Consider the following 137,823-nt stretch of genomic DNA (forward strand, 5'->3'; position numbering starts at 1 on the left):
ACAGTCCATACAAGGACTGCACAACCAGAATAGGGGAGTGAAAGAAATGGAACTGATTCTTCTGATGACCAACCAGCAGCTGCCAAGGTTGGTTCAGCTATCTTCTTGATTACATTTGAAATCAATTAAAGTATCTGATATTTTACAAACTCCTAATTCCTAACAAACACAGCTTTTGTAAGCTCCTAAGCACAGACCAATACTGAATCAGCACTGAAGAACCTGGCTCTGAAATCAAACTGAATAAATACTTTAATGTTACCTAATAACTTAGTTAACATATAACTTAAAAAAAAAAGCTTAAAATGTTGCAATGGAGTAGTTGTGGCATTAGATGTCTTTTTGCTGCTTCTGTTAAAAAAAAAAAAAAAAAAAGGAAGTTTGTTAAAACTACTAAATATGGCTAAGAAATAAGCTTTTAGAAGGATCAGTTCACCTACACAGAGGTGTATGTCTCAGCCATACCTTCTCTAAACATCCCAGTTACAGTAACTGTGTTTGGTTGGCATGATTTGAGCATGACTTTCCATTAACTTATGCTCTCTGAATCCCTCATGATTGCACATGATTTGGACAGACATGATCCTGCAGCTCTGGCCAAAGTACCATGTAATAATGCTGGTAAAGCACAGTGCTCCATGAACATACCTTTTCCTTTAGCAGAACTCTTTAACATAACAATGAACCTCAGCTATTTCAGGAGTTTGTTATTTTGTGTGGTATGCTGAGGCAAAATCCTGAGTCAGGTGGAGAAGGAACAATGCTCAAACTTTGAGAGCAACTGGAAAGACAGACTGCAGCAACAAGCTAAAAAATGCATCATGGGCTATCTACTTTACAAACCACAGTCAACAGCAAATGTGAATCACTGTCAGTATGGTTTATATGGAGGGAGTGTGATAGAATAAGAAATTAGTGAGAACAGAGACCAAGACAGGACTGACCAGAGGTGAAGAGTAAGAGAAAAGAACTGAGGGGGAGTTAGGAATAATAGTAAGAGTAGCATTGAAAAAAAAACCAAACCAAAACAATAAAAATCAAATAACTATCTGCTATATGAGACGTGTCCTAGGGAAAAAACAGTGGCTTTAAACATTCTAAAAATATGCTCTAATGCATATGTCTAGAGACTAGATTAAACCTGCAAAGGAAATCCTAATTCTTCATTTAATGATTTGTAGTGTTTCATTTTGTTTGGATGTAAAATATAGCAGAAAGGTCATAATCTGTAACTAAAATACCATGGTAGTATACAGTGATGGGGAAGTTGAGAAATCCAAGATGCCACTAAAAATTCCTTTGCTGTATTTTAATGTAATGATGACATAGAAAGGACCCACCATCTCACACAATATTCTCATTACAGCCATTCCCCCAGAGAATGACATGGCAAATGTTAATAGATGAACAGAGGGACTTGGAATTTCCATAGTACTAGCATCTGAAAATTATATAGCTTCATTATTACACCTGCTTTTATAAAACACTATACTTGTTACCCATGGATTAATGTGAAATGTATATCTTGACTTTCCAGTGGATGCTGACATAATTAACAGCAGTAATTAAGAGCAGTATGTTGATTTATTACTGTAGCAATGAGGACATTAGAGATCACCATTGGCACACAGTGCCAATATAGTAGCCTGCCTATGTGCAAATATTTAAAATGTATCTCTGCTGTGCTTACGTTTACCAATTGCAAAATGTCATTATGCAACTCTGGCAACCTTTTAAAAAAGCTGAAATAAATAATTGGATCAACTCACCCTCACTTTTTACTTGATTCAGGTTAACATAAACCAGAAACAAGGTCTCTGAAAATTTTTCAGAGGGCAAGAGCACCATCACGCTTCCTCATACAGCATTTATAAAACAGTGTGCCACCATAGTAACCACTGCCATGTGATCATAAGGAGCTTCCAGAAACAAAACCCCATGATCCTCCTTACTGCTTCAACAGAACGCTTGCTCCCTGTTGATAAACATCTACTCTATGATACAGTTAAAAGACAGAAATAGGTCATTCCAAAGAAACAGTATGGGCTCATTTATAGGGAAAACACTGGGCAAGGAGTATTGACTAATACAGTCTGTACCTTCTTGCCTAAGCAATTTTTAATCAGGGTAAGCAATATGGACTGTTAAATGGGACTGAGTACTCAGAAGCTCTTAGAGTAATAAAATGGAATAGTGGCAATGAAATACAACAAATAGATTCTTTCTGCTTTCCTCATAATATCACAGTGTCATAAACAAAACAGCCAAAGAATTAAACTCAGGTCACCCATTATTAAGAAGCAGATAGGAGAACCTAAAACATGTTCATCTTCCATTTCTGTAAGGTCCAGGAATCGGTCATGATAGCACATGATTTGAACAGCCATTTGAACTGCTGATCAGTACCAAGCAATATATGTCATATTTCTCTAAGAACTTTTGTTTATAAACTAGCCTGTACATTTCAGCAATTATTACACAGAAAATAATAGGAGAAATTAAATGGACAATAGATGAAATAATTGCATGGAGTTAGAAGATTTTAAAGCAGTATAATGATCTGAAAATGAAGAGTAATTGATCTATGAAAACATATATGAATAGCAAAATTTATGAACACAGTAATTAAATATTCAATAAAATAGATGGTTATCCAGTAAAAAATGGAGAATTTACAACAACCTGTTTAACTAAAAAACATCTGAGAATTACATCTTCAAGGATTCTGTTTCCTTGTAAGATAATTTTACTCATCTGATGTTTTAGTCCCATGCAGAAGTCAGTACAGACACATCCTTTGTAAGAACACAAAACATTTCATGACTCTGTGGGTACCTGCATAAACTTATTTGGTGCCCTATAAAATGTGAAGTAAACTATTTACTAATAAATAATCTAAAACTGGTATTTCTTTTTCCAGTTCACATGAATAAGATTCTTCATAATCTTTTTGCTTAAGACTCAATAGAGGCCAACATACTGTCAGTCATGCAACTGTACTTAACAGAGAACACGAAACACTTAGCAAGAAGTAAAAAGTTAATGTAAAATCTAATCTCCCTTGTGTCCCCCCATCCAAGTCCTCCTATGTTCGTGTCTGTCCCTCCTCCCTGATGATCCAGTCATATTTCACTACATGCTCATCTGCCCTGAAGAACTTGGTGAACTTGTTTTGGTAGCAGATTTAGAAGCAGAAAACTTAGATTGTAAACTACTTCTTGTACACTTGTTAGAGGTTGAATAAATCCTAACTCTCTTCGTGGTCGTTGCCTTGAGATCCACATCAGTATTCTCCTTTCCTGGTTTTAGAGAGCTTCAGGGACATAACGGGCCACAGAAAGGCCATTGGCATGGAGTGAGGGAGGGTTTTAGTGGGAGGGGATCTGCCAGTTTCTTTGGTAAGTAAATATTACCAGCATGTGTTTGGGCTTGTGAAAGTACAGCATGTAAAATCAGAGTGTCATTACATTGATTTAGAGATATATTCAAATAGTTCACAGAGCTGTAATAGATACCATGCCAGTTTTAAAAATAATGATAAGCAGTGAGTGAAACATTTGTTTCATAGAACAGAAAGAACAATGACAAGAACTATTTTAATGCTGACCTTATTTCAGACTTGGTCCATTTTGTTCTGAATTGTGGCTAATATTTTGTGCTTTTAGTTCATCCAGGACTGTTGAATGACCTCAAATTTTAGTTAAACAGACACAGAATTGGCATTTAATAGGGGGTACAATTATTCCTATTTATTAGTGAAGTGTTTTTTACCTCTCTACTCCACAAAGATCTCTGAAAATGAAATTATAACCATTCTATACTCCATAGCTCAGATGCTTTTTCCAATAACTCATATTTTATTTTAAGTCATTTCACTCCCATACAAGTACAATACACACTACCAACATATTCTCTCTACCTCCTCTCCGCAATAAAAAATTAGCTGATTATCTCCCTTCCTGTGATGATCTATATGACAAGTGCAATTTGTTTTCCATGCTTTTATACCTTTATATTATTTTGTAATGGACATGGTTATGTTGTTCTACCTCTTTTTAGCCATCTAGATCAGTTAAGCAGTCCAAGCGCTGGTGCTAGAGCCCAGGGAAACAAATGTGTTTCAGCTTCTCACAACTGAAGAGAGGCTGTTATCAGAGTGTACAGCTGTCTAACTACGCAAGATCAAGCCTTTTTCTTTGGGGTGCATTTTCTTCTACCAGTGATCATAACTTTTGGTAAAACACACGCACCTGTGAAACAGACTTGAATGTACTTTGAAGTTTGCTGAGCTTCAGAGGACAAAAAAACAGCCAGAAAAAGTATTAAAAATTGCCATGTGATACAAACAGATCCTGTGAAGAGGTGAAGAGCTAGGAAAGAAAGGGATTTAATATTTGTACATTTCTACTCAAGACAACAGGAAGGATACTGGAAAAAAAAAAATCAAATCCTTTTTCTTTCTGTCATAAATTCTGCCAAAAAGGGAAACTGGCAAACTTTTCATATAATTAGTGCTGTTGTGCAGGAATACCAGACTGGTGCTCCAAGCTCTGATCAGGCTTGCAATCAGCAGCTACACCACACAGCAGCAGACAGGATCCCAGAAATCAGATGATTTCAAAAACTTGCCTTCCATGCTTGAGCTGGTGAAATGAATGTATCAGTGCATTTCAGAGAACCTAGCTTCTAGAAACTATAATTATCCTTTTCTTAGTTCTGTCATTTTTCCCCTTATCTACCTTTCATTTTTCCTCTTCTTTTCATTCCTCAGTTCTGCTCTGCTGCCCCTATTTTCCTTTAGTTTTCTTCAAAGTTTCCTTTTAGAGCAGCTTTCCTCTTGCTCTGTTATTTCCTTTGCTTAATGATACCTATCTTCTTTCCTCCTTCTTATAGGTAGAAATGCCAGTCTGGCACAGCAATGAGCACAACTGTGCACTCTTTGTTTACATTTCATCTTTTGTTTTTATGCATCTTTACATATAAACTACTTTCTAGATCCCATTTTAATTTTTAAGTTCTGTGGATCAAAATAATGGCACTGATTGAGCCACCTTCTTTTCTTCAAAGCCGTAGGCATGAATTTTAATGCACATGGGTCTCTCTTTGCATTTAAAAACTCCTTATATAATAAGCAATACCTAGCAAGATTAGTTATTATTACTACCTTCCTATTCTGTTAGGGTTGGTATTGGATTTCACTAGTACTCTATTATTTGAGAAAAACAGACTTACTGTCCTACTGTCCTATAATATTGCATTGATACATCAGCACTGCTTATTTTTTTTTTAAGTTACCTGTAAGTCATCTGTTGTTAAGACATTAATAACCTTATCTTTAGCACTGCACTATGTCACTGTTGTCAAGAAAGAGGAAACTTTCCTCCACTTTTTTCTGTCTCTTTTTCTCCTGTTTTTGTTTGTGGGTTTCCCCCACCTCCCTTGAATGATGAACCATTTCATCTTGCTAATCAGGCAGAAAACTCTTTCTTGTTCTGCACTGGTTTTCTGTTTACTTAACGAGCTTGATCAATTAACAAAGAAGTCTAGTAAATGGTGGGAGTGCCTCCAAGTGAGGGAGTAGGAAGCAGCAAGACATGAGATCCACAGATGTTACCTATTGAAATTGCAGTCTTAGTGTTACAAATTCCATTACTAAAAAAAATTATATAGTGTAGTCACCTGAACTGACTGAAATGTCTTTCAATAATTTTGTCTGGAGTGGGGAAAATGGACTTCATTGTACAGGAGTTTTTATTTTGTCAGAGTCAGGCCCTCAATCACTTAATTTTCATTCTTTGCAAAACCATCTCTAAATCAACCTGGAAAAATTTACATACAAAATAAGTACAAGTCACTCAAGATTTATTTGTTTGTTAATTTATTTTATTTTTTTTTTAGCACTATTCCTACCCCAGAAGGAAGGTAAATATATAAGGCAGGTTCATGCCAACACACTGGAGCAGACTGTTTCACAGCTTCATAAACTGTAAACCACAGTTTCATTAGCTTTTACACTGTCAAATTGTGTAGTAGGATGATCACTGTGGATCTGATGAGTGTCCAACAGTGACACTCTCAAGAGCTGGTTGTCACAGCTCTCAGACCTAACCTGTATTTCATTTTTCCTTCGAACAGGTGAATGTAGTCCCTCCTGCAAATGCTGGGGAAAGGTCCTGGAATAATCTGAGAAAGTTTTATGAGGTCTTATGAAGTACACTTTGTGTTACCAGTGCCTTGCCAGTGTTCCGTCTGTTTCTAAACTTGCTTTCCCTTCTTTCTCTTTCTTCCTCCATTTTTTCGCTCTGTTTTACCAAGTTTTTTGTGTGTCTGCAATTGCAAATAAGCAGCAATGTTGCAGAGTACAGTAACTGTTATTACATAGCACTATCCACAGCAATCTGACAGAGAAGAATGCTGGTGTTGTAGGATTCTAGGGAAGACGGGAAGCTCACAGCAGCTTATTTAATTTCTGTATAGATTCAAAGTGTATTCATGTGACATCTTTCTCAGCAAGAACACCAAAAAAAAGGAAGAGAAAAAAAAGTATTTCCATCTACAGCTGGATACAGTTAGCAGTGCTTTTTCTAAAGAATGTGGTACTTCCCAGAATGCATTTTAAACTGGAAAGCAGAGAAGCAGTCTACAAATATGATAGGACTTACCTTCCTTTTATTCAGTTGTGGTTGCAGGGTGTGAGACTCTTCATTAATCATATTTCTTAAGAGTATCTCCCATATTGTTCAGCCAGTCTAACTGCTTTAATTTGAAGTAAAATGATTCAGAAAAGTTATTTCAAATTTATGTTTGAACTTTGTAAAAAGAGTTTAAGAAACAAGCAAATGAAAAGTTGTACTAATAAAGGGATGCAGGCAAGAACCAATGGATAGTGAGAACTACCTAAGCAGTGATGGCTTGAACTGATCAACATTGAAAATGAGAGATCTCACACACTCTTCTGTTTATACCAGGTGCCTAGTGCTTTTGTGACATCTCTGTGCACTGAAAGGCTCCTCCTATGTACTGATTCAATCTACTAATCTGTCAGAAAATTATCCTTTTTTTTTAATCACGTGATTAATAAGCTGAGTCTGCTCAGATAGGAGATTGGTCTAGTAAACTCCAAAAAACTCATGCAAGGTAGGTAATAGAAGCAAATCTGTGGGGTTGTGAGCATGTAAAAGAAATGTGATCTCATCTCAGTAGGAGTAAGCTGTGAATTGACCTAAGCTGTGCTAGAAGAAATAGCCTCTATTCAACACAACGCCAGTCACTGCCCATAGCTTTTAGGAGCAGATAGCAAAAGATGGCACTGTACACTGTCAAAAGGCACAGCCTCTGATAGATTATGCCTTTGAAATGCATAGAACATCACGTTTCATTATCAAGCTTCAGGGTTTGCATTTGTGTTTTAGTAATCTTAAGTGTTTTACCCTAATCATGTTACTACTACCACGAGTACTACAGCACCCTGGTATCTGTTGGAGCGACAGTATGGCCTGGCACAAGCAGTCCAGGAGGTTCCTTGATTGTGTGGAAGACAACTTCCTTCTGCAAGTAATAGAGGAGCCGACAAGGAGAGGTGCCATGCTTGACCTTGTGCTCACCAACAGGGAAGGGCTCGTTGGAAATGTGATGCTCCAGGGCAGCCTTGGATGCAGAGATCATGAGATGGTCAAGTTCGAGATTTTCAGGACAGTGAGAAGAGCGTGCAGCAAGCTCACTGCCCTGGACTTCAAAAGGGCAGACTTTGGCCTCTTCAGGAACCTGCTTGGTAAGGCTCCATGGGATACAGCCCTAGAGGGCAGGGGGGCCCAAGACTGTTGGCTGATATTCAAGGATCACCTGCTACAAGCTCAGGAGTGCTGCATCCCAACTAGAAGGAAGTGCAGCAGGAGGGCCAGGACACCTCCTTGGATGGATAAGGAGCTCCTGAGGAAAATTGAAAGGTAAAAAGAGGCTTATAAAATGTGGAAGCAAGGACAGGCAGCCTGGGAAGAATACAGGCATGCTGTCTGGGAAGCTAGGGACCAGGTTAGGAAAGCTAAGGCCCAGTTAGAATTAAACTTGGTTAGGGATGTGAAAGATAACAGGAAGGGATTCTGTAGGTACACTGCAAATAAAAGACAGACTAGAGACAACGTAGGCTCCCTCAGGAAGCTCTCAGGAGAACTGGCTACACAGGATTTGGAGAAGGCTGAGGTTCTGAATGACTTCTTTGCCTCAGTCTTCACTGGCAAAGGCTCTGACCACACCACCCAAGTCTTCGAAGGCAGACGCAGGGATTGTGAGAATGAAGACCTTGCACCCACTGTAGGAAAGGAACTGGTTCGAGACCATCTCAAAAATCTGACCGTGCACAAGTCCGTGGGACCTGATGAGATCCATCCGCGGGTCCTGAAGGAGCTGGCGAATGAAGTTGCGAAGCCACTGTCCATCATATCTGAAAAATCATGGCAGTCAGGTGAAGTTCCTGACAACTGGCAAAAGGAAAATATAACCCCCATTTTCAAGAAGGGGAAAATGGATGACCCGGAGAATTACAGACCAGTCAGTCTCACCTCTGTGCCTGGCAAAATCTTGGAGCAGATTCTCCTGGAAGGCATGCTAAGGCACATGAAAAACAGCAAGGTGCTTGGTGACAGCCAGCATGGCTTCACTAAGGGGAAATCCTGCCTGACCAACTTGGTGGCCTATGAGGGTTTCTCTGTATAGGTATCAGGGATGGATGGAGAAATGAACATGAGTTTCTCGTGAGACCTCACTTGGAGTATTGTGTGCAGTTCTGGTGTCCTCAACATAAAAAGGACATGGAACTGTCGGAACAAGTCCAGAGGAGGGCCACGAGAATGATCAGGGGACTGGAGCACCTCCTGTATGAAGATAGGCTGAGAAAGTTGGGGCTGTTCAGCCTGGAGAAGAGAAGGCTGCATGGAGACCTCATAGCAGCCTTCCAGTATCCGAAGGGGGCCTATAAGGATGCTGGGGAGAGACTCTTCATTAGGGACTGTAGTGATAGGACAAGGGGTAACGGGTTCAAACTTAAACAGGGGAAGTTTAGATTGGATATAAGGAAGAAGTTCTTTACTGTTAGGGTGGTGAGGCATTGGAATGGGCTGCCAAGGGAGGTTGTGAATGCTCCATCCCCAGCGATGTTCAAGGCCAGGCTGGATGAAGCCTTGGGTGACATGGTTTATTGTGAGGTGTCCCTGCCCATGGCAGGGAGGTTGGAACTAGATGATCTTAAGGTCCTTTCCAACCCTAACTATTCTATGATTCTATGATTCTATAAAGCCTACATGCATCACAAAAGACACATGAATTCAGCCAGCCATTTAAGTAAGGCACACAATTCCCCCCTCATCTTCTTCCCCCAGGTAAATACTTTTCACAGTGCTAGTTTGGGGCTGAAAGAGTACTTTAGGATGTTTACTGTGATACCATTTACCATTTCCCAATCTGTCACCCTACTAACATTGTTGGCTTCTCTGTCACTGTTTCCTTCACTTTTTTTGTTATGCTAAAATTACATTTCAGTTACATTTGAGCATCTATTTGGAGCATACACTCTTCTGTACCTGCTGTAGCTGTCTGATATAGCTTTATTTCTAATATTTGTAAAGACTTTGTAAAAAAGGTAGGTAAATTTTTCCTTTTTGCTATTCTTTTCAATATCAGTGAAGCCAATTAATTGCACGGATGTCTGTTGAAGAACAATTTGGCTCAGTGCCTCTGACTTCTAGCTGTTAATAACCATTCTTTCTTTAAGCCATGACGATCAGACCAAAAGAAAGTAATTGCACAGAAGCCATCAGAAATTGAAAAATGGGGATTAGCTGGCGCCACAGCTCACAAAAGAATTAACAGACAACATTTCATGACCCGAAGCATTTCACCATCTGTATTTTGCAACACATGGAAGAGCACACTGAAACGATAAAGGAGATAGAAGGAAAAAGGAATAAAAGCCATGTTAGCTGAGGCTCAGCTGGAAAAGAATATTGCTTGTAGCAAAAGGCTCTGAGCATAAATTATGAATTTGTTTCTTCAGAAAATCAAATAGAAGGTGTGAGCACAGTAACACTAACATAGCAGTGTGTGCTTTCCAAAGGCTGCATAGCCAGCTGGCTTACTCCTTTTAACTGAAGCTCTAATTTGAGATTCTGGTCCTATAATTAATTCTATGACGTCCTATGATTTTGATCTGGTTAAAAAATTAGAAGCTATGCCATCTGTACAAGTCCCAGTAAAATGGGTTTGTCCCAAAACTAAAACAAAACAAGCAAACAAACAAATCCACTTTCTGCATTCTTGTTTCACTGTTCATCTTCACCTTGTCATTATCCTGGGACTGTCTTTTTACATATAAAACTCTCAGAGTTCAGTGAAGTCATATGGGTCTGCAGAGAAAATGGGCAGATATTGTGCTTAAAACTTCCTCTTCTCAAAATCTCTTCTCAGAGGGTAATTCCAGAAGTAACCGAAATTTTTGTCAGGATTTTTATTTCTATCCATGACAGAGGGACTGACTTCTGCTTTGAATAAATCTTGGTGAGCAGCAATGGTAATTTAGAACTAAACTGGTACTCTGCTACATTTTGCACATTTGGTAGAAAAGGTAGAAATGCAAGAGAACTAAGCTGATGAACGACTTTCATTTTTTGTGGAACTTCTGACTCTTTCTTATCTTTCCTTGGATGACCTCTAGATTGGAGCTGTCACTGATGTCATTCAAGTTAAAAACCTTGGACTATTGTCTCTGAAAATGTCATCATAACTGTGGACAGATGTTTGAAAGCCCCTTTATGTCTTAAGCAGAAAAACAAAATAAAATTAAGAACTCACTCTTTGGAAATGGTGTATGTTGATATGTCAGGTCAAAATCCAGGAGGTGAATATATATATTCCATCACTGCAGTGGGTGATAAGACAACAAAATCCCTCAAGCTTCACTCCCCCATCCAAAGTTATTGTTATTGTAGAAACTTGTCCTACTGCAGTACTAACCTGGCACAGGAGGGTTCAAAATCACTAAAGAGGATTGAGAGTTCACATGGGAAGGAAGAGTAGTGTGATTGAAAGTAAGATATGCAATGGGGATACACAGAAAGGTAATAAAAAGCAAACAACATAAGAAGCTGATTATTTTAAAATGCTATGAGAACACAAATACCAGAAAAAAGATTTTCAGGAGTGTTCATATATTTAAAAAATTATTAAAAAATTCACAATATACCCTCCAAGTGCATGTGTTTGCATTCATAACTTATAAATCATTGTATCAGCCTGCAACTAGTGTGTATTCCATGACTGCATTTAATTTTTTCCATTTAACAAAGTCACTTGATAAAGTCAAAATGCTCTAGATGAGAGTAATACTCTACACGTTAGAAACTTTATTGGTTTAACTCTTGTTTGATTTTAGTGCAGCAAAGGCTATTCTTCATTGTTTTACACATAGAAAAAAACAACATAAAAGCCCCTCATTCAAGTGTCAGATGACGTTAGTAAGAATATTTCCTGACTTCCTCAGGTACTCTGATGTTGTAGGTATTATTATAGCACTACTAATGGGATGGATATCTGAGTCTAAGGACAACAAAGGCTACATGAAATTACATGGGAGGCCAAAACCATACTAATCTTTAACAGTTGCTTGGTTGATACATTTCAAATCTTCAAGGGCTCTGAATTCATGTTGCTTCTCAGAGCTGTGACAGCCAGTGCTTTGAATTTCATTAAAGTAAAGCAAACAGTAACAACAAAAAAGAAGTGTGCAGATTTCTATGCTGAAAATAAAGCAATCAAATTATGACGTATCCAGCTAAAGTCAAAATTTATTTCAGTATTCAGTTATATTAACACTCAAAATGATTGATATTTAAAACTTTAAATGTAACAAGATTTATTAATGCTCATTCTGACTACTTAGACATTGCAACTTACATACTAAAGGATTCTGCATATAGAAGCTGAAGTTAGCTTAAAGTTGTACTATAAAACTGAATTATTTTATGTTTGAATCAAGATCTGAAAGGCAGAAATGAGATTTCTGTCTCTGTTCTGTCTCTGTATTCCTTTCTTCTACAAATGCCAACCTTTTATGTGTCCCTGTAAGATGCCACAATTTAGAATTTTTGTGAACAAACAGAAGTGTGGCAAATCCTAGTTTGTACAAATCGCATTTGATTTCCATTTTCTGAAGGATTTTAAACGCAGTGCAAACTCTTATGATCATAGGAGCACTAGACTTTTCCTTCAGGTTGGCTTTTCTCAGTGAACTTGAGGCAGAGTCAGGTCCATCACACTCTGGGATTGTCTCCCCTTGCAAAAGGTAAGTTTGATGACTGTTCCCTGCACTAGGCCAACAGATGTCTTCTTTCAATTTGAAAAGGTTGCTAAAGTGTTAGTTTCTTCACTGCTTTTTGAAAAAAATACAGTAGTTAATCCAAACCAATTTATCATCATAGTTTCAAATCACTTAAAGAAATCTCACAGGCTAAAATAGACTACTACCTCCTTCTTCATGATATCCTGCAGTCAGTACTTGCCCAGTTAGTGTTTAGTGGCTCCCCCGCTGCCTTTCATGAGCAGATAAACACACTTCAAGACAACAGTGAAAAAACCTCTCTCATTCACCCTCTCAGTTAAAAAGGATAGAGTGCATCTCTGAATAAGGCTTTATAAAGGAACCTAATTCATTTTTCTCAGTTCAGCTCTCCCATCAGACAGCTGTGAAAAAGGACAGTGACGGTTAAAAGGCATTTGTTTGCAGGCTCACGTTTTTCACAGTCTGAGTGGGTTCAGTGGATAGTCTACAGAGGTTAAGTTTATGTTTTCAATGCAAGCAGTTAGATTACTTACAGAGCCAAGCTTTACTGTCTTTCCGTTAGTCTTAGTCGTTCTTTGTGGGGAAGAAAAGACGCGTTAAATAAAGCTCGTGAGCAAGACAAACGGAAGATAAAGACTGCCACCTATCGCGTCCTGAACTAAAATACAGTTTCTGCATACAGCAAAAGAACCTGCTGGCAATCCAGGGACAGGACAAAAGGGAACAGGGCAGAATTTGCTCTACTAGGCACTGTTTAATGCACCCCATTAGAGTTCTGGCTGGCCTCAATTCAATACTCCAACCACTTCTGTCACTTTCCCAATAAAAAGGTTTTATTTTGCCCCAGCGTACAACTTTCTAACTAAATGTGACATCTTGACTCTATGCCTAATATATAACTAGAAAAACACCCCTATATTTCAGTGGATACTGGCATCAACAAATCAAACTCATAGCAGGTATAAAGTACCTGAGTGCCGTATTTAATTATAAGACCTATTTCCATTCTTTTTAGGGTAAGCTAACTCACATCATTATTTATTTACAGCAGAGGGTAAGAAAAAAAGTCTGCATTCTTTGTCCTTGTTAGAATATTTATCTTCACCTTGTAATTATCCCAGGATTGTCCGTTATGCATATAAAACTCAAAACTCAGTGAAATCACATGGGTGTTGCTGAGAAAATGGGCAGACATCATAGAAGTTGCGACCTAAAATGCTACTAAAAATAGGTCAACTAGCTGTACTGAACGGAATACAACTTCACTGACACAGAGGTGAGACAAGGTGACCTGATTATGTGTTGTTAATTTCTTATTCCTGTCACACAACAGTACAATCAAGATTCTTGTCAACCTGCCCAGTACTAGTGGAAATTAGCATTACATTTCTCATAAAACTGAGAGCAACAACACGCTCAAAGAAAAATCTAGTGTCACCAAATAATACAATGTTATTTAATGTTTGCTGTTAGATACTAATGAACCCTTGACTGCTCTTCAACTGAGCTGAACTGGCTGGGAGACCAGAATCTGGCCTCTGAGACCTGATGCCTTGGTAGACCTGCAGTACAGTGCTCCAGCAGTATTGCCCTGCATGGCACAAGGGCATCCTTTAGCCAATATGCCTAGCATTTCCATGGTATCCTGACAATTTTTGAGAGGAAAAGACTATTGACTGAAACACTGTCTGAACAGGTAAGCTTTTTAATGAAAGTGATCAATATTAAATACAAGAAGGTTTTATTTACATTTAACATAAAGCATGTCATGGTTTAATCTCGGTAGGCAGTTAAGCACCACACCCCAGTGAGATGGCAGGGAGAACTGGAAAAGCAAAAGTGAGAACACTCATGGGTTGAAATAAAGACAGTTTAATAGGTAAAGTAAAAATCACAAGTGTAAGCAAAGCAAACCAAGGAATTAATTCACTACTTCCCATTGGCAGGCATGTTTAGCTCTCTCCAGGAAATCAGGGCTCCATCGTGCCTAGCAGTGGCTCATGCCCCCTTGGGAAGACAACCACCATCATTCCTAATTCCCCCCCCCCCCTTTCTTTTTCTTCCCCCAGCTCTATATTCTGAGCATGATGCCATACGGTCTGGAATATCCGTTTGGTCAGTCAGTGTCAGCTGTCGTGGCTGTGTCCTCTCCCAGCTTCTCATGCACCCCAAGCCTATTTGCTGGTGGGGTGGGAGGCAGAACCGGCCTTGATGCTGTGTAAGCACTGCTCAGCCATAACAAAAACATCCCTGTGTGATCAATGCTGCTTCCAGCACAAGTCCAAAACATAGCCCCATGCTACTATGAAGAGAATTTATTCCACCCAGCCAAAACCAGCACAGATGTCTAGAATAAATGCAGCAAAAACCAAACAACCAAACAAACAAAGCCAACAAAAAAACCTCATTGTCAGTTCTCAAGTCAGAAGTTGTATTTATGATTATCTAGTCTGGCCTTTGCAACAGGGCAGAGATATTCTGCGAATTTCTACATCAAGCCCATAACTTCTGTCTGAGCAGACCACTTGAGAAATATTTTGACTGGAATAAAAGGACCTTAATGGAAGGAGGCTGCCTACCGACTATATCCTTGGGAAAATTATTTGTATTGTTACCGTTTTTATTGTACATTATTCCCAGTTAAAATATGCCTAACTTCATGCTCATGCCACTGAAACATTTAGCAGCTACAAAGTTTGTAAGTAAATGAATTTCCAGAACACTAAGGGATACAAGCTTACATACTGTTATCAACGTTTTTAAGATGAAAACATGATAAAAAAAGATGTAAAATTGACAAAAGATATGTAGTTTAAAGCACCTCTGTTTCCTCTTACTAAACTGCACTCTATTAATTAAACATACAGGTTACAGAAAGTTTCAGTCTAGAATACATTCAGCACTTAGGTCCTGATTTGTAACTCAATGCAGGATAACAGAAATTACAGCAACCTGCACAGTCTAGAGAATACTGTCAGGAACATGGCAAAATCTGATCATTGCCAGCAGCTTGTCTTGGGCTGGCAGCGCTTTGCTTCTGGTGTTTGCTGCCATCTCATGGACTTTGAACAGCATTGCAGTGGATTTCTGCAAGAACTGCCTCGAAAGTGACCTTACTTTTTAAGTGGCTGTGCTACTGTCATGTTAAGCAAACACATTGCTGAATTCTGAAAAGATTTCTTAGAATTACTGCTACACAATATGAAACCTTACGGCATAGCCCAAAACATGAAAGGCAAGAAGATAGTGCAGAAAATCTGACTGAAACCTCAGTAAGAAAATATTTATGTCACCTAGAACGTCAGCAAATTCACAGATGCTTTGAGATGAAACCCAGTAAAGTAATGAAGGTGATTAGCGACTACTGAAAGCACACAGCCAGAACAATTTAGTAAAATATATTAGGCTACTGTACATACATAGCTACATAACCATCTTGAGGAAGGTGACTGTCCCTACTTCCACCTAGCAAGCTAGAGGTGTTAAGTTACTGTTTCTGAAAAATGACATCAAGGCATAGTTTTCCATAGCTGTAGCATGATGAGTGTTCATACTTTCAGGCTGCTCACCTGCACTCAGTCCATCACTTGGGAGCACTGAACTGGTGGCAATGAGAGGTCTGCTTTGGTGACACTGTAACAAACCCCGGGCATTTAATGAACTCACAGAGATTTTGCCAATGCCACCAAGCTGTGTGGTGTGTTTGACACACTGGAGGGAAGAGATGTCATCCAGAGAGACCTGGACAGGCTGGAGAGGTGGGACAGTGCAAACATCATGAAGTTCAACAAGGCCAAGTGCAAGGTCTTACACCAGGGTCAGAGCAACCCGAGGCACAGCTACAGGCTGGGCAGAGACTGTATTGAGAGCAGCTGTGAGGAGAAGGACTTGGGGGTGTTGGTTGGTTGGTGAGAAAATGAACATGACCCTGTAGTGTGCGCTTGAGCCCAGAAACCAACCATGTGCTGGGTTGCATCAAAAGGAGCGTGACCAGCAGGTTGAGGGAGGTGATCCTGCCCCTCTGCTCTGCTCTTGTGAGACCCCACCTGCAGTGCTGCATCCAGCTCTGGGGCCCCCAACACAAGAGGGATGAGGACCTGCTTGAGTGAGTCTAGAGGAGGCCACAAAAGTGATCCAAGGGCTGGAGCACCTCTGCTGTGAAGACAGGCTGAGAGAGTTGGGCTTGTTCAGCCTGGAGAAGAGAAGGCTCAGGAGAGACCTTGGAGCAGCTTCCAGTGCCTAAAGGGGACCTAGGAGAAATCTGGAGAGGGACTTCTCATAAGAGTAAGCAGTGACAGGACAAGGGAGAATAGTCTTAAACTGAAAGAGAGGAGATTTAGATTAGACATTAGGAAGAAATTCTTCATTATGAGGGTGCTGAAGTGCTGGCACAGGTTGCCCCGAGAAGCCATGGCTGCCCCATCCCTGGCAGTGTTCAAGGCCAGGATGGATGGAGCTTGGAGCAACCTGGTCTAGTGGAAGGTGTCCCTGCCTGTGGCAGGGGGTTGGAACTGGATGATCTCTAATGTCTCTTCCAACCCAGACCATTCTGTGACACTGTGGGTTTATGACTTGTAAGCTGAAAGACCAGATGGGGAGAGGGGTTGACTCAGTACTTAGAAGTGTCACTAATATACTTTCTCTTCAACAAGTACTCAGCATGAGTGCTAGAGATCATACTAAAAAACAATTAAGTCATCAATCTTCTGTGTTTCATAATTGGATCAACGAATAGGGAAAAACCTGAATGAGGAACTGCATTCTACCACACTCTTTTCCCGTAAGTGTTAAATAAACATCTTCTTCACCACCCAAAAGGCTTGAAGAAGAAGGCAAACTACTCCCTCAGCTTCTTATACGTGTATCAGTGAAACAATCCCTTTCTTTAGGCAGACGAGGATGACTCATTTTAGAAACCGCTGGACATTATGGTGCCGTACAGTGATATTTGAAGATAGAGTTGCACTTTTCTTGGGACTGTAGGTAGAGCACACAGAGTACTCGTAAACTAGTCTCTTTTAAAGCATAGTGCTGCGTCCAAATGACAAACAAGAAAGTCTCTGAGCACAGAAAAGTTACAGCATTAGATATGTGCCTTAAAAAACTTAATAAAATAAATCCTTTATTTTCCATTAGTCCTGAAAAAAAGTCTTTGGCACTCAAAGATCGATTAAGTGTAAAGTAAGACATAACATAATCGGCATGCTTCAAGCAGTACCTGTGAGAAAGACCCGTCCTTTGTAATTTGGTCTATTTTCACCGTTTCGGGGAACGCACCCGCACCCTCCGGGCCGGCAGGTAACGCACCTCGGGCTGGCCCCGCCCGGCGCCGCGCCAGGTGACCACCCTCCGGCTACGAGCACCCCCACGTGACCACTCCGCGAGTCGCGGCCTCGCCCGCAGCGCCGCGCTCCTCACGGAGGCAGCGGCGGCCCCGCCCTCCCGTGGCACGTGACGCAGGCGCCGCTTCTCTTCACGTGCTCTCCGCCTACCCGATCCCCCTCCCCCCAGCCACCAACCCGGCCGCGCGCATGCGCAGGCAGCAGCTGTCATCCGCACGCAGAGCGGGGCGTCTCAGCGGCGCGGCGGGGAAAGGCAGGCGGGACCGGGACCGGGACCGGGACCGGGGACGGGGACGGGGACCCGCCGGTGGCAGCGGCGCGGGAGAGCCGAGCTCAGCGCACTGCCGCCGTTCCCCCCCTCCTCCTCGCCTTCCCTCTGCCTGCGGTCGCCCCATTAACCCTCTCCCGGACAGGTGCAGAGCGAGCTCAGAGAGGCAGCACGCTTGCGGGAGGGAGGAGGCGTGGGGAAGCCTGCCAGATCGGAGCGGGGGTGCGGGGTGTGTATGGGCGGGGGGCCAGCGGGAAAGCCGGGGCGGGGGGGGTGATGGCGGCGAGGTGGGTCACTGTGAGTCAGGGGGTTCGGCGTCGGTTCGGTCGGAGCGCGGCGGGTCCCGGCAGCGGGGCAGTGTCTTGCCGGCTGTCGCGCCGAGGCGGGCCGCAGCGGTCAGGTGCGAGGGCGGAGCGGCCGCTGTGTCGCCGGACAGCCCCCGCTGGGGTGCATGAGGGGTCGGGACTTTCCGCAGACGGGAGGGAATCGGTGCGGGGACTGCGCGTTGCGGGAGAGGGGATGGCGGCTTGGACGGGGCTGAGGAAACGAAACTGGCAGGTGTCGGAAAACCGCGTCTCGTATTGCCGCCTGTGGGCAGCGATGCTGGGGCGGGGCGGGCGGGGGAAAGCTCTCCGACGGATCAGGCAGCTGCCCCAGGTGCTCGAAGTGGGTGGGCAGAGCGAAATACGGTGTTACTTCTCTCTGTGTCTTTGTGGGCTGTGATGAAATCCTGTGGACTTTCCAAACAACCTCTCTCTCTTACAAAATACAGCCGCGGTGATACAGCTCCGTCGTTTCTTCTTGTCTTTAAGGTGTTCCTCAAGTTAACGGTGTAAAGTGTTATGAAAAGACTTTAAAGCTGTCATCTGAGTAGCACACTTCCCAAGCGCTGGTACCACACCTGTCTGATTGTGGTTATAGTGTTCCACACTTTCGGAGCTAGTTTCAAGATTAGGGCGTCTTACCATGTTACGGGAGCCTTCTCTGTACATGAGTCTTCTCTCTTCTGCGCTGGATTTTAACTGCCAATCTGAAATGAGAAGTGTATACAAAATACCTTTTTTTTTTAATTCTTCCCCCCCCCCCCCCCCCGGGTTAACTGTGTTAGGAAAAATGCTGGTGTCAGTATTTTTCGAGGATCTGTACCAGCTTATACTACTTATATAAAGCTTATACTTTATTTTCTTTATTATTAAACTGCAGCTGTATAATTCTTTGCAGTCTTTTCTGAGATAGCAACAGCAGCAATAGAAGTTATTTGGTGGCTATTAAATCAGAGGTTTTTAAACTGAAATGCTTCTTACAAGAAAGAAACTGCCTGGCACCCCAGTGCAGGCTATTTTTTTTTTGTCACTGTACTGTGGGATTTTTTTTTTGTTTGTTTGTTTTGTTCACATTTTTAATGATTCAGGCATGTGAAAATGACCATGGTATAAAATTTGTCTTGGGCTTTCCCCTTATTTTTACTTGACCTGTGATAACTAGCAGATGGTACTACTTCACAGAAGTACCTTCCAAACACAAGACAACATAAAATACAGGCATGATTTCCTTTTCAGTAGTCGAAATGAGAGTAAACTGAGCTACTGCTAGTCACGCGTATCTTCCTATCAGCTTCGGTTTGGAGTATTGTTATTGACTGCTGGCAACTGATGATTTTCTTTCAGCTCGCTGCAGATAGGGATGTATATGAGAGCAGTTTCCTTTCTAGGGACTAGCCCAGGCACAATGTTTCATTCAAAGACGTGGGTATGATTAAATAGCCTCCTCCTCCCCCCCCCCCCCCTTTTATTTTTTAAGTGGTAAATATGATGAAATAGTCTAGTCCTGTAATTCTTAGTCCTAAATTTCCGATGTGTATTGAGTACAGAATTTTGCATCTCTTGGTCTGATTTCTAAACAAATCAGGTAAACAGTTCTGCACCAAATCTAAATGCACAGTTGCCACAGTTAATTAAAATTAGAATTATTAGAAATTAGAAAATTAGATTAAAATCAGAAAATTATGTTGTCAAGTGCTAACTATTGGAATCTTTCTAAGATTATGAGCAAGCACAGTATTAATAATAAAAAAAATGGTGATGTCATACCTATTGAAAATTACTGGATTAAGTAGATTTAGAACTTCCTAAGTTTCAACAGCTCTCAATTGGTCTATTCAATACTGCAGTTGATTCACTTGAAGATCTTCAGTTTTTTCTGTAGGTGTCTTTTGCTGGGATATGTTTCGTCAGCATGGTGTTGAGCAGAATGTGAATGGGGTATATGCTGGTGTCAGTTTTGGTCAAGTTTGTTTCATGAAGGCGGTATTTTTATCCTACTATCCTCAACATAAAAAAACCCCAACTAATACACTTTGGAATACATTTTTAGTATACACAGAGCTTCAAAGAGACTGTGTTTTACTGTAATTCTGCTAATACAAGGTATTTTCAAGTTCTTTGAATCATCACATGAATGGTTCAAAAGACGGTGTTCTGACATGCCAAGATGTTAATACTTATCTAGTAAGAAATCTCAATAGTAATTTGATAGCTTAGTATTTCATATCTCAAAATGAACAAGTGATGTGTTCTTTTCTTGATTTTCATTTAGAGTCATAGACTGACTCATAAGGTATTTTGAAGAAATGCATTATTTTGTACTTGAAAGGTAGTAATCTTTTTGTAATCAAATCACATAATGCAGGTGTTCGTAATAATTTGCTGATAAGAAGTCCAGAGTGGGTTATAAAGCCTACAGTAGTTTTAGTATATGCAGAGTTAGGCTGTACTTCAGGTTTTGTTTAGGTGACGTCGTATATCATAATTCATTCTGCTGTAGGCTTGCATTTTGCTCCAACTTTATTTCATATCTTGAAAATTGTGGAATTTTGCATAGTGGGTAAGATGTTAACATGAATAGTCCGACTACTGAGTTATGCAAGCACTCATTTTTATCCTGAATTTTGTTTACTGTCCCACAAATGTTAGATGTATGCTTGGGACAGTATATTTAGGACAGCATACCCTAAAAACTGAGGACAATATACAGAAGTAACAGATTTGAAAAAAATGTCAAGTTTTTTAAGGTGTAGGAATTACAGGAGTTAAAATTCAAACCACATCTTCTTGTGAATACTGAATATTGAAAAAAATTTCAACGTTGGTTTCACTTTCTGATTCTCAGACATGACAGGATAATTCACTGACTGTTACAGATACTGTAGAGTTTCACAAATAAAATATGTTCCAGTTCCTTTGTGACATATCTGCCTCTAAAATGTGGAATCACGCGATTGAGGCTGTTGTGATTTAGCTTAGTAGACTTATGGAATTCTGCTGGGTTTTGTCTAATAAAATTAAATCGCTAGTTAGTAGCGGGTTGCTTGTCTCTAAGAAGACCTAGATAACTTGCTATTCATAATAGATGCTTTATCACAAAAAGGACAGTGCTGGGTCAGGTCTTGTTTCATTTTCACAGTTTATTTCTTTGCTTAAAACAATTTTTAAGTTGCTAAACTGGTAAATGAACCTATGCTTTTGAGCTTTATAAATCATAAATGTTTTGGAAAAAAAAGGACAATTTTGATTTAAAACTAAAATTAACATTGCAGATGTATGTAGAAGTCTGTAAGCTTCTCTAAAGTTTACAGACTTTTACAGAAGTTAATATGATCAATAACCTGTATAACAGATTTGGAATTCCTGGGAAATGGAATCTTTTTCAAAGCCAGATACATAAACTAGGTAGGCATAATTTGCATGTACATTTTCTATTAGTAAAGGAACAATTCAAACATAAGTATGCAAAACCAAATTACATTAAGAATTAACTATTTGCATGCTCTGGAATAGTTGGACCTGCAAACTATGCTTTTATGATTCCAGTTAAGTGAAAGTAATTCATGCAGCTAGTTATTGACTGTGCACTCTTGCAGTATCTTGTATCTTTGGATTTGCTTTGCAAATGATGTTGGGAGTTGGATAGTACTTACTTACAGGTTGTGCTAAAAACTCTTTAAAAATTATTCAGGAAAATGCAGAAGTGAATCTGCCTGTATATGTGGTAAAAATAAGATGAGCTTAAGGAGTTTTTGTTTATGTTGTAAATTAAATTGCTGTTTAGAGTATTGCAGAGTAAGACATATTTATCTGCAGTTTGTTTCCTTTCCATATCTTGAAGAGCTGGTTGTACAAATGCCTTTTTTTTTTTTTCCCCCTTTCCCCAAAGCAAACTCTGCAAATAAGGGTTAGGGGAAATAAAGTTTTGCTCAAGTTTTGCCAATAAACTGTTTTTTATTGAGTGATTCCTTAAAAAATGGTGGCTAGTACTTCATAATGTGATTGCTGTGTCTTGTTTTTTTCAAATTGGAAATGCGTATCTGAAAACGTCTTTAAATTACATTATTTTGTGCTTTCTTTCAGATCAGCCTCATGCTGTGGCTTTTTGTGCATGCCTTTCTCTGAAGTTTAGTTTCCTATTGTTATTTGAACAATTTTTTTCAGGATGAATTAATTCTTCCTCAGATGTTTATTGTCCCATAGTGTGGGTAAAAAATTCAAGAAAAGGAAAGGGCAAATTGTGTGTTTGAACTGACTTACCTGCGAGAAGTGGTGACTTTCCTAGATTTGTTCTTTTTTTCTTCCCATCTTCCTTCTTTTTCTCATTTACTGGAACTTGCTTTATGTAATTTGTTTAATTTGTGTTGTTGGGAAAAGGTTGTGGATATTGCTATTTTTTAATAGTTATTTAGCACTTTTCCATGTTAGCTTACAATTTTGTGTACAGCAAAGCAGAGGTAGTGTGTCATGGTTTAACCCTAGCTGGCAACTAAGTACCATGCAGCTGCTTCCTTCCCGCTGCCCCTCCCTGCTCAGTGGCATGAGGAGGATAACTGGAAAAAGGTAACACCTGCAGGTTGAGATAAGAATATTTTGATAATGAAATGCAGTAAGATACAATAGTAACAATAATAATAATAGGAATAAAAGGAGAGAAAGGAGGGAGAAATAAAACTCAAGAAATAGAAGTGATGCAGACTGCAATTGCTCACCACTCCACTGACCGATGCCCATCCCATCCCTGAGCAGCAATTGGTGGCTCCCAGCCAGGTTCGCCTAGTACTGGGCAGGATGTTCTGTGGTACGGAATACTCCTTTGGCTAGTGCAGGTCGGATGTCCTGTCCCTGTTCTTTCCAGCATCTTGTGCACCTGGTCACAGGCAGAGTATGGGAAAATGGTCATTTATTTAGAACAAGCACTGTCAAGCAACAACTAAAATATCTTTGTTATCAACGCATAAGTATAAACTTACAGAAGTGCTAAATAGAAATCCAAAACACAGATCTGTACCAGCTACTAAGAAAAAAACAAAACAGCTCTATGCTAGCCGAAAGCGGGACAAGCAGGCTGTGTTTTGGTTTTCTTCTTTCTTGTTCAGCAGTGTTTTCAGTACAGGGGCAATGTGGGCACCATTTGGCAAACAAGATGGTTCCCAAAAGCATCTTTGGAAGAACAGTTATGTGAAGTCTTGTGTGGTTTAAAGCCAGAAAGTTTTGGTTCCCTGCTGGTGAGGGTGGAACTCTACTAGTTATTTCCTTTTACACTAGAAGCAAAAGGAAGTGAATAGCCTTCGGAGGAGATCTGACATCTTAGTATTAAGGTGGAAAGACTATGCTGTAATACTGAAAGTTGGTTTCGTGTAATGAAGACTGCAGGTTTTTGTGTGTTTTAACCAACAGCAGATTAACATGCTGTTTTTCTGTTGTGTTTCATTCTGTTTTAATAGAGTATTTTCTAGTTACGTAAATCAGTCTCTTGCTTATAATTTGACTAAACAAAATTGGTAGTTTGGATTTCTATATTAGATACCAAATAAATGAAACTTGGTAGATCTTTTTCAATTTTGGGAATATTTTTTTTGTTCTTGGTATGGAGGATTCCGAGTGGAAAAATGGTGTTTAACAGATAATTCTCCCACCATTAAATTATACTGAGCACCCTCATAGCTTTAACAATATGGTAAGGTGTAGATGTTACAAAAAGCAGTCCACTGTTTTGACAGTGTTCTGTTTGAGGCTGGAAATCGTAGCTGCCTGGTACTGTTTTTTATAGTTAAGATTCAATTTGCTGTGGTGAGGTATAGAGGTCCTTTTCTTAGTATATAGAAGAGCTAATCCTGTAGATTCTGCATTTGCCAAGCAGTCATACAGAATAAAGCATGTAATATGGTAAGCATGTAATATGGTAAAATTCTGTTTCGTAGATGTAGGTAATGAATTCTTCCCATGTCCAACTTTAGTTACTAATGTCAAAGCATGCAGAAAGTTACTCTTTTCTTCCTTCTTTTTCTGTTGTGTCCTCCACCCGCTTCTCTTTGGCAGACCCCTAGTTTTACAGTCTTTTGTCAGGTTTTTGTAATGGTCATTAATGTATACATTAAAGAGTCAAGTTTGTTATGTTTGTACAGGCTATACAACTTAAATATTAAAGGATTTGTTTACAAAGCACTTGCCTGTCATCATAACTGGTGAAATGAGTTTGCATCTTGGATCATGTAAATACTGGTAACATTAATGAGATTTCATCTTGCTGTGAGTTGTGTATATCAGCTTTCCTAGTGTTGTACTTTGGCATTTTGAGCTAAGTTCATTAGTTTTTTTGGGCCACATACTGACATAGATGTGGTTGATTAGATTGTGCTGACCTCATGTGACTTCTGTTGTATTAAGACAAATGTAGCATTAACGTGCTCTTGGCTGATGATTTGAAGGTCTTTTGACAAGGCCTGACAATGGCTATAAACTCTTCAAAAGGCTAATCAGATTCTTTAACCCAGCTGTTGGCTCTTTACCCGGCAAACTTGGATAAGCTACATGCTTGCATTTTATCTAAATGTTGCGCTGTGTAATCAAGCATGTTTCAAGATGTTGGCACACTACTTGATCACCAAGACATTCAAGATTTATGGGCAGGTTTGCTGTTTACTGGATTAGGCTCGTAGCTGGAGCTTGTTTAACTAAAGCCTTCCCTCGATTAGTTAAAAAGGTTTTCTTCAGTGTTATGTGAGGTATTAATGCATGCTAATTTTAGTGGAGAATGTCTTCTCATTTATTCACATTGCCATCTGCTTTTCTATATGGTTATGGTCAGTCTTGTCTGTATGCAATACTATCTTGCAAGGGGGACAGAAAATGGATGATTACAGTGTTGATATTAGGGATTTGAAATAACTGTAACAAGTAGTATATATATATATATATATGTTACTGGTCTTTCTATTCTATAATGTGCAGCCTAAATGAATATAACTGCCCTTGTTTCTGTAACTTTTTGTGTTTACTAATGTCTTGCACATTTTCATTGTGTCGTAGTAAATAAAACCTCTGGAAGTTTTATTTCTCAACATGCACAGCTCTGTAATATCACAAAATAGTTATGTATACACACCTATGTGGAATAGTTAAGACAGTAATAGTATGATTGCGTGGATTTTACTTTAGAATGGCATCTTAGTAGTTACGTTCTTGTCTGCAAAAGAACCTCTGGAGGCTTTGTAACTCTTATACTGAACTATATTTTCTGTTGCTTTTATGATTTGGTAGTGTATTAATTAATTTTTGCATATGAGAGAGCAGAAGTAGGAATTTGGTGGGAGAAAGTATGCAGAACTCTTGAATTCCACAATGCCCTTGAGAAAATTACATAGAGAATTGGAAGGCAAACATGTACAGTTGGTTTGCAGCATAGCTTTGTTTTTGTGGTAAATTTAAACCATGTAAGTCGGTCTTGGTGCTTTCTGTTTTAGATTGACATTTGTAATGAACATTATTGCAATAATAAAATTGGGAAATGAGATTAAGAAGTCTCAACTGATAGGTCACAGCTGTACAGGTGTTAAATTACTAAGAAATCAAAAAGTGAATAGCATTGTCTATTGAGAAGTCTGTGGACTTCTAGTGTAGCAAGTACTGCACAGTCTTTATGGTCTTTCTATCTCCTCAGCTATGGAGGTTACATAGCAGAATCTGCTCAGGGAGTGTTCTTACAAACATTGTGCTTACCAAAGAGCTGCTTACCCAGTAAGTGAATGAAGTCTTTTTTTTAGGAGGAAGAAGGGTAGTGTAGGCGCATGGATCTGACAGTGTATTTCCACCAAAAATGACATAGCTGGCTGCTCTTTGTGGTCACTGGATAGGGAACAGGACCCTAAGATGCATGGAAGCAGGTGGGAAGAAAGATACTGTGTTAAAAAAAAATTGTATTTTTTGCGCTTCAGTTAAGTTGATCAGAAATTCTGCCTTTCTGATGCTACACGTGTCTTCGTGATTAGTTAGAACTTACTAATTCTGCCTGTGATACAGATGTGGGTTCATTACTGTACAGTACAGTTCAGTTATATGCTTGAGCCTTAATTTAGTTCCAGAGATGAAAAAAAAAAAATAACCTAGCTAGTATCTTTACTTTGGTATGTTTTGCAAACAGAAGTTTAGGAATCAAGCAGCAGGCAAACATGGTGGCATGTGTAATTATGGAAGTTAGATTGACAATTGGTGTTTATTAGTTTGAGTAACAATCCTTAAATTAACTAATTTCTTCATTGTGGCTGAGTGCTAGGGTATAATTAGTTCATTCAGTACATTGTTACTTTTAAAGCAGCTCAGGTAGTAAAACCGATGTGTTCTGGTGAGATGTCTTCGTTGAGAAGTTTTTTTATCATGCTTATTTGTGTGATAATTAGTCTGTTGTGCCTGGTGCTTGAAATCAGATACTAGCTGAAATCATCCCAGTTTTTCTCATAGCTGAACCACTTGGATATAGCTTTTACTTGTCTCTACCCATTTTCATAAGGAGTGTAGGAAATAATTTATCTTTGAGATTTACACTTCTTCATCTAAGGCAAGTTTAATCCCAAAAATTTATGTAAAACAGAGCCTCAGGTTTGTAGGAACATACACAGACACTGTGCTTGCATATGTTTTTTGCCCATAGACAAAACTAGGATAAAAAGGTTGTTTAGCTGTGCAGATGCAGTGTTTAACTTAGAGCTCAGAATTGGAGAACGGGGGAGGTTAGAAGGGACCTCTGGAGACAGTTCAGTTTCCCTGCACAGAACAGGCTCCACTGCATTGGATGGCTCAGGCAGTGTTGAACTGGCTTTTGAGTATCTCCAGGGGTAGACACTCCACAACCTCTCTGGGCAGCCTGTTCCAGTATTCGATCATCCCTGTGCTAATTTTTTTACTATGCTTAAACAGAATTTAGTGTATTTGGTTTGTGCCTACTGTCAGTTATACTGTCTCTGGCCGCCACGGGGAAGAGTCTTGCTCTTTATAGCTAGTTATGTGAGGATAAGATAACAGAATCACAGACTCACTGAGGTTGGAGGAGACTTCTTGAGAACATGTAGCCCAACACCGCTGCTCAAGAAGGGTCAGCTAGAGCAGATTGATCAGCACTGTGTCCGTTTGGGCTTTGAGTATCTCTAAGGATGGAGACTCCACAGCCTCTCTCTTCTGGTGTTTGACCATGCTCACAGTGAAAAAATTGTTTCCTGATGTTCAGGAAGAACCTCTTTTGTTTCAGCCAGTGCCCATTGCCTCCAGTCCTGTCATGGCACTGCTGATAAAAGCCTGGGACCTTCCCCCTTGCACCCTCCTGCAGGTATTTATATACACTGATATGGTTCCCCCATTCCTTGTCTCCCCTAGTCTGAACCCTCCTACCTCCCTCAGAGAGATGCTCCAGTACCTTTCTGGGCCACTTGACTGGCTAGCAGCATTCCTCCAAATCCAGCTGAGGACACCTTTAGGCATCTTTGCTGCATGGGCACATTGCTGGCTGTGTTTCCCAAACCCTCCACCCTGCAGGTGGAGGACTTTGCACTTCCCCTTGTTGAACTTCACGAGGTTCCTGTTGGCCTGTTTCTCCAGCCTGTCCGGGCCCCTCTGGGTGTCAGCACAACCCTCTGGTATATCAGCTGATCTTCCCATTTTTGTACTGTCTACGAATATCACATTGAATTAATTGGAAATAGTTGCTGTGATTGGTCTTGGATAAAATTACATGTCTGGGAGATGTCGAAATAGTGAGAAAGCAGTTCAGTTATTAGTTAGCTGAACCAGTTTCAGCTACTGCTTGTTGCAGCATGTCCTTCTGCCCCCCCCCCAAATCCGTTAGTGTTTTAGGAATGCTTGACTTGGTTTGGGGACACTGAACTTAGTACTGGGCATGTTAAGTGGATAAAGCACGCTATTGAGAAGTTCATGTATCCACTATAGGAAAGAATATTAGTGGTGTAAAAGACAAATTCGTGAATGGATGCTGAAGTAACTTGCTTAAAAAAAAAACAAAACCTCACAAAAACCAAACTAATCAAAGAATAAGTAACACTCCTCCTCTCTGCCCTCTCTGCCTCCCCACAAAGCCCCCCAAAACTGCACTGACAATGTTGGGTAATACTGGAAGAGTTGAGAGAAGGATGTTAACCTGTATGCTATAATGAAATAACTGCTCACTGCTGGGTATCATCTTTTATACAGTCAGTGGAATGGATTAAAAACTGCAAAATGATGAATAATGAAGGACTATTAAATTTTTTTCCCAGTGGAGAAATAGCAGAGAGTTTTATTTATTTTTTTTTTTTTGAGGTAGGTAGTGTCTGTATGTATGTGTGTGTATTTCACTGATTTATATTCTTATTTAATACATATAAAAGTGTAAGCCTAAAACCTGATTTTGTACAGAGGAATAAAATACCCTGTTTGATTATATTTCTAATGTCACTTTACTGTCAGTAAAACATAAGTAGTAGACGCTGTCTGCTGTACTTCACAGTGAAGGAAAGCATAGCTTCATCTTTGGTCGTAAATCTGAGTTTCATTTTCCTGGGACTGGTCATAGAAGCAAGATTGTACATGGAACTTTAATGGATGGGAATAAATGAAGGGCGCGTTACATATGAGCCAAGTGTTTACTGCTGAGGGAAGTTATCCCACTTATACATGTTGAGGTGTGTTTGCCTATATGGACTTGATAATTTAAATGCAAAAATACTCCCAAATTAAAGTGGTACTGATTTTCAGAATGTTCGAGTTGTAGAAATATGGTACATTTCATGTTGAACAGGGTTGAAAGTAGTATAGGGTGAGGAATAGAACGTTACTGAAGGTGGGAGCATAGAAGTAGTTTAATCAAGTACTAGCTAGAGAGTGATGTGCTGGGTGAAGTGGGGAAGCAAAAAGAAGAAAAATCATGACACAGAAAGCAGGCTAAATGTTGAAATACCTGTTGGAGGGCGAAACATGGAAAGACATAAAAGCATCCTCCATGTAGAAATGGAAGTCACAGAGATCGCTGTCTTTATGTGTATTGCTTGTTATCAATATTCTAGCCAATTTTGGTTTAAAGTATAAATTTTATTAAACTGAGTAAGATATAGCAGATAAAACAGCGCTGGGGGCGCCGGGGAGCCCTCCCCTCCGCCCAAGACGCGCGCACGCGGTCCCTGGGAGGCGGTCCTTTATCTTCTCCGGTTCAAGGCCCCGGCCAATCCTGTCGCCCCTCCTCACTCGGATGTTGACATGGCTCTTCCCCATTGGTTCCCTTTGTTGCAGGGGTCTCATTACTGAAAAGTTTCGGGAAGTTTCGAGAAGCTGCCAGAGGCTTCGAGAAGCGTCCACTGCCAGCCTCCTCACCGTCGCAGCCCCCTCCCCTCAAGCGTTGCAACAAGACACCACTTCGAGCCACCCAGCCCCCTTTTCTCTCTCACAATCCCGCGCAACAATACAACTGACCTCCCCCCATTACCTACAGAGTACAACAGTTACAGAGTCAAAAGGAGTATTGTTTCACATAACGACAGCCACGGAGAGCCTCCCTTCCCCCAAACTTCTTGATGAACAAACCCCACACATTACATTGCTTGCATGCTTTGTTTCTGTTAAGGAGATTTCAGAGAATGAGGGCTAATAATAGTCCAGTTGTTAACCGGATACAAGAGCTGATACAAGAGTTAGGAAATCGAGGTGCTTTCTCTATGTTTGTAGTGTGACTGGGAATGAGTAATTGGTTTTCTCCATACACTAAATGGGAATGTTTTATCAAATGCGTAGCATTGTTACTTTAGATGGTGTCTGTGTAATGTAAATCTCTAGAGAGGAAAAGGCAGCAGCTTGCAGATGGATCGACACAGAAGATGCTACTGTGATATTAAAGGTTAACTAGAGGAAACATGCCATAAAAATGGAGGTATGGACTGGACTGTCGTGATAGTGTTTGTGCTGGGTAAGGGCCAGATATTCTTGAAGGAGTAAGGAGAAAAAGTATACATGTGTGCCTTTTATGGTAGCATGGGCAGAGGATTTTGAAAGCTTTTTTCCTGTTTGAAACATATGTCAAATCTCAGAATTTGTTTTACTGATAATTCTTTTCAGTGTGTTTATTTTGTTTTTTTTTTTTCCTTTTTTTCCCCTTCTCTTAAAAGCTGGATTGAAAGGAACTGCAATGTCTGCTGTCATCTCAGATAGTCCTCCAAACCCAAGCTGCAAAATCATGACTTTTAGGCCTTCGATGGATGAATTCAGGGAGTTCAACAAATACTTGGTGTACATGGAATCACAAGGTGCTCATAGGGCTGGAGTTGCAAAGGTAAACTTCTATAATGTAGAAGGAAAATGGTTCCTAATACTTGTTTTTTCCAGTATTTGTATTTTGCTGATTGCAAAACTGATCATTTGAGTATGTAGTTTTTTGTTTTTTTTTTTTTTTTTTTTTCCAAATTATTTTCAGTTAATAGATTCTGAACTGTTTTAAGAAAGGGCTTTCTGGTATCTCTGATGTTTCATGTAAACTAATGAAGACGATGTGTACTGTTTTCTGTCTAAAAATCAACTGTTCGCATGTTTACAACAGCAAAAGAGGATTTCTTCTTAAAGGCAGACTTAAACTAGTTTTTGGCAAATCAGAACAAAATAAATTGGAAAATCCAGATTTACCAGGTGTTGAACTTGGTGTTTTAGGGTTGTGTGTAACTTTACTGGAGCAAATAATCCAGCTATTGTTAATGGGTGTCTGCATGAAGGTAGTGTTTGATGAGATAGTGTTTGAATGGAAATAGTTTTCTTTTTAATGGTGATTGTCTTACACTTTTGTTAATGAGAATTTGAGGTGTACTAGCTATCATTGCATTGCCTTTGCAATCAGGGCTAGGAATATAATAAATAGATGACATTGGGAACCTTAGCTGAGCTTTTCCCAAATTCAGTTATATTATGGAACCTATTTATTTGTGTGGGGATGATCTATTGCAGTCCTCTCATCGTGAACAGTAAGCAGCAAATTCATCATAGTGACTTCTGCTCAACAGATTCACACCCTTAATGTGTATGTGAGCAGAAGATTCTAGGTATGTATCACGCTGTGAATTATGTACGTGGATCCAACTTGAAAAAAATATTCTTGTTTTCATATTGTTTATAATAATAGCTTTATTTAGCTGTTCATAGTTTCTAATCCCGTTTCCTGGGCATCTAGCAAAAAACCCAGGAAGTGCCTTATGACCAGCTGGGGAGATGATACTGATCCTATTCTATTTTTGTCCATTTTCTCATGTTTAATGTGCTTGCTTCTTCGGCGTATTTTGTGTAAAACAAAGACAGGTAAGGATAAATTGTACTCTTTACTTTCTCTGGCTATATGATGCTATTTTATGAACCAGAGTTAGTCTGCAAGATGAAAAAAAACCCAAATAAAGATAAAAAATGAACTAGTTTATAAAGAAGAAATATGTGTGATATGCATTTTATTATGGCCATGTCTGTTGTAGACCACAGCTAGTCTTTTCATTCAATAGCATTCAAAACTAGAATCTTCTTAATTAAAGAAAAAAAGTACCTTGCATTTCATTTTCCTTTAAAAACTGTATATCTGTTTACCTCTGGCAATTCTGAGGAGGCGTATCATCAAATATGATACTGTAATCCTTAAAAAGTACATGCAAACTTCTTATTTCTGAGACATTCATAATAAATAAGAGCTTCAGTTACTCTCCATCAGGGTCTTTTGTGCTTATTCTTTTCTGGGAATGCTGGTTAGTGGCTTCCTGATACATGGTGCTAAATGCTCTTTTGAGGCTGCTGGTATACTTAAGATTAATTGTGGGTCATGGTTTGAGCCCAGTGTGCTAGTCTTTTATGTGTGTGAACTTTAGCGTATCTGGAAAGGGAGACTTCTTCATGTCTTGGCATTCTTGGTTGCAAAATTTCAGCCAGAAGTGTAAAAAGATAATGAATTTGTCTTACTGGAAATATTCTTTAGATTTATTTGAGGTATGAGTATGGCTTCTGTTGTCACTCTGTTCTGGTCCCTTATCTTGGTTCTGGTTCCTTTCCTGCTATCCAGCAGTTAAAGTTCCATGTGTAGCCAGTGTAGGAAAAAAAGGCAGAGCCATTGAGGATGTCCTGAGAAGAGCAATGGACGTCGTATCATTAGGAAAGAATGTGAAAAAAAAATAATGTGAGACAGTTTTACCTTCATTGTATAATTTGAAATTTCTGTAATACTGCTGTTACCTTCATGTCCATAGTGTACTCCATCCTCCCTTCCCCCCCCATTAACTCTTCTAGGAGATTATCTTTGTGAAGATTTGGGTTAGATGTAATTTTCTGCAGTAACCAAGCAACAGATTAATTCTTACGTATAGGAAATGGGTATGATTTGAATATTCACGTTACTGAAGGCAGAAATGACATAATACCAATAAAATATACTAACATTGTCATTTTAAAATCAGTAAACTTATGATTAAAAATGCAAGCTTTGTTTCCTGTAAACTTTGTTTTGAAGTTGAAACACTATAAAGAAATATTATAGTGGGCCAAAGCAGCAGTTACTCTTGTGAGGCACATGAATACGTGAAACTGGCTTTTTTAAATGTTAGATGCAGCTGTGATATCTACTAGGTGTTCCAGTGTTTTAAAGTATAATGCTGATGTTGGCTGTGGGATGGATGCAGGCATATCCTGTTTAGTTTAATTTTCTTTAACACTGTAAAACAGTGATCATGTTTCCAGAAGAACAGAGGTTAGGCTCTGGGCTTTTCTTCTTTACCGTGGTATGCTGCAAGATGCAGATGAGAATCCCGTAACTGAGTTGAAAAAGAGGGGGTAGTGCATTATGGTAATTTAAGTGACAATCAAAGAGATATGAAAGCTTTCAGGATTAGTATAAGAACGGGATAGTATGTTTTAGACACATATCCCTAGTTAACACTGAGTAACCTGTATTAATTTTTAATTTTCAAGCTTTTTTTTTTTTTGATTTAATTAAATACAAATTGAAACCATGTTCTGTGCTCATGAGATAATGAGAGCTTCCTTAAGAATGAACCGTTCGGTGTTGTTGCCATTATCAAACTGTAGCTGTTTATTTTGTAGTTTTATCTGGACTATATAGGTACCATATAAGAAATGGTTATGGTATATTTTTTGGTGTTCTCATTAACCATCTCTCAAGGAGATGATTATTAGAGCTCTTTATCAGGTAGTAGGGATGGAAAAAATTGGCTAAAAACTAATGTTCCCTCAAGTTGTACACATACATGCAATTAAGAGAAACTGGAAATTAGCAGAGTCTTAAAAGTAATTCCAATATTTGATGTACAGAAATTGCCACTACTGTCATAGCACTTGTAGTTTTATATCGTCTCTGTTGAAATCACTAAAGCTGAACCTACCTGACAAGAATGGAATTTGGCCCTGTAGTCAGGGATTTGTGGCATTTTGCATAGTGTAATTTGGCTTGTTTGAAGTAAATGTCCTTGTGTTTCTATGATTGAAAATGTGTATGTCTCAATTTTTTGGCCATACACCTATGATTTAATTCCCATGCCATCTATCGCCTTTCAAAACCATTTGTTGAAGCTCTTCTCCATGTACAGATCATTAAAATGGAAGTCCCAGGAGCACAGAAAAATACTTGTATATATCTGTGTTTATATGCATGTGGGGTACCTGCCGAACAGCTGGAATAATGTCTGAAAAAAAGCATAGCAAAACTTTTTAAAACTGGTCAATTACATTACTCATGTTTCAGTTGTGTGATTCAGGAAGGGTCCTTCCAACCATGGTGTGCAAGTCTGCTTTACCCATCTGCTTAATGCTAGAATAGCAGTTAAAGCATTTTTGGTTATTTTCAGCATGTCAGTCGGTTGCTACATACTACTCAGTTGTCTAGAGACTTTCTATATTCTGATTTTCACTATTTTTTGATATATTTCAAAATTACATATAAAAATAAACCAAGTATTTATTGAAAAAATCTTATCAAGACAGTAATTCATACAGCAAAAATATAAGGGGCATTTTCTGAGTTTTGGGCATTGGATTTAAAATAACAAAAATATAGTATTATAAAATGAACTTATAAAGGACCTAATTTATATTAAGTCTAGGATGTATGAACTCAAGTATGAATGCAAAGATAAAAAAAGACTACCAGTGCTTATGCAGTAACAGTAACTTAAGCTTTAAACAGAGATCATAAGCAGAGTAGGCATACCCAACGCTTTAGATTAAATGTGAAAGTGTGTAAGGGAGACCTCTCAAGCTGTGTGGAAGAATACGTGTAAGTAAATGTCTGTAGGTCTCGCACGTGGTGTGTATGTGTGTGTGAACACAGTGTTTTTTCTTTTTCTTTTTTTTTTTAAAGTTCCTAATAGTATGCCTGGAATAAATGATTAAGGTACTAGAGAAACAATATTAAACCATTTATTTCCAGAGCGGAAAACATGCTATGGCATCTCTGGAGCAAACTGGCTAAAATATTTGGCTTTTGAAAGTATGGAATGAGCTTTATGAATAGGCAATGTATTCTAGTCTTACTGTTACAGAGGATCATATACTTAAAAACGAAAACAGGGACCAGAGGTAACAAAACAAATGAAAATTAAGGAACACTGCTAGATTAGTTGCTTTTATTTGAATGAGAAGTGTTTTGGAGACTCAAACTGCATTTAGATAGAGCAAAGTAGTTAATTTGCAGTTGCATTGGCAACTAGTAAAGTAATTTTGTAATGTGATATTGAAAATGTGGCAACAATAAGAAAACATTTTTCAGAAGAGGAGGAGCAGAAGTAGCTACATAAAAGGAGTAGCCAGTGCCATTCAGAATCAAATGCAGAACCAAATGCAGAACAGGAGATTAGCAGTATGTGAAAGAGGATTGAACAGGAGTTTGTGTTGGTAGCACTCTGAAATAACCTTGGTTGTATTAATGTGCAGCCTTAATGAAGGAGACAGTGTTGTAACTAAGATGTCCCTACCTAAAACTATATTTCATGCTGAATAACAGTAGTGTTAATATGCGTAGGAGGTTTGACGTGTATCCATCTACGTATCTATCTATAGATATATAAATGAGAAATCCTTGCCTTAGTTTTTTCCCTTTTTATATTTAAGCTTTGCTGATAAATTCAATCTAGTTCGCTTCTGTGGAATAAATCTAACTTGCCTGACTTTGAATAAGTTATTTTTACTAAAGGGAATGTGAAGAAGCTTCAGTGGGACAGGTCAGTGATAAAAACTCAGAGACCATTCCCAACTCTGATACTGTGTAGCTGTATGTAACTTTGGGCACGATATTTTTTTTTTTTTTTTTTTTATGATCCTTAGTACATCAGTCCACACAGGATTCATTTCTCTAATCAGTACTCTGGTTACAACAATAATAGACATGCTCCAGTTAGCTGTAAGGGGATATTTTGAACCTGTATTCACAGAAATATTTTTTATTGCTTAAAACATACTGACCTTGAATTATATGACATAATGCAAATTTTGCTTTTCAGTATTCATATATTTGAGCCAAACCTACAAATTCATGCTTTATAATAATAATGAAAATGGAAACCTTTGTGCACATATTTGATTTCCATGCATATATTCTGAATGCATTACTTCTCTGCTTCCAAATCAACATTTTGTGTTTTGTTGATGTGCATATAATTTAAGATTTGTGTGAAAGAAGTAGAAGTCACAAGGTGGTTCAATTAATTTATTTCATGTTTTTCTCTAAAAGCAAACAACACCAAAACTTTGCTAGGCAGGCCCTGTACAACTGAAATCCCATGGAAGCCGAGAAGGAAAGAAGAAAAAGAGGGAATTGCATCTGTGTAAAAACTGGATAAAAATGCCTGTTTATGTTTAGAATAAAAACATTACGTATGGAAGTATATTACTACCTGATAACTTTTCTTCAGCTTGATGTGTGTGCTTGCTACCATGAATGGTCTTGCTTGGATTTCTTTGGTGAATGGACTGTTTGAGTACATTAGCAAATCACAATTTGTGATTATTTTCCAAAGGTAGTAAATGATATCAGGATCTATTTGTACTATTTTTTCAGAATTTTTTACTTTCTCAGAGTGATGTAACAGCAAAATCTCTTATGGACAATATTGTGTGGAATTCTGAAATGGTTGTTGGAGGAATAGCCTAGCTAGCTTTAAGATGCAACTTATTCAAGTAATATAATTCATGTGTGGCAGATGTATGCTTATGAAAGCCATCCTATTTTGCTGTATGCTGATCTAAAAGTTTCTAAGCTGATGCTTGTGAAAATTTGAGTGCCCCAGAAAAGAATGAATTAAGTGGATCAAAGGATGCATCATTGAGCCTTTGGGCAAGTAAAAGTTCAAAACCAGACCACCTCAAAAATATATATTAAAAATGTCTGTGTTTTAAAACTGGTGCGATTTCACATCTAGAGAGTTTTCTATTTTCAGATAAAATAATATATGCAAGGAATGTTCAAAATTACACAGCCTGTTAAAAAAATGGCATTACTAGTGGCTTCTTAGAAATTCCTGATGACTTTATTGCTAACACTTTCTGCTGAGGAGTTTTTGTAGACATTGGTCAGTTCTGTAGTATTTGAAATAAAAGTGTTAACTTTACAATTGATTAATGTGCACATAGCTTTAATCTTTAATTATGATGTTTAAACCATGTTAATATAAAACCTGGTTTATCTAAGTTAGTGCAAGCATACTGTAATGGAGTTGTACCCTACAGTTTTGTGATGGGGAGTAAGCTAAACAGATGCTACAATCTAAAGCTCTCTAAAATAGCTGTATTATTTTGTTTTAAAATTTTTTCATAAGAAATAGTTATTTATACTATTTGCACCAAATAGCATTTGGACAGGGGACTTTCAATACTTTGTATGTTTGTGTTTTTTTTTTTTTTAATAACAGTTTTATATCATGGAGTGTGAAGTGTTTGTGAATTATAAGGCTTTCTGATAATAAAATACTCTGTTACTATACATGTGCATGTTTGCACAGTTGCACATGATTGAATGTTGTAGATCAGCAAGTTGCTGATCAAAAACCATTTTGAATTGGTTTCTGGATTATGTAAAGAGCACTTGCACGATCAGTTAGTTATAGTGAAAACAGCGGGTAAGCAAGTATTCGTTTGGTCATTGGCATATGACTGGTTTATTTGATTTTTTTCCAGAATATTTTGAACTGGTATTGCAACTGTTGATGTCCTGGTTTTGATTTCTGAATTTAAAGGTTATCCCACCAAAAGAGTGGAAGCCAAGAAAACATTATGATGATATTGAAGATTTGGTGATTCCTGCTCCAATTCAGCAGATGGTCACTGGCCAGTCAGGGCTATTCACACAGTATAACATTCAGAAAAAGCCAATGACAGTAAAGGAGTTCAAGCAACTGGCCAACAGTACCAGGTATGTATATGGGGGGGTGTCTAAGCAATTGGTGATTTTTATTTTTTTTTTTTTTTTTTTTCCACTCAGTAGAGGTTTTTCTGTCTCCTGCGTTAAGGGTACCACAGCATTAATCTTGTTTCTGTTGTTGAAAACATGACAGTAAGAAAGCATCTGAAAAACCTGAGACACAATGCTTTCTACCTTTTTTCTTTCTGTTCTAACAAATGCCTATAAAGAAAATAACAAACATGATACAGACAGAGTTTCAATTTGAGTACAACTATTGATGTTTAATTCTTTTTTTTCTGCCTAGATATTGTACTGGCCTGTCATCATGTAATTCTGAAAAAAACCCAGCCCCAAAACCCAACAGGTTTTTTAACTTGCCCATAAGTTTTTGCATTAATCTAAACTGCGCTGCACTTTGTGAATGTCTATGTTCTGACTGTGGCAAGATGGATAGAATAAATTCTTCTCCATTCCTTTTGGTCACATAAAGAATAAATTCTGCTTCAGTATTTTCCCAAAACTGATAGGAAGTAGTTTCTGGAAGGTGAATCAAAAGATCCTATAGAGAAAAGATACTTGAATGTGATGAGGGAAGGTAACACTGCTCCAGTTTAAAGGAAAGTTTCTCTCATAAGTTAAATAACTTAATTGGTAAGAAGAGAAGCTGTTATCAAGATCAGGAAAAACTAGGACATGAATTCCTTTTAAAGAGGCTTCTCAGCAAATGTTTCATAATATCCATGGCCTAGTAAAAGTGCAAAACTGATCTCCTTTTTTCAGTTAAAAAGGATTGGTATGTTTCTGCCCCTATATTCCTTATGAAAACTTGAGGTTATCACGCTTACAGTTTTCTTCCTCTGGTAAGTAGGAATGGGAACCTATTTTATAATTCTTAGAATTACTTGTTCAGTAATAATATAAAACCTGTCAGGTATCTGATGTAATTTTCTGATACCTACTAATATATGCTTAAAGTTTCCATTTGATTAACCCATGAGAAACACTAATTTCTTAAAATAGTTTCATAATGCAAAAATGTTGTGAAGGTTTTAATATGTATCATCATGTTAGTTAAGTTCATTATATGTTTATCATTATTTTGGAAGTGTTTCTGTGTTTTTTGTTTTTGATTTTGTTTTTTTCAGAAAGTTTTCATCTTTTTTTGCTGAAATCAATTTACACCTTCATTACAGCAGTGAATTTAAGAACAGTTGTGAGGGCTTTTATCTATTACTAGCTGTATGTCTTTCTAAATATTAATCTATTATTGAAAAAATATCATGCAACCTCTTGTGACACTTAATGCAGTCTGTATTTCTTAAACTATTAAGTAGCTGAAGGCCCCTATTTTACCATAAAAATAATTTTGTTCTTTAATGCAGAAGACTCTTCTTCAGTGTTGTGATCATATTCTTTTGGAAAGAGAAAGGCCATGAATATCTGAGTTAAATCATAGTTGCTGTTAAAAGGATTGTGTGTGCCTAGTCTAATGCATTGCATCTTTTAATTTACACATTTACTTTGTTGCATTTGCAGTTCAGCATTGAACCAAGGTGCTTCTTCACCTTGACCTCTGGAAAATACGGGCATACCTGCATCCTGTAATCAAGCTACTTCTGTTACAATACTGAGTTTATGTATCCATATTACTCAGTGCCAAAACCTGTTTTCTGGAGCCTCATGATAAATTATTGAAGCAGCTCCATTGCTGAGATTGCTTTAGTTAAGATGTTTTGCTAACTTGCTTGTCTGTTCTGTGTTGCTTCATGATGTAAATGTACCTGGTCTACTTAATTCTTGCATGTATGGATTTTTTTTTTTTTTTCCCAGGAGTTGAGGTCTATGTAGTAAGTTGGCAGTGCTAATGTGAAACATTACTTCACAGTTGCAGTAATGGGGAGCAGATTTTCTTTTCTGAAGACCTAAATACGGGGGAATAGAGGCCTGACAAAGAATCCTAAGGCAAAAGCTATTTGATGGATGTTTTCTGTGGTACTGTGCTTGTGTTGTATTCCCAAAAGTTTGTACAAGAGGCTTGAATAACCTTCCAAAAGTATATATATAATTGTATTCATGCTATTAAAAGTATGGTGCTCAATGACAGGCAGAATTAGCACACTTAAGTTGTTCTGAGACAGGCTTTTGCAGGACCTATTACTGTGTTTGCAGAGTTGGTAGTGAGGCAGGTAAATAATAAATACTTGTCAATGAAGTGGCTTTTCCATGTGTGCCTTTTTCATTGAAGAGAAACAAAAGGGAGGGCCTCAGCCTGAGCACAGTCTGTAGATGTGCTGTTTAGCTCTTCGAGGCTAAAGGAAGTATTTCATGAGTAGGTGTATGACTTCAGTTACTGTAGCTGTCAGGTTATATATCTTTGTCATGAGGTTACATGCTATGGTGAATAATGAAACTAAGAATTCAGGACAACTACCAGTTCCCCTGTTTATATGTATATATATATAATATATATGAAATATATATTATATAAAATATACATTATTTATATAAAGCAATCTCTTAGAATTCAGTTTGCAGGATCAGAAGCATATTCCTTTGTGAAGGTGGTTTTCGGAAGGCTATGCTGAACCTTTGCCTACCTCTTCCTCTGCAGATACTGCACCCCAGGATACGTAGATTATGAAGATCTGGAGCGTAAATACTGGAGGAACTTGACTTTTGTGGCACCAATTTATGGAGCAGATATCAATGGGAGCATTTATGATGAAGTATGCTTAACTTTTTATGAAGTTTATCTCTTCCAGCCCTTTTTTTAAGGGTACTGCACTTAGAAGTTACATTCTTGCTTTGTGACAGAGAATCTCTATTTCCTTTGAAATCTTAATGTTACTCACTTTAAAGACTCCAAGCAAGGTTCAAATTAACTTTACATCTGAAAGAGTCAAGCAGTTCTGTCCTTAGTAGGATATTGCTACTGTTACTGATCATATGACTCCCCAGTCATAATACTCTTCCCTTTCTTCAGTTTGAACTCTCCAGAACTTTGAGATTCCTTCTTATTTATTTATTAACATTTTAGTATGCTTGTTGTTTACCTCTGTAGAAATTGAGTCATATTTTAAGTAACTTTTAATTTAAAATTAAAATATAAAATACTTAATTTCTCTCGTTCACTAAGAAAGATTGTTCATTGTGCTTTCTACATTCTTGGAATGCCACCAATTTCCTGGAAATGTGTTCTGAATTAAAATAGATGGCATGGAAACTTCCTAAGCAAGTTATTTTTGCTGGTCATGTGCCAAGATCTCCATAGATAAGAAGGGATTCTTAACACGTATCTATGTTATCCATTGAATTAGAGAATATCCATTGATACCAATTACACTATGTAAGCAGCTATGGGAACTAAATTTTGAAGGGATTATTTAAGTAATGAGACCAAGAGAAGAAATGTTAGGATTTAAAAAAAAAGATTTGTTTTTTTTTTTTTTAAATACAGGGCAGAATTTTCTGCAGAATAATCTATCATGGAGTTCTTGAGTTACTTCCTGTTCTATGTAACTGCCTTCTGCAGTCATTTAAAAAAAAAAAAAAGTCAGAATTTCACTTTGGCAGATGGTCTGAGGCTTGGCTAGCGTTTCATATTTCTTCACAGAAGATAAAGTACTTGAAGACTCTGTCCAAAGATAAACATGGTCAGCCAGTATGGCTTAAGGCAATTCAATTTTTGCAGTATGTTACATGGTCATTGAAAGATAGCTATGAATGTCCAGTTGTCTATTGTTAGAGAAAACAGAAAGTCCTAATTCTGTTGTGTGTCCAAATAGTTGTATAAAAATGATAATGGGAAATAGCAAGATTTTGGAGTGCTGTGGTGAAGAGACATTCTACTTCAGTGTTGCTTTGTGGAGATCAGAAATGGGGCACAGGAAAAGCAGATTTTTTTACAAGAAATTGAAGCTGCCTTTTTTCTTCTCTGATACTTTTTTTCTTATTTAATGTTGGCGGATAATGCCTTCTGGTGTAGCATTTTAGAAATGTGTACTTTGATTGTTTTCTTTGGCTTTTAGTTTCTTAAAGTTACTGTTGCATGAGCAACAATTCCAAAGAAAAGAGAATGCAGTAATATCCGATTTTGAAGTATTGACTGGTCAAAGAGAAGGTCAGAGATTTCCTTCTCATAGGATTGGTCTGTCGTTAGACTGGGAGGCTGAGGAAGCAGCAAGCGAAGTGGGAAGAGCAGAATTCAGTAATCCTAACTCAGGTGTTATGTGTCTAGGAAGAGGAGACAAAGGAAGCACTGAAAGTTGCAGGGAGTGGGAAATAAAGTAGTGGGTGAGAAAAAGGTAACAGAATAAAGAACCCCTGAATACCTATGATTGGGTGTTATTTAAAAATAAACAATAAAGGAGAAATATCAGTGAAAGGAATAGAAAGGAAAGTGTGTAAACAGACTGCCCAGTTAATGTAGCAGCCCAGTGGGGTTCAGAGGAACAAAAAAGGGAAAAATCCCTGGTACCAAACTGGGTGAGAGAATGATGCTGATGGAAGTATTTTTTCTTAGACTATTTTTGCCGAAGTTAATTTTTGGCCAGCAGATGGTGCACTTACACAACCAATACTTCCCGTGTCTTCACGCTTGAAGATTGTGCTAAGAAAAGATCTTTTACACTGTTTCGAGTTAGTGGTTGTCCTTAGGTCTGCATTCAGTTACCTTCAGGATTGTCATTATTCTGGGAAAGGAGATGAGCACAATTAACTGACGTTTTGGGCAACATACAGGAGAAAGGGCATGGTGGGATTAATTTGTTGTCATAGCCTGTTTGTGATAAAATCAAATGATTGTTTTTTTTCCAAGATGCATTTGATAGAAAACAGTGTGTTACAGATGTTGCATTTAATATGGAAACGGAAATACCTGGCAGAATTCCACATAGAAAACCACCAGGAACTTAGTGAAACTGTGATGTGTACATGTACTTAGGCTATCAAAATTAGTGAGAAATGCTGCTGTGCTGCAAGTCCTTATGCTTTAGGTTAAAAGTTTACCAAGTATGTATTCTTTCCCACATGGTGACGTTCAGTTTTGCATTGAGGCATCTGTGTCTGAAGCATGTTGAAGCCTTACTTTTTACTATTTATATTATTTAAGAAACGATATTATTTGTGAATCCAGCACAGTGGCATTGTGCCAGAGAAATCATTGATCATGTAGCAGTGTTTGTTTTTTTAGATAAGAGTATGACAGATGCTGGGGGTTTGGAATATGGGACAAAGTTATTGTCTAATATCATCTGGAACAGCAAAAAAAGAAAAAAAACAACCCAAAACCAAAAATCAAACAACAGAAACAAAACCCATGAAGCTAAATGCATGCTTTAAAGCTTGACAGCTGCTATCAATGATTTAGAAGTTAGCCTCATCATATTTGGATTATTTCAGAATTTCTGTTGTGTATTTAGAATGTATTTATGGTTATTTGACAGTTTTGAACACCGGTTCTTTATGAATAAGGAAATAACCTATCAGAACAAATGTTCTGTAGACTGTATAGAGCTTTATAGAAAATAAAGCTAAGATAGTTGAATGTTTGCTTGAAATATTACTCAGTGCTGTACGTATTTTAATTGCTGTTACATTTAATTACAGTGCTTTGTAGGAGAATGACAAGGTAGGTGACTCAAGAAAAAGCAGTGCACTAAGGAACAGATTTAAAGGATCATTATTTATATTGAGATTATAAACATTATTAGATATATGTTCAAGGTTGTATCTTTCTGTTGCTATAAGGTCACCTGGACTTGAGTGAAAATTAACATTCCTGAAAGAGTTTATAATGTCAATAATAAAGCACCTATATATAGTCTCATTAGCTAGAGTTTAAAAACTGACTCATGAATGGATTTTTACACCTAATAGTTGTGATTGTTGAGTAAGTTTAATTGAGAAGTGATTATTTTTTTAATTATGTAATTTCAAGACAGGTGTCTTTCTGAGTTAGCATCAATGTAATGCCAACTTGAGCCATCTTAGACTGCAAATGACTAGCCTGTGGAATGGTTGTGAAAAAGATTTACCATTCCTGTGAGGAAGGGGAAGGAAGAGTGTTATTTTTTTTTTCTGATATAATAACTTTATTAACTCTTTATTAACTGTCAGTTGTACCTGTGAGTAAATTGAAGAGTGTGATTCATCTACTTCTGTACAGTCTCTGTTCTGGTGAACTACTGTTAGGCCTTCTACTTCCATGGCATTCCCAGCTGTTGTTCATATCGAGCCACCAGTTACCAAAGCCACAAATTGTTTCCTTGTATGAGATACAAGGAGCTCAATTTAACTTTTTGGTTTGCCACCTCTCTTTTTTTTTTCTTTTTTTTATCTTCTCTTTTGTTTCGCTGTGTCCTGGGTTCAGCTATAACAGTAACCATGACAGCCTGTTTAGTGTTTTTTTTTGTGTTTTTTTTTTTTTTCTTTTTTAATTGGTTTGAAATTTTATTTTTATGAACAGATGGGAAGGACATTTGAAACCCCTACCTGGACTGATCTAGCAGCTAGGGAATGGAGAAAATCTTCCTGGTTTCAAATGAAGTTCCAAAGAAAAGTAACTGATCTGATGTTTATAATGGGTCATAAAACACATTCGACTTTAGTGCTATCAAAGGCATTTGCTATTCAGTAGAGAAAAGCTAAAGTTGAAAAAAGCACTTGAAAATATTGTCTTGCCTCTCTCACCGCTGTTCTTCAGCTCCTTTCTTTACATCACTTTACTTCCCTTTTCCTTCTCTTTATTTCTTGTGGTGAGACAGTTCCTAATCCCTGCCTTCTCCCATGTCTTAAAATGTGGGGAATTATCTGATTAGTAATATAAGACTGGTGGATTCAGTGGTGTTTGTAGGCTAACATTTGGTTATTTTTGCTACATAGTAGGTGCAACTCTAATGTAATATTAACCCTTAAGACAGATACACTCGAATTTCCTGCTGTATCCCTTGGCAGAGTAGCTAACTTGATTTTTAAAGCAGCACTTTAAAGCAGTATATCCAGAGTTTGTATTTCACTATGAAGTGAGTTAGGGATGGCATCTGAGTTGTACCTTAACTACAGGCTACAGGAGAGTAGCAAGCATAAGCAATTGAAGACTCTGGGGAGCTTCACTGAGAAATTCCTGAGCAAAGCTGTCATCTGGACCTCATACTCCAGGAAGGACTTGTTGTAGATTCGAAGATTGAAGGCAGCCTTGGCTGTGGTGACCATGAATGGTGGGGTTTAGGGTCTTAAGAAGAGGTGTCAAGACAGAAAGCAGGACTACAGCCCTGGTTTTCAGGAGAGCAGACTTTGGACTCTTCAGAGCTTGGAAGAGTCCGATGGGATAAGGCCCTGGAGGAAAGAGGGGTCCAAGAAAGCTGGTAGGGACCTCAAGGATCAGTTGGTCCAGCCTTTCTTGGCAAAGCATGACCTACACAAGATGGCTCAGCACCCATAAAAAGGGAAGAGGGAAATGAGGATAGCATGACTTTTGGCACCTGAGACCAAGCTAGGGAACAACAAACCACAAAGCTGTCATGGTTTAAGCGCAGCCAGTAGCTCAGAACCATGCAGCCTCTCGCTTACTTCCTCCTCTTCCCCCCCCTGCTCCCAGAGGGATGGGGAAGAGAATCAAAAGGATGCGACTCCCACAGGTTGAGATAAGAACAGTCCAGTAACTAAGGTATAACACAAACCACTACTGCTGCCACCAATAATAATAATAATGATAAGGGAAATAAAAAGGGAAGAGAATATAAAACTAAAAGGAAAGGGAAAAAACAATAAACGCAAGTGATGCACGATACAATTGCTCACCATCTGCCAACCAATACCCAGCCCTACCTGAGCAGTGATCTGGGCCTTCTGAGTAACTCCTCCCAGTTTATATACTGGGCATGATGTTCTGTAGTATGGAATACCCCTTTGGCTAGTTTGGGTCAGGTGTCCTGTCTCTGCTTCCTCCCGGATTCCTGTACCCCTCCTCGCTGACAAAGCATGAGAGACTGAAAAGTCCTCGATCGGGGTAAGAACTACTGAGCAACAACTAAAACATCGGTGTGTTATCAGCATTGGTCTCAGGCCAAAATCAAAAACGCAGCACTACACCAGCTATTAAGAAGGAGAAAAATAACTGCTACAGCTGAACCCAGGACAAGGATGTACAGTTGTACATAGCTTTATGAAGGGACATGAACTCTATTTATTTACTTTTTTTTTTTTTTTTTAAATGTAGGAAGTTCTGCATGGATGAGGGAAAGGCAGTGGATGTTGTCTACCAAGCTTTAGTAATGCCCTTGGCATGGTTTCCCACAGCATTTTCCTGGAAACACTGGCTGCTTATGGCTTGGATGTGTCTGTTCTTTGCTGGGTAAAAATCTGGCTATATGTCTGAGCCCAATATGTGGCAGTGAATCGAGTTAAATCCAGCTGTTGGCTGGTCCCAAGTGGTGTTTCTGAGCTGTAGGGCTCAGAACTGGGGACAGGTCTCATTAATATCTTTACTAGTGATCTGGATGAGGGGATTGGGTGTTTGCATATGACAGCAATTTGGGTGGGAATGTTGATCACCTGAAGGATAAGAAGGCTGCAGAGGGATCTGGACAGGTTGGATCGATGGGCTGTGGCCAGTGGTATGAGGTTCAACAAGGCAAAATGCTGGGTCCAGTACTTGGGTCACAACAACCCCGTGCAATGCTCCAGGCTTGGGGAAGAGTGGCTGGAAAGCTGCTTCGTGGAAAAGAACTGGGGGGTGCTGACTGACAGAGGTGAACATGAGCCAGCTTGTGCCCAGGCAGCCAAGAAGGCCAATGGAATCGTGGCTTGTATCAGCAACTGTGTGGCCAGCAGGGCCAGGGCAGTGATCATCCCCGTGTACTGGCACTGGTGGGTATATATCTCAAATACTGTGGTCAGTTTTAGGAACTGAGGTACTGGAGCATATCCAAAGAAGAACAGCAAAGCCGGTGAAGGATCTGGAGAACAAGTCTGGTGAGGACTGGCTGAGGGAACTGGGGTTGTTCAGCCTGAAGAAAAGGAGGCTTAGGGGAGACCTAACTGTTCTCTACAACAACCTGAAAGGAGATTGTAGCAAGGGGGGTGTTGTTCTCCCAAATGACAGGACAAGAGAGAATGGCCTCAAGTTGCACCGGGGCTGGCTTAGATTGGATATTAGGGAAAATGTCGTCACTGAAAGGGTTGTCAAGGATTAGAACAGGCTGCCCAGGGAAGTGGGTGAGTCCCCATCTCTGGGCATATTTAAAAGATGCTTAGATGTGACGCTTAGGCACCTGATTTAGTGGTGGACTTGGCAGTGCTAGGTTAACAGTCGGACTCAGTGATCTTAAGCTTCTTTTCCAAACTAAATGATTCTATGATTCTGTGTTTCTATGTGATACATCCTTTCCCTATGATCTTCTCATAGTTGAGATCAGTGTGAGCATTCCTTCATTTACATATTTGGTTCTAGTGTGCATTTCCAAAGAGAGTGTAGTTGTTTCTGTCTTTCTCTGTACCCTACAAAAGCTACTGCGTAGCAGTGGCTATATCTGAAAGGATGCTGAAAATTAAAAAACAGATCAAATGATGGTAATAGTTTGTATCTCTTAATCTGTGTGTTTATGGTGCAGAGGTTTTGTTTATAGCATTTTACTGTCTGTGTTTTATGCACTTTGAGGATGTAATAAAAACCTGAAAATGTTTTTATTATATTCATTGGTGTGTAGAGAGGAGTGGGTGACCAAGCACAACTTTCTATGTTTCTCCTACTCCTTTTCACAATCTCTTGATTAGTTTTTTTACTCCTCTTTATTATTTGAGTTGTTACAGTCAGCCCTAGGGACTTTTTGATCCTAGTTGTAGAACAGATGTGTTGTTTGCCAGGTTAATATTGAAATGTGTCCATGAGATAATCACAGAAAAAATTAAACACTGAAAAAGTATTGTGTATACTAATGAATACATACATAAATCATTATAAATATAGAATACACTCCACTGTTGGCCTATTTGTAAAGTGCAAGGGATAGTATTGTGTCAATATTGTAAGTATTTTAGTAAAAGGAAATGAATAAAAAATAATTTAATTTAGAGCCTATTTTATTCTTATCTGCAAAGAGGTCCCTGCTTAAACCTTGAGCTTTACTTTTTACTGGTATACTGAAGGCTACATTTTTCTTTTGTGTCTTTATGAGAAGAATGGGTCAGCTTCTAAACTGTGCACATGTTCAGATATTTGATCGTGGCTTGTGAAGTGTCTCATTTTATCTTCACATTGCATTAAAAGCTTGTTCAAAGTTAAAAAAAGTATTGATGGTAATTTACGGTAAGTTTGAGTCACCTGCAGTATTAGTGAAGATTTGAATAATGGTTTTCTTTATAAACTACAATGTTTCTCTGAAGAAATACAAGGTAAGTCTCATTTGCATAGCAATGACTGTAGATGGTAAGATGTTTCAAGCTTGTATTCCTCTGTTCGGGTGAAGAAAGAAAAATATTATTTTCCAGCTTTTTTTCCTGTTGAAGGATTGTGTGGTACAAAGATGACAGGTATTCTTTGAAGAATTTGCCATGAAAAATGTGGATATACTAGAAATACTTTCTTTACGCTTTCCCTTGAAGTTATTACAGTATTCTGATATTATTCTGATATTCTGAGCAGTATAAATATTTTGTATTTTTATAACATTGAAGAGATTATAATGTCTAAATGGCTTTTTGTGAGAAGCTACCAGCTACACATCATGGTCAAGTAATATTTGTACTGATGTTGTAATAATGGTTATTAAATATAACATATTCTGCTAAGATGTACTTGCATTCTGGAAAGTATTGTTATATATTGACCTATTAAACTGCTCTTTTACAGTTCCTGTGATCTTTTCAGTGTGCATTGTAACTGTAAAGTTTAAAAACAGTTGTATAGCTATTGGAAAAGTTAGAATTACTATTTTAGTTTACAATTCATGTAAGAATTTTACTTAATGTTTTGCAATATTAAAACCCCATATGCTTGTGAGAGAAAGTAACAGCTTTAGTACTGATTTGTAATAATTACTTTTAACAGTTTAGGCATAAATATAAAACTAATTGGTTTTGTTTGTGTGTGTGGTTTTTTTTTTTTTTTACGCTCAGGGATTGTAGGAAATGAATCAGTCTGATTTTGGCATTTCAGTATGTTTCATAGAATATTTCCTTTTGAGCTAAGACTACTTGTCCAAAATAGCCTCTAGGAAATGGAAATAGGTTATGCATCTAGAGTGTAGAGGTTGTGGTTTGTGTATTTGTTATGTTTAGTACTGTAAAGCCATTTTCTCCTAGGATTGTTCTGCATGGGAGAATTTACTTTTGGTTCGGGGAAAAACCAGTGGCAGCTTGCTTGGTGACTAGTTGTGACTTGACTCAGAATGTGAAAAGGTGAGATGTGGTGTTTAAAAAAAAAAAAAAAATTGTCAATTTTTAGTAAGAGAAGAGTAAAATTTCAGGATGTTACAGTTGCTAAAAATTCACATGGATTAAAGGAGGTGACTGGATGAATAAATTGGAAAAAAAGCCCCCAGGGTACGTAAAGCAGAAGGGTAACACCTCTGTCTGGAGAAACCTTCAGTCTGTAAATTGCTGCATGCTGGAAGGGTATTCTGGGGGAGTGTTGCTCTGTTTATACTGTTTGTGTGCTTACTCACTGTCCAAGAGTGTGCTGCCTAGATTAACAATTAATTTGAATCTGTTGTATTGTTGTCGTCTAACACTGAATGTGCATCTGTGCCTACAGGGTTGAATAATTCCTTCTATTTTGCTGTATTCATTTGTTTCTCCAAATTGACTGCACTATTTGTGTGCAAAGATAAATGTTATGTGATTTAAAAAAATAAAATCTGCAAATTAATTTGAGGAATAATTAGTTAAAATTGGGTATTCAAATTCTGTATTTTATAGGTCTCCCTTGCTGATGATTAGGATTTTTAGATTTGAAAGGTGTAAATTTTACCAGCATCTATTACTTGAGTTCATTTCAGTGTTTAGGTCTTTTTCTGTGATAAAGATCATCATATTAAATTTCTTCAATTTTAAAAAAAGAACAAAAATTGCTGTTAGGAATAAACTAATTCTGTAAAACTCATTCACTCCTTTCTAAAAGTCACAGATAATTTACAGATGGTTTTTCTTAGCATGTGAAATAACCATAGCAGGCAGTCAGAAGTGCATGTTCATTGAGAAGGTTGAATTTAGAATCATAGAGTGGTTAGGGTAGGAAAGGACCTTAAGATCAGCTAGTTCCAACCCCCCTGCCATGGACAGGGACATCTCACACTAAACCATATCACCCAAGGCCTCATGCAAGCTGGTCCTGAACACTGCCAGGGATGGAGCATTCACAACCTCCCTGGGCAACCTCACCACCCTAACAGGAAGGAATTTCCTCCTTATATCCAATCTAAACTTCCCCTGTTTAAGTTTTAACACATTACCCCTTGTCCTGTCACTACAGTCTCTAATGAAGAGTCCCTCCCCAGCATCCCTATAGGCCCCCTTCAGATACTGGAAGGCTGCTATGAGGTCTCCATGAAGCCTTCTCTTCTCCAGGCTGAACAGCCCCAACTTTCTCAGCCTGTCTTCATACAGGAAGTGCTCCAGTCCCCTGATCATCCTCGTGGCCCTTCTCTGGACTTGTTCCGACAGTTCCATGTCCTATTTATGCTGAGGACACCAGAACTGCACACAATACTCCAGGTGAGGTCTCACGAGAGCAGAGTAGAGGGGCAGGATCACCTCCTTCAACCTGCTGGCCACGCTCCTTTTGTTACAGCCCAGGATATGGTTGGCTTTCTTGGCTGCAGGCGCACAATGCCAGCTCATGTACATTTTCTCATCAACCAACACCCCCAGGTCTTTCTCTGCAGGGCTGCTCTGACTCTCTTCTCTGCCCAACCTGTAGCTCTGCCTGGGATTGCTCTGACCCAGGTGCAGGACCTTGCACTTGGCATGGTTAAACTTCATGAGGTTGGCATCAGCCCACCTCACAAGCATGTCAAGGTCCCTCTGGATGGCATTCCTTCCCTCTAGGGTATCAACCGAACCACACAGCTTGGTGTCCTCGGCAAACTTGCTGAGGGCGCACTCAATCCCACTGTCCATGTCAGCGACGAAGATGTTAAACAAGACCGGTCCCAACACTGATCTCTGAGGGACACCACTCGTTACTGGTCTCCAGCCGGACATTGAGCCATTGACCAAAACTCGTTGTGTGCGGCCATCCAGCCAGTTCTTTATCCACTGAATGGTCCATCCATCAAATTGATGTCTCTCCAATTTAGAGACAAGGATGTCGTGTGGGACAGTGTTGAACGCTTTACACAAGTCCAGGTAGATGACATCAACTGCTCTACCCCTGTCCGTCAGTTCTGTAGCCCCATCATAGAAGGCTGCCAAATTGGTCAGGCAGGATTCATACAGAAGTTATGATTTTGTGTATCGATTATAGTTGCTGCATACATGAAAATCAAAACCAAGGAAAATGAAAACTGTGAGTAATAAATGGTCATTACTTCTTGCTTTAACCTATATTTTTACTTCACTACTGGCCCAACTACTGAATGTCAAGGTGTCTCTTAATCAGCTGCATCAGGATTGCAGTCTGCCATCTATTTGTTCTCAAAGTTGAGTAAGATTCCCAGAACTGTAGAGAGTCCAGTGATGGGGGTGTGGAGCAGTTTACAATTAAGGACATGTTTAAGGGCTGTCTTCCTGATAAAGAAACTTCCCTGCATTTATTTTGTAACAGTTCAGATAATATTTCTTTTTTTTTCTGACTGTTGAGGCACCAGCTAATGTCTTCCCTGGAGGTACTAATAATTGTTGTTGTAATGAAGTCTAATCTTTTTCTCCTCAGTTTTGTAGCTTTGATCTTTGTTATATTGACTCTTACGTGCTGTATTACCTGAAATTAGAATTGCACTCTGTGGATGAATATGAAATACAAGAAAATCTACACCTATGGCTTTCTGAATGGCTTTTAATGTACAAATTTTATGGGCAATAATGTAAGAAAAAGCTGAAATCCCATGAAATAAGTAGGTTTCTTCTGTGGTTTATTTCTTCTGCAGTATGTAATTATGGTTAGAAATACCTCTGAAGTGATATAATGGTTTTAGTTTCTATGCTTTCCGAGAAATGGTAAATTTATGCATGTAAATTATAAAACAATTTTTCATGCTATTTAGTATTATTCTGTAAGTAATTAAAAAGCATAGGATAGGACCAGTAGAACTTAGTGGCTTCCAGCTGTCAACTCAAAGTTTTTTGTCTGCAGCTATTACTTCTATTGTGTATGCTGTTTCAATCAATGTTAGGTTTGATCTCTATTAAGTGTTAAGCAGATATGAACTCTTTATGCTCTCTGCTCTGAACATCTGTTAGAACTTGCTGTAAATCTTATTAAGGTCAAGAGAAATCTTTTCTGGTAACTTCAGCTGTCTTTTAACATGCTTACACATTTGTATTAATATACAGTCTTTTTAAGAGCTAGTTCAGGTGTTCATCTATATACAAGAGTCTCAGTGAAGAATTGCATTACTTATTGATGTATTAATATGTTTATTATTTACCTTTTTCAGGGTATTGAGGAATGGAATATTGCCCATCTTAACACAATATTGGATGTTGTCAAAGAAGAATGTGGAATTTCTATTGAAGGTGTAAATACGCCATATCTTTATTTTGGTATGTGGAAAACAACATTTGCATGGCACACAGAAGACATGGATCTCTACAGTATTAATTACCTCCATTTCGGGGAGCCCAAGTCATGGCAAGTAAAAATTATTATGAAAGATTATTTCATTTATCTGTTTGTTTCAGCTGCCTAAACAAAACAGATGTAGTACAGTTACTTCACAACAATAAGCTTTACTGAAAAACTAAGTAGAATTTTTTCTTTTTTTTAAGCTAAAAATGTCTTGAAATATGTGAGATCTGTGATGTAAAGAAATCACAGTAACACATTATTTTAAAGGAAAAGACTATAAAGTACATAAGGCTTATTTGAATAAAACAGAAGATGATTGTAATGATTCATTATGAGAAGTTTAATGAGTTGGGAACACAAAGATAATTTGAAGGAACTACTGTAAGGCTTCTTTGAAATCAATTTGTTTGGTTCAGTTGTCCTTTGGGAATGCCTGACATGTTTTGTATGAAACATGCACTTAATTGCTTTTTTGAATCAGAGCCATTTCTCTAGTATTAACTCAGTATGCCCAGTTGGAGGTAAGATTGTGTTAAAGGTGATTCCTAAATATGTAGCTTCTGTTAACCTTTCTCTATAATGCTAGATTTTTGATCAAACACCTCTTAATAGAGAGACAGGAGATTTAATGTTACACGTATAGATGTGATATAAATGTATCTTAAAGTATATGAGAAAAATGTTTTCTTTTTGATCATAAAATCTTACTTTAAAAAAAAATACCTGCGAAGAGAACATAAAATCATTAGAAAGATGTATAAAAGATATTTTATGTGTAGCTTGGTTCTGGCAGTTTCTAATCATCCAAACCTACATGGAACGTTTTGTAGCTGGTAATTCATAAAACATAAATGGTAATTTTTATCCATACAAAAGACAAAGATCTATGGAACATCATGTATTTAGATTGAGAAGGTGGTGAACTGGTCAGCTGCTGGTTCTCAGGTAATTTCTTCATTTACATGCTTTTCTTGTGCAGTGATCACTTACATTCAGGCAGAGAAGGTACACCTATTGTAGTAATACAAATCTGTTTTGATTAGTTTTATATATTTTTTAAGTGCTGCTTTGTTAGAGTTAGATGCACCAAGAAAGTCTTCTCAGCCATAAGAATGGAATCTTTGTTGGATGTAGAGATAGGTAATTCCAAAATGTTCTACGATGATAGGAGACATTTAACTGAAACAACAATTACATAAAAATATTTTGGTTTCTTAAGAATTTTGAAAGTGCTATTTATAGAAAACCTTATTGCGTGTTGTAAAATTCCAGGTAGTAGAGGCATTACTTAAATCCTGAAGGTCTTGGACACAATGGATAAAAGCTAAGAAAACTTTTAAGTATTTTGAAGAAGTGTGAGTTGACAATATGAAAAATGCTTTTCTAGTTTGCAGATACTTGTTTACACTTCCAAATTAAAAAAAAAATAAAAAAATCATTAAGCAATGACCTCTTCATCTTTTGAAGAAATAGCAGTGGATAGGACTTTATTTTCTGGACCACATTGGCCCATTTGTTTAGAAATGCAGCCCTAAAAGAAGTTTAATTCAAGACAGTGAAAGATGTATTTGTTGTTGCACATGTTCCTTTACTGGAGGAAGGCTGCAGTAATTTATGCTAATGCTGTTTCTATATCAGTAAAATGTATGTTGTGTTAATGTGATATTAGTATAAAATTTTTTCAAAAAAGTGGAGTATGAGTAGAATCTTAGGGTACAGATGGTAAAGATCTTGTCTGCTCTCAAAAAAATTTAAACTGAGTTGACAAGTGCTTTGTTAGCAAAACGAAATACCCTGGCATGTAACACATTTTTTTAATTTTACTAGATGTATAACCCATATTGATTTTATGGAGAACAGAAAAGTATTTTATGCAGAAGCAGTGTATTTTCTCTAAAAGAGAAGACAGCTATTTCCATCTGATTGCTGTGATGAGAACTTGTAGGCAGCAGCTCAGTCTGACTGCTGTGGCAGTCTTTATGAAACTGACCATTCTCCTCTATTTAGGCATAAGATTAAGTTTCATTTCTTGCACTCCATGCAGTCTCACTTTCAAGAGGTACACAAGGAAGTTTATACATAGTTTTATATTATGGATACAGATGCCTGCGTACTCAGACTGACACTAATGTATGATTTAAGAACAAATATGGTGATACAGTAAGTGGGTTAAAAGAGACTCAGCTAGGTCCTGACAGGGTCTTCTGGGGCAACATTAACAGAACAGCAGCTGACGGAGACTAGTCAAAATCTGTCTGGGTGGTGCAGAGTTCAGCATGAGTGGAAGAGTCTTGCTACCTTTGCACAAGTTATGCATACCACTGACATTTTCCTAGTTGTGTTCAGTATCTAGGAGAAATAACAGATACAGAAAATTAAAGTGCAGTCTGTTTAGTGTGAAAAATGGGAGTAATGACTGAAACTTCCATGATAGCTGGGGGAGAGAGTTACACTCAACGTAGAAGAGGATTAGCTGCACTTACTGCTGAAAATGATCAGGAAAGTTAAGAATATCAGGAGTCACAGAGATTACTATAATCAAATAGGGATTCTATTTGTAAAAGTGTAACTATAATTAAACAGTGAAGTGGTTTGACAGGAGTCACAGTATGCTAGAGATTGGAAGGGACCTCAAAAGATCATCTAGTCCAATCCCCCTGCCGGAGCAGGAACACCTAGATAAGGTTACACAGGAATGTGTCCAGGAGGGTTTTGAATGTCTCCAGGGAAGGAGACTCCACAACCTCCCTGGGCAGCCTGTTCCAGTGTTCCGTCACCCTCACTGAGAAGTTTCTTCTCAAGTTTAAGTGGAACCTCTTGTGTTCCAGTTTGTACCCATTACCCCTTGTCCTGTCATTGTTTACCACTGAGTAGAGCCTGGCTCCATCCTCGTGACACTCCCCCTTTATATATTTATAGACACTAATATGGTCACCCCTCAGTCTCCTCCAAACTATAGAGACCCGGCTCCCTCAGTCTTTCCTCATAAGGGAGATGCTCCACTCCCTTAATCATCTTAGTTGCCCTGCGCTGGACTCTCTCCAGCAGCTCCCTGTCCTTCTTGAACTGAGGGGCCCAGAACTGGACACAATATTCCAGATGCGGTCTCACCAGGGCAGAGTAGAGGGGAAGGAGGACCTCTCTCGACCTACTAACCACCCCCCTTCTGATACACCCCAGGATGCCATTGGCCTTCTTGGCCACAAGGGCACAGTGTTGGCTCATGGTCATCCTGTTGTCCACTAGGACCCCAAGGTCCCTCTCCCCTACACTGCTCTCTAACAGGTCGTTCCCCAACCTATACTGGAACCTGGGGTTGTTCCTGCCCAGATGCAGGACTCTACACTTTCCCTTGTTATATTTCATCCAGTTATTCCCTGCCCAACTCTCCAGCCTGTCCAGGTCTCGCTGGATGGCAGCACAGCCTTCTGGCGTGTCAGCCACTCCTCCCAGCTTAGTGTCATCAGCAAACTTGCTGATAGTACACTCAATTCCCTCATCTAAATCGTTGATGAATATATTAAATAATACCGGTCCCAGTACTGACCCTTGAGGCACTCCACTAGTTACAGGCCTCCAACTAGACTCTGCCCCATAGACTACAACCCTCTGGCTTCTCTCCTTCAGCCAGTTCACAGTCCACATCACTACCTGATCATCCAGTCCACACTTCCTCAATTTAGCCGTGAGGATGCTGTGGGAGACTGTGTCAAATGCTTTGCTGAAGTCAAGGTAGACCACATCCACCACTCTGCCATCATCCATCCACCGTGTTATTTCCTCATAAAAGGCTATGAGATTGGTCAAGCATGACTTCCCCTTGGTGAAGCCATGTTGACTGCCCCTCATAACCCTCTTATCCTTGATATGCCTTAAGATAGCACCAAGGATAAGGTGTTCCATCACTTTCCCAGGGATGGAGGTGAGGCTGACCGGTCTATAGTTACCTGGGTCCTCCTTCTTGCCCTTTTTGAAGCCTGGAGTGACATTCGCCTTCCTCCAGTCCTCAGGCTCCTCTCCCGTTTCCCAAGACTTGGTAAAGATGATGGCGAGTGGTCTAGCAATTACTTCCGCCAGTTCCCTCAGCACCCGCGGGTGCATCCCATCTGGACCCGTGGATTTATGGATGTCCAGATTGCTCAACTGGTCTCTAACCCATTCCTCATCGACTAAGGCAAACCGCTCCATTGACGTGACTTCATCTGAGGTCTCGGGGTAAAGGAGTCTTCAGGACTGCCTCCGGCAGAGTAGACAGAGACAAAGAAGGCATTCAGTAACTCTGCCATCACTGTATCTTCTGTCACCAGGGCACCCATCCTGTTCATCAGTGGGCCTACATTGCCTCTGGTGTTATTTTTATCTGCCATGTAGTTGAAAAAGCTCTTTTTGCTGTCCTTGACCCCTCTTGCCAGATTTAATTCTAAGGAGGCCTTAATCATCCTAGCTGCCTTCCTACATCCTCTAGCAGCAGCCTTATATTCCTCCCAAGTGGCCAGCCCCTCCTTCCATGACCTGTAATCTCTCCTCTTCCACTTGAGCATACCCAGCAATTCCCTATTTAGCCACGCAGGTCTTCTGGCCCTCTTCCTTGACTTCCTACGTGTCAGGATGCTCCGATCTTGAGCTTGGAAAAAGCAATCCTTGAATGCCAACCAACTATCTTGGGCCCCTTTACCTTCAAACAGCCTTGCCCATGGGATTTCCCCTAGCAATTGCTTGAAAAGGCCAGAGTTTGCCCTGCAAAGTCCAGGGTTGCAATTCTACTTGCTATTCTCCTAGTCCTACCACACAAGATCCTGAATTCCACCATCTCGTGGTCGCTGCAACCAAGGCAGCCCTCAACCTTTACTGCTTCAACCAGACCCTCCTTGTTAGTGAGGATGAGATCCAGCAGCGCTCCTCTCCTGGTTGGCTCATCCACCATTTGCATGAGGAAGTTATCATCCATGCACTGGAGGAACCTCCTGGACTGTGGCTGGGTTGCCGAGTGGTCCTTCCAGCAAACATCAGGGAAGTTAAAATCCCCCACGACAACCACTGCCTGTGACTGTGAGGCCGCTCTCAGGTGCCTGTAGAAGGCCTCGTCAACTTCCTCACCCTGATCTGGTGGTCTGTAACAGACACCCACAACAGCATCGCCCCTGCCAGCCTGCCCCTTAATTCTCACCCACAGACTCTCAACTCGCTCGTCATCTGTCCCTGGACAGAACTCGGTGCATTGTAGTTGCTCCTGCACATAAAGAGCAACCCCACCACCCCACCTGGCTGGCCTGTCTTTCCTGAAAAGGACATAGTCCTCCATGACTATATTCCAGTCATGTGAGCTGTCCCACCACACCTCTGTAATTGCCACCAGATCATAGTCTCCTGACTTAACACAGGTTTCCAACTCCTCCTGCTTATTTCCCATGCTGCGCACATTGGTGTACAGACATTCCAGGGAGCGAACTGAGCACACCGATTTCACCCTAGGATTATGGGAGGCCTCCCAGTCTTCATCAATTCTGGAGTGCTGCCCCACTGGGGCAAGCCCAGCTACAACCCCATCCCCCTTCGAATCTAGTTTAAAGCTCTCCAAATGAGCCCTGCTAATTCGTGCCCCAGCATCCTTTTGCCTCTGTGAGATAAACCTTTCCCACTTGTCATTGTCCAGACTGGTGCCCTATAAAACCAGCTGTTATCAAAGAATCCAAAGCCCTGCCTGCAGCACCAGTCTCAAAGCCAATTGTTTATGAACTGAATTTTCCCATTCCGTCCACATCATCAATGGAAGATGGAAGGAGTGAGGAGAAGATCACTTGAGCCCCAGACTCTTTCACCATCCTCCCCAAGGCCCTGTAGTCTTTCTCCATCCCCCTCAGACTGCGGGAAGCAGCTTCCTCCCCACCTGTCTGGAAGATCAGCAGCGGGTAGTAGTCTGTCGGGTGCACCAGGTTGGGGAGCACCCTGGTGACATCCCTGATCCGGGCTCCAGGCAGACTACACACTTCCCTATGATGAGGGTCAACTCTGCATATCGGGCCCTCTGTTCCTCTCAGAAGGGAATCCCCTACTACAATGACCCTTCTTTCTTTCTTATCAGAGGCAGTCTTGAGGTGCAAAGTCGACCCCCTTTTCCTGTGTGGCCTTGTAGGCTGGCCTTGCCCCACATCCTCACCTACCTCTCCTTCAAGATCCAGGGCCTCAAACCTATTACGGAGGGACACCTGGGGAAGCAGGGCAGGAAGGGAGGAGGGCTGCCCAAGATGCCGAACTGGGACTCGCTTCCAACCCTCTTCATCTTTTTGGTCCCCTACCTCTGTGCAACAGCTACAGGGCAGGGGCTGTCTCGGGCCATCCCCCTCTGTGTGAGAAGGCAGGGGGTCCTTCGCCTTTTGGGGGTATCTCCCTGGAACCGTTCTGACTGGCACGCCAGGGAGTTACTCCACCAGTTGATCTCCCTTTCACACTCCCTGATGGTCCTCAGCGTCTCAACCTCCTCCTTAAGTTTTGCCACCAGGCTAAGCAGATCTTCTGCCTGCTCTGACCTCACGCAGGTGGAATGCTGTCCTCCCTCCCTCGGCAGCAGCAGGCTCTGGCACTCCCTGCACCCAGAGACCTGAACAGCCACGGTTTGGGACAGGGTCTCTGTCTGAGTTGCTGCAGTCTTCTTACTGCAAGCTCTCTTTCTGGAGGCGACCATATTGGTCCGCAGTCTGGGACACCAGCAACACGACCTGCTTGCTGCTCCCTGCGCCTGGCGGGCAGTGACACGTCGCAGCCCTCTCAGAAGCGCTTCCAAGGCAAGGGGCAGGGGGGTGGTCGCCGTCACCGTGGTCAGCCCCCCGCCACGTCAGCCGCTCTCTCGCAAGGGCTGCTGGGGCTTCGGGGATCGGGAGATGTCGGGAATCGCGATGTCTCTGCGCTATCCCCTCTGATTTTCCTCATCTCTGTTGACCCTCGCGGTCGCTGAAGCGTGCCGCCTGCGGCTCTAGCTAGGCTAGCTCCCATCAGCTGACTGAATGCTAGTAGCGAGTTTAAGCCGCTTTTAAATCTCCCGCCGTCACCGTGCTAAGGCTCCCCCGCCACATCAGCAGCTCTCTCGCAAGGGCGGCTGGGGCTTCGGGGATCGGGAGATGTGGGGAAATCGCGATGAGTGTGGAAGGGTTGTCACCGTGCTTGAAACCAAGCCATCGTTTGGTAGTTAGAATATTCTTCATGAAGTGAGAGAACTTTGCTAAGAGTGGCGGTGTTTTTGTTATTGTTGGTTTTTTGTTTTGTTTTTTTTTTTTTATATTCACCCTGCAGAAGTGGGTTTTTACATATACCAGGGTTATATAATCCTGTAGAAGTGGGTTTTGTTCCTTGAAATACTAAGTAGGAAAACTGTTTAGGAGGTGATGGACCTTGATATTTCCCTTCTCAAAACACTATGTTTTAACTTCCTAAATTAAGTTTGATACTTCTATTTGTTTGTATTTTTAAAATCTATTTATAATCTTTATACATATTAAATATTACCCACCTAAATATAAAGTAGAGCAATTTAATGTTGCTTATAGAAAGTGGCATGAGATTCTCAGCCCACTGTCTGGAATTAAATAACATTATTTTGATACAAGGTGGAGGTTGTGTATCGCCTGTTATCAACTGTGAAAGCAGTGAATTGGGTTCATTGTGAGAAAAAATGCCGTTGTTTAACAACATTTTATGGGTTATGCAGCTTTGAAATTTTTAGAACACTGATTATAAATACTGATATTTTTAGAATACTGATTCTGAATCCTCATAGGAGGAAAAATGATCAGCTGTTGTTCCCATGTGAAGATAAAACATGGGCTTCAGAAAAGTAGTTTGGTTAAGTATTTAGGATCACATTGAAATTAGCTTGCAGCTGTTCTTGTTATCCAGTATCTGTGCATGTTCCTGACTTAGGAAGACTGGAAGTCAGTGTTTCACATTCTGTTTCTTGTCACCAAGAGGAGAATAATTGGGTGTTTGTCTAAGAGGCTGCTTGTCTGATGACCATCTTGCTTAACTGGGTACATTTTGCACAGTAAAGCAATGATTCTTGGGTTTTGTTGCCTTTTTATGAACATGCTTTGAATAACACTGTTTTAGAAATTGCCCAATTTGTAAAACATACCACTTAGCTGAGCACCTAACAAGGATCATGAGTTTTCCTTTCATCTACAGTCATCAGGGTACTGTGCATGTGTTAAGTGGATTCAAATTCAGTCTTGAATTTATCTGTTGCCTACTGTTAGAAAATACAGCAGTACTGAATAACCACTTACTCTTTTGAGCAAAAAGCAGTAAAAAATGACACAACAATCGAACCCACTTCTTTTATTTGGAATGTGCAATTTATAAAATCAAATGCAGCATTGAAGAGTAGAGTCTGTGGTGTCACCAGGAAGGGAGAAAAGATAATATCGACTGATGTTTTTAAATACATTGAATTTTCTGTGTTAGGCTTTACGTTCATTTTATTAATGTATGTTAAGTCTCAGTCAAGATGTACTCTATTCTTCAAGATCTTTGGCTATGAGGTAGAATGAATTTAGTTTCTTGTAGTCTCAAAAAACCCCACCCAAGAAACCAAACCCATATACTTATTTTCTTTATTTAGAATACTGATAGATGTCGGGACTTGAATTGTTTATTTTGACTCCGTCATTACTAAGTGTGGATAATGTGAACGCATGTATGTATTCATTCCTTCTGAAATACATGATATTGTTCTGTATATTACTCTGTATTTTTTCTATATACTTTTTTTCTCTTCTGCCTCCACTGATGCCCATAATGGGGTTTGATGGTGAAGTAGCTGGGGAGGCTTTCCTTTGAGAAAGTATCATGCTTCTTTAGTACTTATTTTCTTTACAGTCCAGATGTCTAGCACCTCTGAAAATGTTATTCCTGGTGTTCTTCCACATATGTGGGATACTTCCTGAGAGCTTTCTGGATTGTCAGGAGTCTTTGTTTTTAATGTGGAACATTGCTTTTCTGTTCTTATCAGAATTAGGAATATGAAGTAGCATAAGAGGAATCTTTTGCAAAATATAAGAAATCAATAGACAAAGTAAGGGGAGAGTTGTTTTTTTTCTTTCAGTCGTTATGGGCAAATTATTAATGCATATAAGGGCAAATATATGAGCTGATTCTTGTGTATAATTGTTGACTTAAAAATTTTTCTGTAAAAGTTGTATGTTCTGATATGTGGCCTGGGTTGTAATCTGTGGTGTTGGGAGATTATAGAGCCACAATCTTCTCAGAGATGCACTGACATAACAAAGGAAAGGTAGCAGTACTCGCAGCTTGCAGCAAAGGGACATTTTGGCTTGATAAGGAAAAAACAATTCACAATGACATTGTAACAGGTTGCTTAGGGAAGCTGCTGAGTCTTCATCTTTGGAAATTTTCAGAGATTGACTAAGGCACATGAAAAACAACACGGCACTTGGTGACAGCCAGAATGACTTCACTAAGGGGAAATCCTGCCTGACCAATTTGGTGGCCTTCTTTGATGGGGCTACAGAACTGATGGACTGGGGTAGAGCAGTTGATGTCATCTACCTGGACTTGTGTAAAGCGTTTTGACACTGTCCCACACAACATCCTTGTCTCTAAATTGGAGAGACAACAATTTGATGGATGGACCACTCAGTGGATAAAGAACTGTCTGGATAGCAGCACGCAAAGAGTTGTGGTCAATGGCTCAATGTCCAGCTGGAGACCAGTAACGAGTGGTGTCCCTCAGGGATTGGTGTTGGGACTGGTCTTGTTCAACATCTTTGTCAGTGACATGGACAGTGGGATTGAGTGTGCCCTCAGCATGTTTGCCGATGACACCAAGCTGTGTGGTTCGGTTGATACCCTGGAGGGAAGGAATGCCATCCAGAGGGACCTTGACACGCTTGTGAGGTGGGCTGATGCCAACCTTATGAAGTTTAACCATGCCAAATGCAAGGTCCTGCACCTGGGTCAGAGCAATCCCAGGCAGAGCTACAGGTTGGGCAAAGAAGAGATTCAGAGCAGCCCTGCAGAGAAAGACTTGGGGGTGTTGGTCGATGAGAAAATGAACATGAGCTGGCATTGTGCGCCTGCAGCCCAGAAAGCCAACCGTATCCTGGGCTGCATCGAAAGGAGCGTGGCCAGCAGGTCGAAGGAGGTGATCCTGCCCCTCTACTCTGCTCTCGTGAGACCTCACTTGGAGTATTGTGTACATTTGGTGTCCTCAGCATAAAAAGGACATGGAACTGTTGGAACAAGTTTAGAGGAGGGCCACAAGGATGATCAGGGGACTGGAGCACCTCCTGTATGAAGACAGGCTGAGAAAGTTGGGGCTGTTCAGCCTGGAGAAGAGAAGGCTTCATGGAGACCTCATAGCAGCCTTCCAGTACCTGAAGGGGGCCTATAGGGATGCTGGGGAGGGACTCTTCATTAGAGACTGTAGTGACATGACAAGGGGTAATGTGTTAAAACTTAAACAGGGGAAGTTTAGATTGGATATAAGGAGGAAATTCTTTCCTGTTAGGGTGGTGAGGCACTGGAATAGGTTGCCCAGGGAGGTTGTGAATGCTCCATCCCTGGCAGTGTTCAGGACCAGCTTGCATGAGGCCTTGGGTGATATGGTTTAGTGTGATATGTCCCTGTCCATGGCAGGGGGGTTGGAACTAGCTGATCTTAAGGTCCTTTCCAACCCTAGCTATTCTATGATTCTATGACTGCAGTGATAGTACAAGGTATAGTGTGTTAAACAGGGGAGGTTTAGATTGGGTCTAAGGAAGAAACTCTTTACTGTAAGGGTGGTGAGGCACTGGAATGGGTTGCCCACCGAAGCTGTGATTGCTCCATCCCTGGTGGCGTTCAAGGCCGGGTTTGACAGAGCCTTGGGAGGCATGGTTTAGTGTAAGGTGTCTCTGCCCATGGCAGGGGTGTTGGAACTTGATGATCTTAAGGTTCTTTCCAACCCTAACTATTCTATGATTGTATATGTTGTTCTGTACGAACTGATCTCACTTTAAAGTTAGCCATATGTTGATTAGGAGGCTGCACTAGATGATATTGAAGTTCCTTCCAACCTAATTTTTTCTGTCATTCTTTGATGCTGAATTTTAAAGAAGTGGTACTCTGACTTGCTTTGCTGATGTATGGGTTGAGTTGAAAATAAATTCTGAATCAACTCTTCTGCAGAATTATAAATCTGTGAGTAAAGTTGCTTGCAATTGATTTTTGCAACGATTTGTGATGCTTATTCTTTTTAGTTTCTATCTACATACCTGTTTTTAGCCAGCGTTTTTCTTTATCTGCATTCTGAGAAATATGAAGCCTTTAGAAATACAGGATTGTAGAAGAACATTACCTTCCCTCTCCCCATTCACAAAGCAAATGCAGTAACAAAGAAAGTAACAGTTTGATAAGCAACTTTGAACTCTCACTTTGAAGGTCGAGAAGAAGCCTTGGTTCTTCTCTTTAACCAGAAGTTTTCTGGCTAAGGTTCTTGTCTCATTGTACATTATTGTAATGACTTGTAATGCAATAGAATCATTGATCATGAAACTGATCTGGCTTGTGTTCCCAGTGTGGTCACCACCTTTATACTTTGGGAGGTACATAATAGAAGTGCTTAGTAATTGCACATCTTTTTCTCCTTCTTGGGTGGTCAACCTGTGATGGAAACATTCTCTTATCCTTCCAGGCCCCCTCCTCCCCAACCATTTACAGCATCATTTGAGAGTTTTGAAGTTTTTGAATGGCCTTTTAATGCTGTTGAGACCTGTTTGCTGATTGTGATGGGGATCACCATGCTGGCATGCATACAGAGTGTGTTTTGCCCACGACCATTCTGTCTGATTTCAAGAGTTAAGCAGAGTCAGGTTTGGGTCTCGTCTGGGTTTAGGTGATGATATAGGAGGACCAAGAGATTTTCCCTGAGGCTGGACAGTCATGAGTGGCAGGGTGTGTGGGATAGCACGGGCAAGTATCTAGGCCAGCGGGCCCCTCCAGTGCTTTGGAATTTCACCACCAAACAAATGCAAAATCCGGAAAAAATAGTAAAACACTTGAACGAGGTTGTGGTCATCTTGTTCATACCAGAGACAGACAAATCATGGCAACATGCTGGGGCTTGGCCTATGCTTGCAGGGCCTTGTTCAACACTATCCAGCACCTCTAAAAGGAAAAAAGTATCCCTGGATCTGAGGTCAAAGCAGCAGTTAGTGCAGCTGTACCACCCCCAGCGACAAGTACAGTCGCTACTCAAACTTTGGCTGCAACAGATAGCACAACTACTGCAGCAACAGGTACAGCAGCTGCTCAAACTTCGACTGCAACAGACAGCGCGGTTACCCCAGCTCCAAGCACAGCAGCTACACCACCCCCAGCGACAAGTACAGTCACTACTCAAACCAGAGTGATAATCACTGCAGCTAAACTAGATGACCAATTCCTACCAATGGTGGTTGCCCCTGTACACAAGGGGAAAAGCCAAAAGGAGGCAATAAGGGTGAAACAAGATGAAGAAACAATGTACTCACCACCTGGTCTAGCATCTGATCAGGAGTCATCATCACATGACGAAGAAGAAGAGGTAACTTCTCGACCTCGGACCTCAACTGAGCTACGGAATATGCGAAAAGATTTTACCCGTCAACCAGGGGAGCACATCATCACCTGGTTACTCCGATGCTGGGACAGTGGGGCCGATGGTCACGAAGTAGAAGGTACAGAAGCCAAGCAGCTGGGATCACTTGCTAGAGAAGGGGGAATTGACAAAGCAATTGCAAGAGAGAAAAAGTCCCTCAGCCTTTGGAGGCGGCTCTTGGCAGCTGTGAAAGAAAGGTTTCCATACAAGGATGATGTTCTGAGTCGTTCGGCCAAGTGGACTACTATAGACAAAGGCATCCAGTCTCTGAGGGAATCAGCCATCGTAGCGATGATCTATCACATCAAGCCGAATAACAGGGATCTACCCATAGATCCAGATGAAGGCGAATGTACACGACCCCTGTGGCGAAAACTTACATGGAATGCACCGTCATCATATGCCCGTTCATTGGCAACAGTAACCTGGAATGATGTAGTACCCCTAACAGTGGATGAAATGGTTCATAAACTCCGAGAGTTCAAAGACAATCTCACCCCTTCCATCATGTTGGCTGTGGAAAAACTGTCCCAGGACCTCAAACAATTGAGGGACGATCTATCTGATTTATCCAGCTCCTCACGTGTACCAACACACGTCTCAGCTATTAACAAAAGGCGTCCTATTGTTTGAGAGAGGAGATACAGGAGGTATACGCCACGGGCTACCCTATGGTTTTACCTGCGGGATCACGGAGAAGACATGACAAAGTGGGATGGAAAACCTACTTCAGCTTTGGAGGAACGGGTGAGTGAACTGAAGAGGGGAGCAAGGGCCAAGGCTGATCGTCCCATGAGAGCTGCGGCTTCAGTCTCTGGTGAGCAGGTTCCCAGATGGAATGGAAGAGCTGATTTTACTCCAGCTCCTGTGATAACGAAGAATAATCCCTTTTATCACGACTTAAGTGTCCAACACTGTGATGACCATTAGAGGGGCCCTGCCTCCAGCCAGGTGGAGGTAGGGAACAATCGGATTTACTGGATTGTGTGGATCAGATGGCCTGGCACATCAGTCCCACAGAAATATATGGCTCTAGCAGATACCGGTGCCCAGTGTACCCTGATGCCATCAAGCTGTCAAGGGGTGGAACCCATCTATATTTCTGGAGTGACAGGAGGATCCCAAGAGTTGACTGCGCTGGAGGCTGAAATCAGCCTGACTGGGAGGGAATGGCAAAAGCACCCTATTGTGACTGGTCCAGAGGCTCCATGCATCCTTGACATAGACGGCCTCAAGAGAGGGTACTTCAAAGACCCAGAAGGGTACTGATGGGCTTTTGGTATTGCTGCTTTGGAGACTGAGGAAATTGAGCAGCTGTCCACCTTGCCTGGTCTCTCAGAGGATCCTTCTGTTGTGGGGCTGCTGAAGGTCGAAGAACAAGTGCCAGTTGCGACCACAGCAGTGCACCGGCATCAATATCGCACCAACTGAGACTCCTCAGTTCCCATCCATCAGCTGATCCGTAGACTGGAGAGTCAGGGAGTGATTAGCAGGACCCACTCACCCTTTAATAGCCCCATATGGCCAGTGTGAAAGTCTAATGGAGAATGGAGACTAACAGTAGACTATCATGGCCTGAACAAAGTCACACCACCATTGAGTGTTGCCGTACCGGACATGTTAGAACTTCAGTATGAACTAGAGTCAAAGGCAGCCAAGTGGTATGCCACGATTGATATTGCCAATGCATTTTTCTCAATTCCTTTGACAGCAGAGTGCAGGCCACAGTTTGACTTACTTGGAGGGGTGTCCAGTTCACTTGGAACCGTCTGCCCCAGGGGTGGAAACACAGCCCTACCATTTGCCATGGACTGATCCAGACTGCACTGGAACAGGGGCAAGCTCCAGAACACCTGCAATACATTGATGACATTATTGTGTGGGGCGATACAGCGGAAGAAGTCTTTGAGAAAGGGAGGAAAATAATTCAAATCCTGCCGAAAGCTGTTTTTGCCATAAAACAGGGTAAGGTCAAGGGACCTGCACAGGAGATTCAATTTTTGGGAATAAAATGGCAAGATGAACGTAGACAGATCCCCACAGATGTGATCAACAAGGTAATAGCAGTGTCTCCGCCAACTAATAAGAAAGAAACGCAAGCTTTCTTGGGTGCAGTGGGGTTCTGGAGAATGCACATCCCAAATTACAGTTCGATTGTAAGCCTTCTCTATCATGTGACCTGGAAGAAGAATGATTTTAAATGGGGCCCTGAGCAACAACAAGCCTTTGAGCAAATTAAATGCGAGATAGTTCATGTAGGAGCCCTTGGACCTGTCCGGACTGGGCCAGATGTAAAATATGTACTGTACACTGCAGCCCAGGAGAATGGTCCTACATGGAGCCTCTGGCAGAAAGCTCCAGGGGAGACTCGAGGTTGACCCCTCGGCTTTTGGAGTTGGAGATACAGAGGATCTGAAGCCAGCTATACCCTAACTGAGAAAGAGATACTGGCAGCCTGTGAAAGGCTTCGAGCTGCTGCCGAAGTGACTGACACTGAAGCACAGCTCCTCCTGGCACCCTGGTTGCCCGTGTTGGGCTGGATGTTCAAAGGCAGGGTCTCCTCTACACATCAGGCAGCTGATGCTACATGCAGTAAATGGGCTGCACTAATTGCACAATGAGCTCAAATAGGAAATCCCAGCTGTCCAGGCATTCCAGAAGTCATCATGGATTGGCCAGACGGCAAAGATTTCGGAACGTCACCAGAGGAGATGATGCGTGCTGAAGAGGCCCCTGCATATAATAAACTGTCAGAAAGTGAGAAACAGTCTGCCTTTTTTAGTGATGTTCCTGCCGTACTGTGGGAAAGCATCGGAGATGGAACGCAGCTGTATGGAGTCCTCAACAACAAGTTGCAGAAACTGCTGACGGAGAGGGTGAATCGAGTCAGTTTGCCGAGGTGAAAGCCATCCAGCTGGCCCTGGACATTGCTGAACGAGAAAAGTGGCCAGTACTTTATCTCTATACTGACTCATGGATGGTGGCAAATGCCCTGTGGGGGTGGTTGAAGCAGTGGAAGCAGAGCAACTGGCAACGCAGAGGTAAACCCATCTGGGCTGCTGCACTGTGGCAAGATATTGCTGCCCGGGTGCAGAACCTGGTGGTGAAGGTACGTCATGTAGATGCCCATGTACCCAAGAGTCGGGCCACTGAGGAACACCAGAGCAACCAATAAGTGGATAAAGCTGCTAAGATTGAAGTGGCTCAGATGGACTTAGATTGGCAACATAAAGGTGAGTTATTTTTGGCCCAGTGGTCCCATGACACTTCAGGCCATCAAGGCAGAGATACAACATAGAGATGGGTCTGTGATCGAGGGGTGGACTTAACAATGGACACTATTGCCCAGGTTATTCATGAGTGTGAAACGTGCTGCAGTTAAACAAGTCAAGCAGTTAAAGCCTCTTTGGTATGGAGGACGATGGCTGAAGTCCAAATATGGGGAGGCCTGGCAGACTGACTATATCACACTGCCACCAACCCGCCAAGGCAAGCGCCATGTGCTTACCATGGTGGAAGCAACCACCGGGTGGCTGGAAACATACGCTGTGCCCCATGCCACTGCCCGGAACACTGTCCTGGGCCTTGAGAAACAGATTTTGTGGCGACACGGCACCCCAGAGAGAATTGAGTGAGACAATGGGACTCATTTCTGCAACAGCCTTATAGACACTTGGGCCAAAGAGCGTGGCATTGAGTGGGTATATCAGAACCCCTACCATTCACCAGCCTCTGGGAAAATTGAATGGTACAATGGGCCGTTAAAAACTGCACTGAGAGCAATGGGTGGTGGGACTTTCAAACATTGGGGTGCACACTTACCAAAGGCCACCTGGTTGGTCAACACCAGAGGATCTGCCAACAGGGCCGGCCCAGCCCAGTCAGAACTTTTACATATTGTAGAGGGGAACAAAGTTCCTATGGTGCATATGAAGAATTTGCTTGGGAAGACAGTCTGGGTTATTCCTGCTTCAGGTAAAGGCAAACCCAGTCGTGGGATTGCTTTTTCTCAGGGACCTGGATATACTTGGTGGGTAAAGTGGGAAGATGAGGAACTCCTATGTATACCTCAAGGGGATTTGATTTTAGGGGAAAACAGCCAATGTACTTAATTGTATGCTGTTGCCTGCTGTATAATACTTCCATAGCCCCTCAACTAGATGTCTCCAGGTCACCAGCTACTGGCCCTGACTTCCCTCCAGCCATCATCCCAACAGAGAATGAACTTTGATAGAGCTGGATGAGCTCCACGATAAAGGAACGACCAGCATCAGCAGGCAACAGTCCAATACAGTGCACAGCCTCTCCTGCTCCGAAAGACTGTTACAAGAGATGGAGTCTGGCATCACGGACCAAATGGACTCAGTAGCATTATAGGGATTGGTCCATGCACTAAGAAATGATCTCTGTGTCTGTGTGTGTATGTGGATCTATATATGTAAGAGCGATGGTATATTGAAAATGTGGGATCTGAGCATGACTTGCATGGTACGGAATAAGGGGTGGATAATGTCCTGGGTTCAGCATTAACAGTCATTTTTTCTCCTTCTTGGTAGCTGGTGCAGTGCTATGTTTTGACTTTCGGCCTGGGAACAGAGCTGATAACACTAGTGTTTTTAGTTGCTGCTCAAATGTTTAGACTGGCCATAGGACTTTGTGAGTCTCATGCTCTGCCAGGGAGGAGGGGAAGCTGGAAGGAAGCAGAGACAGGGCAGCTGATCCAAACTGACCAAAGAGGTATTCCATACCACAGCATGTCATGCCGGGGGAGGTAACTGGGAGTTACTCGGAAAGGCACTCTCCTCGGTCGAGCTTGTTTCGGCGGGTGGTATTGTATTCTCTTCCCTTGTTATTTCCCTTATCATTATTATTATTGGTGGCAGCAGTGGTGATTTGCATTATATCTTATTTACTGGACTGTTCTTATCTCAACATGTGGGAGTTACATTCTTTCGATTCTCCTCCCCATCCTTCTGGGAGTGGGGCGTGGGCGTGGGGGAAGCAAAGAAAGGGGGGGTTAATAGAAACTGTGTGGCTGACTGGGTTTAAACCACGACACCACCTATTTTACTTCTTGTTCTGGTAGTGTTATAACTGTGTATTTTTTTGTGTTCTTTTAATACATTTTACCATGCAAGCTGATGACTTTAATTTTACATTCATCCATACCTTTAAATTTATTTTAATTTTATTAAAATTAGTGTTTTAAGTTTATTTATAATTGTAAGTGCTTTGCAGGTCAAAAAAACCCTCATCTGTTTAACTTCATGAGTTTTTCTTTTTCCCTTCTCTTTTTTCATCCTGGACGTTAGAGGAAGTCAGAGCAGATGAGCTGTGAAAGTCAGAGTGTGACTGACAGTTCATAGAATTTTGTGCTGACTCATAAAGCCTTGTATTGACTCGTGGGAAATCTTTTGTATTAGTTAACCTGATTTTTTTTTTTTTTTTAATAGTGCAGGTTTTATTTTCTGTTATTGTAAACTAGGGACTTGTTATCACATAGTCATCATTCTAGGATGCTGATATGACCTGCATTTTTCATCTTGGGAATGACGTTAAGTAGTCCTTGGAAAAAAATAACCAATTCTGAAATCTTCATATTTGTATATCAATTATTGTAATTTAGCTCCACTGCTTTTCTTGCTGTGAAAGTAATATTCATTTCTATGGAAACGTGCAGGCTAAACTAGGAGACTCATTCTAATGGGATATCCTTGGTTGTTTTACAATGACAGCTGTGCAATTCACAGAGCGTGTTGCAGCTATTTGATTTTTGGCATTCTTTGCAGTCAATGAAGACAAATTGTACTTTTCCCTTTTTCTAACATAGTTTTCCTGAGTGGGGAGTTTGATTTGATTTCCATCTTGAATGTGTCATTAAACCAGGATGTTCATATCGGAACAAACTTGGTGATAGAAGCTTTTTTTCCAGGATTAGAATGCATGCTGATGGTTGAAGAATACTTAATTTTTGTAGTTTGTATAGGTCTTGGTGAAAACTTTTTAAATTCTGAAGCAATTCTGCTTGAAACTGCATTAGGAAGAATGTTGGCTAAGGTTTTCTGGTTATTTAAAAAAAAAATAAACACTACTTATGCTAAGTGGATATTAGTCATGGCCAGCATGAAGTCATGTTTCTCTATTTAATTAAAGGCAGAATAGAGAGAATCAGAAGTACACATCGGATCTGTGCAGTGGATTAAAGAGAAATGAAAGGCTTACTTCAGAGACAGATAAAAATAGGATCACTATTTATTTTTACCAACAACGTCAGATAATGTAGGATGCTTTTAAAGATTATATATTAAATTTTGTTTCAGAAAGCACAACTCTAATATTTAATGTTATACTGCACTTAATTTTTCTAAATAAATATTCTTACATCAGTATCTTAAAAACAAGGCAGTTCTTCAATTTGAAGTTAGAAAATTCAATGCTGAATTATCAAAGTTTGGATTGAATTAATATATTCCATTAAAAATGGCAACAATTTTCAGTGTATTGTTAGTCTGTCAATTGACATTCACAATAATGTGAAAACATTTTAACTACATACAATTGTATTTGTTTAATTTTACTAACATTATAGTTTAGGTTATTCTACTGTGAAGTTATTGTTGAAATTCTGATTTGTTTGTGACATGTTTTCTGGCTACTTGGCTATTTTTCTTGTTAAAGCCCAAATGAACATTTCAGAGAGTGGAGCAAAGAACCGTGTGAGATCTTCTTCCCAGATCTTTCAGGGATTTCACTGTGAAAAAAGTGCAGATATTTGTTGCATTATTTTTGAAAGACTTTCAGCTCAGGGCTGAAGGTGTTTTGTTTCAATTCTGTCTTTGTAAGAAGGTTTGTCTACTTCTAACATGAAAATTCTCTTTTTTTTTTTAATTTTACTTTTTCCTGATCTTTCAGAAGTTAGAGCTGATCCATTTGATGATGTGGCACTGCTTTGTTTTTTATTATTAGATCCTGAAGAAGATACTGTGATGTTGTAATTGCTTAAATAATATGTTATTATAAATTGAGAAACAACTGCAGATCAGTAGTAGGTACCTGTTCTATGAAAACCTGTCTCAGCAAAGAACCTAAAATAATGATCTGTGATATCATGCTTAACTTCTAGGCTGCTCATCCTAGGAAGTATTTCAGAGCCCTGAATTAAGCTCTGAGGTTCTACATACTATAGATGAAAGAAACTAGATTCTTCGTAATGGAGTTGCAGTAAGCATTTTGAATGGGCAGCTGTCAAATCTAGACATCCAATGAAGACAATGATGAGAAGTACCAACTTGCATTGAATGACTTATTGCTTAGTAATTTAGATTAGCTAAATAAATAGTTATAGCCCATTAAATCCTGGCCTGCCCTATCTTTCCGAGAGACTTACTGGGAGCTCAGTTGACCAGTTTTGCATTTCTGTAATATTGATAAGTAAAGAAAGTGTATTTCTTAAATGGTTTTTTAACTCTAGTTGTAATGATTTCATGAAGACAAATAACCCTTTTATTCCACAGTGGTAGCTATAGGAAAACAAAGGTGTTTTTAATGCTTGTATTTTTCTGTTGAACTTTTGTGTCTTGTAAAGCGCAGTAAAATTCAAAGAGATTAAACATGTATAAATCAGACGTATTTTGTGTGTTTTGTTTAATTTGAAAAAAGAAAGTATATGTATATATTTTAACTGGAGTAGTGTAATCGTATCAGATATTGTCAATATACGTTATTTTAAATCGTGGAAATATGCTTCTTTAACTACATAGTGTAATGTTTAGTTTTTTTTTTTCTAAAAAAAATCCTCTTCCTCAGAAATTGGTATATTTTTTGTGTGTAATTTTTCAGTCTTTAATGTCTTTGGCTTCTGTATTTTTAGATAGTTACTATACATGAATTGAGGCTTTTGTAGTAATTGTGTCTTTAAGCGTTTAATCCTTTTCTTTATATGAATTTTAGGTATGCTGTTCCTCCAGAGCATGGGAAGCGGCTTGAAAGACTAGCTCAAGGTAATATTTTCAATATCTCTGTATGTAAGATGTTTGAAGGACAAAATTCCAGTAAAGCACTGTCCTTGACTTGCCTGCTGTGTTTTGTTACTTAATGTAGTGTGACTTTTGTCTGTCTGTGATATGATTCCAAACACAAACACTTTCTAGTACTCTCAGGAATTCTTAAGAAACAAAGTAATCTTTTTTTTTTTCCTCTTAGAACTTTATTTTGTACTGTCATTTTTAGTTTGATGAAGCTTGGGAAAATGAGGCTTAGTGTTTTCTTCTTCATTAGATTCTCACTGCTAGCATCATCGCCTCCTTGTGGCCTTGTTTTTTCTTGTCATACCTTCTTTTCTTCAGTAACTTTTGAATCTTCAGTTCTTAGCCAGATTTGATACAAAGGTAGAAATGTTGAAGACAGCTGAGTCTCTAAACGTTTCTTGAAAGCTAATGGCTGGGTAGAGGGTGGAAACCTGGTTAGTACCTCGGGAAGGGGGAAGGACAGAAAATGTACCAATGCTAAATCTGATTTGGTAGCAGCATGCTGGCCAGCGAGCAGGCATCAAAATCTGCTTTAGCCAAAGCATGTGGTGGCTCTTGCCCTCCAGAGGTTTAAGGAATATCTACAGAGAAGGACCAGAGGATATTTTTGAAAGGTTGAGATCTAGAGGATAAAAATCACTAGTCTATAGAAGAATTCTTCTCACATGGTAATTAGTTTTATTTTCAATAACACTTGCTCGATGAAGAGTGCAGTTTATGAGCATAGGAATAAATAAGCATGTTTCTGGGCCTGGCAGCCCATGTTTTACAGCCTGACATGAACCATATTATATAAAGAATGCTACTGAAAATTGATAATTAGATATCCTAATGATCAAATTGTGATTTTTTTTTTTTCTACATTTCTTTTTATATCTTATGTTCTCTGCATAGAGTTGCATGACTTTTTCTCAGCTATTTTAAAATTATTGCTGAGAACAGTAAGATGGCATGTGTCTCTGAGATGTGAAAGTAAAGACCTGTGGATTTGCAGTCTTAAAAGCACATCTCGGACAGATTTCAAACTGGATGATTACACTTACTATTCCTAATTTTTCCCATAGTTTCATTTGGGAACGTTGTCACTAATTTTTGTTTTGCTTTCCAGATGATTTTTCCAACTTGTGAAGTATAGAACTCTTCATATACCTACCTTGAAGCTTTTGGCTTTCACTGATTGATAATGTAGTAGACTGGGCAAGTGACACTGACTTATGAGAAGATAATTCAATAATTATTTTTAAGATTTACAGAAAATGAGCAAAGTGTAAAAGGAATAGAAAATTGGAAAAGGTTCAGACAGGGACTCCAGGGCAGCTGAAAAATTTGCCTTTTAGTAATCGTTAGTTAGTTCTAACTTTTAAGTCTGAAAGAACGTCAAATAAAAGGAAGAGGATATGATAAAGACCTGGGATGACTGGCATGGAAAAGTTGATTAAATACTTGTTATTCACTCTGTTGTTATTTTCTGATACAGCTAGAAACTCTATGAATGAAGAGTCTTATTTGGGTCAACACAAACAGAGTACGATGGTTTCTCTTACAGTATGAATTCAATAGTGGGTTTTAAAATTTTGCATATATTAAGGGGGAGATGGGTTAACTGGCAAAGAAATCTTTTAGAGGAGCATAGGAACTGCATATAGCTTTGGAAGTCTTGGAGCACCAGTTCGTTGGTACTAGATTACTCTGAGGAAGCAAAGATCAATTACATGCTGTATTTGAACACTTCTCTGTATGTCCACTTTTGACATTTTCTGAAAACAGGGTCTTTGGATGGATAGACTTTTTATTTCATGTGGTTGCTCTGTCATTTATTATGGGTTTCATATTGATTTATTATAGCTATGCAGTATTTCAAAACGAGGTTAAAAATGTTCTGTAATGAGTGTATCAAAACTTTTTTTTGTGAGAGGGAAGGAAGAGAATGGGCAGTTTCAGCAGCTCTTGTTTACTCATTTCTGTAAATTAAGTGGCTTTGAGACATGGCAGTGTTTGCTGCAGGCTAAAAAATACCTGCAGATTTTTCTTTGCATAACCAAATTGTTACAGATATTAGAGTAACCTGTACAAATTCAGGAAGTGGGTAACTTTTGGAGATACATGCTTTGCTACATGGGAGCTTTTGAAGACACTTGGTGTAAATTTATATAGTTTAAGACAGTCTTATGTTAGAAAACTATGGCATGAAGGTGCTCAGGCCTCTTAGCACTTGTAATGGTGTCCTAATACAGTAACAGGAATAGGGCATCAAGCATGGGGAGAAGTGGAAATCTCCAAAATCACTGTTTCTCAGAAGTCAGTAGGTTATACTGGGAGGACAGTGTCTTAACGTCGAAATGCCAGAGTCAGAATTGGACAGTAGACAAAATGGGGCTTATGACATCAGTCTCACCCATTGGAAGAGTTCTTATGGCCAGAAATGCTGTAAGAAGGTAGGAGAGAAAGAAATCTGGCTTCAGATACACTGGCATACACGTATGTCATTTTCCTTGATCCTTACTGATTATTGTATTTGAAGAAGCTGCCCTCTCATGTCACTCTGCCTTGGTCTGTACACATCTGCATGGAAGTGAGTTGTCTGCTACTGCTATTAATTATATGTTAGTAGAAGTTATAAAGATCTAATTGTTCCATTCTGTTCAGTTAATGAAACTTTGTTTCTGGGGAAAAACTAAATGCTTATACAGAGATATTTATTGTAACAGGAATATAAGATAGGTGAGTTAGTTTCACAGACAACCCTCACTGACGTTTCCTAAGATTTTAGTATTTGACTTTAATCTCTTTTGTGATGTTTTTCTGTGAGTAAGTTCTTTTTATATTTTTGGTTCACCTGATAGCTTAGAATGGAGTGTGGAAGATGATGCTGTAGTTCTTAAAAATGAAGATGATAGACTTAATTTGACTTAAAACTTTTTCTTTTTTTTTTTTTTTTTTTTAATGGGAAACTACCATTTCTGAGTATTTCCATGCTCTGGATGTTAAGTCCTCTGTGATCTTCTACTTTGCAACTGTTGCCTGTTAAAATACAGTCTGAGCATTATAGTAAATTATCTTAAAAAGTTGAAAAAGTAAAGTAAGCTGCATTACTGCAAGTCACTTAATAGTGAACATTAATACAGCATAGTATAAATGAGGCCATCATACTTAATTACATTTGTTTTGAAGATATTTTTAATCATATTTTTGCATGAGGACGACATCTGAAGAAAAAGAAGTTTATTTCGAGAAGGTTAGTTCTGATGCGCAGGTTCCTACTGAATTAATTGAATGCTCCTGTATAATTAAGATAATAAAATAAATGCATTAGATGGGACAGGTTGTCTAAGTCAAGGCAGCAGTTGATACATAAAATTAAAGGAAAGCCGGAATATTTTCCATTATCTTGTCTGCACATCACAATTACCACACATGCCTTTTGTGCATGAATGCTTTTATTTTGCTTTTCATTGAAATCTTGATTGACTGTGGCACCTACAAATACTTAAACTGAAAGACATTAGACTTGCATCTAATAAAGACAACAGTTTGATTTTGCCCTTCAGCTACTTTCTCATTTATGTAGATTTTTTCAATTTTATGTAGACATAAATGTAATAAAATCTCAAGTGAGCTGTTAACTGCATTTTTTATACTTGTTATGTAAATCTGAAATATCATGGTGTTCTTAAGGATTTTTTTTTCTTTCACAAATGGGTTGGAAAATAAAGAGAATTGAAGCAGAGTGGCAAATTGCAAATGACAGTTTGAAGGATTTTCAAGATCCTTTAATAGATCATTTAATTGCGGAAACTGTTTTAGGGAGAAGACATCTATCAGTGGTGTTCAATTACGTTAAAGGAGAAACTAAAGATGAATACATTGTAAGTATGTAGGGGTGTTATAAAAAGGCTTGTGTGGCTTATATTGTTAATTAATTCTATGCAGAAGTCATTACCTGCAATATATGAAAACATGGGTAGTTGTTGAAATTTGACATAAAACTTGCATAACTTCTAAGGGTTTCAAATTTGAAAACTTGAATAGCTTTTTCTCAATTGATAGTTACGAGTAAAGTTAGAAAAGTCTTGTCTAAGTGATATTAAACTTAAGGCTCTAACGTATTCATCTGGGCATAACAACACTCATATTTCACAGCACTTATGCTTTTGTGGCTTCTTTACTCCTTTTTTTGGACTCTTTTTTTACTCTGCTTTGTATAGCACACAAATTGCCATTGCTTCTTTGTGAGGATTGTTCTCTTGCAGACTCATCCTCCTAATTTTTTTTATAACAAAGTTATATCAAATCAGTTCAAATGACTGCAGAATAATTTAAATGAATTATATGAAGTTTGTATTCATACCTACCAAAAGAAAATCACTAGAAAACTCAGTTCTCCTTTCATCTCTGTGTATGTGCCAAGAGTACTGATCATTGAGTTATGATTAATATTTTGTATGTTCTAAGTCGTTTAAATCAAGATCTGTATGAATTTCTGTTACTTTGAACTTTATTACTTTATCTGGGACTATTTTTAGTTACGTTAAAGTTAAGTTACATTAAATTTAAATTTAGGGTACTCTCTTATGTTCTTAGTTTTATATCTGTAGTTTCATGTTTTAATATTTTCAGTAGACATTAATAAAATAGAAATACAGCAACTTTACTGTAGAATTTCAGGTGAAGACCGGAGTATGGAAGTATAGAAAAATGTAGGAAATCTAGCCTCATTCAGGTCAGAGTTTGATTTTAAAGTTTCCTAAGAATATGATTTTATGTGTGTGTGTGTTCTTAAATAATGACTTTATTATTGGCCAGATTGTGATATTGTTGATCATAGAATGTAATATATAGCTAATTCTCCTTTTCAAGTCCATGCAGTTGTGGAATTAGTCTTTCAGTAATAATACTGTAATTTGTCAATGTGTGATTGTTGCTTAAACGGTTGTTACCGTTGTCCTGAGTTCAGCTGTATCAGTCATTTTTTTTTTCTCAGTGGCTGGTGCAGCGCTGTGTTTTTTTACTTTCAGCCTGGGAACAGCGCTGATAACACTGATGTTTTTAGTTGTTGCTCAAATGTTTAGTCTGACCAAGGACTTTGTGAGTCTCATGCTCTGCCAGGGAGAAGGGGAAGCCGGAAGGAAGCAGAGACAGGACACCTGGTCCAAACTAACCAAAGAGGTATTCCATACCACAGCACGTCATGCCCGGGATGTAACTGGGAGTTACCTGGAAGGGCTAGCTCACTGTGGGGTGGGGCAAGGTATCGGTCTGCGGGTGTTGAGGTGTTGTATTCTCTTCCCTTGTTATTTCCCTTATCATTATTATTATTAGTGGCAGCAGCAGTGGTTTGTGTTATACCTTAGTTATTGGACTGTTCTTATCTCAACCTGTGGGAGTTACATTCTTTCAGTTCTTCTTCCCATCCCTTCGGTAGCGAGGGGGAAGAAAGAGCAGGGGGGAGTAGACTGCGTGGTTCTGATTTACAGCCTGGGCTTAAACTGTTGTCGCGGTCAGGTAGCTTAGAACCATGCAGCCACTTGCTCACTACCCCCCTTCTTCCTCCCTCAGCTCCGGGTGGGATGGAGAGGAGATTTGAAAAAATGTGACTCCCATGGGTTGAGATAAGAACAGTCCAGTAACTAAGGTATAACACAAACCACTGCTACTACCACCAATAATGATGATAAGGGAAATAACAGGGGGAGAATATTGCTCACCATCTGCTGACTGATACTCAGCAAGGCCTGAGCAGTGATGTGGGCCTTCCTGGTAACTGCTCCCAGTTTATATACTGGGCATGATGTGCTGTGGTATGGAATACCTCTTTGGCTAGTTTGGGTCGGGTGTCCTATCTCTGCTTCCTCCTGGCTTCTTCTCTTCCCAGGCAGAGCATGAGACTGAAAAGTCCTTGTTCAGAGTAAACATGACTTAGTAACAACTAAAAACATTAGTGTTATCAGCTCTGTTCCCAGGCTGAAAGTCAAAACCACAGCACTGCACCAGCTACTAAGAAGGAGAAAAATGACTGCTACTGATGAACCCAGGACAACAGTTTAATTGGAAACAGTATGGACACATTCTTGGTACTGCAAATAAGCTCTCCAGATACATTGAAGAAGGTAATCAACCAGGGAATAGAACCCAATCCACTTCAGTTTGTGTAAATGATAGCTGTTATTTCATGTGGTCATCTGATCTGAGCTGTGTATGGTATGTAGGAGTAATACTGACTCTTCCTCAATAATACATGGAATTGAACTAACTTTAAAATGTTCTTTGTCCCTGAACCATTTAATGTGCACTTTAAAGAGACTCTGTGCAGCAATATCCTGTTTGTGTGAATCCTGTCTTCCTCAGACACAGTAAGGAATCTGCTTCATGCTCACTGTTCTCAGCTTCCCGCAATGATGAGAAGGATTTAACTCTATCTAGAGTATGGATCAAAAAAACAGAGATTGTATATAAGTGTCACTGTCTGCTGAGGTGGAATAGCATTGACAAAGGGGTGTCTTCACCAGCCCAGTGGTAAGACTGTAAATCAAGTAGTTTTATTTTGTTACTACAAATAGCATTGGTTACTTTGTGTAAGATCGTTTGATTTTGGGCTGTGTTAGCTGTCAGACTATGTATCTGTCCGACAGCTAACGTAGAGTCTTCTGAGAGCATATTTTTGATTGTTAATACACTCTGTTGTCTGTTTTCATGGATTCTTTGTTATTGCTGCATATGTTAACTAGATAAGATTTTACCAAAAGTCTGAGTGGCACTTTCAATTTGGTGGATAAATGCACTCTGCCTGTAGTTTATGTGCTCATACCCAAACATTTAGCCACCGTGTGCTGAATCACATCTTTGCCTTGTAGAGCAGAATTAGTACAGTCTAAATCTTGAGAATGCCAGTGTTTCTTTAAATAGTGATTAGAGAATTTTCAGCTGGATCATTTTTTTCTCATGGACTTAAATCAGTGAGTAACCTAACTGTGTTTTACTGTGGTTTTTGATCATTGCTCATTGGTTCCTATGATGTAATTGTTTTGAATTGGTGTTTTGTGTAATTGGGTCCAAGAAGATACAGGTAGGGTACAGGTGACAAACCTCTCACTTCTTCTCAACACTTAATGTTTAGCCACATCTCAAGAAGCCATCTGAGAAACTAGAATTGCATACAGATTCCTACAAAATACCTGCTTCTGTAGAACTGATTCAGAATTAGTGTTAATGGATTAAATTAAGATTCCATGTGTCTCATGAGAGCATGAATATACTACAGAACTTGAATGGTACTTGCATTTTACATAGATTTTTTTTTTTTTTTTAATTTTTGGATGTGGGATTTCACTAAATATCCAGAATTAAGCGGTAATCCTGTAAATTGTTAAATTTACCAATAGCTTGCCATTTGAGAATGGTTCTGGTGTGTTGCAGGCGTATCTTGAATTGGCTTGCATTTAATGTGTTTATAAGGATCGTGTGATGTTTCTAATGCAACATCCTCTTTTCGGTGTGCTACTAGCTGTTTTTTATGCCTGCTAACAAATTCTCCCACTGGGATGGGAGAGGAGCGTGTTTGACCTTAGCTTTAGCCTGGGCAGAGCAAAAGACCTTCTGATAAAAAGTCTTGTAATGAGGAAATACTACCTTCCTTTCTTGTCTTGTTCATTGAAGGGAAGTGCTTTTAAAAAAAAAAGAGTTGAATGAGACGGGAAACTTAAGAGTGTGTATAAGCGTAGACCTTGACAATCAAAAGATAGCTTATAGTGGTACAGAATGTGTAGGCTGCACTTTGATTTCGCTCTAAGGGCTCTGTAACCGCAGCAGATGTTTTGTAAATTTCTCTTAATGGATTTTGGGCAGGTTATGTTCTGCTGTTCTGTGTGCTTTGCAGCTATCTTAGAATTCAACAACAAACATGCCTTCTGGTTGGAGTTGTCAAAACTATTCCTGGTCTCCTGGAGCTGTAATGATATAACAAGTTTTGGATATTTGCCCATCGTTTGCTTTTTATTGTCATGTATTGAGCCAATTAAGCATATTGAAGTAGTAGAATTAGGTACAAAATTTGTTTTCTCAGGGAAAACAACGCGGTCAAACTTCCCCTGCCTTTAGAAATCAAGGTTTCTACTATTTTTTGTACCAGTAATTTCCTTAATCTCAATTATCATTTTCACTTTTTTCATAGTATGTTCCGGTATATTTCTGTTATTATGCTGCTTAGGACTGAGATTTCTTGAAGCTCATGTGCTATAGATTCCAAGTTGTGATTATCATTATATTATAGGCATTAATTGTGCCAGAATATTTGAAATTTATTTGCTGGAGCCCACCAATTCTGCTGTAGTTTCTTTTATTTGTCTTCTAGTTAGTGAAGGCAAACACGTATGATAAACTGGACCTACCAACTATTAACGTTTTGAAACTTAGGACGTCGTTTGCAGTTCCAAAAGAGAGTAAAGAATTCTGTGGGGAGAAAAAAAGGAATGATAAATCTGAATAGAATTTGATCTGCATCTTTGCAGACATCCTAGTACATTGATCAGCATGACTGTAGATTGCACCTTTGCTTCTGAAGTACTGCTTGATGTTATCTGAGGAACCAGGGAAAAATTGTTCTCACAGAACTGGGGAGTGTGTTAAAAAATAATGTACAAAGAATATAACAATTCTAACATAATCACGTTAACTGTCATCACGTAAATAGACTCATCAGAGAGAAGAAATTAATTCTGACATTACAGAGAAGGATATACATTATGGCGTATTGTTGTTCATATTTTATTTCCCAATTCATTTAAAATATTTAGGGTGGGTTGTTTTTGTTGTGTTTTTTTTTTTTTTTTAAATAGAGTAGCAAGCTTGTTGCTTCAAGAATGGAAGTGCATTTGTCAATGACAAAGTAACATTTATGTGAGAGGGATACAGCAACTTATTCAAACACAGTGAGGAGATGGTGGAAAGCTCCTGCTTTATTAGTTAAATGTCTTGTGGCTAATTTTGTATCCACTAAACAAAGTTTTTTATATCATTTGTCTAGTCATTTTTGTTTGTCCCATATTTTTCTTGGGTGATCTTTTGTTGCTGATTTCATACAATTCCCAGGTGTTTACAGCAAAACAGTTACTATTCAGTTTGGATAAGAATTGAATGGTGTTTGTGGTTAATATATTTATTGTGAACAAACACATACACCTTCAGTAATTCTAGGTAATTCATACAATCTTTAAATCTGGATCTCTATCAAAGATCTTTTGTGTTCTTCAGGCATAAAATATAATGCATAAATGAATCAAAAGTCTATTTCCCTGAATCGGTATTAATACTGTCATTAAAGAGAGTGTTACCTTCTTTCTGGAATCAAATTAGAAAGGAGGTCAGGAAGGAATAAACTAGTCATGTTCTGAAGACTTTCCCCTCTCTCTCCTTCTCACCTTCTGCCTTTTATCTTATAGCATAGTGGTTTTGTACCATAATATAGTTAGGTTAAAGAGCTTAATATTTCCATTTTAGAGAGGGAAAGACTGGGTAACTTATTTGAATGGTAGCTGAGGTGCTGTTCACATTCTGGTTAGAGGGTCAGATACCAGATTTTAATAACACTGAAACCTTGTCTTAATGAGAGGGAAAAGTGAAAAATTAATTTCTGTATTTTCATCAGCTGGATTATATAATTATGTAATGAACTAAGGAGGGTTCGTGGAGTAGTGCATGAATAATCATCAAAGTTTAAACATGGGAAGTCTTTGTTCATAGAAGTCAAAACAAGATAAAAATAAGCAAAAAACCCCACCCTGTTTTTACTTCACCAGGTAAAAGTCGCCATACTTTCTAGCCTTTCCTAGATAGAAAACTGTGTTTGTTTATCGTATAGATGGTTTGTGAGTCCTAGGTAAATCTGGTCATTGTGGAATCCTTTTAAATTTATATGCTACAGTTGATTTTTGTGTGTGCAGGGGTTGCAGAATGAATGTTAATGTAAAAAACCCCATACATCCCAACAATAAAATATTTCTGTCAAAGAAAAGTGTACTTAATTTACATGTCCAAATTTATTTAAAATTATTTTACTGCTTAATCAAAAACTGAGAAAAAACCCAAACCACTGTAATCTCTCCCCTTGAAAAGAAGTTGAAAATCTTAGGAGGAGCATTTGATTTCTATACAGATTTCTTAGAACCTAGCAACAACACAGTAAAATGTTCTATGAGTTTATAAAATATTCTAATGGGTTTAAATGGTAGTATGTATTGCCAAATATAACAGCATTTTCCTACCTGCTTTAATTAAAAGATACCCAATTTTGTTTGTCTTGCTGTACTAGGGTTCTTCCCAAGCAGCTCTCATGGATGTGATGCTTTTCTTCGCCACAAGATGACTCTGATTTCTCCATCAATATTGAAGAAGTATGGAATTCCTTTTGACAAGGTACATTAGTGTTTATTTCTAAACTGTGCATTCATCCATTGAATTAGACTTGTGTTTACTATAAGGATTTTTTATAGTAAAGGTGATGCAAAATAATAATAACTTTTTTTTTTAGGCATTGACTCCATGAAAAGACAAAAACAAATGCTTGTAGTATTAGGATTTTTATGTGTTTTAGCTTGGAATTTTCTAGCAGAAAACACTTGTAGCCATCATAATCTTTATGCTAGAAATTTTTGTTAAGATCTTATCCATAATTTTTATTCCTGTTTTTTTTCCATGCAAGCTGTTGACTGAAACACTTCTTAAGATAATGAATAAACACAAATTTAATTTAATTTATTTTTTAATTTATTTTTTATGGTGTAACATTAGAAAAATAGTGATTATTTTGTGCTGTTAGATAGTGGCAGACTAGACAATTGATAACATTATATAAAGTGTGAAGAATAACTGGCTTTCTTTTTGTGGATGAATCTTATACATAGCTGTTTTCAAAAACATCTAAAGTTTTCAATTTCTTCTGCTTTCCTCTATTTTGTAGCTTACTGTTTTCCATGTAGAACTTTCTGTAGGTGCCAGCTAATAAGAATGGTTTTACTGCATTACTTTTTCTTTAAATATATTTACTCTATATCCTCAATGCTTTGCAAATTCTGAAGTTCTAAATTCAAGAGGTTTGTAAGTCTACCAGAATAGTATGGCTTGATTCGGAAGGTTCGCTTCCTGAACATCTGTTTATGTTATACTGAGGTTTTTTAAAAGCCTTTTGACCAGTAAGGGTTTATGATTCTGGGTTTCCCACTGTGCAGGCTGTTTAAAGATGTTCAGAAGAACTAGGCAATATATACTTTTTTTCTCACTATTCCTGCTACAATACAGTCCTGTAAACTGTCACTGCTTTCTATAATTTCTTGTGGCCTCAGCGCACTTGCCACAGACCTTGTTTATTTTTGTGGTTACTATTTTAATGTATGTGGTGTTTGTTTGTTGATTCCATGTGGATCTGTGTATACAGACTTAGTGGATCATGCTTAGAATATAGCATAATGTGGTGCTTTCTGTCTGTTTTGATATTTTTGTAACAGTATGAAACATAGAAATAATATTTAAATTAATGTTTTCATGTATAGTGTTGGTGTAGTTAATCCAGTGGGCAGCTAAGAACCACACACGCTTGCTTCCTTCTGGTGATACAGGGGAGAGAATCAGAGGTGTAAAAGTGAGAAAACTTGTGGATTGAGATAGTTTAATAAATAGAGCATAAGCCACAAACACGAGTGAAACAAAGCAAGGAATTAATTCAGTATTGCTCATTGGCAGGCATATTCAGCCGTCTCCAGGAAAACAGGACTTCATCACACATAATGGTTACTTGGGAAGATTAATGCCATTACTCCAAATGTCCCCCCCATTCCTCCTTCTACCCCCAGCTCTATATGCTGAGCATGGCACTATATTGTCTGGAATATCTCTTGGGTCAGCTGGGGTAAGCTGTTGCACCTGTGTCTTCTCCCAATTTATTGTGCACCCCCAGCCTGGTCCCTGGTGGCGTAGGAGGCAGAAATGGCTTTGATGCTGTGCGAGCACCGTTCAGCAGTGACTGAAACATCCCTGTGTTATCAACACTGTTTGCAGCAAAGGTGGAATGAAGTCACTGATTTGTTGTATGCCTTTTGGAATTAGCTTCACTTTCCATGCGTAAATCAGTCTATGTATAAAATTGAAGAAATGTAGGCATTTAGAAAGATATTGCCTGCTGTGGAAAAGAAGCTTTTTTGACTATATTACTCATATAAGAAGTAGTTTGTTTTCTGAATGATATATTATCATATGGAAATGTAGTTGCTGAGTTCAGTTTTTGTAATATATAGGTAAATATTGATTCCCTTCATAGCCTTGTGCTTCATCATGAAGTGTCAGATGAAACCTTCCAAACTGGAAGGTTTTATAACTAGATTTATAGTTTTGGATTTACAGAATGTTACTCTGAGTGGTATAATTTTCAGTGGTTGATGTTAGTGTACTGCAGAATGCTAACATATTTGTTTTCAGTACCACAAATTTCAGGTGGGTAGGGAAGTTGATGTTCTTATTTTAGTGTCTTGATTATTGCTATATTCTAATTTGAGAATGAAAAATAAAGTGCTAGAAATAGTTAAATATTGGAAGTTTTATTCTTTCACCTAGTCTGGTGAGGAAGCAGACTGTACCTAAGTGTAATTGTAATTAATGGGATTCAGTGAGAAAGTGAATAGTAGATAGAACCAGGCTGTGATCTCTCATGGCTCAAAGTGATAGCAGTGGAAATGTGCTGAATGCTGATAAGTCAGCCTACGCCTACCAGGTGGCAGCTGAACTGCTGCTTGTTGCAATAGAACACCTGCTAAACTGTCACCATTAGGATTGTTAGCATTGAGAATAATCTTTCTTAAACAGTCCCACAGCGATTGTTGGAGTGCTACAGTAGCAGTTATAATATATGCACCTGTATGTGCATTTGCATGTACATGCTAAATATGAACCCACAGAAAGTTAACCTTGCAAAATATAAGATCCAATTTATTGTTTAGCTTTGATGGCTGACTATCTCTTCCTTGTTTTCCTCTCTTTCCTTCATCCCATAATACAGTCAGAAATATGCATCTTGAAGTGCTATCCCTCTGCATTTTTTCTTGCATTAAGCAAAAAAAAAAAAACCCAACAAAAGGACAATTCATAAAACTGTAAGATGAGATTTTCAAAAGAGAAGAAAGGGGAGATTTTAAAAGCAGAAAATGAATGTAAGACAACCATGCCAGCAAAAAGCTAAGATTTAAGACATGACATGTTAATAAGAAAAATGTTTGGAGTTCTGAATTTTAATTTTGTTAGTTGTTTAAAATTTAACTCTCCCTTTTTGTGATCATAAGTCTATTTCCCTAAAAAGCTGTGTTTGTCTTTCCAGTTTTTCCTTCTCTATTGCTTATGCAAAATGTTGTCACACAATAAAAATGGTTTGTTTAATCTATGAGAAGTCTTATTTTCTTATGATTGGCAAATGCATCTTGTTGAACAGTCATCAGTTACTGCTCAGATACTTGCTTCATTTAAATGGGTTTTTACTGGGCCTGCTCTCTGATGTGTGTTTCATGTAAAAAGACACATCAGACTGTATGGGGAATCTTTCAACCCTCCTACGTACTTTATTTATTAACTCCTTATCAGGTAGTACAGAAAACAGTGGGCCATTTCTAGTCTCTGAGTAGCTTGTCCTTGATACAGGCTTTGGTGGTCTGACTTCAAGAGGTCAGATCTGTCTGTGAGTGGGGAGGGTATTAGTGACTGGCAAGAAGTGCCATGCTGTTTTCTTAATGTCCAGAGGAGCAGTAGTTCATTCAGGTATAGGAAGATGAGATTTATTTCTTGAAGAAAATATCCTGGCCAGTGCTTCTTTCTTTGTATGTGGGGTGGGATTTTTTTAAGTTTTTTCTACTTTCTGTGATTTCATGTGGCCTCAGCACACTTCTCTTTTGGTTACTTTTTTCACTGTGCTTCTAAAGAACAGAGCAGTCTTTTGGAACTACTTTTGCTTGTTCTCTGTAGCAGTATTAGAGCTTAACTGTAGTCAAGCTTTGCCTCTTTGAGCTCTCCTTTGGGCTGCTTGTCCCTTAGGTATTTTGGAATTCTTGTTATCAATAGTACCATAGTCCTTCTGCTCTCTTAAATTGTGCTTTAAAGAGAGAGGGGGGAAGGGCAGGGGCAGATTAAAATTTCTTTTAATGTAAGGGGTGTCTAACGGCTTTACATTGAGACATTCTGCATGGCATTTGCAATGGACAGTTCCCCTTGGTGTCAGTAGCTGTTGTGGGGAAGGATGCACTTCATTTGCAAGAGAGAAGCAACAGTGAGTTTACGAAGTTCAGTGGTAAATGTGACAGTGACATCAAATCTAACAAGATTTGATGGCAAGGTGTACTTGAGTATTTACTGCAGGGACGACAGGGTCAGACAAAACTGTCAGGGAGACCCTCCCATTGGTTCATGAGGTTCAGAGGGGACTTCCTTGCATTCTAAACTCCTTCTCTGAGGGAAGTTTAGGTGCAGCTGGATGCAGACTTAGTCCCAGATTTAATCAATGGTTTGTGTCAGAGGGGTTATATGTGCTCTGTCAGTCTTTTATGTCACTTAGCTAAGGTTACAGTTTCAGCGCGCTTATTCCTAATTCATGTGCAGACTACCTCAGCCTTAAGGAGTAACCTTGAGAGGTGTCCCTAACTCAAGGGAGAACCTGGCATGCAGCCATGGCGGTGCAGGAGACCTCAGTGGGCCTTGAGCAGTCTGCCTTTCGTGGAGTAACATGAGGGACTTAGCCATGTTTGCAGACCAGTGGATGTCTTGATTACTGTGCAGGACAGCTCTTGGCTACTGTATTGCCATCCGCTGCCCCAGAGTCGGATGCGTGTGAGCACACTGCCAGAGCTGTAAGGGTGAAGAATTTGTGCAGGGCAATTGCCATTCATTCTTTTTCCTTTCCTATGAGAAATGATTTAATGATCCTACCTGTGGGGATCCAAATGTATCCAGTGTGTTCCTTTGGGACAGACAACCTTGTTCTCTTTAACTGTTAAGGCTCATAAACTTCGAGCTTCTTTTACTTTATGCTTGATCATCAGTAGTAAGTAATTCAAAAGGCAAATCAGGCCCGCTGTCACAGGTCTTCAAATCATAGTTTTTGAATGGGTGAGTATGGGAGAGAAGGGTCTCTCTGCAGTCTTTCCAAGTGAAACACCTTCAGGGTGGTGAATAGAATAATTTCATCAGCAATTAATTCATACTAGTATTTAGGGATGATAATTCGGCAGTTTGGTCCAGACTGTCTCTGCTTCCTTTCAGGCAGGAAGATCGGTATATTCTTTGCACTGTTTTTTATAGTTTGCTGTACTTTCAGGTTTTATTACTAGTGAACCTGTGCTCCAAGGTTAGCTTTTTGTATTTTTTAAATTCGTAAAGTAACACCAGTATTTGTCTCAATTATACTGTTCCTTCTTACATTGCAGCTGTGTGAAAAAAAAAAATCTTTCTAGGTAATTGCAAAGGCAGATATAGTTTTCATTGCTTTAGGAACAGAAACGATTTTGTAATGTGGTTCACCTGGAAAATTTTTTTGTTTTGTGCTGTAGGTTACACAAGAGGCAGGAGAATTTATGATCACTTTCCCATATGGATACCATGCAGGATTTAACCATGGTTTTAACTGTGCAGAGTCAACAAACTTTGCCACCTTCAGATGGATTGATTATGGAAAAGCAGCAAAACTGGTAAGTCATATTGCAGAAAATTGACATGCAAGGGAATCTTTCCTCTGGGTATTTCTTTGTGACAATCTATCAAAGCCGATGAAAGAGGGATAACTTTTAGATCAGGTAATACTTTATATTGCCATCGAATTGTTATTTATAGTTGTTCTTTTTATGGTGGGTGTTACACTTCCAGCAATGTGTATTCCTCTCACTAGTGAGTTTTGTTTCCAGCGTGATGTATATATTGTTCTTGAAACCTATATCTATTTATGGATATTTTTAGGTTGAAACTACATATATATACTGAGGTTAGCATATGTGAAGACAACTGAATTCGGCTTTTAAACCTAGATTAAAATTTTGTTATGTGGCATGCTTTTTTTTCTTTTGCTTCTTTTTATATACATCGTGTGAGTACATACACAAATCTAGAAAGTGTGCCATTTTTTCACCACAAGTTTGTGACTGTTTTTCAGTATTTTGTGATTTTTCTCAGTGTTACAGCTTATATAAGTCTTGGTTAGTATGCTTCCAGAATGTTAAAGTCAGAGACTTTCTTTGCATTGACTTGTTTGTTACTGAAAGAAAGAAAGAAACCCTTTCCAGTAGTGATTTGCTTAATATATTAGGAATAAGATGTTGTGGAATAAAATGTAAAATTAGATGTGTAGGTTTAACAAGTGATAATAATGTACTCTTATTAAGAGCTTAGGATTGGAAGACCATGAGAAAGTTCTTAAATAATGGAAATTTATGATTCAAGGCATTTCTGATTATTGTTGTGAGGTTGAATATGCTTAAAAGGGAAGGAGTCATCCGCCTCTGTATGCATACACTGACAATGCTGAAAGTATTGAAAACATTAGTATGCATCTAACATGTTCACATTGGTCTTTACATTTATTGGGAAAATTGTGTTTTAATAGTCAACAGATAAGGTGTTGACTGTAAATTTAATTCAGAAATGCCCTATGTATTTTATAGATTTGAATTTCTATAGGTAGTACAATAAAATAAAATTGCTAGGAATATAAGTACAGACACGCATTAATTGTGGCAGATAACACTGGCAAGTATGGCTGTTGGTAGGTGTGACTATTCTGCAACTCTGCTAATTGGTTTAGCTGAACTTCAAGAATGGCAAACTTTATCTTCAGATGTAGCAAAAAGCGTAGTGGTGCCTACAGCTACATCCTTTCAGTGTACAAGCTTCGTATTTCTAATATTTAAAAAAAATATGGTCTACCATTTGGCCCTGGTACAAACTATTAAATTTTTTATGCCTCCAGTGTGCCTCTCAGTTATTGTATTACACCATAGACTTTGTCACATTTAAACTCAGTGGAGTTAGAAGTTATTTTTTAAAGCTAATGACATTTTATTCCTTTACACCACTTCAAAGGTCCTTCTGAAATTCTGAATTTTTAGCTAAGAGGTCTTGGTATATGCGCTCTAAATACTGTTTCATTTAGTCAAAATTCTTTAATATATGGTTAAAACTTTCATTTTAGGATGCTGAATTCTGTGCTCTGTGGTTATTGCACATGAAAGCATAGTTGTGCATAAATAGCAAAAGAAATTAAAGTAGATGTCCTGGGTTCAGCCACAGAGAGAAAGGATTATGGTTATCTGTTGTTAAATTGCAATTATATGACACTTTGAAGGGGCACACAAGTTATGGAATTACTGCAAATTTGGTGCGGTTTCTTAATTATAGTGTCACTCTAGAAGCGCATGAGGATAGCTGTGGAGACAGCTTTATCATAACCTCAGGAAACTTCCTGAAAGTATGAAATTAAAAGGTAAGAGGACTCTGTGCTCAAAGAATACTGATATTTTAGCAGGTTTTTTTCCTCATCTTTGGTAGTTTCACATAAAGAATAAAAAAAAAAGGCAAACCAAACCACCACAGGCTTGCATTCCCATTTGTCAGAGTACTGACATTGTGCTTGACTCGTCTTTTATTTCTTTATGTGGTATGTGCAAGAATTGAAAAAGTTATTTTGAATTCCGTAGTTCCCCTGTATTGTACTGCAGAAATTGCCTGTGTCAGGATAATACAGCAATGTCTAGGTTTGTTGCTGTATTCTCCTTAGAGAATGTGGTATACCGATGACTGATTGTCTTCCTACAGGAACACTTTTATTTTTAGAGAATAGTTTCTAATTGCTGAATTTGTGCCTTAGAAGAAGAAAAAATCCTGAAGTACAGTCAATAGTCAATCTTCATTAACTTCAGAAAAAAATCCAGCAAGGATTTCCATTAAAGTTGTAGTAGACATTTAGGCTGTGTGATACTGTTTTTCTTCATGAAATGAGATGGTGTTAAAGATGATACCTCCAGTGTGCTCTTTGTGACAACTTGCCTGCTGCTTTGAGCTTTGTTCTCACTTCTGGACAGAATTAAGGAGAAGTAAAAAGTAGATTTAAAAAACAAACAAATTTCCAAACCAACCCCAAAACACCCCAAAAAGCCAGAAATGGAGAAATAGCATATGTACTAAAGTTGCTCTACTCCAGAAGAGGAACAGTAGATTTCTGTGTTGGATTTTGCTGTCTTTTGAAACTGGCAAGACCACACAGGAAGATAAATAGGAGATGCTGGTGAAAGGAACAAACTAGTCATGTTCTGCTGAAGATAACTGACAAATGGATGTTGTGAACAGGGATGCTGGTGAAGTGCTGATACTCAGTAATGGCAGGACTTAACGAATCAGAAGTAGGTAGTGCTCAGCTCATGATTAGTTGGGTTTGTTATATTCTGTGAGGATGAGAGGTACTCTGAACTTTAGATAAGGTCATAGAGTCATAGGGTAGTTAGGGTTGGAAAGGACCCTAAGATCAAGTTCCAACCCCCATGCCATGGGCAGGGACACCTCACACTAGATATTCTTAATCATCATCACACTGTAACTTCCATTAGTTGAATGCTATTTTTTTTTTTCTGGGAAAAAAAAAGTACAAAATAGGGGCAGATAGGATATTTCTTCAGGCTTCATTTTTCATTTTTTCTAATGGAGCCTACACTTATTTGAGTAGGCTGGAAATGTGTATCTTCATGAAATGTGTTTTGAGTTTCCTTACTCCAGTGGACTTTGTTACTTTGGTAAAGCAGATGAGCCAGTGGCAAGTAGCTTGTATGTGTTGTAAGTATCTACTTTGGTTTGTGTTGAGGAGGTAACTTGTGAATAAAGTGTGATGTTCAGTTCTCAGAATTGCGAATAGAAATATTTGCACGTTAATTCTTTTATGTCGAATGAAATAAAAATCCCTCTGAAGCGACTGGATAAAAGACACTTCTCTAGTTTGAGAATAATCTTGCATTCCTATTTTCATTAGCTGCAGGAGAGGATGCTCTGTGCCTCAACAGCAAATCTGTGGATCATCTATGTTTATTAATTTTATTTTTTTGTCTATTATAATTGTTATTTCTAAAGAGTGCAAATTTTGCCCTCATACAAGGGTATCAGTGCAAGACCTCTCACTTTACAGGTGTCAAAACTGGTGTTCTGTTATGATTTTCATCTGTCCAAATTTTAGCTTTGATAGATAGGAACTTTATGCACTCAAATTTGATCCTGAGAATTGGAAACATTTAGATTTTTAATAATTTTTTGTGTCATTGTGTAAAGGCTTTCTTTTTTTTTTTTTTTGCTTTTTAGTTTTTTGTTCTTTTTCCATCTTCTCTCTTAGAATTCCTCTTTTTCCTTGCTGCTGGTTTGCATATGTTTGCAAAACTTACATATTGGCAGATCAGTTCCTAATTACAGGAAATTCCTCCAAAACCCACATCTTTTCACCTTATGTAGAGTTTCTGGGCTGCATGTTCCCACCTAAGGTTGGTAGAAGTAGTTCATAGAACAGGGAACTGGGTTGAGGTAGAGGTCCTGTGTAGGAAATGTAGAGGAGATTGGTTATGTAAGCAGGTTTGGCCAGGGCTCTCTAATTCTTTATGTAGTGGTGGTTATTTTAGTTTCTGTTGTCCCATTTTCATCTTATTACTGTTTAAATCCCCAAATGTCCCTGTCCATTAATTTTCCAGATCCTTTTGTCAGGTTCTCTCACAACTCTCTGTCACTCCTTGCCAAAATGGGTGCCTATACTTCCAACAGCTTTCAGAGAAAGCACTGGCATTTTTGTATACTGCTGCCATTGCTCACTCTGTTTTGTGACACCAGTTGGTGACTTTCACTCAGTATAAATGTATGTAAATTTTACTGTCTTCTATCATGGATAGAGTCACACTAGGTGATTTTACTAGTCATTATAATGATTCTTTTGTATTGGAGCTTCTTTTAGGACGTGATTTGTTTTCAGATGTTGGAAGGCTTTTTTGTTGTTTAGCTGAGACGTAGAACCTGAGAAGTCAACCAACCTTTTCTTTGTGAAACTTGAGCTACTTAAGTATTATTGCTCTCTTTCAGAAAATTAATTTGGTAATTACTCATGCATTTTGCAGTGGTAGCTGCTTAGCAACATATTTCTGTGGATAGGTTAAATCAAAGTGCTGGCCTGCAGGTTGTATTTTTCCTTTTGGTGGGATGAAGTGCAGTTGTTTTGATGTTAGGTTTGATGGATTTGTTTGCCACTGCATTCATTAGCTTCACATCAAAAAACTGACAGGCTGTTAAATGAAACTTTGGCTTAGATTTTCAGCTTGACTGTTTTGAGACCTTTGTGAAGATACTTTGTTTTTGTGCTGCAGCAGCCTCAAGCAGTTATGATTGTTTCAAAGGGAAGAAAAATTATTTAGTATCCTGATTCTTTTGGGTACAAGAAGTCATTGTCTTGAGGATAGCCATGTCCAGCTTATGATATCCAAACAATATATTTTATTATAAAATGTATATTTAGAGACAGTTTGTATCACTTAAATAATTGTTTTCAGAAAAGAAATTATACTTACCACACAAAAGCAGTTTTCCATCTCTCAGAATTTATTGAGGTAATATTTTTTTCAAGGAGGATTATGTTTAGGTTGGTTTTGTACAATACAGTGTTATTTGTCAGTTTAAAGCTCACTTGTACCATCATCATTATTTTGTTTTTTAAATGTGGGTGAGTGATTTAAAGGCCTAGACTTGAAAAGTAACTTGCTACTCCTGCAGCAGTGTTTTAGTACTGAATGTCAGAAGTAGCTGTGTTCATAAGCTGGTGAGTGGTTCTTATATCAGCTTATGTTATTGGTTTAAAGTGAGTACTGCTTTCAAGGAAGCATCTTTTTGTATTGTTGTTGTTAGTATTATTTTTTTTCTAAACACCACATTGTTGATACATTTGATACCAGTCTGCAATGATAGCAGCTTCATTCAAGATGTACAAATTAATGTTTTTACTTGCTGGAAATACTAGTTAGTCACCTTGTATCGTTGACCTGGCTGCTGATGGCATCTTACGAAGATCCAGAACCAGACATGCTTTCCATTTGTGGTCCTGGTATTCATACACAACTTCAAAGAAAATCCTATGCATTCTGCATGTTGATATTTCACTTCATAATCAACTGCCACTCTCATCTCTGTAGTTGTCATGGAATGTTAGCTTTTATTTCTTCTTTATGTTTATTTCTTTAATCTTGATCTGTTCCTTAGCTTTTATTTTTGCCCACTTTAATACTGCCATTATCTACTGCTCATGCTTGGTTCTTACACCCCAAACTCAGCATTTCTTGAGAATAGCAGCAGATTGTCTGTCTCCTAGTGGGCAATAACTTGTGGACTTCTAGCACAGCAGCATCTTGAATTTGGAACTTTTAAGGTTTTGGGATTAGAAAGGAATAGTGATAATCAGGATATTTTTGCCTGTAAATGCAAAAGAGAATTATGTTCCATTGTTTTTTTTTTTTTACCTTCCCATTTTCCAAGTGGTACCAGCGCAACTGGTTGTAAGTTTTCATAATCCAAAAAGTCGTATGATTGTGCTTTTATGTTTTCACAGTCTGTGCTACTCTGTGTGCAGGTACTGTTGTTATCTTGAGTAATCTGTAGTTCTGAAGGTCAGTGTGGGTTCTCATGAATCTTTTCCATCTGTACCTAGCCTAACTTCTTTTCTGTGTGATGCTGCAGAACATGTGACACAGGTTATGCATGGATGTTTCTGGCTCAGGCAAATGTCACAGATGCCAGAAAGTGGTTCAGGTGTCACTGCATGTCCGGGCAATTGAAGTGACCCATCTGTCATTGTATTCTCTTACTTATACCATTTGTGTAAGTAAAACTAGTCTTAGGAAACTTAACTCTTTCTCATACTCTAAGAGGAAGTCAGTTCTCCAGCCTTGCCAGAATAACTTTCTATTTTGACACTGGAAGGCAGCCTTGCCCAATATGCAAAAATATGATTTAAGTATTAGGGCTCAGTTCCCTTAAAACTACCACCCTCAACCTTCCTTCTCATAAACCAAACTCTCCCCCAACTTTACTGTTGTTGTTACTACTAATTGTTTTGCAACCATTTGACTCTTGAGTTCGAGCCATTAGAAATTTCATAATACATCTATAGGAGGTATTTCTGTTCCTAGATGTTGCAATGTACTCCATTAGGACTAGTATTGGAAGAGTGAGAAATGCTTCTGCTTCATGGATTTCATGTAATTTGGTGCCACCAGAAGGAAGTATGGTCTTAGGATACTGGAAATGATTGTGCTGATATTTCTTCCTTGCAGTTTCTGTTGTTCTCTGACGTTGTCTGGAACTCAGATGTTCTTGTTCCCTACCCCCATCCCTTTCCCCCTTCTGCATGTAGAGATAAAGTTTTGCAAGATGATTTTCACTCAGTTAACCTATGTATCTTCTGCTGGGATCTTCTACATGGTTCACCCCTACTGGAGATGAATCACTCCTACAGTTGGTACTGGAATCACTGTTTTGGCTCAGGCCAAGCATACTGTGGAGATAAACAGGTACTTGCAGTTTTCTCTCTGATTTTCTATGTAGAATATTATGTAAAAATGAAGAATAAATGTTGATAGATTTGAAACACGCATGGCATATTCCTTCATTTTACACAGAAAACACTTGTAAATGAAACATATATGAACAATATATAAACAATTCAAAATCCTTGCCTTAGTATGAGCAGTACAGAATGCTTGTTTGAATGAAGAAGATTAAATGATATACCCACATCCTGAGATAACTATACCAGGATAAATAAAGTGCAGGTCGTACTTCTAGTCTATGAGCTGTGTAGCTACCAAATATGTGAAAAAGGAGCTGAACATATAGCATGCCTCAGCTGCAGATTTAGTGTCCCCACTCTGCTTGTTAATCACTTGAGTGATTAGGTCTTGCTTGTTTGCTACTAGTTAAAAAGTCTTGAGGTTTAAAATTCTTGAAAAGGATCTTAAATGAACTGTATAACTTGTCCTGGTTTGGGTTTAGATAAAACCCACAATAAAACATACTGGTATGCTTTACAAAAAGGAGGTTATTGAGGTATATCTTGAAATAATTTGCTGAAATGTTTTATAGCAAAACAAGTTGAATTAAGACCTTGGTGCTTGTGTGTTTGTATTCAGTTTTTAAGGTTTATCCTTCTGCCTGAAGGATTAACCACTTTCACGTTGTTGTCAGAAAAGGTAGAATCAATCACCTTGAAGATGTCATCTTTCTCTGAGGATATATATAGTCACCTCATAATGTAGTTACAGTATTAACACTGAAGAAAAAGGTGTATTGATGTTGTAGATAAAGTGCACTACTGTATATAGTTGATTGCAAGACCTTGTGTACATTCTTAGAGTGAAGTAAGTTATTTCATTCTTTTCTAGGTTTAATACAAATATAACCAGATAAATTCAATGAAGACTTTGTTCTCTGTAGCTAATTTAGACTCGACCTCATCAGATCAGTTGCTAACTTCTAGATCTTAACAACAAAATCGCTTGGTTTTTACTTCTGCCACATGACCTCCCACATGCTTGGGATCCTGAGGGAATATTTTTCACCTGAAGTTTGTTGCTAATATATATCTACATGTATGTATATAAAACGATGGATTGCTTTATGGAGTTACAGTATCTGCTTCTATGGGGCAGTCCAGTTTGAAATTCTCAGCTAAAATATGAATGAAAAATAAAAACTTTTTCTATTGATGTCACTGTGCTTATGTCTGGATTTGCCAGCCCATGCCAGTTAAATTATTTCAGTTCTTCTGAATACCTTAATACAGGTCAGTAGGTGTTGTATTTTGGTGGCCTTTTCAAATGTTAAGAACAATCCCAGTGTGTAAAGAAGACAGAGAGGTCTGAGTGTTTTGATCATTATTGTAAGTGCTGTGGGGATAAATCTGCGATATACCTAGAGGAGAAATGTAGTTCAGTTACTGTAATTTTCTTTTGTTTCTTTTTAATGCCTGTTTTTCTGTTTCCAATGAATCGAGAGAGACTGTAAAAATTTACTCAAAAATGGAAAGATACCATCAAGAGACCCTCAAAATCCCCTGTAGAGGAGCTGCTTATAAGACAGTATTAAGCTACTTAGTATGACTAACATAATAAATCTATAACATAGTAATTATCTCCAAGTCAACTTCAGACATTCTGCTAGCCAAAAAGAAGTGTTTGTGGAAAATATGCAAGAAGACTTGTGAAATGGGAGAGAAGGAACAGTGAAATAAAAATGAGTATAGGTTGCTGAGGCTCTTAGAAAGTGTGGCCCTTTAGAAAACTGACGGCTTTAAGAGGCTGAGATAGATGATTTTTGTGCTTTTTGTTACTTGATTAGGGTTGACTATAGGGGATTAATATTTTTCACTTGTGTGCAAAAAAGTTAATATCAAAAAAGTACCTGCCTGCATGATGAATTTAATCTCCTGCAAGGAGTGGTCTCAAGTGTAGTTTAATACTCCAAATAAAAAGAAGTAGGGCTTAATCACTCCCTCATAGTAAAGAACTTCTTCCTAATACCTAATCTAAATCTCCACTCTGTCAACTTCAAGCCATTCCCCTTTGTCCTGTCACTACGTGCCCTTGTAAAAAGTCCCTCTACAGGTTTTCTATAGGTCCCCTTTAGGCGCTGGAAGCTGTTCTAAGGTATTCCTGAAGCCTTCTCTTCTCCAGGCTGAAAAAGCCCAACTCTCTCAGGCTGTCTTCAGAAGAGAGGTGCTTCGAACCTTGGATCATAGTGCTTAAAAACATACAAGCTCTTATGTGAGCTCTAATCATGAGCTTAGAAATATATCAGAAAGGGCTTAATAAATTTTTGTTTTTAAACTTTTAGTATGTGTTAGAACCTGCGAGGATTTCGTCATTGATGTAATGGCGAGTTCCAAGATGTGTATTATTTTGTCTTTACTTGTCATCTTAAAATAACATTGCATACATTCTTCAGAATATGTCAGTCTCCTCTTATATCTTCGTTATTTCTTCCTTATTATAGGGCCTTCTGCCAAGAAAGGAGTAAAATCTGGCATGGTCCTCTTGTGGCTGTGGCTGAATCAATCTCTGCAGTACTTCAGAAGGGCTTTCCCCTCTTTCCATTTGTAGCGCTGACAACTGTTTATTAGTTGCTTCATCTTCCAGACCTACTCTGCCAGACATCTTAAAGGAAACTGCCCCTCCATGTTATAAATCTTGTAGTTATTGAATCTGATACTGAAAATTATGAGGTCTTTGCTTTAGCTGGTGTACAATAAGAATTCGGTCAGAGTGGTTTTATTCACATGAAGAAAACTTTGTAAATGTGTTATGCTCTTAAATTTCATGTCTTTGTCTGGCTAGAATATGGAAATTAATACCAGAAAATGTGTTCTTACAACATTTTTGACCTGTATAAGTTAAATGCTGATTTTGTAATGCAAGAATGTGTTTTGATTTATTTAAGGTACTTTGGCATAAATCCATTTTGACAGGCCTCTACAGCTAAGCAAACATATTTATTTCTGACTTTTGGAAGGTGCTGAGCACAGCACCGAATTACTAGTGTAATTCAGCATCTCTAGAAACAAAGCAAGTTTTGTTTATTTTCAGTCAGAATTTTAGCGTAAGCGACTGCCAGCGGGTCTCCTGTGTCTTTTTGGCTCTTCAACTTTATGGGAAGTGCTACATCTGTTTTTTGTAGGCAGATTCACATTTCCTGTGAGACAGCTCTTCCGCTGTGTACTCTCCCAGTGCTAGTCTTGCAGGAGAAAAGAGGTGATAAGTTAGATAAACCATTCAGTTAGTGTGTATAACAGTAATTGCCATAATCGAAAGGGGAATGGTAGTGTAGTGCATTTTGTACAGAATCAGCTGGGAGAGTGGATTTTTCTTCCTTTGGCTTTGTTGCTAAACTCCAGCATGTGACAGAATCAGTATTTTGAGTCATAAAAGTGATATGTCTAGCACATTATGGCTTATTTAAAATAATGTGAAGTTTTAGTGACTGCTGTGCTGCTTATAGAATTGTTACAAACGTTTGATTTGGAAAGACTTTGAATCCAAAGAGAATAAATTTAATGTGAATGCTTTTAATTAAATTCTGCTTAATTTAAATAATGTAACTTGTATTGATTATGCTGCTGCAATTTATTTGGATTTTTAATTAGGACTGAATAATCTTGTTTTACCTTCCAGAACTGTTCATAAATGACTGCAAAGAAAATGCATATTAATTAGATTAACACGTACATACATTATTTAAAGCAAAATCAGACTATAATTTCTTTTTTTTTTAATTTGTGAAGGTATGTTATACTTAGTCATATTTCTGAGAAGGAATACAGTCCAATTTTATTTGGATTTTTTTTCTTCCTAAGCAAATTAGGGCTTTTATAATCCTGAAATGATATAGGTGCTTCTTTTGCTCCAGCTACCTCAGTGGCTGCCAGCACTACCTTCTGAAGCTGCTATGATGATTGCTAAAGTGCAACATAATCCTGTTAATTCCTTGTGCATCCTGTAACTTGCTCTGTGGCTTCTCCCTGTAGGCTGGTGTCTGTGCAGCATTGGAGCATAGTCTCAAACTTGGATGACCTCTTAATAATTTTCTGGCAAGAAGGTTGCCAGCTGATAATATTGAATATGTTGAAACCAATCCAGAATTAAACACTTGCTGTATTAACTTACACCGTGAATGGTGTTTAAGGCTTACTGGATTACTTGATTTTCCTCCCTCTGCCCCCCCCATCTTTGCTAGTATTACTAGCAATTTGAAAAGAGAGTTTAAGATTATCACTTGCCTTGGCTCAAAATATCCATTTTATTTATTTATAAGTATGCAGTAATAGAAGTGCAATTTATTTCTGCATCTGTGCATGGAAGAGTCGTTATATAAGGCAAAGGTTACTGAAATGTTGAAGGTCAGAGAAGCTGAGCAGAAAGCAGGGCTGTAGAGCTAATTTCTTGACAAATGCCTGTACCTTAACACAGGACTTGAAAGCTGAAGACACTGAACTGGTTGTGTTCACAGAAGTCTTTGCAAATATTTGTGCAAGACAGAAACCTTTTTAAGCGATAGCTTCAAACACCAGGTTTTGAACTTTGATTAACACTTAGTTTACCTAAATTCAATCAGGAAGATTGAACTGCTGTTGTCTCACTAATAGAAGTCTCTTTTTCTTAGAAATAATTACTTCAGATACTGTTAACATAGTAGTGCTGTGTTAATTCTGTCATACACTCTGTCATACAGCAGGGACCTTACTGCTTTCTACAACTACCTGAAAGGAGGTTGTAGTGAGGTGGGTGTTGATCTGTTCTCTGAAATAGCAATTGATAAGACAAGAGAATATGGCCTGAAGTTGTACCAGGGGAGGTTTAGATTGGATATTGGGAAAAATATCTTTACCAAAAGGGTTGTCGAGCCTTGGAGCAGGCTGCCCAGGGAAGTTGTGGAGTCACCATCACTGAAGGTATTTAGAAGTTGTGTAGATGTGGCACTTAGAGACCTGGTTTAGTGGTGGACTTGACAGTATTTTGTTAATGGTTGGACATGATCTTTTGTCTTTTCCAACTTTAATGGTTCTATGAGGCACTGGAATAGGTTGCCCAGGGAGGCTGTGAATGCTCCATTCCTGGCAGTGTTCAAGACCAGGTTGGACAAGGCCTTGAGTGATACGATTTAGCGTAAGGTGTCCCTGCCCACGGCAAGGGGTTGGAACTAGATGATCTTAAGGTCCTTTCCAACCCTAACGATTCTGTGATTCTATGATTCTGTACCAGAGCAGCAGGTTAAAAACACTGAGCTAATGAGACCTTAGTGTTACAGTTGGAATCAAAATTATATGGGATGTTGGTAAACTAGATAGAAGTCTGCAGCAGTTTGTGTCCTGAGGTGAATGTGCTTTCAGGGGTCTCTCATTTCTTCTCATTGTATTTTCTGAGTTTGTTTGCAATTGACTGACAGGTTTTATTTTTCTTCATGATGAAATCCTAGCAGCAAGCAGCCCTGTGAATTGTCCCATCCGCTCTTTCTGCGGTTGTGATGATTCCTACGTGTATGCATAGGTTTGGCAGTAAACTAATAGAATCACAGAATCAACTAGGCTGGAAAAGACCTTTAATATCATCAAGTCCAGCCGTTACCCCAGGACTGCCAAGACCACATCACTGGAAGCCTCATCTATATGGTTTTGAATGGAATTTTCCTTTCCAAATTGTTTCTTTTGTGCCTTTGTGTGTGGGCACACATTTGTGTGTTTTGCGTAGCCTGTGGTTATGTGTTTCTGTAATTATGTGATGGTCTGACCAGCAGAGGCTCTTTATAAGGCAAATTCTAAACATAATCTGAATTCTTTTTCTGAAATTCTGAAAATACTGTTAAATTTCCTATGTAGGTGAGCAGTGGTAGACCTCCAGTCTTCCTTCCTTGAGCTCTTACACTTTTGTGCAGAGTTTATTCTCTGAACATTCAATCTCTTCAAGTATTTTTCTGGCAGGCTTAGGTTTTCAGCACTATACATGAGTGTAGATAACAGAAAAGATTTGGGGCTTCCTAACCATTTGTAGTTCTTCATTTAGTGGGAAAACAAATAGAGAAAAATTCTAGTTCCAAGTTCAGGAAATACCTAATTTACAATTTTACAGCATTGTGTATTTTGTTAAGATTACCATCCAAGAAGCAATTTTCAAAGTGGGTGGTTTGCAATAATGAAGACAAGTGAGATGGTAATTCTAATAAGCCACAGGTGAAATTGGGAAAACCTGGCCAACTGCTTTAATGCAAGTTCAAAGTGAGAGAAGTTCAGTGAGCAATTGCATCATTTGATCTTAGAGGATTATTATTTTATCGTGCCATTTTTGGGCTTCTTGTGTAGTTTCTCAGGCGGTTTTAAAATAAAGATTGCTTCAATTTCTAATTATTTCCTTTGCATCTCCTTTGGGTTTAGGACTTCTTTTGTAATCACATCAGTTCTCTGATCAGCATTTCAGTTTAACACAATAACCTGTTTTTAAGGCTTCTATTTCTAAACCCACCAAAGTAGTCTTTCCTTTGAGTTCCCCCCCCCCCCCCCAAGTCCATCCTGACTTTTTAGGTCCTTACACTGAGCATTTCTGACTCAGAATGTCAGGACTGCTTTTCATGAGATGCATAAAACTTTGAATTATTTATCTGGTCACTTCAGAATGACCAGGAGCCACGCTATAAACATTCATTTTTTTCTACGTGGGGGCAATTGTTTTGTTTTTGCGTGAATATCTTAAGACCTACCAAAGTCCTGTCTAAAGATGTCCTATACTGGGATTTACGTGTGGTGATTGAAACAGTTTTTGCTTTGAAAACTAGAAAATACTGTATAATTCTAGGAAGTCTCTTCTCAGGCAATATGAGTGTATGTAGTGCTGCTTTAATGCAGCTTGACATGGTTTAGATGTGTGGCTTCAAGTGTCCTCCCCCAGAAGAATTAGGATGTTTCTTACAGGAACACTGACTTGATGAATCTGGAAGACCCTACATGATTAGGAAGATGGAGAACTTCCATCTTCTGTGAAGTTCCACCTTCATGTCTTTTATGAATCCTGAAAGAAGCAGCCTCTACATGGTCAAATGTGTAAGTTTCTTTTTGTAGTTTGGGGGTTTTGTTTGGTTTGTTTTTTCTTTCCTTGGTGAAATATGGGAATGAAAATGGCTGCAGTCTTTCATTTAGACCTCAGTCTTGCTAGGTATGCGTGGAGAATATTCTTAGTACACCTGTTCTGGTGATGATGATACCTATTCTGAAAATCCTAGCTTGGCTTGGACATTGAGCTGTTTACCTTTCCCAAGACAGAAGCACTGAGGCACTGCATAAGCAGTAAAACTATAGGCAACGTGGGCACTTCACTTGCAAATATACAAGTATCTGGGGCCTTAAGGCATGTGTCTGAAGACTTGTGCATTGAATCATTGGGATAAGATGAAAAAGATTGTTCCTGTAGAAACTTGTGAGAATTTAGGTGTAAGGGTGTGTTATCTTTTGTTGTTGTTTTTGTGGGTTTTTTGTTGTTGTTGGGTTTTTTTGTTTGGTTGGTTGTTTTTTTGTTTTTCCCCCTTATTTTGATATCTGCATCTCATTTCAGGTCTTGTCACTGTAATGGAGTGTCAACAATGGGTGTTTGAAGAGTACATGTGAGCTGGAGTTTGCTGCTCTACTTCTGTATCAGGATAGCTGCTTATTGGTGTAATAATTAAGTGCTTTGCACTTCTGATAATGCTCAGGATCCTCACAAAAAAATACAGAACAGAAAATAATATATTTTTTTCTTTTTTCTTAGAAGCACATCAGAGGTGCATTGATACGTATCCTGAAAAATTTAGAATCCAAGCAATGAGTTTGGGAGGTAAATGAAGATTAGATGAAGAGGTAGACAAGGAAGAATGTGGGTTATGGGAACCAAATATGCCATTGTTCTGGTGAGGTCATAATGGACAAAACTCAGTTGTAAGAGAAAACTAGGTTGCATTTATAATCATACATATTGTAGAAACTGAAATTGCACCCTAAAAAGAGTAAGTTTCAGCTATGTAGTTTAGGATCTTAATAGGTTATTATTTGTATTATTTGAGAAATATTTATTTTTTATTTATTTTCTTTTTTTTTTTTTTACCAACCTGTGGCGTGGTGACCTGATCTGTAAGGTCTCAGTACAAAGGAAAGTTACTCAGATTAACCATTGTTTGGAGTTTGAGTTGGTCTTGGGTATGAACTGAGCACTGAAATGAGATAAATCTATGCTGCCTTTCCCATGAAAGGTGGAACAAGATGGTGTTTTGAGGTCCTTCCAACCTGTGTGATTCTGTGATTCTATGAAGTATGAGTAAGGATGTTGTGTGAAAAAAATCCTAATTTTAGGACCAGACTTGAAATCATTGAACTTTACGATAGATGTTAAAACGTTGGGATTTTTTTGTTTGTTTTGAAAAAAGCAATAGTGGTCACCAGTATAGAAATGAAATAAAAAGATGTTTCACTTTGTGTGGCAATACCTTTATTCTCTTATACTGATTGCTGCTTTACTCCTATTCCTATTTACAGCTTTGAAATGTCTCCTTTAGTTTTTGCACTTGTGGGTGCTAGGAGATTTTCAAGGACTCTTTCCTGGAAGTACAAACCAGTTTATCTCCTTTAGATGTGTGGGAAGTAGACGAAGCAAGAGACCCCCTTAGTTTAACTGTGAACTTCTGAGTCTGTTCAAAACTGAGAGAAGCATATCAGAGATGGAAAAGCAGACAAATAATCTGTTGAGAACTGCATGGTAATTGCCAGGGTGTGTAGAGATGCAGTTGGAAAAGCAAAAGCTCAGCTCAAATTGAAATTGGCCAGAGATGTGAAAAACTCCAAGAAAAGTTCTTCAGGCACATAAACATCAAGCAGAAACAGAAGGAAAATACTGGCCTGAGAAAGGGGAATTAGTCACTAACAGTGCTGAAAAGGTGAGTGGGAACTGACTGACCTGCCGCATGCAGAAGGTGGTGGTAAATAGATCCTGTTTCAGCTGGTGGCCTGTTACTGTTGGGGTTGAGAGGGATCAGTATTGGCCCCAGTCCTGTCAAATAACTTCATAAGTGAATGTGGGACATGGATCAAGTGAGTCCTGATGAAGTTTGCTAATGATACCAAACTGAGTGGGAAAGTGAATAGTTCAGAAAGGAGAACCACCCAGCAGGAAGGCCTGCATAGGCTGGAAGAGTGAGCTAACAAGAACCATGTCAAGTTCACCAAAGGTCCTGCGCCTGGGTGAACGTAATCCAAGAGTGCAGCACAACCTGGGGAGCAAGTCTATGGAAGGCGACCTGGGCATCCTGGTGGACAACAAGCTTAATGTAAGTGAACAGTGCGCTGTTGCGGTAAAGCAAGTCAACAGGATGCTGGGTTACATCAATAAGGGCGTCACCAGCAGAGATAAAAGTTCAGTTTTGGTTCCTCTTACACAGTATGATGTGGATGGCTGGAGGGTCCAGAGAAGGGACACAAAAGAGATCGAAGTACTGGGAAGCCTGGCATGTGAGGAAGGGCTGAGAACTGGGTTTATTTAGCCTAGAGAAAAGAAGGCATAGGGGAGACCTTATCACCATATTCCAGTATTTGAAAGGTAGCTATGAAGAAAATGGAGACTCCCTTTTGACAAGGAGTCCCATGGAAAAGATGAGGGATAGTGGGCACAGATTACTCCTGGGGAGATTCCAGATGGCTACAAGAGGATTTTTTTTTCACAATGAGAACACTCAGACACTGGAATATGCTCCACAGGAAGGTGGTGGATTTCCCAGCATTGGACACTTTGGAGATTCAGCTGCACAGGGTGCTGGGTCATCTGATCTAGACTTTGCTTTTTCCAGGAAAGGTTATACCAAATGATCTTTGAGGTCCCATCCAGCTGGTATTCTGTGATTCTTTTTTGACAGCTGAATATTTCAGTTTAATGACACCACTGTGTGTTAGTTGGTTAATTAACTGCTCTTACAAAAGTCCAAGAAACATTAATATTTTGAAATGGTTCCTATTATGTATTTCCTTTTCAAATAGTTCTTGTTGTTACCTTGTAGTATGTATGAATGTTATAAATAAAATATATGTTGTTAATATATGAAGACATTTTATACCATTCTTGTGTAGGCAAGATGATAACTGTAGAAAATCACAACTTAGTGTGCTCTTTTCTGTTGCTTTGAATTTTAGTGAAAGTGGTTTTTAAAACAGAAAGAATGAAGAAAAGTTGATGTTAAGATAAGCACAGCTCCCTTTTATTTAAAATATACTGTAAGTAGTATTTCCTATTGTTTATACATTTCTTCTCAGGACTGAACTCTCTTCTGGTTTAAACAAGACCAAAAAGATGTTATGAAAACATCCTACTGAAAAAATGCAAGATTGTTACTTATGTGCTGGGGCAGCACACTTCCTTGTTTCCAAGGTGATATACTACGTGTGCTGCTAATTGTATTTTAAGAAGAGTGTAAGAAAATCAGAGGTAGATAAGAGCTTAAATATGTGCTCTGAGATGAAATTAACTAGCATGATCTAATTAACACATCAAAAAGTGCAGTTAAGGTAAAGCATTTGTGCTTTAACTCATGCAGGACCAAGAAGTTAAAGGCTGGAAGGGAATTTACACTGTAATTTGATGTTCTTGAGCCTTTCAGAGTGTATTAAACTGTGTCTGCACTGCTGCTGTTTACTTGAACTGGTTGTACTGAAGATACTGGTCTAGACAAGGGCAAATCTAAAATGAGCAACACTTTATTTAAATTATTCCAATTTAAGGTGCTGTATGAGGTGGCTCACACAGTTCTCCCTCACTCCAGCATGTGTTAATAACACATTGGCATTGCCAGCAGTTAAGCTATAGTGTTCGGTTAAAAAATAATTAAAAGGCAGCAAGAATTTATTCTATTGATTAAAATATGTATAAATGTAAATACATCATTTAGCCAAGATGCAAGATCTGGAAGGCTGCATAAGAGCATACTCTTAGATTTGTCATCCAAGTAAGTGTATTTTCATCATCAAGCAGTCTCTATAGACTGAATATAAGGTTCTTTCCTAACCTGTCCTATGCAGTTTCTTTAAAAGAAATTCCTTTGAACATCAGTGTGTAGTAATTTGTTTTGCTTATTGCTAAATGAGATTTCATATTAATTTAAAGGAAAAAAATGGTATTATCAATATGCAACCTGGACAGACATTTTCATGTGATCATTTAAAGTGAGACCATGCATGTAACTTTATCTTAGGGTAAGTAGAATTAGTAACATTTATTTTCTAACTCTTGGAGCAGAAAAAAACCTAAACTGGCATTTTTTCTTTTCTCTAGATCTATTTTATATTGCTTTGCTTTCTGACAAGTCTTTGAAAAACAGAAATGATACTTCGGGTCTGTGGAATTATAGCAAAAGAATCATATGAATTTCAGTGACATACGTTATTCAAAGTGTTTCTTGAATCATGAGCTCTGGTTTTATGTCCAATTTTATCTGTTCGTCAGCAGAGGGCAATATAACTTCATACATTTCCTCGGAAGGATTTAATTTGTTGATCTTTATATTTCTGGTTTTAAGTAAAGGAGCACCTACTTGTAAATACTGAGAAAATATGTGAACTCATGATGAAAAAGCAATGAGCTGTGGTATTAGTATTCCTTATGCACTTTCAGAAGGCTGTATAAACTTCCTAGTAGTTGCACCCTATGGGAGGTGTTCTCTAAGTTCATAAGCAGACAGAAAATGGCCAGACTTCATCGTGGAGATGGCAAAACATACTACTACTTTTTAACTGGATGCACCCTTTTAGTGTTTTGGTTTGTTGATTGTTGCTCTCCCCCTGCCACCTTTTTTATTTTTTTTTTCCTGCATGGGATAGGGACCTGGAAAGTTTGGGACGCTTTCTGTCATTTCTTTTTACATCTGTTTTGGTTTTACTGTGGAATTAAATCCCTGTTGAAGAATTTGCTATACTTTACAGACTATGGGTATGCGTATTGTAAATTAAGTGTAGTGAGAAGCTGTGCTGTGCTACTTAAGAAGAAGTAGTTTCAGGTCTCCATTACAACTCATTCTGTATGTTAATGACAAGAAGAGTTTTGGTTTATGGCTGTGGTAGTAAAATAAGCTTTTAGAGTCCTTAGGAAGTGTGTGTACCATAATCTTTTCGTGTGCATCATATTAATACTAATCTGTTATGACAGTTCTTTAATTTTTATGTTGCCATTCAGTTTTCATTCAGTTTTTTCAGAACATACGAAGAATGTTCTGAAATGGATATTCATGTGTGGCAATTTTTTTTTGAAAATGTGCTTTCGTATTTCTGATGCTCTTGAGGCATATTCAGAGAGATTTCAGACATACGGTTTCTTGTTTTTCATCTTCTCCTTTGGGCATCACACATGCAAAGAGTCTACTGTCAGAGCATAAAAACAATTCCCGCTAACAGCCTGGGACAGGCAGCATTTACCAGTGTTAAAACATGAGGCTAGGATTAAAAGATTTTGAGTTGTAGATGCAGCTCTGCCCTTGGCTTGCTGAATGACCTTAGGCAGTTGCATCCATCTCTTTATTTTTGTTTCAGATGCATTGGATAATTCTGGTCTTGCTCTTGTTACCAAAATTGCTTCGAAGATTATTTTGCCGCTGTTTAAGCTGTAATATTTATAATGCAAATAGCAATAGAACTCTAAGTACTGCATCCAGTTAAAAATGGCAGAACAGATCATGAAGAATGTTAAGTATTTGGTGTAATGTAGCTTTTGCAAGAAAGTTTGGATACTTGTGAACAAATGTATCTGTAGCATTTCACCCCGATTGTCTATTAGAACCTACATTTAAACCAGAGTATTGACGAGACAAGCTTGTTATTCTATTTTGATCTGGTGCTTTCATAATATTTGTTTTAGCTCTATTTAAACTAGTTCCATTTAAATTATTAAAAGATGTGGATTGCTTTTTTTTTTTTAAACTTCGTCTCAATCTTCATTTAACTGTTTATTTAATGAAACTGGTTTTTATGCAATTTTAGTGCAAGAAAAGGAAAAAGTACTGCCACAAGTGTGAGTTTTTTTTCTGTTTTGTCTGTATGTGTTTTTGTTGTGGTCCATCCTCCCTGGCAACTTCAATTAGAAATAAAAGCAATGTAGTTGTTTCTGGGACTTGAGATAATACTGCAGCTTTATAGTAAATATCCCTGCTTCTGTTCTGTGTGGTGATGAGATAGCATAGATAGTATAATATAATAAAACTGTTCATTCCCAACATTTAGTATGTTTGTGTATAGAAATGGCAGGTAGTAAAGAAAAGAGCAGGGATTCTGTTTCTGTGTTGTTATTGTTTGTTTGTCTCCCCTCCTGCCTCTCTTTCTTTTTCTCTTCCCATACCTTATGTTTTGTTGTATTTCTTGAGAAGAGGGGTTTTGTGTACTTTTTTTTTTTTAAGGAGTAATGGAGGTATTTTTAATTAACTTATCCTCCATTAGTTGTCTGATCTCAGAACTACTGAATCTGTTTTTACTGTCTCGATGATGCAAGACTGCAAGACAAAGGGCTGTACATTAGGAATAGGGCTTATTTAGGTGACAACACTTGGGACACCCGCCTGTTACCATCTGGTTGCAGTTTGAGCTTAACACTTGAGCAGCTATGTTCTTGGATACTGAAATGAGAAGATAAAAATTCCAGTGCACTTTGCCTTCATCTTCTCAGGTATAAAATATACATTTTGAGATACACATTTTTCTAGATGTGGTGAAATGGTTGAATACCTCCCTTTGGTTATCATCCCACATGATATTCCCCTCCCCTTGAAAGAAGCCAGGAAATGAATTAATCTTAAATCAAATTAACATTTCCTTCTCACATGACTGCATCGTGCCTTGTGCTTGCTTTGTATTTCTTTACACTTGCAATAGTGTTTTCATTTCTACATTGGTGCTCCTTTAGTACTTTACTGAAATTATATGCAAATGGAGACATACTACATTTATGACATATTTGTAGAAGATTTCACTGTCCTAGTGATTCTGCATAAAGTCTGTTCTTCAAGGAAGCTGAAACAGAGGAGAATACTCTATAGAGTGCTGAGGAGGAAGGGAAGTGGAAAAAGAATGTCTGTACACATCAGGCTGAGCACGAAGCACCTTTCCTTATGTTCTGCAGAGAGAATGGTTGCTTGGGCCTTAAGTATGCATTCTACAGCACCTTGATCTTGGGGATCCTCAGCCAGAAGGCTGTTTTTTCTGCATGGTGCGCTGTTGGATAACTATTACATTCTACATATTACTATTCTACTAGTGACAGGACAAGGTGTAAGGGGTTAAAACTTAAACAGGGGAAGTTTAGGTTGGATATAAGAAGGAAGTTATTTCCTGTTAGGGTGGTGAGACACTGGAATAGGTTGCTCAGGGAGGTTGTGAATGCTCCATCCCTGGCAGTGTTCAAGTCCAGGTTGGACGAGGCCTTGGGTGATATGATTTAGCGTAAGGTGTCCCTGCCCATGGCAGGGGGTTGGAACTAGATGATCTTAAGGTCCTTTCCAACCCTAACGATTCTATGATTCTATGATTCTATGATTCTATTGCTAGTTTCTGGTGTGGTGTGTAGATACTAATTTGGTATATGGATTTTTGACATAGACTTGATAAGAATGAAAGGCTGGCCCAGAGCTATGTATCTGTATTTCACAGATTCCCAGAAGAAGGCATTATGGTGATTGATGAGAGGAATACAGCAGTCCATTACCAGTTTTATGTCAGTTTGCAGTACCAGCCTGTTGTGATATGAATAGGGATGTATATTCCAGAAATACCTCCTAAAAAATGAAATGCAACTTTATGCCTCACATGAGGACGACAATTAAGTCCTGTACAAAATCAATTTAAATAGATTCGGTATGTTGTAGTACTAAAGCAATGAAGACACAATATGTCTTTTGTAGTGAGGTTTCATGTTTGTGTTTCCACCAAGGTTTCTGCCTGCTCTGCATTGTTGTTGGCCTACCAGTTTTCAAAATAGGACTTCTGCTGGTTTTTAGTGCTTTGTTTTTTTTTTTTTTTAATAGGTTTTATATGTTGACTTTTCTTTCATATTCTGTTGGAACACAATTGTTCAACATAGAATCATAGAATCATAGAATCGTTAGGGTTGGAAAGGACCTTAAGATCATCTAGTTCCAACCACCCTGCCATGGGCAGGGACACCTTACGCTAAATCATCTCACCCAAGGCCTCGTCCAACCTGGTCTTGAACACTGCCAGGGACGGAGCATTCACAACCTCCCTGGGCAACCTATTCCAGTGCCTCACCACCCTTACAGGAAAGAATTTCCTCCTTATATCCAATCTAAACTTCCCCTGTTTAAGTTTTAACCCATTACCCCTTGTCCTATCACTACAGCCTCTAATGAAGAGTCCCCCTCCCTATAGGCCCCCTTCAGGTACTGGAAGGCTGCTATGAGGTCATGTTTCAGACTTTATTGCCCATTACTGAAAGTGATGGAAATTGCCAGATAAAACTGAATCTGAAGTTATGTTTTTTCATGTTTAAGATTATATGACTCTATTTAAAATATGTTCTGTTAGAACTTTTATGCTAACATAATTTAAGTGTTTGCTGACTATTAATTTGGTATTATTTCAGATTTAAGCTTAAAAAGGATTAGGTTGTATCGTGTTTATACTATTTTCTCATTTTAATGATGTCCATGTTTTGTGACAGCTGATAATTAATTTCCAAATAAAATTCTTTTCTCTGCCAGAATCTATTAGAGCATGTTAAGGAAATACTATTTGGTCTGTGTTCTCTGAGGCTATAGTCATATGTCATCTCTTTTTTTTTCCTTCAGTTTTACTGTCTTAAAGGAAGTAATCTTGGCACTCCTGGGTTACTTGGCATTTTTTAATCAAATCTTTGCTTTTACGGAGCAAGCAGGTACTTGGCAGGAAATGGATAGTCTTTTATTTTGTTGTGATAATACACAGCTGAGGCCTGTTAGAAGCAAAGAAAAAGGTTTTGAAAAAAAAATCTAAACAAACTTTCACATTCTTTGAAACCATGCTGCTTTGTTATTAAGTCTTGATAACTTATTTTATAACATTGTTCTTACAGCAAGGGAATACTTACATGGCTGTTTAAAAAATTTCACTGTAGTGACTTTCAACTTGCTAATTTTAAAAAAAAGGAGATGTCGTAGAATCATGTATTTCTTCTTTTAAATAGGAACTTATTATATATCAGTTTAGTTTTAAATTTCTATTATATACCTTTGGTTGGTTCTTTAATTTCAAATAAAGTTGTGAACGATGTAGTAGTAGTAGTAGTGAAATAGTTCACTAGATAGAAACTACCTGTACCGTTTGATTACAGTTTTGCTGGAGGTAAGGATGTTTTAAATCAAGTGGAGTGAGAATGTAAGACTGTCCATAAACGTTTTCCCCCCACTCCAAATGAAAATGATGATTACTTTTCAGAAATCATTCTGGGAGTATTGTTAATCCTGCAGTGCATGTCCTAAGCTGCAGAAGAATGCTGTTGATGATTTGCTCTTCATCTTTGAATTTCAAGTGAAGTGATGATTTGCATCAACAACTTTTCTTGTTGTGAAAGACATCATGTTGTCCTTCATTTAACCAACTGGATACAGCTATAAAACAGATAAGACCATGTGTCTTTTAAGAGGAAAATAATGCTCTTGATTATTTTTCTTTTAGCCATCTAAATTCCGTATTCCTGAGCTTAGAATAACTAACAGGATTAGCATTGGAAATATATGTGTGCAGCATAAAGGTAATAATTCTGCGCATAAAATGCACTGCAATTTTCAAGAGTGTGAAATGAAATGAAATAATGAGCATAAAGATAAAATGAACATTTCTGAAATACTTATTATAGGATTATGGTATAGGAATAAAAATTAATTTGAGATTTATAATGAAGTAGCTTTTCTGAAAACTAAAGGTAGTAAATGAAAATGACATTTTAAAAATTCTTAAACCTTGTATAACACATACCACATTTTCTAAAATAATAACCTAATAATTTCAAAACTGTGAGATAAAATGATAGACAACTGTTAGTTTTGCTTTCATAACTGTAGTTAATATAATTGTCATGGTTTAAGCCCAGCCGGTAACTTGGAACTCATCAGTAAACAAGGCATAATGGTTTTCACTTTCTGACAGTTTATTATATGGTAGGGCCTCTTCAGCATGCATCACCTCCTTCTCTGGTGACATTCCAAAATCTTTGCCGTCTGGCTAGTCCATGATTTGTCCCCCTCTGATATGACCAGGATGACAACACAACTCATTTAAGTGTTTTACTGATTTTTCTGGATTTTGCACTTGTTCAGTGGTGAAGTCTCAAAGCACTGGAGGGGCCCGTTGGCCTAGATACTTGCCCATACTATCCCACACACCCTGCCACTCATGACTGTCCAGCCTTGGGGGAAATCTCTTTGTCCTGTATCGTCATCTAACCCTAGACAAGACCCAAACCTGACTCTGCTTAACTTTCGAGATCAGATGAAATGGTCATGGGTAAAACACACTCTATATGTGTGCCAACATGGTGATCTCCATCACAATCAGCAGGCAGGTCTCAAGGGTACCCAAATGCCATTCAAAACCTTCAAAACTCTCAAATGATGCTGTAAATAGTCGGGGGGGGGGGGGGGGGGGGGGGGAAGGTAAGGGAATGTCATAGGTTGACCATCCAGGGATTTAAAAAAAGATGTGCGATTGTTAAACACTTCTATTATATATCTCCCAAAGTACAGAGGTGGTGACCACAGTGGGAACGCAATCCAGATCAGTTTCATGATCAATGATTCTATTGTATTACAAGTCATTATCATAAAGTACAATGAAACAAGAACCTTCATCCAAGCCCCCAGCCAATAAACACTAACACAGCAAATACCACCTGTAAGTAAGGTACAATATGCTGAAGCTCTGAGATCAAAAGCAACAACTTTGAGAATCAATAAATCACCGCTGTGATGAGTGACTGTTAATCCAAAACAATGAATGCTTATCACAAATACTATTAGACACACTATGGTCAGATCTTTCAACCCTTCATGCCCCACATTGGGTGCCAGAAAGAACTGTCATGGTTTATGCCCAGCCAGTAACTCAGAACCACGCAGCCGCTCTCTCACTCCCCCTCCTTCCCCCCCCCCCCCCCCCCCCCCGATCCTGGAGGGATGGGGAGGAGAATCGAAAGAATGCAACTCCCACAGGCTGAGATAAGAGCAGTCCAGTAACTAAGGTATAACACAAATCACTACTGCTGCCACCAATAATAATAATAATGATAAGGGAAATAACAAGGGAAGAGAATACAACTGCTCACCACCCGTCATGGTTTAAACCCAGCCAGACAGCTCGTTCACTCACTTCCCCCCTTCTTGCCCTCCCCCTACTCCCAGAGGGACAGAGAGGAGAATCGAAAAGAATGCAACTCCCACAGGTTGAGATAAGAACAGTTCAGTAACTAAGGTATAACACAAACCACTACTGCTTACTGCTACCACTAATAATAATAATAATGATAAGGGAAATAACAAGGGAAGAGAATACAACACCTCAACACCTGCCAGCTGATAACTCTCCGCCCCCAGCCTGACCGAGTGCCGACCAATACCTCCTCCAACCCCTCAGTGTCCTAGCCCTTCTGCATAACTCCCAGTTACATCCTGGGCATGACGTGCTGTGGTATGGAATACCTCTTTGGTCAGGTGTCCTGTCTCTGCTTCCTCCTGGCTTCCCCTCCTCTCTGGCAGAGCATGAGACTCAGACAGTCCTTGGTCAGTGTAAACGTTACTGGGCAGCAGTTACAAACGTTGGTGTTATCAGCGCTATTCCCAGGCCAGAAGTCAAAACCACTGCACTGCACCAGCTTCTGAGAAGGAGAAAAATGACTGCTACTGCTGAACCCAGGACAATAATAAAATTCTAAATGGGAATATGTTTGGAAATTGGTGCTCTACTCAGTTTATTTAATTGATTTGGAAATTGTTACTTGCTAAGCTATGCCAGCTGGTAATTGGAATAGTAACAGCTGTGGAAAAAAATCTCTAAATTATGATGTAAATGTTGCAAAATACTTAATTTTAAAATAAAAAGAAGCCATGCTTCATTCTAATCCGATTAAAAAAATAATTTTAGAAATGTGTTTATGAACTTTTTTGTTTTTTTTTTTATTTTTATAATTTTTTTAATTGTTTTTGTTGTTTTATTAGAAAATCTTGTTCAGGCTCATGTGAGATGGTAGCTGATGGCCAATAGTGAAGTAGCTCATTGTAAAGTGGAATGGTAGCTAGATGAACAAGGTTCTTGATCTTTTCCAAAATGAAACAATAGAATGCGTTAATGTTTACTGCCATACTTTATCTCAGTTTATGGCTTCTCATGTTTACTGTTTTTTGGGTTGGGGTGTAATGATTCTGGTAGTGGAAACATCCAGATATTTTTGGGTACATATTCTGTTAATTTCAGTGTAAAACATTGGATGCATTGATGCGCAAAGTGGAAGGATTTGGCTTGATGCTTTGTGCCAGCGTACTTTTTAATTTTTAGTGTTTAGGTAAAGCTTATCTGTGAAGTCTTTACAATATAGTGAAATCATGCTAGAGTTCAGCCAGTTCTGTATGGTTTGTGTCTTGACCTGTTACATTTTGTTTTACAATTTCTCTCAAATACACTAGGTATGGTTAGATATTATACTTAGGAATGGCTTTGAGACGCAGAGTAGTTTTTTGTAATTTTATATAATAAATGAAACTAAAATGTGCTACTAAATCTTACTGATTTCACAAGGACTTTGTAAAGCACAATGTAATGCTTTGAGATATAGATTAGAATTAGCTAGTATACATGAAATTTTTAACCTTTGGATATTATAAATAAAGCACATGTCTTTGTTGTTATTGTTTACTGCTTAAGTTATGGAAACTATATTTTAATACGCAATTTCTAAACATGTCATGCATTTATTCCAGTACACGCTCTCAAAGGGAGCGGGAGGAAGGAGGGGAAGGTAGGTGATGCAATCTACTTTGCCTCTGAATCAACTGAATGCACTTTCTCCCTTTTCTGACTAAGGCAAATGATGCCCATGGCACAGCTTGTACCAAGTGTGTTCATAAACACCTGACACCTGTATGAGAACAGCAGAAATAGAATAAAAGCAGTATTCTGCATTTCTTTGGCACAGTGATTTCATTAATTAAGCTTAATTTTCTTTTTTGTGTCCCCTGCACAGCTCTAGCAGGTTCTTTTGACAGCAACAGCTTGGTTTACATGTCTGTGTGATTTCCACACATTATTGCCATCTTTGCTTTAAGTTCTGATGTGTTATTTCCAAGTTCATACAACCTTTTGTTGTTTTCTGATGGAATGTGAGCCTGTGAAAAGCTTCACTGAGGGTTTTGCTAGGCATGTCTAATCCTATGAGCTCCTGTAGTTTAAACAGTGTCCTTGTTTGGACTTGCAGCCTGATGAAGATGAGGGCGGGGAAGGAAGCTGGTTGCTATTATGGCTGTATATGGCAGGATGCTATAATGAGCACACTCCACAATAGGTGGCAGACAAGATGCCCAGTACAGAATTTGGGTGTGTGTATCCATGTGGCTGTAGGATATGTTGTTTTCTGCCAGGGAGTTGTATGAATACATAGCTTGTCTTGTAAAATGCCCATCCAGTATGATGGCCTGTGTGTAAACTTGTTTTGTGGTTGAGAAATAGCAGTCAGTGGATACTCAAATTTGTGTATGCTGCTGTACGGAGAATCCTGTTTGTTTCAGAAATTGCTGGGGCATTATATGCCTTCTTTTCTTTGCAATGTACCTTCAGCAGCAGTGGGAAGAAATAAACAAAAAAAAGAAAGAGTATAAGAATTAGAAACCTTAGAAGGAAAAGGTAGGGAAGAAGAGATAATGATAAATATGTGGGAAATACAATAAATATTGGGAAAGTGACAACAGGGAAGAAGTTGTCTGGGTAGAATCCATTCTTTTAAAATACATACTTTTGTGAGAGGTGGTTCAGATTTTTATTTTATTTTATATCTTTTTGTGGCATAGGTGTTTACATGCATGGGTAACTTCAATTTTAATAAATAATCAAATTTGCATGGTCTGTTTAAATAGCAGCAGTGACACTGGCTTTGGCTGGAATTCTGCGTGCTTTACTCTGTCCATTTTGCTTTTTATACTGCATAATAGTGAGTGTGCTCATATTCATTATGTAGTCACTTGCTCTTTTGTTTTCTCCATGACTCCTCTTTGATTGTAAGGAAACACATTATATCTTGGTGAACATTATAAACCATTTTTATTTTTTTATTTTCTGGCACCGTGTTCTTTCCTTTTTATTGCCCTGCTTAGTCTTATTTTCATCTGTCAGTCATGAGTCTGCTCTGAGCTTGTGAGGGAGACCCTTTCATTGTCATCAAGCAGTGAGGTCTGGATTCTACTTAAGATTTGCCAAATCGGTTATTATCGTAGCTAAAAAAGCTTAGTATTTATTTTAGATCCAAATAGTTACTTTGCTTCTATTTCTTAAAGAGAAAAATCAGTTTCTTAGGTAAATATCCACTGAAGACTAGAAAATTTCTTTAGGTTAAAACCAGTGAGAAAATACTACCTCTCTGTTATTGGCATTTAATAAATTAGTCTTAAGAAATAGACTCACTGTCTAGTTGCTATGTGTGTAGAAACTAAAAAGACCAAATGAATCATACTTTATGAGGGCTTAATGTCTTAATCTGAAGTATCTTGTGTACTGAGAAGATATATTGGCTTTGTTTACTGTGGCTCACTGGCATAAAAGGTTTTGTGGAAAAGAGTTTTCACTGAATCATGAACCAACTATTAAAATGTAGGGACTGCATGTTCTTGTCTGAATTTACACAAAGCAATTTTAAGAGCTGTCATTTCCACACAGGCAGCTCTATACTGGTAAAAACAAAAAAAAAGGGAAGGGGATGGAGGGGAAGAGAGGGGGAGAGACACTGACATGTTTGTTTATAGGATTTTTTTTTGGAATGAGATGGTTTTTGAAGAAGTCTCACAAAGAGGAGGTTGTGGACGCGGTCTAGTGGTAGTTTGGTAATGAAAATGCTGGTTTGATGAATTATGTTGCAGCAACCAAGAAAGGAGGTGTGAAAAAGTATTGGAAGGCAAACAAAATTAAAAATGATGCTGAGATGATGAAAGAAGTGGAAAGTAAAGATATCTTTCCTACATTATGTTTTTTTAATCCATTACTGGAATGTAATACATTTAACAGAAAGGACTTAGTCAACAGATGCAATCAATGGGAGGGATCTAACAGTGATAATAATAGGAATGTAAAGTGTGTCTTCAGTGAATATGCCTGGGTTTTATGTTTTTTTTTATTATTTTTTCCTAGAAAGGATGACATTAGCTTTCTGTCAGACCAAGAATAATATTCACCAAAAGTGAATAAAAATATTAGTGGTGAAGAGAAGGTAAGATTTCAACCATATTTGACCAAAAATATTAGATGCAGTCCAATGTGGGTTCATTTGGAATAGTAGATTTCTTGGATTCATTTTTGTTTCATTTAATTGCTATTGTAATAGTAAAAAAAATATGTCTAAAGTGGTTCAGTAATACTTCAGAAGACATTTATAATGAAAAGAGTTTGGTACTTAAGTTTGAGCAAAGTTATACGGAAATCCATATGCTGCGTTTGGCTTCCCAGGTTCTAGGAAAGATACCGGCAATTCTTTCTACTTTTATTTGTAAGCAAAAGTGCTGTTATCTTGCAGCTTCATTTCTAACAACTTTCAGGTATGAAAAAGTAGCAGTATCTGACTACTTAACGTATTCAGTTTTATTTTTGTCGTTTTAGTGATACATGCAATCAGGAAAAAGCAGACTGTTAGGCAGAATATGTTCTGTTTAACAGTGTTAAATACATTATGTTGTATAAAGGACAAGGAAAATTTTGATATTTATAATTGTTAACAATAATTCTGTTGCAGTAACTTGCTAATAGTATTGAACATTGGAGTTACATGAGTTTTTATGGAAATTATTTGTATAAAAATATAACATGAGTAAGTTCACCATGCATTTTTAAAGAAGTTTTATTGTTATCATTAGAGTGCTAAAAAAAAATGTGCTTGAGGGCTTATAGGAAGGGAAAAATGGTCCTGCCTGTGATTATTAGAAATTTCTTGGTGGTATTTTTAACATTATCAGTGTGTCTTTCGTAGATGCCTTAGGGAAGCCAGTGTTTACTTCTTATAAAGCTCTGATATGGTAATCCTCAGTCATCTTTCAAATAGCCACTGGCTTTTGCTGTGCAAAGAATATGCAGTCTCTTTTATTATGGGAAAAGATATTTGTTGATGGGGTGGTGAGGTCTTCCTTTGGCCAATGACAGCAGAGAGCTTTTGTAAGTTAGGCTTCTGTGTTCTTCTACAAACTCCAGTACATACCCATCTGCATATTTAGGTTTGTCAGTACTTTTAAAAATAAATCTTCAGGAAAATTTATACTTCAGATTGAACATTCAGATTTAAATCTCTGTGTTCTTGTGTTTTAACACATTCCAATTGCTAAAAATACTTAAATATATGAAAAAAATATTTGGAAACAAAGATGTTACCTCTCTCCTTTAAAGTTAAATTGAAAGTGAAAATGCATTAATTAGTTCAGCTTTCCGACTGCCATACTTGTAAAAGAAATGCCTGAATTAATATAGTGAATTCTCTACAGGGATGGTAGAGTCTCTGGGGAGAAGTTTAAACTATTTAGATACAAAAATTTTCAATTCACTTACCTAAATGAGATATGTAGAGCAGATAAAGTTTTTGGGGATAGAGGAGGGCTTTTTTGTGGTATCTGGGCTACATGGTTAACAATATTTGAAACTATTTCTTTATAGTAAAATTTCTAACACTAGTTCTGTGTAATCTTGAGCAAGAAAAAATTAAAATTTTGGCACAGTTTTCTCCTCAATATATGACTTGTTAGCTACTTTGATAGTCCTGTCATTAGAAATTAACAGAGAATTACAGTTGAATTTAAGATTGGATGACCTCCTGGAGCCTAAGCTGTCCTAATTTATGATATTTTTTCAAGGGAGTTTACTTTTTCTGTCATAGATTACTCAGGCAGTACTTATCCTTGCTGCTCTAGGTGATTATCTAGAAGCCAGAAACAGATACGGTGTGTCACATGCATTATACCATGTCAGAGAAATACAGCCAAGTGAAATGTGTTGATACGTGATTTTTATGTTTTTTGGTGGTAGTTTGTTTTGTATTTGTGTGTGCGTTTCTGTTTTTTTTTTTTTTTAAATTCTTTCCCTTGCTTTCCCTTGCTGATTTTCTATACTGTTTGTGGGCATAAACACCTCTTCTAGCACATGACTGAGCTGCTTTGCTTCTGAGAGCCAGTGATATTACAGCTTTGGAGATTTTCCTGGGAGTAAATTTGTCATCTTTAACATAGTTTCTCCTATGTCTTGGTTTTCCATTTAAATGTTTTATCCATGTAGACTCGGAATCTTCCAGACAGCTTCAAAATTCATATGCAGGAGCTGCGAAATTCTGTTGTGGAAATCTGGCATGATGTGAAGGTATCACATGTGCTGTGTATATGCTTGCTGCTCAGCTGTCAATGATCCTGTTGAGCTTGATGTTCACTGCCCATATACTACATGTGCATACATTTCTGTTTGAGAAATGGCAGTTAGAAATGTAACACACACCCCCCCCCCCCCCCCCTTATTTTTACAACACACTAAAATTAAAAAGTCTTGAAATCATTCAGGATAGTAAAATACTGCTTGGTGTCAACTCGGTAGGTCTTTTCAGTCAGTGCTAACTACACCTGTAACCAGCTTCGTAGATGCAGATGCGTTTAAAAGTAGTTGCTTACGCAAATGATTAAATTTCTTTTAAAAGTCACTGCTAACACACTGATCCAAAAGTGTTGACGATATTTCAGAATATTTATTTTGGCAAATGTGGCGCAGTTCAGCAGTTGTAAGCGCTTAGTTTTACTTTTCATTGAGGTGATTTACTGCAAGATTAACAGGTCTTATTCTAGTTGTTTCAATAAGTAGGTCTTTTCATGAAGAATGTATCATCTTGATAAAAACTAATCAAATGCACTGTAACACAGTGTTTTCACAGGCAGGTGCTTGTAAAATGTCAGCCTAAGATTTTTACACAGTTCATGAATTTTGACTTGTCTGCATAGAAGCAAGATGTTCTGTACTTTTTCTTATCTCGAGAAGACTCAAATTGAACAGTTGACATCTTAGTAGGTCATTCTAAACCTGATAAACTCTGCAAAAAGACCAGCAATGTTAGAAAATCAAGTATTGAAAAATTACTCTGTCAAAACTAAGGGTTCAGTTCAACTTTAATTCACTCTCTTATGTTAATGTGTAATCTTTAATTTCATGAACAGATGCATACTTTTCCACAGGACCTTGGTCCATTAACAAGATTCACTTATTCAGTATTAATTTATCAGAGCATATAATGTGCAGTCATGGTGTTCATTATTCAAAGTGGGCACCAAAAAGAAAGAAAACTCCTTCTAGATGTTTTTGTAATACTTTAATTGTTGCACCTGTAAATTCCATAAAAATTAATTTAACATCACAATACTCCTGTAGCTTTTTACTATTATCTACATTTTACAGCTGGGGACCTTTAAGCTCAAAAGGTAAAAAGGCTGAAATATTTTTTTGATTTCAGGTGTCCAATAAGAGATTCCAATGACTTGCACTTTAATTTTTAGCATTTTCTTGTAGTGCTTTAAACCACAGTTTAACTGACTTAAACTGCAGATATGCTAGCTCATCACTTTTGCAGTTTCATTTTGTAATTGGCTGCTGCTCATGAAAAATTGGATTTTGGGATTAGTCTGACATCACACAGGAACTCCGTGGCTGAGTAAAGGAAAGAATCAATTTCTTCTAGTAGGCGTGCTCTTTCCTTTTAAAGTGAGATTTACCATTCCCACAGAATGGTGGTGTTTACTGCACTCTCTTTACATCTACCAGTGTCTGAAAAGATGTGCAACACTGGCAGTTACAAAATTCTTACTCTGTCCTTAACATTCAGTGAAAAATATGCATTTAGAAAGAAGTGTGGTCATTTGATTAAAAAGCATACAGTAATGGACAGAAATAAAGGAATGGGTTAGAGGCATTTAGTCAATTTTGACCCTACTGTTTCCTATGTAAGAATTCTTAATGTTGCAATGTTTATTCTCTTAGTAATTTGTTTAATTTAAGATTCAATTTGGAAATTTTTTAGTGTGTGATGAACAATGAGACTTGGACTTTTATGTCATCAATACCTATCTTTTGTGTTTGAGCTAGCACAGTGATTGGTACCTGTTGCAGGTTTCACTCTGAATGTTAGTCACTAGGAGAAAGGATAAGGCATCAGCTCTGCCTATGCATTAAGTTTTTTTCCTGGCAAAAGAAGGATTTCGATTCTGGACATTCTTTTCTGAGGCCCAGGTGAAACCATACTCCAGTGGTTACACACCAGTTGTCACTGGCCACCTCTCTCTGTGTGATGTCATGTATCCTGCCTCACCCAGCTCAAATCTCTTTCCTCATCTGTGTCTTTGTCCATTCTAACTCACGATAGAGGTCTTCTTTTATTTGGTCTTTTGTTCCCATTTCCCTCCTTGTTTATTCCTCCAATGCTCACTTTCCCCCTTTCTCTCTGACATTATCTGAATCTCTTTTCTGGCTGGTTCTTCTTCCTTCCGCCTTTCAGAACTTTTTTTGTGCAGCAGCATGCTTCTATGCCTGTTGCAGTCTTGTGTCCCCTCCAACTATCTGTTCTATCCAGATGGCTTTACCCTCTTTATCTGTGCCGCTGTTTCTGGCAATGTCTGAAACTATGCAACCATTTTGTCTAGTATAAATCTTGAGGAGTAGTTCTATGCAATACATGCTGTGTATTATTATGTGTTGTTGGTAGCAGAAGCTTCAAAGCAGTAGGAAATCTTTACATTAAAAAGGTAAGGAATATAAAGAAAAGTAATTGGTGGAAATAGTGAAAATACAAGCTTTTTTTGCAGATTACATTTTCTCCTGAGTCTTCTAAAATTAATAAAATTCTTACCAGGATCTTTGTATTGCATTCTACCAGAATGATGTAGCTATGTCATTTTACCTGAACTGTCCTGGGTTCAGCAGTAGCAGTCATGTTATTTTTTTTTCCCTTTGTGGTAGCTGGTACAGTGCTGTGTTTTGACTTCCAGCCTGAGAACAGCGTTGGTGAAGTCGATATTTTCAGTTGTTGCTAAGTGATGTTTACCCTGACCAAGGACTTTGTGAGCCTCATGCTCTGCCAGGGAGGAGGGGAAGCCGGGAGGAAGCAGAGACGGGGCGCCTGACCCGGGCTAGCCAGGGAGGTATTCCATACCACAGCACGTCATGGCTGGGGTGGGGGGTGACTGGGAGTTACCCGGAAGGACACGGGCTTCTGGGTGGGACTCGTTTCTTGGCCGGTGGTATTGTATTCTCTTCCCTTGTTATTTTCCCTTCTCGTTGTAGTTGATAGTAGCGGTGGTGATTTGTGTTGTATATTGGTTGCTGGACTGTTCTTGTCTCAACCCGTGGGAGTCGCACTTTTTTTTTCGATCCTCCTCCCCGTTCCTCCGGGAGTGGGGGAGAACCCCGGTGGGGGGGGGAGGGACACGGACCTCGATTGCTGTCAGCTCGGTACCACTCACTGGGAGTGAGTGAACAAGTTACCTGACTGGGTTTAAACCACAACATGAACTTTTTGCAGTAGTTTCAAAGAGGTCATATAATATTAGACTGTGATCAGCTATTTTATTTTGCTTCCTTTGTGGAAGTTCCCACAGTCCTGGTGGGTCCTCAATTTATACAAGATTCCTTGTATCCCCTTAAAATTCTTTCTATTAGGGCTGTGCTGAGACCTTTTCAAACAGAGCTGGAATGCTTCTCCCTTCAAAGCCAGTTAAAGAAGTGTTGAGAGCTTAGTGCCTCACAGGAGTTGGTTTTGAAGTCTATGCACATCCCCATTGCACAACTTGCCTGTGACTAATTATACTTTCTGGGGCACTTTTTCCCCTCTAGTAGTTTGAGGAGTGAAAGACTAAATTTGAAACTGAAGTCATTTAGCTGATTTTTGCTTTGCCTACGAAGTAAGTTTAGGGTACTTCAAGCCCAGAACAGAGCTGGTGCTTTTCTTTACCCTTGTTTTGATTCTCTTTGATAAGCCTAGGTTAAAATATCACTTGAGCAGAGAGATGAATCAAAGTAGAATTTCGCAGAATCACAGAATCCTAAGGGTTGGAGGAGACCTCAAAAGATCATCTAGTCCAACCCTCCTGCAAGAGCAGGGTAGCCTAGAGTACATCACACAGGAACTTGTCCAGGCGGGCCTTGAATATCTCCAACCTAGGAGACTCCACAACCCCCCTGGGCAACCTGTTCCAGTGATCTGTCACTCTCACAGTAAAGAAATTTTTCCTGATGTTCACATGGAACCTCCTATGCTCCACTTTACACCCATTGCCCCTTGTCCTGTCACTGGACATCACTGAAAAAAACCTAGCTCCATCATCCTGACACTCACCCTTTACATATTTGTAAACATTGATGAGGTCACCCCTCAGTCTCCTCTTCTCCAAGCTAAAGAGACCCAGCTCCCTCAGCCTCTCCTCATAAGGGAGATGTTCCATTCCCTTAATCATCTTTGTAGCTCTGTGCTGGACTCTTTCAAGCAATTCCCTGTCCTTCTTGAACTGAGGGGCCCAGAACTGGACACAATATTCCAGATGTGGCCTCACCAAGGCAGAGTAGAGGGGGAGGAGAACCTCTCTTGACCTACTAACCACACCCTTTCTAATGCACCCTAGGATGCCATTGGCCTTCTTGGCCACAAGGGCACATTGCTGGCTCATGGTCATCCTCCTACCCACCAGGACCCCCAGGTCCCTTTCCCCTTCACTACTGTCCAGCAGGTCAGCCCCCAACCTGTACTGGTACATGGGGTTGTTCTTCCCCAGATGCAAGACTCTACACCTGCCCTTGTTGAATTTCATCAAGTTCCTCTCTGCCCAGCTCTGCAGCCTGTCCAGCTCTCGCTGAATGGCAACACAGCCCTCTGGTGTGTCAGCCACTCCTCCCAGTTTAGTATCATCAGCAGACTTGCTGAGGGTACATTCAGTTCCCTCATCCAGGTCGTTGATGAAAATATTAAACAGCACTGGTCCCAGCACCGACCCCTGAGGGACTCCACTAGTCACAGACCTCCAGCTAGATTCTGCCCCATTGACCACAACTCTGCCTTCTTCCTTCCAACCAGTTCTTGATCCACCTCACTACCTGATCATCAAGCCCACACTTCCTTAGCTTATCTATGAGGATGCTGTGGGAGGCAGTATCAAATGCCTTACTGAAATGAAGAAAAACCCCATGTTCCGCTCTACCATCATCCATCCACCTAGTTACTTGCTCATAGAAGGCTATAAGGTTGGTCAAACATGACTTCCCCTTGGTAAAGCCATGTTGGCTGCTCTTAATGACCCCCTCATCCTTGATATGCCTAGAGATGGTGTCAAGAATAAGTTGTTCCATCACTTTCCCAGGGATGGAGGTAAGGCTGACCGGTCTATAATTACCCGGGTCCTCCTTCTTGCCCTTCTTATAGACCGGCGTGACATTTGCCATCCTCCAATCCTCAGGCACCTCACCTGTTTCCCACGACTTACCAAAGATGATGGTAATCATCATCAAAGATGATGGTAATCATCCCACGACAACCAAAGATGGCCCAGCAATGACCTCCGCCAGCTCCCTCAGCACCCACGGGTGTATTCCATCCGGACCCGTCGATTTATAGATGTCCAGATTACTTAACTGATCCCTGACCCAATCCTCATCTACCAAAGCAAACTCCTCCTTTATCCTGACTCCTTCCGGGGCTATAGAAATCTGGGTCCCCCGGGGAGAGTCTGCAGGAGTAAAGACAGAGGCAAAGAAGGCATTCAACACCTCTGCCTTCTTTATATCCTCTGTCTCCAGGGCACCCACCTCGTTCAGCAGTGGGCCTGTACTGCTTCTTGTGTTAGTTTTATTCGCTATGTATTTGAAGAAGCCCTTTCTATTGTCCTTGACCCGACTTGCCAGATTAAGTTCCAAGGAGGCGTTAGCTGTCCTGATTGCTTCCCTACATCCTCTAACAACTGTCCTATATTCCTCCCAAGTGGCCAGCCCCTCCTTCCATAATCCATAGATTCCCTCCTTCCATAATCCATAGATTCTCTTTTTCTGCATGAGTTTGCCCAGCAGTTCCTTGTTTAACCATGCTGGTCTCCTGGCTCCCCTACTTGACTTCCTACTCATTGGGACAGTCTGATCCTGAGCTTTGAAGAAGTGGTTCTTGAATGCTGACCAACTATCTTGAGCCCCTTTACCACCTAGTACCCTTTGCCATGATACTTCCCTTAGCAATTGATTGAAGAGGCCAAAGTTTGCCCTTCGGAAATCCAGAATTGTGGCCTTGCTAGGTATTCTATTCCTCCCACACAGGATCCTAAACTCCACCATCTCATGGTCACTGCAGCCAAGGCTGCCATTGACCGTCACTGCTTCAACCAGACTCTCCTTGTTGGTGAGTACCAGATCCAGCAGCGCTCCTCTCATAGTTGGTTTGTCCACCATTTGCATTAAGAAGTTATCATCAATGCACTGGAGGAACCTCCTAGACTGTGAATGACTGGCTGTGCAAGTCTTCCAGCAAATATTGGGGTAGTTAAAATCCCCCATGAGAACCAAGGCATGTAGTTGTGAGGCTGCTTCCAGTTGCCTGTAGAAAGCCTCATCAACTCCTTTGTCCTGATCAGGAGGTCTATAATAGACCCCCACAACTGTGCCACCCGTACCAGCCTGTCCCTTAATTCACACCCACAGACTTTCCACTTGGTCCTCATCTGTCCCTGGACAGAACTCAATACATTCTAGTCGCTCTTTCACATAAAGAGCAATTCCACCCCCTCGCTTTGCTGACCTATCTTTCCTAAAAAGGACATAGCCATCCATAACCACATTCCAGTCATGTGGGCTGTCCCACCATGTCTCTGTAATTGCCACCAGGTCACAACCTTTAGACCGCACACAGACTTCTAACTCCTCCTGTTTATTCCCCATGCTGCATGCATTGGTGTACAGGCATTTCAGGGGGCGAGCTGAGTACGCTAGTGGCACCCTTGGAAGGTGGGAGGCCTTCTGGTCTTCATTAACACTAGAACAATGCCCCACTAATACAAACCCAGCTACAGCCCCCTTGCACTTCAAATCTAACCTAGAGCTCTGTGAGTGAGCTCTACTAACTCTTGCCCAGGCACCCTTTTTCCCTTGCAGGACAGGGTTTAAACAACCACCCTTTCCCTCAAATGAAGCAACAGATTGAGAGTCCTCCCTAGTCCGCCATCCTTCAAGCCCTAGCATGTTTCTCTTGAGCTTGTCCCTAACAGGCCCAGTTATCTCCCCTTTCCCCTTCCCCCTTCCTCCCTAGTTTAAAGCCCTGTCAATGAGCCCTGCTAACTCCTGCCCCAAAAGCCTTTTCCCCGTCTGGGACTGATGTATCCCACCTGCCACCAGCAAACCAGGTGTCTCATATAGCAGCCCATGATTGAAAAACCCAAACCCCTGCCTTTGGCACCAGTCATGTAGCCATGCATCGATCTGTAGTTTCTTCCTATTTATCTCTTCACCTTTGCTTGTAACAGGTATGGAGGCAAACACCACTTGTGCTCCAGACCCTCTAACCAGCCGTCCCAGGGCCCTGAAGTCTCTCTTCATTGCCCTTGCCCTGCTTGTAATAATTTCATCACTGCCAACCTGAAAAACCAGCAGCAGATAGTAGTCAGAGGGCTGCACCAGATCACAGAGTTTCCTTTTAATATCTCCAATCTGAGCCCCAGGTAGGCAGCAGACTTCCCTGTGGGATGGATCAGGTCAACAAATGGGCCCTTCTGTTCCCCTCAGAAGGGAGTCACCCACCACAATTACTCTTCTTTTCTTCTTGGTTGAGGAAGTTCTAAGGCATGGGGGTGAGTGACAAGCCCTAGGTGACTCACTAGATAGATCTACCCCTCCATCTCCATTTACCTGGCCCTGTAGTTCCAAGACCTCATACCTGTTACTCAAGGGGAACTGGGAGGAAGGAAGGGATTGTGAGGGTTTTTGCTTACCTCTCCGAGGAGGGACCTCCCTCCATACTTCCTTGTCCCTTAAGTTTACTCCTTCTGTCTGATGGTAGGAGGGAAGGGGATCCATCACTTGTTCAACCACTTCCCTCTGCCCCTGCCTTAGGGTGTGGCTCCACCAATCAACTTCACTTTCACACTCTCTGGTAGCTCTCAACCTTTCAATGTCCTCCCTCAGTTCAGACACCTGCTTTAGCAGGTCATCTACTTGCTGACACCCCACACAAGTGGTGTCACTGTCTCTCTCCGACACAAGTGCCAGGCTCAGGCATTCACTGCAGCCAGAGACCCGCACGGCCGCATGTCTGCAGGAAGGCTCGGTCTGGGTACCCACGTTATTCCTCACTACAGGTTTTGATCGAGTGGTGACCATGATCTGTCTGGTCGATCGGTCCGTCTACGTCTCTCTGCACAAGCAAGCAGTCCTTCCTCCTCCTGCGCTCCAGGCGAGTCCTCTTGATCAGGCGGTCACCCCACTCACCTGCCCGCGCAAACTGCCTCACCGCGCCCCTGGTTGTTTGCACTCCCTGTGCCGGTTTTTAACCGCTCACAGCTGCCGCCGAGCCTGCTGGCTCTGCCCCCGGTGAGTCAGCTGCTCGCTAGAGCTGAGCTGCCGGCTCCTGGGCAAGTCCTGTCGAGGACTTGAGGCTGCCTCCTCAATGGCTTAGAATTTGCTGATATGTTATTCAAAACAGAATCTAGCAACATCAAAAATCTGGAAATGAACTGGATATGCCAAATGGCAAATGGCCTATTCTGTGTATGTGTAGTACTCAGATGGTTGTTTCCAGTGCTAAAAACAAAAGTAGATGTTAAATAATTGTATTTCATACTCTTTCTCATGATAGAAAAGCTCAGTGCAAGACTATAGGAGGGGAAGGTGATATTTAGAAATTTTAAACAGAATTGGTTTTAGTCCCATGCATTTCTGTGTAGATTTCACTCACTCACTTTCTCACACTCACTCACTCATGTTGACCTACTAAGTCATTCCTGATGTGCCCCCAACAGGCTGGCTAGGTTTAGTTGTTGAGCTATGGCAGACAAGGGAACACTGACTTATGAGTGCTCATGGCAGGTTGTGTTTTGTCCTTTTCTGATGATGATTCTCTCATTTCTGCAGACTCTCTACTCAGACCAGGTTAAGTTCTGTGGTGCCATTGCTGATTCTGAGTTGTCACCTTAGCTGTAGCGTAGCCTGGTTGCAGTCAGAACTCCACCCGACATCTGCCTGTTTCTTGCTTCATTGGGGTTCTTCCGGGGATTTACAGCTGCTCTATTTATTATGACTTGCTCCATACACACCATTGTTTTAAAGCCTCATCTGTTTTTTGTCTGGTGCATTTATACGCTCATGCTATTATTTGCACTGCATGCATAGCAGTGTAGTATTGCCTTCAGTTAGCTCAATACAGTGTCCAGAATAAAAGATTGAATGTTAAATAAGAGACAATTACATAAGTATATATTGAGACTTAGGAAATAAGGCATACTTATGGTTTGTAATGTAAGACATATATCCTCAAACAGAAGTGAAGGAAACTTCAAGGATATTTATTTTCAATATTTTTCTTTTAATAAAGCCACCTATTAGTGTTCTTATAAAATACGAATGAGTGATTTCCTTTACTGTGTCAATTTACTGTATGAAGATCAGACATTGATCCTGCAAAGAATCGATTAATGCACCTGAGGAGGAAAGACATATATTTGGATGCATAAATTTATTTTTTATAATTGCATTTTATGTCTGAAGTGATTGTTAATTGCTTTCTCTTATTACACAACTCTGCAAACAGCAATATTTTAATGAAGTCTGAGTAATTTCACTGTCTCTGCCTCTACTAAGTTTCTGTCTGAATTACATTAAAAATCCAAGACATGCGTGTGGTGTCCATATGATGACATCAGAAGCATTACATTTTTTAGTCACCTTAAATGTTGGAATGTGTTGTAATATCCACACAGGATATCTTTAAGGTGACAAGTGGCAGGGTTAAATGTTGTATGGTGACTACTGTATTTGGCTTATAAAAAGCCTATTTAGAGCTGTGATTTAAGAAAATGCTTAATGTTTTGCATATTCATAATTTAATATCAGAGGATAGATCTCAGTGTTAGAGGTACCAGAAAAATGTGTTTTCTACATAAATTAAAAATTGACAGAATTACCTTGTAGCTTTAATAGTCATAAAAAAAAATGACTTAACCTAAAAAGTCTTTAAAAATATTATTTTTTGTCAAAAATAAGGATATGAATTAAATAATCACTTCTAAAATTGAGATGCAAATAATAAATATTTTTAAAAGTGCACTGCTGTGTTTAATGAAATTTCTGGCTTTAGTAAAAACACCTTGTGGATTGTCCTGTGTTCAGCAGTAGCAGTCATGTTTTTTTTTTCCTTTGTGTTAGCTGGTGCAGTGCTGTGTTTTGACTTCCAGCCTGAGAACAGTGTTGGTGAAGCCGATGTTTTCGGTTGTTGCTAAGTGATGTTTACCCTGACCAAGGACTTTGTGAGGCTCATACTCTGCCAGGGAGGAGGGGAAGCTGTGAGGAAGCAGAGATGGGGCGCCTGACCCGGGCTAGCCAAGGAGGTATTCCATACCACAGCACGTCATGGCCGGGGTGGGGGGTGACTGGGAGTTACCCGGAAGGACACGGGCTTCCGGGTGGAACTCGTTTTCAAGGCTGGTGGTATCGTATCCTCTTCCCTTGTTATTTTCCCTTATCATTGTTGTAGTTGATAGTAGCGGTGGTGATTTGTGTTGTACATTGGTTGCTGGACTGTTCTTGTCTCAACCCGTGGGAGTTGATCCTCCTCCCCGTTCCTCCGGGAGTGGGGGAGAACCCCGGTGGGAGGGGGACACAGACCTCGATTGTTGTCAGCTCGGCACCACTCACTGGGAGTGAGTGAACAAGTTACCTGACTGGGTTTAAACCATGACAGTTCTTTTTGGTGCCCAACGTGGGGCACGAGGGGTTGAGATAACGACAGATCTGACTGGATTAATAGTCACTCGTCACAATGCTGATTTATTGGCTCTCAAGGTTGTTCCTCTTGATCTCACAGTTTCAGTATATAGTATCTTACGTCCATCCGGTATTTGCTGTATTAGTGTTTTTCAAGTGTGGGGCTTGGGCTAAGGTTTTTGTCCCATTGTACTTTATGGTAATGACTTGTAATACAATAGAATCATTGATGATGAAACTGATCTGGCTTATGTTCCCAGTGTGGTCACCACCTTTATACTTTGGGAGGTATATGATGGAGGTGCTTAGCAATTACACATCTTTTTTCTCCTTCTCAGGTGCTCAACCTGTGAAGGAGACGTCCTTTTATCCTCCCAGTCGGCCCCCAGACCATTTACATTTGAGAGTTTTGAATTTTTTGAGTGGCATTTTAATGCTGTTGAGACTTGTTTGCTGATGGTGATGGGAATCACCATGCTAACACGCATACAGAGTGTGTTTTGCCCACTACTGATTTCAGGAGTTAAGCAGAGTCAGGTTTGGGTCTTGTCTGGGGTCAAACGACGATGTAGGAGGACCAAGAGCTTTTCCCTGAGGCTGGACAGCCATGAGTGGCAGGATGTGTGGGACAGTATGGGCAAGTATCTAGGTCAGTGGGCCCCTCCAGTACTTTGGAATTTCACTACCAAACAACTACAAAATCCAGAAGAATTAGTAAAACACTTAAATGAGGTGTGTGGTCATTCTGGCCATACCAGAGATGGACAAATCACGCCAACGTGCTGGGGCTTGGCCTATGCTTACAGGGCCTTGTTCAACACTATCCAGCACCTTCAAAAGGAAAAGAATGTCGGCGGATCTGAGGGCAAAGCAACAGTCGCTACTCAAACTTTGGCTGCAGTGAACAGCGCAGCTACCCCAGCTGCAAGTACAGCAGCTGCTCAAACTTCGACTGCAACAGACAGCACGGTTACCCCAGCTCCAAGCACAGCAGCTGCACCAACCCCAGCGACAAGTACAGTCGCTACTCAAACTTTGGCCTCAATGAACAGAGCAGCTACCCCAGTGGCAAGTACAGCAGCTGCTCAAACTTCAACTGCAACAAACCTGTTGGGTTTTTTTTTGTTGAACCCAGGACATGGATGTATTTGACATTTCAGTAGAAGTTATTACACAGCTGTGTTACGTGAACACAGAGCATTGTGACAGAATGAAAAGGCAGTGATAAGCTAGCCAAAGGTTAATGAATTAAAATATTCTTGTTCAAAAGACAATTATGTACGTTCTTCTCCTGTGATAAAGTATCACATATTTAAATGTCAGTAAAAATAATTAGTAAGTAAATGCATTGGATGCTAAGACAGGTAAATCAGTGCTAAATGTTCAGTTTAGTATTCTCACTTGAGACTCTTGGGGGAGAAATTTTAATTTAAGGTGTATGAGAGCACATACATATATGTGATGGGTTAAGCTGTCCAAGAAGGTATAGTAAGCAGAAGTTCCTAATGTCATAAAAATTCACTGTACAGGCTGCATAGTATTATGAAACTATGCTTTAAAAGTGAGTTTATAATCTTTTGCAGTGAAATCTTAAAGGATCTTCTGAAATTTTCCTTATCTTAAAAAGCAGCATTCCTGACCATTGTTTTCTTCCTGCTACAGATGATTATGAGGATATACTCATGGTATCAATGCCAATTCTGATCTTGGTGAAGAAGGATGAGTACAAAATCTGTTCTTGCAGCATCTCTGGTTAGTAAATCAGGTAGTCATTGCAGGTGATAATGATGATTCTTAGGTCTTGCCTAACAAGACGAGATTTTTGTCTGACATTTTAAAGAGAAAACTGATTAAGAGCAAAAGCTGAAACTTTTCATGCCTGTCAGCAGCCAGGGAGAGAATGATCTTTGGTCATTTAGCAAAGCAGATTTTGAAGTATATAGGAATAACAGTGGATAGGCTGTGTGAAATTAAAACTTAAAATGAGTTTTTTTCAGTAGTGGGATTCAGGCAAATAGGGTATGACTTGCCATACTAATGTTGAAAAGTGGCATCAGCTTTTCACTAGAACGTTTTAAAATGCTTCAATTGTTTGATTTTCTTGCTTATGATTAAACTGCATCTTTTTGCATTCTTATACACAGTGTACTTCTAGTTGGATATAATTGTGATGTCTCTGTTCTAGGAATCAGCAGTATATAAAAATTCTTTTGCCCTGTGAGCTTTCCCTCAGAACAAGCAGAACTCTAAACTTTTAACAGTCTTTATACTGAGTAATTTTAAAGGTATGCTATAAAAAACTCTTTTATTTTCTGGCACTTTTTTCTGCCTTGGTTTTCATCAGTAGAGCTACATCTCTGAAACAGAAAGATTCATAATATAACGTAAATGTAGTCAATAAAAGATTATCATAGTTGTAGTAAATAAAATTTATGTGCATAAATAGAAGTATTTTTGTTCAGGGTAAATAACTTCCAAGATTTAAAATTGACCCAGTAAGTTAATGGTATTAGCAGACAAAGCCTGCTGTAGTCTGAGATAAAGGCTGTACGTAATCTTTTATTCACCCTAGCTTTTCTCTTGTGGTGTTTCATTATGGATGCCTTATACCGTGCCATGAATAAACCCCAGTGCTGTTCTCCTACATAGAATCAACTCTTAATTACTCTGCTGTATGATAGGGCTCATTATAAGATATGAGAACTGGCCGGATAAGAGAGGATTTCTTCAGTCTGTGTTGGGACTTATACCCACTGGAGACAGATTTATACTCTGTGGCTATGTTTGCTTTTAGAAAACAAGACAATCGTAATCATGATTGTAAACACAGTAGCTCAGCTGGGGTTTACTTCTGAAAAGCATTTCTAGGTCAGATGCTTAGTTCAGGCAGCCTTTAAATATCTGTTTCTAAATAGTGAGTTTTGAAAAGTTTACAAATACATTTCTTACAGCTAAGAGAAGAAAAAGCTTTTTTCGCTTCTGATTTACTTTTTAGAAAACACTTGATAGTCTTTTTTAGAAATCTATTTGAATTATGGCTCCATTATTTTGCTAATTTGATCCCTGCTCACATGGTGACCTTCTTCTGTCTGTAAGTTTACACTTTCTACAGTTCTGCACTTCCTGAAGAAAACTGGAGTAAAATGTTTCTGTTTTCAAGAGAAGAATCACAAAAAGAGAGGGTTTGAAACTTGTTTTCATGTTTGCCTAGTAGACTTTGAACTCCCTGTTACAAGTTTTTGTTTAGAGGTCTCCAGGCATTGTTCTCTTTCCTTTTGAGGATTTAGGCTGTTTATAGAGATTGTTTCAGAATAGAACAGGCCTGCAAAGAAAGGGATTGAGATTTCAGCAGGATTACCTCTATTTTATTGAGACACTGGCTGTCCTTCTTTATTGAGACATGATTGCGATTTGTGCTGGCAGTGCTGTCTCCTTCCCAGTCAAGACAAGAGTGCTTGAAACTGTCCCCTTGTTCTCCTTTCATGGCATATGAAAGACTGGAAGCTAAAGTTAAAACATGCATCTGTACTTTGACTTCAAAATTATGTGTCATGTCAAGAGGAGAACGTACTTCATGGGTCTACATGCAAGAGAGCCTGATTATGTTGCAAAGAAATGTGCTGGGAAGGCATCCCTCCTACCATGACCACTAGGAAATTAATGAAATACCATGTATGTGTAGGTGCTTGGATTTCTTGCCCTTACTCTGTCTGCACTCCTCCTGCTGCTCCCTTGAATTTGGAGATTATAGAAGTCCCTTTTATGATTCCAGGTAACTTCAGCGTCTTTCCTGGATGTCACAGCTCCATGGAAAATTCTCTGAAGTTCCAAAGTTTGTGTTTGGTTTCTTCTCCTAAAAGGGGAAGGAGTGACTCACAGTACAGAGTACTTACAAAGTTAAAAGTTTTGCAGATTGTTCTCTTGTGGCAGTTTCTTTAATGTAAGCATTATAGTGTATTTTTTCTTTCAAGCTTTTGTCATAATGTATGGGGAGAGAGAATTTCTTTGGATTATTTTTTTTTCATTCAGAACATCAGATTTTAAAGCTTTTCATTAACTGCAGATTTTGTCCTTTGTTTATGGATTTTTATTATCACATTAATCTGAGATACAGTGGTGTGACTGTGTTTGGAACTTCCATCTGTATTAATAAAGCATTTTTCCTGTATAGGAATGAGACTCAGATAACTTAACTTTAAAGACTCTGTTGTCTTTCTTTGAGGAGTAAGTGTGTTTATATTTTTTGTAGCTCAGTAATATAAAGCATCACAGCAGTGATAAGGTTAGCACTGCAAAAGAAAGCCCTTATCTAAGGTTTTGGGGTTTTTTTGAGCTTTTCTGATTAACAGTGTAGGACACTTCCTTAAACTTAGTTCTGTTACTACATACTGCCAAACAATGTTTAACCTATTTAATCCTATTTGAATGTTACAGTACAATTTAAAATGCTAGTAGCAGGGCCAGTTATAGTCCTAGTGTTCTTAGTGGATAATAAAGTGTTATATTTCCAATTGACTGTCAATTTAGTTTATACATTATTGTCAGACAACCGTTAAAGTGGCTGCTGGCAATCCTACTTTTGCCTTATTTTAATATTACCATTCTAAAATACAGCTGTAGTTGTCTTTTAAATGTCACCAGGTACCAAGTACCGTTAAAGCAAATGTGATTTTACATTTATCATCCAAAGAAAAATTCAGTGCCACGTGGCAATAATGAATGACAGAAATGTTACTATTCACACAGAATGCGTTAAGTAGAGATTTTTTTATTTTCGTTGCTTTCTGGTGTATAAATAGGAAAGATATGTTTGGGTTGGTTGTTTTTTTTTTTTTTCAGCATTAATTTATGGAGCTTTTATTTTGTAAGGTATGCATTTAAATATTTGAGGGAAGACAATTGAATAAGATATTTTAAGTTGGATCCTGCTAGTAGTTATGTGCTAGCTTTTAGGCATTGTAATTTCTAACAACAAACTTAGTTCAAGTAGCAACATTCTACCTTCTCTTTACTCAAAAGAAGCTAAAACCCACATCTGTTTCTGTCCTTCAGCAGGACATTAATCTGAAGAAATACTGAGGCTTTGCTATCTTTATGTTGTCCTTTTAAAACATGCTTTTGTCAGTGTTCATGTAGAACTTGTAAAAATACATGGGTCTTGGGAATCAGTTTTCAGAGGTTTCTATGTCTGTATGAACACAGTCCAAGCTCAGATGTGCCAGTGCACCAAGAAACTCACAAGGAGCATGAAGTCATTCAGCACCTTCTGGAGCTGCTGAGAATTTAGCGGGATCAAACTCTAATTGCATTTTAATGTTCTTTGTCTAACAGTCTTATACATCACTGTTGGATGTTCCAGCAGTGTGATCTGGAAATCAAATGGTTGTCTTTAAGCTTATACAAGCTGCTTTATAAGCTACTAAAACTAAACTACTTTGAAAGTAATTTAAACTAGTTATTGGAGCTGAACTTCATCTTGGAAGGTCGTTACTTTAGTGTCTTGGTCATGTTCATGTGCTTATTTGAAAACAGTAGTTAAAATGATATATATTTAAAAATAAAATTATTAAATGTGAATAGTTTTGAGTAGTGTGGTCATTCATACCTAGAAGTTACGATTTCTTTTTTTCCCTTTATGGAGTGAACATTACAGCTTCTGAATTTCTGCCAGATCCCATAGGCTCGAGTAGTACCAGGAGTAGATGATGTGTCAGTGTTAGTGGTATCCTTAAGCAGCTAGACTGCTGGAGTCAATCCTGAAGATCGATACAGCTTTAGAGGACACAGTATATATTGGTGACAGGCAGTGGAGCTTTTGAAGACTTCAGAATGATGCAAAAAGAAAAGACACAGCAAAAATATATTCTTAAGTTATCTCTAACCAGCTTTGAATTTCCCTTCTTGGAATGTTTCTGTAGGTAAAACTATACCATCATAGTAACTGTTCTCAAGCTTTATTTGTTTTCCTTAGTTTTGAAAACACTTTAAATTTCCCCTCCCCCCACATTGTGCAGAATAAATATAATAAATAATAATATAATAAATATAATCTGAAGTTCCCCAGCTACAATATATTTACTGCTCCTGAGTGTGAGCCACTTCTCTGTGACACCTTTACTCAAGCAGATGCATGTAATAGCTGAACACATTCTATGTGTAATCTGGCGATGAGTAAATACTGCTGGATCTATTTGTCCTTCAGAAATTTATTTCCAAGAGATTAAGAGTGATAGAACCAGGAATTTGTGCAAAATTTGGAAAACCTCCTCATATATGTATATGTGTACTCTAATTGAAAGTCTGCATGAGGAATTTGTGATGCTGATAGCAGGTAAAGGTTTTTAGTATACGCACTGCTGTCTTTTGGCGAAGGATTTCTGTGGTAGTTTAGGTGTTCTGCAAGCCTGCCTTACAAACTTCACATTTTCTTTAGCGTCTTGAACTACCACTTACTTTCCCTTCAGTTTTTTATTTTTTTTTTTTCCTTCCTTGTGAAGTAGTTTTTATTTTTACTGTGCAGCCATTTTCTAAGATTAATGTAAGTTGCAGAATACCTGTATAGCGTTTGTGGGAAGTTATGGTTTTGGAAAATTATATTATAGACTGTTGGTGGCAAAGTTTGTAAGACTTTTCAACTCTGTATGAGGTCACTCTAAGAAAGTTAGAATCCTCTTAATTCATAGGACATTTGTCAGATTCTGTTTTTACCAGAGTTTGTTTTAAGAATTTCAAGTTTATTTTTGCTTGATTTAATCTCTTTTTTTCTTTTAGGTACTAAAACTCAACAGTATACACAATGATTGTTTATATCAGGGTCCTCCTTTTTGGCAAAAAAAAATTAATAAAATTTCACATTAGGATTAATATTATTTTGTTACCTCATCTTAGCAAGCTTGGGTAAATTATTTCAGCTATGATAAAACAAAACATTGCCAGCTACCTTTATATGTTAATTTCAGAGATGGAAAGACGTACATTGCT

General features: G+C 39.0%; 1 protein-coding gene across 5 annotated transcripts; it reads left to right on the forward strand.

Moving 5' to 3' along the window:
* Positions 1–18,030: 18,030 nt before the first annotated feature.
* On the forward strand, positions 18,031–89,770 carry LOC134160491 (lysine-specific demethylase 4C-like). 5 transcript variants are annotated; one of them, XM_062612564.1, is made up of 8 exons: positions 18,031–18,083; positions 30,405–30,568; positions 37,497–37,672; positions 40,275–40,389; positions 52,258–52,451; positions 72,967–73,016; positions 83,347–83,450; positions 88,613–89,770. In XM_062612564.1, exons 2-8 carry the CDS (start codon positions 30,425–30,427, stop codon positions 88,772–88,774), a joined length of 945 nt encoding a protein of 314 aa, XP_062468548.1. In that variant the 5' UTR covers positions 18,031–18,083; positions 30,405–30,424; the 3' UTR covers positions 88,775–89,770. The 5 variants fall into 5 exon arrangements, 4 of the variants coding, with proteins under 4 accessions (XP_062468548.1, XP_062468549.1, XP_062468550.1 ...); XM_062612565.1 differs by lacking the exon at positions 18,031–18,083 and adding an exon at positions 30,149–30,169; XM_062612566.1 differs by lacking the exons at positions 18,031–18,083; positions 83,347–83,450; positions 88,613–89,770 and adding an exon at positions 74,152–74,356 and having other exon boundaries at positions 30,184–30,568.
* Positions 89,771–137,823: the final 48,053 nt, after the last annotated feature.

This window comes from Pezoporus occidentalis, unplaced genomic scaffold (genome assembly GCF_034315485.1).
Source record: "Pezoporus occidentalis ecotype Australia unplaced genomic scaffold, CSIRO_AGI_Poc_V1 ctg16, whole genome shotgun sequence".
NCBI lineage: Eukaryota > Metazoa > Chordata > Aves > Psittaciformes > Psittacidae > Pezoporus > Pezoporus occidentalis.

Bases quoted from the DNA above. Each gene is read 5' to 3' on its own strand.
- LOC134160491 (XM_062612564.1), top strand. From the start codon at position 30,425: ATGTCTGCTGTCATCTCAGATAGTCCTCCAAACCCAAGCTGCAAAATC. The intron at 73,017-83,346 runs GTAATATTTTCA...TTGCTGTACTAG, and splicing joins GCTTGAAAGACTAGCTCAAG to GGTTCTTCCCAAGCAGCTCT. The intron at 83,451-88,612 runs GTACATTAGTGT...TTTGTGCTGTAG, and splicing joins ATGGAATTCCTTTTGACAAG to GTTACACAAGAGGCAGGAGA.